The sequence below is a fragment of the Engystomops pustulosus genome, chromosome 9, assembly GCF_040894005.1.
Source record: "Engystomops pustulosus chromosome 9, aEngPut4.maternal, whole genome shotgun sequence".
In the NCBI taxonomy this organism is placed as follows: Eukaryota; Metazoa; Chordata; class Amphibia; order Anura; family Leptodactylidae; genus Engystomops; species Engystomops pustulosus.
Genome location: NC_092419.1, coordinates 16,629,852 through 16,764,194, shown reverse-complemented (window position 1 = coordinate 16,764,194; position 134,343 = coordinate 16,629,852). Strand labels below are relative to the sequence as shown.

General features: G+C 49.1%; 7 protein-coding genes and 1 non-coding gene across 10 annotated transcripts; 5 read left to right on the top strand and 3 right to left on the bottom strand.

Annotated features, from left to right (window-relative positions):
• Positions 1 to 24,921: 24,921 nt before the first annotated feature.
• On the top strand, positions 24,922 to 25,990 carry GPR4 (G protein-coupled receptor 4). The gene has a single exon (XM_072123191.1). It carries the CDS (start codon positions 24,932 to 24,934, stop codon positions 25,988 to 25,990), a length of 1,059 nt encoding a protein of 352 aa, XP_071979292.1. The 5' UTR covers positions 24,922 to 24,931.
• A 7,780-nt stretch (positions 25,991 to 33,770) lies between these two features.
• On the top strand, positions 33,771 to 38,542 carry OPA3 (outer mitochondrial membrane lipid metabolism regulator OPA3). The gene is made up of 2 exons (XM_072125926.1): positions 33,771 to 33,972; positions 38,082 to 38,542. Exons 1-2 carry the CDS (start codon positions 33,831 to 33,833, stop codon positions 38,393 to 38,395), a joined length of 456 nt encoding a protein of 151 aa, XP_071982027.1. The 5' UTR covers positions 33,771 to 33,830; the 3' UTR covers positions 38,396 to 38,542.
• A 44-nt stretch (positions 38,543 to 38,586) lies between these two features.
• On the bottom strand, positions 38,587 to 48,061 carry VASP (vasodilator stimulated phosphoprotein). The gene is given in 15 exon segments (XM_072125927.1): positions 38,587 to 39,297; positions 39,500 to 39,557; positions 39,647 to 39,722; positions 39,814 to 39,859; positions 40,495 to 40,579; positions 40,674 to 40,776; positions 40,778 to 40,809; positions 41,340 to 41,349; positions 41,436 to 41,469; positions 41,472 to 41,675; positions 41,859 to 41,896; positions 41,976 to 42,036; positions 42,107 to 42,276; positions 47,641 to 47,811; positions 47,931 to 48,061. Coding segments are annotated over 15 exon segments (1,137 nt in total). The 5' UTR covers positions 47,942 to 48,061; the 3' UTR covers positions 38,587 to 39,259.
• Positions 48,062 to 54,221: 6,160 nt separating this feature from the next.
• LOC140076906 (uncharacterized) lies at positions 54,222 to 59,345 on the bottom strand. Its single transcript, XM_072123693.1, has 8 exons — positions 58,841 to 59,345; positions 56,837 to 56,953; positions 56,689 to 56,756; positions 56,339 to 56,416; positions 55,644 to 55,693; positions 55,431 to 55,572; positions 55,273 to 55,359; positions 54,222 to 54,578 (listed from the first exon to the last, which is right to left on the bottom strand). The coding sequence occupies exons 1-8, from the start codon at positions 59,070 to 59,072 to the stop codon at positions 54,264 to 54,266; spliced, it is 1,089 nt and encodes a 362-aa protein (XP_071979794.1). The 5' UTR covers positions 59,073 to 59,345; the 3' UTR covers positions 54,222 to 54,263.
• On the top strand, positions 59,207 to 86,186 carry RTN2 (reticulon 2). Of its 2 annotated transcripts, none has more exons than XM_072123695.1 (10): positions 59,207 to 59,408; positions 65,699 to 65,749; positions 67,233 to 67,541; positions 70,009 to 70,086; positions 78,540 to 78,738; positions 79,602 to 79,740; positions 83,110 to 83,179; positions 83,313 to 83,359; positions 84,907 to 84,965; positions 85,946 to 86,186. In XM_072123695.1, exons 1-10 carry the CDS (start codon positions 59,390 to 59,392, stop codon positions 85,986 to 85,988), a joined length of 1,014 nt encoding a protein of 337 aa, XP_071979796.1. In that variant the 5' UTR covers positions 59,207 to 59,389; the 3' UTR covers positions 85,989 to 86,186. The 2 variants fall into 2 exon arrangements, with proteins under 2 accessions (XP_071979796.1, XP_071979795.1); XM_072123694.1 differs by lacking the exon at positions 59,207 to 59,408 and adding an exon at positions 62,837 to 62,970.
• Positions 86,187 to 92,011: 5,825 nt separating this feature from the next.
• LOC140076568 (calpain-1 catalytic subunit-like) lies at positions 92,012 to 103,223 on the top strand. The gene is made up of 14 exons (XM_072123145.1): positions 92,012 to 92,036; positions 92,125 to 92,248; positions 92,375 to 92,444; positions 93,086 to 93,210; positions 95,856 to 95,989; positions 96,076 to 96,247; positions 96,313 to 96,396; positions 96,714 to 96,799; positions 96,872 to 96,946; positions 99,496 to 99,635; positions 99,753 to 99,922; positions 100,149 to 100,163; positions 101,064 to 101,266; positions 103,021 to 103,223. The coding sequence occupies exons 2-14, from the start codon at positions 92,126 to 92,128 to the stop codon at positions 103,028 to 103,030; spliced, it is 1,407 nt and encodes a 468-aa protein (XP_071979246.1). The 5' UTR covers positions 92,012 to 92,036; position 92,125; the 3' UTR covers positions 103,031 to 103,223.
• A 799-nt stretch (positions 103,224 to 104,022) lies between these two features.
• TRNASTOP-UCA (transfer RNA opal suppressor (anticodon UCA)) lies at positions 104,023 to 104,109 on the bottom strand. The gene has a single exon. It is a non-coding gene; the product is annotated as a tRNA-Sec (tRNA).
• A 14,406-nt stretch (positions 104,110 to 118,515) lies between these two features.
• Positions 118,516 to 129,699, top strand: FOSB (FosB proto-oncogene, AP-1 transcription factor subunit). 2 transcript variants are annotated; one of them, XM_072123464.1, is made up of 5 exons: positions 118,516 to 118,885; positions 128,129 to 128,410; positions 128,491 to 128,598; positions 128,806 to 129,012; positions 129,107 to 129,699. In XM_072123464.1, the coding sequence occupies exons 1-5, from the start codon at positions 118,781 to 118,783 to the stop codon at positions 129,206 to 129,208; spliced, it is 804 nt and encodes a 267-aa protein (XP_071979565.1). In that variant the 5' UTR covers positions 118,516 to 118,780; the 3' UTR covers positions 129,209 to 129,699. The 2 variants fall into 2 exon arrangements, with proteins under 2 accessions (XP_071979565.1, XP_071979564.1); XM_072123463.1 differs by having other exon boundaries at positions 128,806 to 129,699.
• Positions 129,700 to 134,343: the final 4,644 nt, after the last annotated feature.

Here is a 134,343-nt window from a genome sequence, read left to right as displayed (position 1 = left end):
GTAACATCCGGCCTGTCTGTGGTGCTATGCTCTGCTCCGGCTCGGGACGGAAATCCTCAGAGTTCATGACCAGACACTTCCTGGAAGGTCGCCAAGTGACCGTTATGCAGATCGTAAGGCGCCAGGTTTCCTGGATAGCACCAGCTATCTATATCCCGAGTAATAGTCCGTGGAGGCTTGTCGCTTCATTCTCATGAGTTCACGTGTCAGGGCATCCAACAGGACCCTCAACAACCAGCGCCACAAGACGTGAAATGGTTTTTACTCAGTGAGAGTCCACGTTGAGCCGCACATTGCGATGCATAAAAACGCTGCTTATCCTGCTGGAAGCCTCGTTATTTCACACAGTCTCTGCGGTGGGAGCTAAAGTCTGTCTTATTGATGTTCCTCTGCAAATTGAGCAATCCCGGTAGTACCAGGGGATGTCCTAGTTGAAGGGTTGAAGCCCCGTTTTTTAAGCCTTCTCCGCAGCAGAGGGAGTTAGTAGAGGGATGTGGACTTGCCCGACAAGTTCTGCAGATTGTCACACATTGGAGACATAAAGGATTCGTTTTATCCCACAGCAGAGCTCCTTATCCATTACTGCCCATTTTACTCAAAGCAAAAGACCTGTTCGTGGCCTGATCCAATTTTTGTTATAAACACAAATTGATTCATTATGCGTTATCTGACCTCGATGCCACTTTGTGTGGGGCAGGTTGGCCAGATTTGTGGTGGTAACGCTCTGCAGCCGCCCTGGACCTGGATGTAAATGCTCTACAGTCACCCTGTGACGCATGTAGAATGATTTATTATAAGCCAAGAAAAAACGGTCGAGACTACAGACAGTCCCTGGGTTACATACAAGATAGGTTTGTTCTTAAGTTGAATTTGTATGTAAGTCGAAACTGTATATTTTATAATTGTAGATCCGGACATTTTTTTTTTTTTTTTTTGCCCCAGTGACAGTGACAATTGGAGTTTAAAATGTTTTTATTGTAATGGGACCCTGGATTATCAATAAATCTTGATTACAGACACCTTACAGCTGATCACTGCAGTCTGGGGCTATAGTAACATCCAGAGAGGTCACCAGAGGTCACTGGGGGCAGAGGGGTCCGTCTGTAATTAGGGGTCGCCTGCAAGTCAGGTGTTCTTAAGTAGGGAACCACCTGTACAGCAAAAAAAGAAAAAAAACCCTGCCAGTTTTAGGTCCTAACTGGCAAATTTTACACCCGTAACTAACAGGATGAAATCTCTTAGTAGATCCAAGCACCTGCAGGGGGGGGGGGATTTTTAAATGCAAGTCTCAATGAATTTCATCACAAAAAAAAGGAAACAAACACCAAAATGTGGAAAGCATAAAATGACACTTTATTAGGTCAAGTAAAACAAATCCGTTCAAAACCACAACATACACGGAAAAAGTCCACCAATGGTCAAAATAACTAAATATACATAGTAAATAGATCCCACTTACCTGTATAGAGGTATAGAAGGTACAGTCCTCAGAACAAGTACTGCGCACCCTTGGTCTGTATAGACCTGTATATGTGTCCCTTGTCCTCTGTTATTCCTCTGGGTAATGTGCAGAACTTGTTTGCAAGCAAACGCCTTGCCTTGTTCTGAGGACTAGACCTTCCGCATCTCTGTACAGGTCACTGTTATCTATTTACTATGTATATTTAGTTATTTTGACCATTGGTGGACTTTTTCCGTGTATGTTGTCTTTTTGAATAGATTTGTTTTACTTGATGTAATAAAGTGTCATTTTATGCTTCCTACATTTTTGTTTCTTTTTCCTCTTTTTTTGTGGTGTTATTTGATTTTGGGAACAATCCGTTTGATCAGGTGAGGACACATTGGGGGTCATTTACCAAGACCCCGAATCGCTTTTTTTCGTCGGGTTTCCCGAATTTTTCCGATTTGCGGCAAATTGCCTGAGTTTTTGGCGCACGCGATTGGATTGTGGCGCTTCGGCGCTGGCATGCATGCGACGGAAATCGGGGGGGAGGGGGGGGCGAGTATGTCGGAAAAGACGACGGATTAGGAAAAATCGCAGTATTTTTTTTTTTAAAAGTGTCGCTTGACACGCACTTACCTGCACCAAGAAATAGAAGGTGAACTCCAGTGGACCTCGGCCGGACCCTAATCAGCGTCGGAGAATGCGCCGCTGGATCACGACTTGACCGGGTAAGTAAATCTGCCCCATTGTGTCCCTGGTCCCTATCACCCAATCTTAATGAGTATTGCCCATATATCACACCCATAACCCCAGGAGCTCCCAATCTAATCTCCTGCCACATACATAGGGGGTAATTAATTAATACTAGTGTTTTAAGCGGTTCTCGTATTAACCCAGGTCAAAATCTGCAAAGAGTTTGTATGTTCTCTCCGTGTTTGCGTGGAGTCCTTCGGTTTCCGCCCACACTCCAAAAAAACATACTGTTAGGTTGTTTAGATTGTGAGCCCCATGGGGCCAGGGACCAATTTGCTATGCTTTGTGCTGCGTTGCATAATCTGTAGGCGCGATATAAATAAAGAATTATTATTATTATTACTACAAGGATGCAGCCGGGTCGGAGCTGTTTAGACCAGGTCTGATCTGGCCAAGATTTCTGCTACACTACATCCGAAGGGCCGGGCGTTCTGCCCAGGTTGGAAAAACTGTCTGGGGGAGTTTCATTATGCCTTCACATAAATTTTCCCACTCCCTACCACTCCTATCATCCCTGACCCCAGGAGCTCACAATCTAATCTCTGTATGATATACAATGCATCATTCTCATCATCCCCAGCAGGTCACGATTTTATCTACCTATCAACCCTTATAGTGTGAGAGCGCCACGTTAGCCGTGTGGTGGGCACATCCCGGGTGCTCGGTGGCCGTATTTGCCCTCTTGTCTTACACACAGTCCACAGATCACACTTGATGAATCAGAAAGATAAGCTGTGAATCGGACAGAGCAGCAGAACTGGAGGCCGGGCCAGGCAATAGAAATGTCTGTGGCAGCCGCCCGTGACCTGTGTGGTAACGCTCTGCAGCCGCCGTGGACCTGGATGTTAATGCTCTGCAGCCGCCCTGTGCAGCATGTACTGGCATGTAAGGTCCCTTTCATAACGCCTTGGCGCGAGGCGCAGGACGAGAGCCGCTCTCTTATAACGTTCCAGAGATCCGACAACCGTAACATTTCTCAGTTCGTACGTGATGGCTCATTGCTTAACCCTTTACAACCACACACTTTTTTTCAACTCAACGACCAATATATTTATGCGTTTTTTTTTTTCCCGTCAATGCTTCGACAAGCTGTAACTTTAATCCTTCTCTCACTATAGCTGTATGGGGTCTCGTTTTTTTCTTTCTAGTTTGTAATGGCTCAATTTTGGGTTTTGCGTATCCTACAGATAAACTTTTATTAACCATTTCTGTACTATATATATAAAAAAAAACCACAAAGCTATATGGTTTTTACTGATATAAGAATTAACCCTTTGGTGGGGGTTTTTACTTTTTAAATATATTGTCTATGTAGCTGTCCTTCTGACATCCCGACATTTTCAAGATTTGCGGCACTATGACATGGGATCGGATTTTGGCGCAGCGGTGCCGGCTTTCATGCAACAGAAATCAGGGGGCGTGCCATCGGACGATCCGACTGATTCGGACTGAGCGCGGGATTTAAGTTCAAATTGTGTTGCATTCAATGCACTTACATGCACCGGGAAGAAGAAGGTGAACTCCGGAGGACCTGAGCGGGGAAGCGACACAAGCAGGATATCGGGCGCACGATCTTAGTGACTCCCCGCACAGCGCATTATACACGGACAACGCACTTTCAGTGAACTCCAAGGACCAGGTAAGTAAATGTGCCCCATGTCTTTCTTTGTGTTGCTCTATAATATAAAATATCATTAACATTTAAAACCTCGTCTTTTGTATATGCTGGGAAAGCTCCAGGTATATACACTGATCAGCAGGCATAGCTTTGGCTTCAATCTGCTCAATATACATCATACAATGTGTAAAAAGCATGTTAGAAAGATGCTACATCTTTTCATCCTGGCGCCTCCGAATGATCCTCGGCTGAGGCCGCTGAAGTTTATGGGGGACAGATGCGACGTATTGCACCCCCCTTGGCCTCCGCAAAGCATATACTCAGGGAGGTTTCATAGTGATGTCACAATCTATATAAGGACAGTGACATCACTGGGGAAATGGCCTGAACATCAGCAGTAGTTAATCAATGGCTTCCACCGATGTTCACTCCTCCGACGGAGGCACCAGATGAGGCATCCCATTGTAGAAACATAAAGTGGGATACATCTGTATCCTTTGTCCTATGGACACATTGGGAAACCTCCTTATGTATCCTTACGATGGAGGGACAAAACGAGATGGGAATATACTTACCCGTCCCGTTGCCGCCGCCGATACGGAATGTCCGACGAGGATTCGGAGCTGCCGCGATTCACTAAGATTGTGCGCCCAATTTCCTGCTTGTGTCGCTTCCCCCGCTGAGGTCCACAGGAGTTCACCTTCTTCTTCCCGGTGCATGTGAGTGCTGATCTTGCGGCACAATTTTGAAAGTTAAATTCTGCGGTTTGTCCGAATCAGTCGGGTTGTCCGACATCCACGCCCCCCGATTTGTGTTCCATACATAGCCGGTGGCGGCAATGCTCCACAATCCGACGGAATTTGCGAAACCCGACGGAAATGCGTCCAACGAACCCTTAGTAAATGTGCCCCAATATGTGCAGAATCTCCCAAGCATTGTGTGATGTTTGTTCCAGTTTTTGGTTTATTTATTAAGAATAAAAACTGTTTAATTTTTAAAAATTTGCCATTTTCAAAATTTCTTAATGATCTTGTTTTGAGGCAGATAGTTTTACCACCTAAATGACTTGCTGAATGACATTTTCCATCTGTCTGCTTTAAATTTTCATAATTTTAAAAATAATTTATTTTGATGTCACGCGGCTTACAAATCGAACATCGTTTTTAGAAACGAATATTAGAAACCCCCTATATATTAAACCCATTCTCAAACATGCACGCCTCAAACTATCAGAAACAGCTTTTAGGAAGATTGAAAGTGTTGTGTGTTATATATTGATCTCATCATCTCTGATCTATCGCATATCTCTTAGGCCCGTTCCACAATTGCGAGTGTGATGGGCCTTATTCTATGTGCCAGATAGAATCTTCAGAACCTAAATAAAAGTGTAGATAAACCCTGGACCCTGATAATCTAAGCACATTGTCAGCACACAATATCTCATAGCACTAGAGAAATCATGAAGTGTCTGCATACAGAGTCTGGAATCTTACACTGACCATCACTGACTGATAGGAGCTAAAACAGCAATAAAACTGAGTAAAATTGTAAAGTAAAGCGCTAAAAATTATCTCTAGTATATAAACATCACTAGGGAATTAAAATTTGAGAACTTTCTTTCATGGGAAACCCCTTTTAATGCATCTATCAGGTTTGTCTTCAGACCTCCGAGAGATATCTGTGATTTTGACAATTATTGCAACTTTTCAGGAGGATGCAGCCAAGAACACGCTGTGCTGCATGAAGCGTCTCTATAGCTATGGGCCCACCACCTCCTATCAGCCCGCAGTGTTTGCCTTCTCTCCGTCTCCTGGTAACTTGTCTTCTCCCCCTTGTTCTTTAATCTCCAATTTCCAGTTTGACTCTCCAGAATAGATAAGATAGATAAGATTCAGCTGAAACCAGATGAGACTGTCCTCAGCTAGAAAAAGAGACACAAGAGCGGAAGACGAGCAACGGAGACATGCCTAATCCTTGGATCTACGGATAAATGTGACCCAGGATGTGAAGTACTCCGCTCTCATTAGGTGTTGTACCAATAGGAACATGCCAGTCTCTTCTTAAGATTGTTATATACTTGAAGAAATTATAGAGAGGTACAAATCAGTACTGATGGGAATAAAGCACTTGGGGTGGGATAGAAACTTCCTATTATCTCCTGCACGCTCTGTCTGTAGCTTTTGCCTCACCTCTATTACTCAGAAGAATCAGCGGGATTACGTGGGACATTATAGACGAGTACTGACCTGTACTGATTGGAATAAAGCACTTGGGGTCAGCTAGAAACTTCCTATAGATCTCCAGTAGGTTTTGTCTGTGGATCTCCTCTTAACCCCTTAAGGACGCAGGGTTTTTTCGCTCATTTCTCTCTCTCCACCTTCAAAAATCCATAACTTTTTCATTTTTCCGTGTACAGACCTGTGTGAGGGCTTATTTTGTGCGTAACAAATTTTACTTTCCGGTAATGTTATTTATTTTAACATGCTGTGTACTGCGAAGCTGAAAAAAAATTCCAAATATGGAAAAATTGAAAAAATGTGTGGGCTCAGTTTTTACAACTTTGACTGTGCACTCAAAATAACACGCCTACTTTATTCTTTGGTTCGGTGCGATTGCGGTGATACCAAATTTATATAGGTTTTATTGTGTTTTAATACATTTTCAAAAATTAAACGAATGTGTACAAAAAAGAAAAAAAATTTTTTTGCCATCTTGTGAAGCTAATAACTTTTTCATACTTTGGCGCACGGAGATGTGTGAGGTGTCATTTTTTGCGAAATGAGGCGAAGTTTTCATTGCTACCATTTTGAGGTCTGTGCGACATTTTGATCATTTTTTATTCCTTTTTTATGTGATGTAAAAAGGTGTAAAAGTCGCATTGCGGACATTTGGGCGCCATTTCCCGCCTCGGAGGTCACCGCCGCCCGTAACCGTTTTTATATTTTGATTATTTTTTTTATTTTTTAAACTTTTTTTTTTTTTTTTTTCACTATTTCTTAGACCATCTAGGGTACATTAACCCTAGATAGTCAGATCGCTCCTACCATATACTGCAATACTTCTGTATTGCAATATATGGCATTTTTGCACAGTATTCATTACAATGAGCCACTGGCTCATTGTAACCAATCTGCAGAAGCCAGGTAGCCTCGTGTCAAACGAAGACCTGAGGCTACCATGGCAACCGATCGCCGCCGCCCCCCCCCCCCCCCCCGTCTTTTAAATGCCGGCGGCGAGGGTTAATAGCCGCGATCGGTGCAAGCACCGACCGCAGTTATTAGCGGTGGGGGTTTGCTGCAATATGCAACAACCCCCACCTGCGTATGAAGAGGACTCAGGCCCGTGAGCCCTCTTTATACATTCCCTGTACCTCTGCGCCGTAGAGCTACGGCACATAGCGTTAAGGGGTTAAAGAAGACATTGCAGAGAAATGCTAACAGAAAGAAACTTACTATTGTAAGTATCTTGGGCGTAAACTTTCTATTATCACCCAGCAGGCCCTATCTATACCTGTAACAGCAGGATCATGTATGACATTGCAGAGGAGAACTGACTTGTACAAAAGGGAATAAAGCACTCGGGGTGAGATAGAAACCTCTTATATCACATTCAGCTACCTCTTTCTATGTCTGTCTGTCTCATCTCAGAGGAATCAACAGGGTCATATAATAAATTCAGTACCTATCGTATAGGACAGTGATGGCGAACCTATGGCACGGGTGCCAGAGGCGGCACTTGGAGCCCTATTTGTGGACACCCGGGCCATCGCCTCAGCACACCAGACAAGACTCAAAGAATCTTCCTGCAGTTCCAAGCAACTTAAAAGTTGTTGCTTTTAGACATATTTTGATACCGACTTCACTACTTGGGTCTGTAGGAAGAGGGAGAATTAGTAGACCGGGGAAACTGGAAAGAAGCTAAAATGATGAAAATTTTCCATCTTTCTACTGTGTTGCTGTCCTCAGGAGGCCAATATGATTGAAAGTTGTTGACCAGGGAGCAATAAGTTACGGTTTCAATTTTTGGTTGGCACCTCGCAATAAATAAGCCGGGTTTTGGGTTGCAGTTTGGGCACTCTGCCGCTAAAAGGTTCACCATCACTGATATAGGACATTATAGACATGTACTGACCTGCTCTCAAACCTAATGGGGCAGATTTACTTACCCGGTCCATTTGCGATCCATCGGCGCGTTGTCTGCGCTGGATTCGGGTCCGGCCGGGATTTATTAAGGTAGTTCCTCCGACGTTCCAGCCGGTGGCGCTGCTGCGCTGAAGAGCATCGGAACGCCCTGGAATACACCGAGCCATCCTGGATGAAGGTAAGTGCAATTTTTGCGACACATTTTTTTTTAAAAATGCGGCGGTTTTTCCAAATCCATCGGGTTTTCGTTCGGCCACGCCCCCCCCCCCCCCCGAATCGGGCCCTTAGTAAATGACCCCCATTATCTCCAGTAGCCTCTGTCTGTTTCTTCCCTCACAAATTATCATTCTTGATGGAAATAAAGCATATGGGATTATATAGAAACGTGATTTACTGCAGAAATTTACAGCTCTTGCAGCTAAATTCAGAAAAAAAAGTCAGAATATTAGAGAGAAGGAGATTGGATGAGCTCCCCACTAATTAGTTAAATATCACCTTCTCTTCACTTACTGTCTCTGCAAAGTTTGTAAAAAAGTTACTTATACGTTTACTAACTATCCCTAAAATCTGATAGAGCGACTTTACTCAAAGCTTTCTAAGCCTAGTGATATCAGCAGCCGCACCTACAGACACAATAGCACCAACCTACCTACACTGTGTATACCAGTCACTAGACACACCTCACACCTGTGTATACCAGTCACTACACACTCCATACACCTCACACCTGTGTATACCAGTCACTACACACTCCATACACCTCACACCTGTGTATACCAGTCACTACACACTCCATACACCTCACACCTGTGTATACCAGTCACTACACACTCCATACACCTCACACCTGTGTATACCAGTCACTACACACTCCATACACCTCACACCTGTGTATACCAGTCACTACACACTCCATACACCTCACACCTGTGTATACCAGTCACTACACACTCCATACACCTCACACCTGTGTATACCAGTCACTACACACTCCATACACCTCACACCTGTGTATACCAGTCACTACACACTCCATACACCTCACACCTGTGTATACCAGTCACTACACACTCCATACACCTCACACCTGTGTATACCAGTCACTACACACTCCATACACCTCACACCTGTGTATACCAGTCACTACACACTCCATACACCTCACACCTGTGTATACCAGTCACTACACACTCCATACACCTCACACCTGTGTATACCAGTCACTACACACTCCATACACCTCACACCTGTGTATACCAGTCACTACACACTCCATACACCTCACACCTGTGTATACCAGTCACTACACACTCCTTACACCTCACACCTGTGTATACCAGTCACTACACACTCCATACACCTCACCCCTGTGTATACCAGTCACTACACACTCCATACACCTCACACCTGTGTATACCAGTCATTACACACTCCATACACCTCACCCCTGTGTATACCAGTCACTACACACTCCATACACCTCACACCTGTGTATACCAGTCACTACACACTCCATACACCTCACACCTGTGTATACCGGTCACTACACACTATATACACCTCACACCTGTGTATACCAGTCACTACACACTCCATACACCTCACACCTGTGTATACCAGTCACTACACACTCCATACACCTCACACCTGTGTATACCAGTCACTACACACTCCATACACCTCACACCTGTGTATACCAGTCACTACACACTCCATACACCTCACACCTGTGTATACCAGTCACTACACACTCCATACACCTCACACCTGTGTATACCAGTCACTACACACTCCATACACCTCACACCTGTGTATACCAGTCACTACACACTCCATACACCTCACACCTGTGTATACCAGTCACTACACACTCCATACACCTCACACCTGTGTATACCAGTCACTACACACTCCATACACCTCACCCCTGTGTATACCAGTCACTACACACTCCATATACCTCACACCTGTGTATACCAGTCACTACACACTCCATACACCTCACACCTGTGTATACCAGTCACTACACACTCCATACACCTCACACCTGTGTATACCAGTCACTACACACTCCATACACCTCACCCCTGTGTATACCAGTCACTACACACTCCATACACCTCACACCTGTGTATACCAGTCACTACACACTCCATACACCTCACACCTGTGTATACCAGTCACTACACACTCCATACACCTCACCCCTGTGTATACCAGTCACTACACACTCCATACACCTCACACCTGTGTATACCGGTCACTACACACTCCATACACCTCACACCTGTGTATACCAGTCACTACACACTCCATACACCTCACCCCTGTGTATACCAGTCACTACACACTCCATACACCTCACCCCTGTGTATACCAGTCACTACACACTCCATACACCTCACACCTGTGTATATCAGTCACTACACACTACATACACCTCACACCTGTGTATACCAGTCACTACACACTGCATACACCTCACACCTGTGTATACCAGTCACTACACACTACATACACCTCACACCTGTGTATATCAGTCACTACACTCTCCATACACCTCACACCTGTGTATACCAGTCACTACACACTACATACACCTCACACCTGTGTATACCAGTCACTACACACTACATACACCTCACACCTGTGTATACCAGTCACTACACACTATATACACCTCACACCTGTGTATACCAGTCACTAGACACTCCATACACCTCACACCTGTGTATACCGGTCACTACACACTCCATACACCTCACACCTGTGTATACCAGTCACTACACACTCCATACACCTCACACCTGTGTATACCAGTCACTACACACTCCATACACCTCACACCTGTGTATACCGGTCACTACACACTACATACACCTCACACCTGTGTATACCAGTCACTACACACTCCATACACCTCACACCTGTGTATACCAGTCACTACACACTCCATACACCTCACACCTGTGTATACCGGTCACTACACACTCCATACACCTCACACCTGTGTATACCAGTCACTACACACTACATACACCTCACACCTGTGTATACCAGTCACTACACACTCCATACACCTCACACCTGTGTATACCAGTCACTACACACTCCATACACCTCACACCTGTGTATACCAGTCACTACACACTCCATACACCTCACACCTGTGTATACCAGTCACTATACACTACATACACCTCACCCCCGTGTGTTGCTGATTGTGTGGATGTTGCCTGGGGTCTGGGCTCTGCACACTCTGTCTCACTATGGCTTTGCTCTGGGAATGGTTAATGTTTAGCCCAGCCCATGGGTCTCTCTCCAGCTCAGGAGCCCTCGCTCTATGCAGAACAGTCCATCCTAGCTCGGAGCACACAGCACTCATGAACCAGAAGAGCTAACACTCTACCTGCTCCAGCACTACAGGATCCAAACTGCACCTCCATCTCATACAGCTGTAATTTATAATCAAGGTAAGACGGTCCGACTATAACACCCTGACGAGACCTCTGTATACTTCATCAGGAGTGCAGTGAATATGCTACTACTGAATATGCCTGACCCTGTGTCACCCCAAACCTAAACCCTCCCCTGTAATGCTGCACTGTCATTACTGACCCTAAACTGTCCCCTGTAATGCTGCACTCTCATTACTGACCCTAAACTGTCCCCTGTAATGCTGCACTCTCATTACTGACCCTAAACTGTCCCCTGTAATGTTGCACTCTCATTACTGACCCTAAACTCTCCCCTGTAATGCTGCACTCTCATTACTGACCCTAAACTGTCCCCTGTAATGCTGCACTCTCATTACTGACCCTAAACTCTCCCCTATAATTCTGCTCTCTCATTACTGACCCTAAACTCTTCCCTGTAATGCTGCACTCTCATTACTGACTCTAAACTCTCCACTGTAATGCTGCACTCTCATTACTGACCCTAAACTGTCCCCTGTAATGCTGCACTCTCATTACTGACCCTAAACTGTCCCCTGTAATGCTGCACTCTCATTACTGACCCTAAACTCTCCCCTATAATGCTGCACTCTCATTACTGACCCTAAACTCTCTCCTGTAATGCTGCACTCTCATTACTGACCCTAAACTGTCCCCTGTAATGCTGCACTCTCATTACTGACCCTAAACTGTCCCCTGTAATGCTGCACTCTCATTACTGACCCTAAACTGTCCCCTGTAATGCTGCACTCTCATTACTGACCCTAAACTCTACCCTGTAATGCCACACTCTCATTACTGACCCTAAACTCTACCCTGTAATGCCACACTCTCATTACTGACCCTAAACTCTACCCTGTAATGCTGCACTCTCATTACTGACCCTAAACTCTCCCCTCTAATGATGCACTCTCATTACTGACCCTAAACTCTCCCCTGAAATGCTGCACTCTCATTACTGACCTGAAACTCTCCCCTCTAATGATGCACTATAATTACTGACCCTAAACTCTCCCCTGTAATGCTGCACTCTCAATACTGACCCTAAACTCTCCCCTGTAATGCTGCACTCTCAATACTGACCCTAAACTCTACCCTGTAATGCTGCACTCTCATTACTGACCCTAAACCTTCCTGTATAATGCTGCACTCTCATTACTGACCCTAAACTCTCCTCCGTAATGCTGCACTCTCATTACTGACCCTAAACTCTCCCCTGTAATGTTGCACTCTCATTACTGACCCCAAACTCTCCCCTGTAATGCTGCACTCTCATTGCAGACCCTACACTCTCCTCTGTAATGCTGCACTCTCATTGCAGACCCAACACTCTCCTCTGTAATGCTGCACTCTCATTGCAGACCCAACACTCTCCTCTGTAATGCTGCACTCTCATTACTGACCCAACACTCTCCTCTGTAATGCTGCACTCTCATCACTTCCACTAGACTCTGTTCTGTAGTGTGAGTCACATCTGCTTTCTCCCGTCTTCTTGCAGGGTCTCTCCGGTTTTGCACTTTCCTTGCACTCTGCATAGTTTCCTCTCTGCTCATTCATCTCTTTCATACTTTTCACAACATCCAGCACAAACCCTCTGAAACTTGGCCTCATCTGCTAAGTGTCTCCTACTACTTCTCATCCGTCTCCTGCACAGTATCTCTGCTCTGACACTCAGCTGAACTTTATCACAGCATTTCCCGCTTACTACACTCTCTTATCCATGCTGTTTCTTATCACTCTGTCCACTCTCACCCTTCTTTCCTTAGCAGCTCACTCTATACTCTCACACTCCTGTCCCTCACAGCGCTCTCTCTCTCTGTACTCTCAACCTCCTGTCCCTAGCAGCACTCTCGTACTCTCACCCTCCTGCCCCAGCAGGGCTCTCTCTCTGTACTCTCACTCTCATGTCCCTCACAGCGCTCTCTCTGTGCACTCACCCATCTGTCCCTAGCAGCGCTCTCTCTGTGCACTCTCACACTCCTGTCCCTAGCAGGGCTCTCTCTGTGCACTCTCACACTCCTGTCCCTAGCAGCGCTCTCTCTGTGCACTCTCACACTCCTGTCCCTAGCAGGGCTCTCTCTGTGCACTCTCACACTCCTGTCCCTAGCAGGGCTCTCTCTGTGCACTCTCACACTCCTGTCCCTAGCAGCGCTCTCTCTGTGCACTCACCCATCTGTCCCTAGCAGCGCTCTCTCTGTGCACTCTCACACTCCTGTCCCTAGCAGTGCTCTCTCTGTGCACTCTCACACTCCTGTCCCTAGCAGCGCTCTCTCTGTGCACTCTCACACTCCTGTCCCTAGCAGCGCTCTCTCTGTGCACTCTCACACTCCTGTCCCTAGCAGCGCTCTCTCTCTGTGCACTCTCACACTCCTGTCCCTAGCAGCGCTCTCTCTCTGTGCACTCTCACACTCCTGTCCCTAGCAGTGCTCTCTTTGGGCTCTCTCCCCCTGCACTCTTACCCTCCTGCCCTAGCAGCGCTGTCTTCTCTCACTCCCGTGAAGCACTCTCCATGCACTCACCCTCTTGTCGCTACTTGTGCTCTCTTTGTGCACTCACCATCCTGTCCCTCTCAACCTCTTAACTTGCAGCATTCTCTCTGAGTACTTTCCCCCTCCTGTCACTAGCAGCACTCTCTCCCTGTAACAGCTCATCCTCCTTTCCATAGCATCTCTCTTTCCTCTGCACTGTCACCCTTCTGTCCCTAGCAGCTCTCTCTCTCTCTGCACTTTCATTCACTTGTCCCTAGCAGCTCTTTCTGTGCACGGCTGTCCCTAGCAATGCTCTTTACACTCTCACCCTCTGGTCCCTTGCAGATCTTTCTCTGTGACCTCTAACCTTCCTGTCCTTAGAAGCTCTCACTTCTGCCTCTAACCACTTTCTCCCTCAGCACTCTCACCCTCCTGCCCCAGCAGCTCTCTTCTCTCTTACCCCCCTGCCCCAGCAGCTCTCTTCTCTCTTACCCCCCTGCCCCAGCAGCTCTCTTCTCTCTTACCCCCCTGCCCCAGCAGCTCTCTTCTCTCTTACCCCCCTGCCCCAGCAGCTCTCTTCTCTCTTACCCCCCTGCCCCAGCAGCTCTCTTCTCTCTTACCCCCCTGCCCCAGCAGTTTTCTCTCTCACCTTCTTGTCCAAAGGAATCCCTCTCATTTGGTGCAATGTCGCTCACTAGTCCCAAGCAACTCTTTGTGCACCACCACTCTTGTCACTATCAGCTTTTTCTGTGCACTAATGAGGGGTTGTTTTAGAACGAGCCGGCTCTTTCAGGTGAACGAGAGCAGACACTTACCCAGTCTTAATTCAGATAGCCCCCACACCCATTCTGTGACCACTCCCCCATTAAACTGAACATTTCTGGTTAAAAATGGAGTGGGGATGGGTGGCTGGCTCCCTGAAAATGATTCCCTATGTAATGGCATAGGGAGCCGTTCAGAAGCCAGAAGAGCCGGCTCTTAATAGTAAGTGGAGCCAAATTAGAGCCGGACTTCCCATCCCTATTGTACTCTCTCATCCTCCAGCTCGCTGTGCACTCTTACTTGCGCCTCTCCCTAGCAGCGCTCTGTGTACTTTCACCCTCCTGTCCCTAGCAGCTCGCTGTGCACTCTTACCCTCCTGTCCCTAGCAGCTCGCTGTGCACTCTTACCCTCCTGTCCCTAGCAGCTCGCTGTGCACTCTTACCCACCTGTCCCTAGCAGCTCGCTGTGCACTCTTACCCACCTGTCCCTAGCAGCTCGCTGTGCACTCTTACCCGCCTCTCCCTAGCAGCTCGCTGTGCACTCTTACCCTCCTGTCCCTAGCAGCTCGCTGTGCACTCTTACCCTCCTGTCCCTAGCAGCACGCTGTGCACTCTTACCCGCCTCTCCCTAGCAGCGCTCTGTGTACTCTCTCATCCTCCTGTCCCTAGCAGCTCGCTGTGCACTCTCACCCTCCTGTCCCTAGCAGCTCGCTGTGCACTCTCACCCTCCTGTCCCTAGCAGCTCGCTGTGCACTCTCACCCTCCTGTCCCTAGCAGCTCGCTGTGCACTCTTACCCGCCTCTCCCTAGCAGCTCGCTGTGCACTCTTACCCACCTGTCCCTAGCAGCTCGCTGTGCACTCTTACCGTGCCTCTCCCTAGCAGCTCGCTGTGCACTCTTACCCTCCTGTCCCTAGCAGCTCGCTGTGCACTCTTACCCTCCTGTCCCTAGCAGCGCTCTGTGTACTCTCACCCTCTTGTCCCTAGCGGTGCGCTCTCTAGAATTGTCTTCCTAATCGCTTTTAATGTGTAAATATTTATATGCAAAGTAGACAGGACATTCATCACACGACTGCCCCTCATCTTCCTCGGTCTCTCTCCCATGACGAATCCTAATGACCGGTCCAAAAAGAGACAGTCAAAGGAGCAATCCTAGCTGACACTAGCGATCCTGTACCCAGCACTAATAGTTATACATCTTCCTGTATATAATGGTATATGTACAGCCTGTGCAACCTGGGGATCGCTTGCATCCAACTATATACACTACCACTCAAAAGTTTGGGGTCATCCAAACAATTTTGTGTTTTCCATGAAAACTCATATTTTTATTTTTGTAATGCGTAGTAAAATGAGTAGAAAATATAGTCCATGCTCATGTGCTGCAGCATCGCACAGCTTTGGCTTCTAGCTGGTAATTTGCTAAGGTAATCTGGAAAAATCCCCCCCCATGTTTCCAGAAGCCCCTCCCACAACTCGGATCGACTTGATGGGCACTTTTTGCTTACCATACGGTCAGGCTGCTCCCACAGCAGCTCCATAGGGTTGAGGGCTGACTCTAATGTAATTATCTTGTTGCTTAGTTGTGCAGCGGGGCCTCCCGCTTCTTTTTCTATTCTGGTTAAAGTTGGTTTGTGTTCTGAAGGGAGTAGTACACACCATTGTATGAAATCTTCAGTGTCTTGACAATTTTCCCCGCATGTAATGGACTTCATTGCTAAGAACAAGAATAGACTGTCAAGTATCACATGAAAGTTCTTTTTTATGGCCATTGAGAATTTCATAGAACAAACAAATGTGATGCTCCAGATTCTCAACCAACTCAAAAGGAAAGTCAGTTTTATAGCTTCTCGAATCAGCCAAACAGTTTTCAGATGTGCTAGTATATGAATAAGGGTTTTCTAAACATCCATTAACCTTCTCAGACAGTTAGCAAACATAATGTACTATTAAACCACTGGAGTGGTGGATGTTGGAAATGGGCCTATATGCATGTATGTAGATAATGCATTAAAAACCAGATGTTTGCAGCTAGAATAGTCATTTACCACATTAACAATGTATAGAGTGTATTTATCATTCATTTAATGTTAACTTCATTGAAAGGAAATTGATTTTTCTTTTAAAAATAAGGAAATTTCTAAGCGCCCCCAAACTTTTGAGGGGTAGAGTATGTTTGGCTGGTATAACCTGGGTATCCTATATATAATTATATATGTACAGCTGGTATATATTTATATACAGGAGATCCCCAGGTTATACCGGCTGTACATATATCATTATATACAGGAGATCCCCAGGTTATACCGGCTGTACATATATCACTATATACAGGAAATCCCCAGGTTATAGCGGCTGTACATATATCACTATATACAGGAAATCCCCAGGTTATAGCGGCTGTACATATATCACTATATACAGGAAATCCCCAGGTTATAGCGGCTGTACATATATCACTATATACAGGAAATCCCCAGGTTATAGCGGCTGTACATATATCACTATATACAGGAAATCCCCAGGTTATAGCGGCTGTACATATATCATTATATACAGGAGATCCCCAGGTTATACCAGCTGTACATATATCATTATATACAGGAGACCCCCAGGTTATACCAGCTGTACATATATCATTATATACAGGAGACCCCCAGGTTATACCGGCTGTACATATATCATTATATACAGGAGACCCCCAGGTTATACCGGCTGTACATATATCATTATATACAGGAGATCCCCAGGTTATAGCGGCTGTACATATATCATTATATACAGGAGATCCCCAGGTTATAGCGGCTGTACATATATCATTATATACAGGAGATCCCCAGGTTATAGCGGCTGTACATATATCATTATATACAGGAGATCCCCAGGTTATACCGGCTGTACATATATCATTATATACAGGAGATCCCCAGGTTATAGCGGCTGTACATATATCATTATATACAGGAGATCCCCAGGTTATAGCGGCTGTACATATATCATTATATACAGGAGATCCCCAGGTTATACCGGCTGTACATATATCATTATATACAGGAGATCCCCAGGTTATAAAGGCTGTACATATATCATTATATACAGGGGATCCCCAGGTTATACATACAGCCGGTATAACCTGGGGATCTCCTGTATATAATGATATATGTACAGCCGGTATAACCTGGGGATCTCCTGTATATAATGATATATGTACAGCCGGTATAACCTGGGGATCTCTTGTATATAATGATATATGTACAGCCGGTATAACCTGGGGATCTCCTGTATATAATGATATATGTACAGCCGCTATAACCTGGGGGTCTCCTGTATATAATGATATGTGTACAGCTGGTATAACCTGGGGATCTCCTGTATATAATGATATATGTACAGCCGGTATAACCTGGGGATCTCCTGTATATAATGATATATGTGCAGCCGGTATAACCTGGGGATCTCCTGTATAGAATTATATACGTACATCCAGGAATATATATTTCAGAAAGGACACTATAAATAGTTCATTGCTTAATCAGTAAAAGTTTCCACATGGAAGATGTGCTATCAGTAATAATTAGTGTTCTTCCTTAATCAATGAATAATTGAGGAGATGAAGCATTAAATGTCATTCCTTCCATGTGCAGCTCCTGGCAGGGAATGAGAGGGATGGTGAGAGCTAACCTGATAATATGGCCTCATATACATGCACATGTCCGCGCTATGCACATCCACCCTACACCCTACCCTGTGCACAGCTAGAGCGGGGATAGGGGAGAGCGCCTGTCAGACCCCTTCATGCCATCTCCACAATCATTTGCCACCTTCAGATGCCTCCATGTCCCCTCCACTCTTTAGGCTCATTAGTAAAATAGTAAAAGTTGATTTTAGAATGAAGGAGGCCGTGGATAACAAATATAAGAAGATCCCACAAACACAGTGGGGGTCATTTACTAAGGGCCCGATTTGCGTTTTTCCGACGTGTTACCCAAATATTTCCAATTTGCGCCGATTTTCCCTGTATTGCCCCGGGTTTTTGGCGCACGGAACGGATTGTGGCGCATCGGCGCTGGCATGCACATGACGGAAATCGGGGGGCGTGGCCGAACGGTAACCCGACAGATTCGGAAAAACCTCCGCATTTAAAAAAAAAAAAAGTGTTGCTGGACACGCGCTTACCTTCACCAGGTATAGGATGGTGCATTCCGGCAGACCTCGGGGAATTTCAGCGCAGCAGCAACATCTGGTGGACGTCGGAGGAACTGCCTTAGTGAATTGCCGGAAGACCCGAATCCACCGTACAGAACGCGCCGCTGGATCGCGAATGGGCCGGGTAAGTAAATCTGCCCCAGTGTCTGGGTCTACGAGTAAGTGGCTCTGGTTTATCAGGATGGATTCTGATGGTGATTTCGTGAATCCGGTAAATGAAATCCAGTAAAGGAGATCTAACATTTTAGTGGGTAGATGTATCCTAGCAAGAAGTTCCTGAGGAAGCGGACAGGGTCACTAGCAGGGGGTTGTGCATACATTAAAATACTTCAGGCGCTCAGGTGATGTAGCCTGAGGCTAATTTGCATAATTTATAACAATATATTTCTGCAATTGCAGGATATAGAGTTAAACTAGAACACATCTACCATCACTACAAACTGATAGGTGTCCTTTAAGGTCACATACCCACATACAGTGAACACCCACCTCAATGTCACTGATGAGCAAAGAGGCAACAATGTTTTGAACTTGATACTTTCAGGCTCAATGGGGCACATTTACTTACCCGGTCCTGTCGTGATCCAGCGGCGCGTTCTCCAACGAGGATTCGGGTCTTCCGGCGATTCACTGTGGTCGTGAGCCCGATGTCCACCAGGTGTCGTTGCTGCGCCGAGGTCTGCCGGAGTTCACCAACCTATTCCCAGTGCATGCAAGTAATTGATTTTGCGACACAATTCGTTTTTTAAATTACGCGTTTTTTCCGAATCCGTCGGGTTTTCCGATGGCCACGCCCCCCCCATTTCTGTTGCGTGAAAGCCGGCGTGTTTGCGCCAAAATCCGATCGCGTGCACCAAAATCCCGGCGGAATTCGGTGCAAAACGGAAAAAGTTGGGAAACCCGACGAAAGTGCAGCCGCGGAGCCTTTAGTAAATGAGCCCCAATATCTCGCCATCTTCTACAGCTTTGGATGTGAGAGCAGCATCTAGGAACCAGATTCAAGCATATCACAACCAAAATATTAGCTCTCTTCTACACATTCCCAATGTTGGGGCTCACTGGTCACCTCCCCGTCCTCTTACACCTACAGATGGGATAGTAACAAGGTTGCATGATTTGCCTTTGGTTACACCTTTACTTGTTTTGGCGGTTTATTCCTTGCTGTGCAGAACCCTTCTTTTTTGGGTCAGCGTTTTAGAATATTTTCAAGGTACTGATCGAAACGCATTTCATACATTTGTGTGCTTGGGGCATCCTATATATAACTACATCATTGTATTAATTATTAATTACATAATTATTGGGACGTCTTTTCATAGGCAGCTTTGGAGTTTACTATTGATATTTAAAACTACTTTTATATCGCCCTTGTTTATAGATAAAGCCTATTTTCATTTCAAGTCGGAGATTATGTGGTTCTTGCTCTTGATTTTCGAGGTATACAAGTCACTTGTATTAGGTTTTTCATAATTTTTTTTACCGACAAATGTTGAATTGGGTTGAGGTCTGGGGACAGTGGGGTCTGATCCAGTAGCTCTACTTCACTGTCATTGACCCATTTCTTCACCAATTGCCTCAGGTTGTTGTCCTTCTGGAACACGTTGGGGCAGATTTACTTACCCGGTCCATTCGCGATCCAGCAGCGCGTTCTCTGCGGTGGATTCGGGTCCGACCGGGATTCATTGAGGCAGTTCCTCCGCCGTCCACCAGGTGGCGCTGCTGCGCTGAAGAGCATCGGAACGCACTCAAGTTCACCGGCCTATTCCTAGTGAAGGTAAGTGCAAGCTCCGCGACACTTTTCTTTTTTTAAATTTTCTGAATCCGTCGGGTTTTCATTCGGCCACGCCCACCGATTTCCATCGCTTGCATACCAGCGCCGATGCGCCACAATCTGATCGCATGCACCAAAATCCTGGGGCAATTCAGGGAAAAATCGGTGCAAAACGGAAATATTCGGGTAACACGTCGGGAAAACACGAATCGGGCCCTTAGTAAATGACCCCCAATGTTGTCCTTTTGTACCCAAAGTACACAGGTGTAAGAAGTAACTTATCTTGTAGGTTACTGAAATGTAGCTCAGAATTGAGACCATCCATCCTGGTCAAGTATTGAATGATTTTGTCTGGGAAACAATCCCATATCTTCAGGCCTTCTCCCCTAGACATTACAGTTCCTTCAATCTCTTAATCCGTTAGCCTTTTTTTTTTCCTATGATCCATTTGTATCCATCGGAGCTCAGTCTATTGACTTTCATCTCATCACTGTAAATCACCCAATCCCAATCTTCTGAGGTCTGTTTCACGGAGCTTACATGTACGTCTGTGACGTCACTATTACGGAGTCTCCAAATGAGTCCATTTGCAAAGTTTTCCAAGATGGGATAAAGAAATCCTGACTCTTTCAGCTACCTGGCCTACACAAGGCCTTATGACAGGATTAAAACTACACCCGCCTACACAGAAGTCTTAATTAGCATAAGGAGAACTTTTAACTTTCCGACCATAATGATCCTTATGATGAGGTGACCTATATCTCACATGATGCAGATCACCCAGCAGTTACCCACCCATATTAGGGTCACTTACCTTCTCACCTGAAAGTTACACACCCACATCAGAGCCACTTTTTCACCCAGCAGTTACACGCCCACATCAAGGCAATGCACTCCAGTCCGCCGCATCTACTAAAGCCAAACTATAGCATAAATCTCCACCAGGTCGGACCTTGCAGAGATTGGGTTGCATCTATTAAGAGGGCAGAGCCGCTCGCTTAGTAGATCCAGACAACGGCGCGGGAATTCCCGCCAGTAAGACCAGACCGCAATCTGCTGCAGATTTATCAATTTCTGCTGCTGATGAAGAATAAGACTGGCTAGTTGCTATCAGTGCAAAGCCACTCCTCTTTGACATACTGATGTTTTCCAGGATGGTAAAAGGAAAACATTGCCTCTTGGTGTTCACTCCGTATTGTATCCACATCCAATTTTTTTTTTTTAATCATCCGTTTTTCACATTCGCAAAAAAAAATATTTTAAGAAAATATGGATGTCATTGACTTCTATGGAGATCTGTGGTGTGCATGTGAGAAAAAAAATAGTGCATGCTGCAATTTTTTTCTCAGTCTGCATTGAAAAAAAAACAAAAAAAAAAAACACATGTGAACAGACCCAAAGAAACCAATGGGTCAGTGTGCTGTCTGCAAAAAAACAAAACAACAAAAAAAAGCACATAACAATACTGATGTCAGAAACACCTGTCTGAATGAGCCCTAAGGCAGCCCCCTTAAATCAAGCATGACTTGCAAGCCGAATGATGCGATGAGGGATTAAAGCCAAACCAGTATATCTGTTCCATAAGGGTTCCAACTGTACACAGCACTGTTTCGGTGTCTTTGTATCTCATCAGTAGAGTGTAGGGAATTAGTTTGACTGAGTGAGAGACTTACCTCCTGGGTCAGGGAGTAAGAGTTTTTATTACAGTGACTTTGCCCGCTAAGGTTGTCTTGCAGGCATGTGAAGACTTACATCCATTGATGCTCCACTGGGGGTTTCTGGGTTTCTCAAATACATCTATTGTGTGTCCAATATGCCTGATAATTTTTTACGGTATTTTACTTCAACCCCATACCTTCAAGTGCCTAACTAGCTTATACACACATACACGTGCTAAAACAGGTTGCAAATGGGGAAGTTTATAGCCCATTTCGGCCTGGGTGATGATGGGCAGGAATAGGTCCTGCTCTATAATTTGCAGCTCACAGCCGCCATATATAGTAGCGTGCATGAGGCTTAAGGCTACATTCACACTAACGTATGCCCGCCGGGCATAGTGTGGTTAGTTTGGTTTTGCCAGGTGAATATCCAGAACCCAATCTGTGCAACAGAAACAAAAGAATGGGACATGTGGATCAAATAAGGGAAAGCTGGAGGCCTGAAGAAGCCTTAAAATAAAAGGTTGGGTCTGTGAATTTCCAACCCATACATGTACACAGGGGAACATATGTAATTGGTGCCTACATTATGGTGATGCTAGTGAGAAGCTCTGCACACCAGCGATACATACAATACTGTACATTCATTATACTGATGATGGAGCCCTCTAGTGGGGGATTACAATGAGGGGGAATGTAACAAAGTAGGCAAATAAACACATAAAAAAGCACAGTACTGGTTAAAAAAAAAATAAAAAAATATTATAAAAACTGCATTTCAGAGCAACCATTTCAATTATAAAAAATAATTTTTTTAAAAACCACAAAAAAAGTGATTAAAAAAAACTGTATATACCCTAAAATATAGAACTAAGCACTGGGCCCCCAAGGCTGTCATGTGGGTCAAATAAGACTTCCAAGCAGGGGATTAAAACTGTAAAATGATTCAATAAAGTTTAACTGCAAAAAAAATGAAAAAACAAAAATTTGCCCACGAAAAAAAAAAAAATTATCCCCATAACGCAGCAGGCCCTTTACGATTCCACATTTACTCCCGGCTTGTTATAACATGCCTAAAAAGTTCTGGTTCTATGTAGGATAAATTCTACTTCCTAGTGGCACCAATAAAAAGTTCTGCACAATGAATTAAAAAAAAAAAAAAAAAAAAAAAAAAAAAAAACGATAAATAATTCCAAAAGAGGGGGAAATTACAAAAAAATAAGTTGTGCCATTGTCCTACGTCTTTCACTTTTATTCCTCGGTTCAATACAATCACCGAGACACAACATTTCTAGGATTTTTTTTTTTTTGTGACGATTTATGATTTTAAAAACTAGCAGCTGATTTTAAAAAAAAGACAGCAGCCCAGAAGCCTTCTTCATACATCCTTACCAACAATGCAATGTTATTGTAGATCTTGGGTCTTTAAGTGGTTAATAATTCAAAAAAGGGCAACAAATAAAAGGCATAGTGAAGCATTATTGGAGCTATATCTGACCATAAACTTTAAAAAGAATACACCATAAACTGAATTTTGTTTATCCAATACAAACAATGGAAACAATATACTAAGAGCAATTCTACCTGCATAATAAACTTAGAAATTAAAGGAGGCGACGTGTCGACACCGGGAGCCGGAAGCAATTACTAGGGATAAACTAATGCCGCTATAATCTGTGTAAGCTTTCTAAGCTTCATCAGGGTCCCCTAGGTTGTAGTAGTGGTATAGTATGCGATGGACAGGACAAGAGATGTCTAGTTGTAGTAGTAATAGTAATTGTATCTACAGCAGTACAATATAGAGCAGTGATGGCGAACCTATGGCACGGGTGCCAGAGGTGGCACTCGGAGCCTTCTCAGTGGGCACCCAAGCTATCAACCCAGTACAGAGTTCACCAAACAGGACTCAAATAATCTCCCAGCGGTCCCAGGCAACTTAAGAGACGATCCTTGGCTGTTTGGGACTGGGGGAAGATTGAGAAGGTGTGGACAGAGCTGGATTATCTTTGAAGGCCCTCTTTATATACAGACCCTGTAGAGAAGCTGCAATGATAGTTTGAATTTGCTATCCTTCTTTGTATTGGTGGCCTCAGGGAGCCGATACATTTTTGAAAGTTGTGGCAGAACAGAGAGCAATAACTTACGGGAGCCTTGGCACTTGATGATAAATCAGATGGATTTGGTTGTAGTTTGGGCACTCAATCTCTAAAAGGTTCACCATCGCTGATATAGAGCATGATGAGACAACCACCCATTGAAAAGTCTTCTGCCGGGGGGCAGGTCTTGTAACAGAATATTGTCACTATGTTTCATGTTATGTTCTCCAACAGTTACTTTTGTCAAGTTCTTTGGTGTAGGGATTACTTTGCCTCCATATTCCACTCCTTGAACCTCGTAGATGGGATGTTATTCCCACAACAATTGCTATTAGAGTTTGTATGGTCCTCACAGACTTCTTTATCCCCCACAGAGACCCTGGCATTTCAGATCATGACGGTGTGGTGATCCTGAAACATGAGCCACCATGGACAACCATCCCAAGGACCCAGACAATGCTGAACCCCCCACACGGGGAAAAAGAAAAGACAGAGACGTTGAGAGTCCAATATGTACTAGAGAAGTGAATTTAGCACACAGCACTCATCCCTTTATCTAACATGGCTAACATCACCCCCGAGGCTTGCAACGTGGACTCTGACCTGGACAGCGTGCTCCCTCCATCCCTGTATGCAGTGGTCTTCGTGGTGGGACTCCCGGCCAATCTTTTGGCTCTCTGGGCCGCCTGGCTACAGGTGCAGAAAGGAAAAGAACTTGGAGTCTACCTACTAAACCTGAGCCTGTCCGATCTGCTCCTTATTTGTGCCCTACCACCTTGGACAGACTATTACTTACGGAGAGATGTCTGGGGCTACGGGCCAGGGGCCTGTCGCCTCTTTGGTTTCATCTTCTATACTAATCTTTATGTGGGTGCTGCTTTCCTATCCTGTGTCTCGGCTGACCGTTACCTGGCTGTGGCCCATCCGTTGAGGTTCCCTGGTGCCAGGCCCATCCGCTCCGCCACTGCCGTCTCTGCACTGGTTTGGGTCCTAGAACTGGCAGCTAACGCCCCTCCGTTGTTCAGAGATGCCATCACCAGAGACCGCTACAACCATACTTTCTGCTACGAGAGTTACCCCCTATCTGGGAAGGGAGATGCACTAGCCAATGTGGGAAGGGTAGTAGCTGGATTTTTATTGCCTTGGGGGATAATGCTCTTATGTTATGCTGGGTTACTCCGGGCACTGCGGGGAAGTGCATCCTGTGAGCGTAGGGAGAAAAGACGGGTCCGTCGGCTGGCCCTGGGGCTCCCTTGTGTGGCCCTCCTGTGCTATGGGCCCTATCATGCCCTGCTGCTGCTACGTAGCCTGGTATTTCTGATTGGAGGAGGTTCTGTAGCAGCAGGTGAAAGCTGTGCTCTGGAGGAGCAGTTGTTCCCAGCATACCATGCCTCTCTGGCCATGGCCACCCTAAACTGCCTGGCCGACCCTGCCCTTTACTGTCTGGCTTGCCCTGGTGCACGAGGAGAGGTGGCAAAAGCCATTGGCAGAGTGGTGGCCTGGGCAATGGGAAAAGACAGGAGTGGCTGGCGGGAAAGAGGCTTTGATGTCCGAGGGGGTGGAGGGGAGGAGGTGGGAATGGTGGAGATGGGGGAGAGAGGCGGCAGCTCCATCGTCTGAGATGGTGAATGTGCTTGGAAAGATGTCATGTCTTGTAATAAAGACTTTATAAAAGTGATGCTCTGCAGGTAAAAGTTTTCCTGTGTGTTCATGACCTCTGAAAAGAATGCAAAGCTAGAGCAATGTTCTGCAGTAGTATATATACCATAGATAAAGTCTACAGTGAGATGATCTGCAGGTACAGTGTGATGATTACTCTCTGGGTCTAGTCTGTATAGCGATGATCTGCAGGTGGAGTGTTACTGCATGAACATGTGCCATCTTGCGGCCCCGTCTACCATCTGTGTGCTGAGTCAGTGTGTGTTACGTAGACACATCCAGAACGCAGGGGCAATCAAGTTACACAGGAACACTGGAGAGGAGGAGTGTGGGTCCACAGCTGTTACTGGCAGAGGATCGAGCACAAATATATCATCCTAAACCTGCCGCACCTGCTGCCCCCCTCACAATCATCAGTCACGTCAGCCATTCCTGAGACCCATCACAATGAGAGGTAGGTGGGCATCATGGCTGATGATGTGCATAGTGTCAGGATGAGGACAGGCAGACATCTACGTGAGCTGGCCGGTCATTGAGACCCATCAGTATGTAGAGGTAGGTGGGCATCGTAGCTGGTGATAGTTTTAGGATGATAACAGGCAGATATCTACATAGCGCTGGCAGGTCAGCGAGCCCATCACAGTGTCAGAGGTAGCTGGACATCACGGGTGGACATGTGCACAGTGTCAGGATGACGACATCTACATGGAGCTGGAAGGTCATTGAGACAGTCATACATGGAGAAGCTGAGATATGTCACAAAGCTCAGGGGGTCACATACTTTGTAATGTTTCTGACTTCTAAAAATTTCTAGATATCTATGTCATTTCCTCCATAAAAAGAAAAAAAAATCCATGCCTGGTTGTGTAAGTGTGCGAGTACTTGCCTTCAGATTCCGCAATCTTCAGCTTCTTCATAGGGAAGGAAAACCTGGAGGACACAAGAGGTGAGAGTTAGTATGGAGTTACAGTCGGTACCAGCAGCCAAGAGGAGACACTGGGGCTCATTTACTAAGGGCCCGATTTGTGGTTTTCCGACGTGTTACCCGAATATTTCCAATTTGCGCCGATTTTCCCTGTATTGCCCTGGGATTTTGGCGCACGCGATCGGATTGTGGCGCATCGGCGCCGGCATGCACGTGACGGAAACCGGGGTGTGGCCGAACAAAAACCTGACGGATTCGGAAAAAACGTCGCATTTAAAAAAAGAAAAGTGTTGCGGGACTCGCGCTTACCTTCACCAGGAATAAGCCGGTGAACTTCAGTGCATTCCGGGGAACTTCAGCGCAGCAGCGCCACCTGGTGGACGTCGGAGGAACTGCCTTAGTGAATCCCGGCCGGACCTGAATCCACCGCAGAGAACGCGCTGCTGGATCGCGAATGGACCGGGTAAGTAAATCTGCCCCACTGAGTGTGAGCGACTGTCCTCAATCGAAGCCTTCATGCTCAAAAACTGTCTTTTTCATCTCACTCTCACATGTCCTCATGTATTTCTATGGGCATATGCACACAGCTGAGTATTCCTCAGCCCCAGTCTGAACCCTGGTGCGTGGCTCCTATTCTTGGCCGTGTTTGCGTCTCAACAGTCCCATAGAAATCAATGGGGCTGCAAAAATCACAGTTGCACACAGTGGGTGATGGGTAGCGATCGTATGACTTAATTAGCCAGCCTTCCATTTTTTGTGGGCCTGCAAAACACATTTTTATTTGCTGTCATACGGCTCAGACGTATTAAAAACACCTGTGTGCAGGTCGCCCATGTCCCAATCCTCCTGGTGCTCTCCACAAGCGCATGTCACTTGCTCCCTTTTAACCCATCCTGCTCCATCACTTCAGTAACAAGCCCCCGGGGTCACTCCCCTGGTGACAGCTGGGAAACATCTGCATGGAGTCTGCGCCTGGGAATCTGCTGTCCCTGACACAACCCAAAGGAAGGGAATCCCGTTATTTCCTCCACCACTAATCCCCCTGAACTTTATCACCAGATTTAACGAATAGTTTAGAAGAATGAGGGACACACCACAGGGGAATCTACTGTGAGAGCATATAGAGCAGAGGAGATCATTACCTCAGCAGTCAGGACACGGGAGTATATAGAGCAGAGGAGATGGACATCGTTACCTCAGCAGTCAGGACACGGGAGTATATAGAGCAGAGGAGATGGACATCGTTACCTCAGCAGTCAGGACACGGGAGTATATAGAGCAGAGGAGATGGACATCATTACCTCAGCAGTCAGGACACGGGAGTATATAGAGCAGAGGAGATGGACATCATTACCTCAGCAGTAAGGACACGGGAGTATATAGAGCAGAGGAGATGGACACCATTACCTCAGCAGTCAGGACACGGGAGTATATAGAGCAGAGGAGATGGACATCATTACCTCAGCAGTCAGGACACGGGAGTATATAGAGCAGAGGAGATGGACATCATTACCTCAGCAGGCAGGACACGGGAGGACATAGAGCAGACATAGCAGAATGTTGTTGTGTCACACGGTGTCCTGCCAGTGATTTAAGGTGAAGCAGTGGATAAAAAAAATCTCCTGAATGAGGGTTTTTTTCTGGATTTCTGCCACTGGTTGCATACATTGAGGTGGCGTTGGAGGCTGCAGGCAGGACACCCTCAGCGGGGGCCACATCTGCTGGGAGATGATATCTACATTCCCAACATACAGCCGGTCATACGCTCCTCTAATAACTCCACTTATTGCCACAACAGATACGTTCCCAATAAAAATGTGCTGGAATGCGGAGAGATGGCGAACAAGGTCACATCCATTCTGGGAGAGATGTATTCTTAGGCGTAGCCATGCTTCTAGTTCCTACTAAATAGTGAGTGTGAGAGATGCAGACCGTGGTCTCCCTAATATACTGTTGACTGAAATCCACACCCTCCACCACGGACAGATTGGGGGTCATTTACCAAGGGCCCGATTCGCGTTTTCCCGACGTGTTACCCGAATATTTCCGATTTGCGCCGATTTCCCCTGAATTGCCCCGGGATTTTGGCGCACGCGATGAGATTTTGGCGCATCGGCACTGGCATGCACGTGATGGAAATCGGGGGGTGTGGCCGAACGAAAACCTGACGGATTCGGAAAAAAGCTGCATTTAAAAAAAAAGAAAAGTGTTGCAGAGCTTGCACTTACCTTCACCAACTATAGGCTGGTGTACTTGAGTGCATTTAAGCAGACTGTAGCTCAGCAGCGCCACCTGGTGGACGCCGGAGGAACTACCTTAGTAAATCCCGGCCAGGCCCGAATCCACCGCAGAGAACGCGCCGCTGGATCGCGAATGGACCCGGTAAGTAAATCTGCCCCATCCTTAAAAAAAAAAAAAAAAAACAGTATCCAGAAGCTGGAGGCAATGAAGATGAACAGTAGGAAAATGCGAGACCCATCACAATAAGGACATCTGTCTGGTGGCTACTTATTCCCTGTGAGTGAACGGAACAACGAGGATACACATCAAGGGGAACTCTACTTTAAAGGGGCATTGCAGTTGTTTATACTCATAAGCCACATGGAAATGGGATCAGCAACTTACCGATTAGCCGTGGCATAGCTGCAATATCCCCTAGTATTCCCAAGGACTTCCCAATTAAGGGAGCATGTGGTCCCATAGATAGCCCTTTTGTCACACTAGTCATAATAGTGTTAAAACGTGGCTCACAACATTTCGGTCAGCTCCTTGGTGCAAATTACGATAGAATTCTGTCACAAATTGACACCCCGGTGTTCTTTCTAGCGGCATAGTTTAACCCCTTCAGGATGCAACCTTTTTTCATTTTTGAGTTGCCATTTTTCGCTCCCCACCTTCAAATATCCATCACTTTTCTGTAAATAGATCCCTATGAGGGCTTGTTTTCTGCAAAACAAGCTGCACTTCCTAGTGACCGTATTTAATATTCCTTGCCCAAAAAAAAAAAAAAAATTCCGGAGAAATTGATTCAAAAAAGAAAAAACAAAAAAAAAAAACGTATTTGCATCACTTTCTTGTGGGCTCTGCTTTTACAGCTTTCACGGAGCCACCACGTGACACCTCTTCTTTATTATGCGTGTTGATACAATCACAAGGATACATAATGTTTTATTATGTTTTAAGATATTTTTAAAAATTAAATTCTTCATTTTGCTTTATCTAGGTGCTAACTTTTTCATTCTTTAGCGTACAAACCAGTGTGAGGCGTCACTTTTTGCGGGTCAAGCTGACAATTTCATTGCTACCATTTTCAGGAACCTTTTAATCACTTTTAATTCCAAATTGAAAGTGTTGCAAAAAGAAGAAAAAAAAAAAAAATTGTTGGTTCGGACGCTATTTTTCATGAAGGGGTTCACCCCCGGGAATAACCATTTTTAGATTTTGATAGATTGGGACTGTTGGGATGCAGCCACACTTAACATGTATGATTTTATTTGTTTCTTTTTATATCATTTCCAAGGGGGTTATTTGAATTTTTATTTTGTTCAAACTTGTTTAACTTAAAGCCACATGACGTGCAGATAACCGCTTAATGCTCCGTGCTGTAACATTCCATTCAATGTACTGGGAAGCTGTAAAAAAAAAAAAAAAAAAAAAAAAAAACCATCTGAGGGAGCCGACGCTTTCATGGATATCATTTTAAGGACCGTATGAACTTTTAAAAAGTTTTTCCCCCAAATTCTGCCATTTTGCACTTTTTTTTTTCTTAATACGGCGTTCACCGCATGGGATAATTACTCTAGTGTGATCAGACAGCTTGGGATGCTGGGAAATTAACAGGTTTCGAATTTTAGTTAAATTATTTATTAATTTTAAGAAAAGTGAGAATCAAATTCTTAACATTTTATAAAAGCTTTCTACATTTTTTTGGGGGGGTTCCTTAGGGTGCTTATACCCCTAGGGTGCTGATTGCTCATGCAATATAAAGTAGTACTACTGTATTGCAGTATATTTTGACGCCACGGCTCTTCTATACGCACTGTGGTTAGGGAAGGCACGCTGTACCTATGACCAGAAGATCTTCGCTTCATTATGGTCACTTTATAGAAGACGTCATGAGGTTGATGGTCCGTGAAGGGCAGGAAATATCCCAAAGGCAGAATTTGTTTTGGATTACAGATTATAGAAACTTAATAACAGTCAAGTCACTTTACTCCACTGGGCAGCAGGGAGCCCCTGAGGTCATTGTGGAAAGTAGGGCAACTATTGAGAAGTTGGAACACATCCCCTCAATTCTCTGTAAAGTGCCTTATTTTTTTTATGCACATGTAGCGTTCCCCCATTCTTCTTTGTGCATCTAGAGGCTGGAGGTTCCCCCATTCTTCTTTGTACATCTAGAGGCTGGAGGTTCCCCCATTCTTCTTTGTACATCTAGAGGCTGGAGGTTCCCCCCATTCTTCTTTGTACATCTAGAGGCTGGAGGTTCCCCCCATTCTTCTTTGTACATCTAGAGGCTGGAGGTTCCCCCCATTCTTCTTTGTACAAATAGAGGCTGGAGGTTCCCCCATTCTTCTTTGTACATCTAGAGGCTGGAGGTTCCCCCCATTCTTCTTTGTACATCTAGCGGCTGGAGGTTCCCCCATTCTTCTTTGTACATCTAGAGGCTGGAGGTTCCCCTCATTCTTCTTTGTACATCTAGAGGCTGGAGGTTCCCCTCATTCTTCTTTGTACATCTAGAGGCTGGAGGTTCCCCTCATTCTTCTTTGTACATCTAGAGGCTGGAGGTTCCCCTCATTCTTCTTTGTACATCTAGAGGCTGGAGGTTCCCCTCATTCTTCTTTGTACATCTAGAGGCTGGAGGTTCCTCCATTCTTCTTTGTGCATCTAGAGGCTGGAGGTTCCCCCATTCTTCTTTGTACATCTAGAGGCTGGAGGTTCCCCCATTCTTCTTTGTACATCTAGAGGCTGGAGGTTCCCCCCATTCTTCTTTGTACATCTAGAGGCTGGAGGTTCCCCCCATTCTTCTTTGTACATCTAGAGGCTGGAGGTTCCCCCCATTCTTCTTTGTACAAATAGAGGCTGGAGGTTCCCCCATTCTTCTTTGTACATCTAGAGGCTGGAGGTTCCCCCCATTCTTCTTTGTACATCTAGCGGCTGGAGGTTCCCCCATTCTTCTTTGTACATCTAGAGGCTGGAGGTTCCCCTCATTCTTCTTTGTACATCTAGAGGCTGGAGGTTCCCCTCATTCTTCTTTGTACATCTAGAGGCTGGAGGTTCCCCTCATTCTTCTTTGTACATCTAGAGGCTGGAGGTTCCCCTCATTCTTCTTTGTACATCTAGATGCTGGAGGTTCCTCCATTCTTCTTTGTACATCTAGAAGCTGGAGGTCCCCCCATTCTTCTCTGTACATCTAGAGGTTCCCCCCATTTTTCTTTGCAGCTTGGCCCTAGCTCAACTATATTGGTTGGAAAAGGTTTGTGAAGCTGCAGATTCTCCACGGGCTTAGGTATGGGTTGTAACATTGCGTGCATCTGAAGAGGCTTAAATATAAACTCTTTCATTTAGCTGTCGTATAGTTAGGAGGTCCTTCATCAAAAAGGTGAACCTATTCCCAATCGTAGGTCTTCTGCAACCTCTACAAAGTTTACCACTAAAATTGTATTTAGCTCCATCTACACATCAGCTCGGAGCAGCTTCCCAGTACCTCTATCAGTCAGTTCTCTCTGTCTTCGTGGGGGGGGGGGGGGGGTGGCGAAACGTTTCACACATAGGAAAAGCCCTTTCTTCCAAATTCTTGCTTAGCCCTCTACATAAGACAGGACTACATAGGACTTCCAGTAATGGCTTCTTGATGCTCTTCCATAAAGAGCAGAATTGTGCAAAACATGACTAATAATTGCCCCATGGTCAGATTTTCCCCCTGAGCTGAGGATCTCCAGATTGACCCTGGCCCTACGGTCAGAGCTGTCAGTGGTCAGCAGCTAGGTAAGTTGTGCCAAACTCCTTCTAGTTACAGACAATGGCACACATTTACGAAGGGTCTGAACAGCACATTTGTCGGGTTTCCCGACTTTTTACCGTTGTGCCCTGAAATGCCCCGAGTTTAGGTGCACGCGATCAGATTGTGGCGCATCGGCGCTGGCTTGTATGCGACACAAATCGGGGGGCCATGGACATCGGACAACCCGACTGATTCTGACAAACCGCGGAATTTAAAAACTAAATTGTGACACAATATCAGCACTCACATGCACCGGGAAGAAGAAGGTGAACTCCGGCGGTTCCTCAGCGGGGGAAGCGGCACATGCAGGAAATTGGACGCACAATCTGCCAAAATCTATGGTTTACATGAAGCTATTTGTTAACTAATGTTCTCTAACAAACCTTGACAGAACATCTGTAGCTCTAATAAGACACAAGAACATTAACTAATTAGGAGACATCTGAAGACGATGTTATACTCGGGTATCGGAGTACAGGGGGGTGAATACAGATGCAAGACAAAGGTTTATCAGTTACATCACAGGTAACTAACACCAGATACTTTGCTACGCTTGAAAATGATTAAGGGGCGTGAAGACTCCTACAGGCCAGTGTACACAGGCCTCTACAGCAGGGTAAGGAAGTACATGAGGCGCGGACACATGACATGTCCGTACACAACAAGCTACCCCGGCGCCTCTCCTTCATCTGACAGAAACTCCGCGAATCATGCAAATATATATTTAAAAGTCATGTGACCAGCCACCCACGCATCGCGCGCTTCTCCTGGATTGGTTCAATTTCAAGAGGCGGGGTTTGATGCGGAAATGAACGGGCAGGAGGCGGTTTTTAGGCGCTGCGTGGGCGTGGCGCCGGCATGTGACGTCACTGAAGATGGTGGTGGGCGCCTTTCCCATCGCGAAGCTCCTGTACCTGGGGATCCGGCAGATCAGTAAGCCGCTCGCCAACCGGATCAAGGCGGGAGCCCGGCGCAGCGAATTCTTCCGCACCTACATCTGCCTGCCGCCCGCTCAAGGTGACTGATCACGGGGAATGGCCGGGCCGTCATAATGGCTGGGATATAGAGGGAGTTGACCAATGAGGTGATGGAAGCTACCGCCTCTAGCCAATCACAGAGCAGCTGCTTAAAGCGGCGATTGAATACTGTGAGAGGTCACCCTGATCACATGGGAGCATGAGGACCCTCAGGACAGAACCTCCGTTATAGAGACCCCCTGTAACCATGACAGCTGCTAATGGAGACCCCCTGTAACCATGACGGCTGCTAATGGAGACCCCCTGTAACCATGACAGGTGCTACTGGAGACCCCCCCCAGTAACCATGACAGGCGCTACTGGAGACATCCCCCCAGTAACCATGAAAGGCGCTAATGGAGACCCCCCCCCCCCCCCCCCCCAGGAACCATGACAGGCGCTAATGGAGACCCCCTGTAACCATGACAGGCGCTAATAGAGACCCCCAGTAACCATGACAGGCGCTAATGGAGACCCCCTGTAACCATGACAGGCGCTAATGGAGACCCCCCAGTAACCATGACAGGCGCTAATGGAGACCCCCAGTAACCATGACAGGCGCTAATGGAGACCCCCAGTAACCATGACAGGCGCTAATAGAGACCCCCAGTAACCATGACAGGCGCTAATGGAGACCCCCCTGTAACCATGACAGGCGCTAATGGAGACCCCCAGTAACCATGACAGGCGCTAATGGAGACCCCCAGTAACCATGACAGGGCGCTAATGGAGACCCCCAGTAACCATGACAGGCGCTAATGGAGACCCCCAGTAACCATGACAGGCGCTAATGGAGACCCCCAGTAACCATGACAGGCGCTAATGGAGACCCCCAGTAACCATGACAGGCGCTAATGGAGACCCCCTGTGACCATGACAGGCGCTAATGGAGACCCCCTGTGACCATGACAGTCGCTAATGGAGACCCCCTGTGACCATGACAGGCGCTAATGGAGACCCCCTGTGACCATGACAGGCGCTAATGGAGACCCCCTGTGACCATGACAGGCGCTAATGGAGACCCCCTGTGACCATGACAGGCGCTAATGGAGACCCCCTGTGACCATGACAGGCGCTAATGGAGACCCCCTTTAACCATGACAGGCGCTAATGGAGACCCCCTGTAACCATGACAGGCGCTAATGGAGACCCCCTGTAACCATGACAGGCGCTAATGGAGACCCCCTGTAACCATGACAGGCGCTAATGGAGACCCCCTGTAACCATGACAGGCGCTAATGGAGACCCCCTGTAACCATGACAGGCGCTAATGGAGACCCCCTGTAACCATGACAGGCGCTAATGGAGACCCCCTGTAACCATGACAGGCGCTAATGGAGACCCCCTGTAACCATGACAGGCGCTAATGGAGACCCCCTGTAACCATGACAGGCGCTAATGGAGACCCCCTGTAACCATGACAGGCGCTAATGGAGACCCCCTGTAACCATGACAGGCGCTAATGGAGACCCCCTGTAACCATGACAGGCGCTAATGGAGACCCCCTGTAACCATGACAGGCGCTAATGGAGACCCCCTATAACCATGGCAGGCACTAATGGAGACCCCCTGTAACCATGACAGGTGCTAATGGAGACCCCCCCCCCCCTGTAACCATTACAGTTGCTAATGGAGACCCCCTGTAACCATTACAGTTGCTAATGGAGACCCCCTGTAACCATGACAGTTGCTAATGGAGACCCCCTGTAACCATGACAGGCGCTAATGGAGACCCCCTGTAACCATGACAGTCACTAATGGAGACCCCCAGTAACCATGACAGGCGCTATTGGAGATGCCCCCTATACATGGTATGGTGTGTAGATTGGGGGTACTCTTATGGTATTTGGTATGGCATAAAGGTGGGCGCCTTGTTGCCTGCCGTGAATGGGCCGCTGTAGTTTTGCTCGTCTTGTATAGGCGGGAGTCTTGTCTTTATGAGTGGTTACAGGGGGCGTTAGTGAGTCCATCTGCCATTTACCCCCGTAGTTGGTGGTCTCCTGCTCTGTAGCCCCTGTACACTTTTGTAGATCTCTGAAGATGCAACCGTTTTACCACAATACTTATCTCTGTATCTTATTCTTGTCCTTCCCACTTAAGTCCAAATCAGGTAAACCACTTAATCCCAGCCATCCGTAAAATATGGGGCCTACGATGGCCGTGTGTCCAGGCTGATACTACAGTACAGTGGACTTCATCATATACAAGTATAGGGGGTCCAGGGGCAGTGCGCTCAGCCTATGATCCAGAAGATGCATGATATAGATGTAGTGGGGTTATCTGGTGTTTGTGATGGTTCTGCTCCCTTCTGCTGAGTCGTGTCAGCCAAATCTCCAACTTCTCAATTTCCATAAGACCTCTTTAACAAGAATGTATGAAAACGACCATATGCCATCTTTACTGTACCGTTTTCAATTGTATAGCATAGGTATACATTTACATGGTGGTATTGTCCATTATACTGTACCACGAACGAGGGGTAAATATAGAGCACGACCTATTCTCTCCAGTATTTCTGTTCTATACGCCCTATAAAAGAATATGGGAACGTTTAAAATATATGTCGCATTCATGCTGGTTACAGTTGTGCACCATATGCTGCTGTATATAAGAGCAGTATCCAGAGAGACCAGAACCAGTGGGAGGTGCATTCTGCCAGCGACCCATAATGTGCCTACCTGCCGTATTATATATGGATACAGTTACATACTTGAAAATACGGATGAAAACATTTTGTATATATACGGATTCCTACAGCACAGGAGGAATATGTTCATGTTAAAGGCTACATTCACATTAATGTGTGATCGCCCTGCCGTAGCCCAGGTGAGCGCAAGTTGGAGAGGAGGAGGGATGAGCTCTGCTCACCGCTTCATAGGAAATAGCACTACACGGCCGCAAACACGAGCTGCAATGAAACAAAGTGAAAAAGGGGTCTGCATACGTACCCATTCTGTGCGTATGAGTTTTTTACCGTTTATACAGCTGTATTTTGGGCGTAAATGCAGGGTGTTTTTTACCTGTATGGCACCCTATCAGCATAAAGTACAGTGGGCTGGTAAATGATGGCTGGATGACAAACGGCACTTCCCTTTGGTTGTGGATACTGCACTTATGTACGGCAGCATACGGTGCAACAACTTATACAACCCGTATTTTATACATTCCCATAGACTTCTCTGGGCTTTATGGAATGGAAATACATGAGAAAATAGGACGTGCTTTCTTTTTTTTTTTTTTTCTTTTTAACATCTCACTTACAGTACGTTGCACTACACGGCCATTAAATGGATGACCATATTTCCCGTTGCAGTATGTGACCCTACGGCTCATTCATACAAAAGTAATGGGAACCAATATTGGTCCCCATTGATCCCTATGGCGCCCGGTCATGGTGCTGTGAGCGCGTTTTCACCGTACCGTGACCTGAAAAATATAGGACGTGTCCTCTATTTCGCCATGTTACAACGCCGGCCCTGCGCTGCTCTATGGCACACGCTCCAGCACATTTTTAATCTGAATGTACACCAAATCAATTTTTTCTGGTCACTAGCGAGTGTGGACACGCCCAATGCTCGTTTACTGTGATCTGTAAGGGAGGAGCTTCCCTACTGAGCAGGAGCAAAAAGTGCGTCCACATTCATCTCAGATAAAAGCCCACATCTTTAAATGAGGAATAGAACAGACATTTATAGGACATGCCATAATTTTCCCAAATTTCAGCACATACTGCAATGTCGGCCCATTTTATTCCGATTACACTAAAATGGTCACCTACTCCACAGCCCTGACGGTACTGGCTCTCTGACTGTGACACAGTCTTGGGTACCTAAAGCCAGAGTTGGAGTCTAAACCCAACTTTGCCCACCCTGATCAAAATGTTACCACGGAGTATACTTGAGCCTTCTCCATCCACACTGATGAGGACAGGACCACTGAGCCTCCCCCCTCCCTTAGATGTGCACTTACCAGGAGATAAAATCTTGATTTAAGAAGTAATCTGGTCCCAGAGACCCTGTCTGGGGTCAGCCAATCGGAGCTTGGCTCTTTTGTTGTTTGGGCATCAACGTGACCTAATCTTGTGTTTCATAGCTGTGTTGTCTCTTGCAGTGTACCATTGGGTGGAGATGCGAACCAAGATGAGGATCATGGGCTTCCGCGGCGCCACCATTAAGCCGTTAAATGAGGAGGCGGCAGCTGAACTTGGGGCGGAGCTTTTAGGAGAAGCCACTATTTTTTTAATTGGAGGAGCCTGCTTGATAGCGGAGTACTCACGGCAAGCCACAAACACTCGTCGTAAAGAAGAGGAGCTGGAGGCCAGGCTGAGCGCCATGGAGGCAGAGATTGCACGATTAGGTCTCCATACAGACGAGCTGGACGCCCGTGCCCGCGCTGCAGAGAGGCAGCAGCAGGTGACAAAGTGAGGCCTGCATCTGATGCCAGAACAGTACTACCTAGTGTCTCCAGTGACCAGGACAAGAGTTAATTAAAGGACATTTGACTTATCAGAGCTGCCCCCTGTCTGCTGGAATGTGTATATACAGGCAATAAAGGGACATTGCTGAGCCGTGGCTCGCATCCTGAGATCTGTACGCCGTCCATTCCACACACCACACAATAGGCAAATGTTTTATTTCTAGAAAACCGCTTACAAAAAAAAAAACAAAGTCCCAAATATATAGATATCAGCGCAAAACGGTTCAAAGCCCCTCCCCCAAACGCCTCACGGCTCCAGTGTCTGACACCATCATCCATAACCTACCACCAGTACACTGCCGCTAAGACTGCTATAAAATTTGTACAAAAATTGAAATGATTTAAAAAGTAATAAAAACTTGTCAATTATCTTAAAAAAAAAAAATTCTATTGGTTGAAGCTCAGAGCCTCTGCAAACCCGTTTAGAGACACTCGGCAGAGTGCGGAGGGGGAAAAGGTGAAGAGGAGAGGGCCCCACCCAAGGGGCTACAGTAGAAGGGTCCCCACCACCCAGGGGAGAAGTGCCCCCAGCCACTGTTGGTAGAGGAGTAGGCGGGCCCCAAGCCACCAGGGGGGAGGAGGAGGGCTGCCCATGGAGAGAATCGGAATGAGAGCCCGCAGGGAAGGGAGGAGGAGTAATAGAAAGGAGGGTTAGTACAATAGTAAGGAGCGTGCAGCAGCAGTAGGGGGCAGTGTAGGGTACAGATTGCCCATTAGCCTTCGCCGGTTGCCCCCCCACAGTGGGAATGATTGAATCTGCCGTAGAGCACAGTGGGTGGAGCCTGAGACTTGGCAGTAGGCGGTTCCTGAGATCACGAGGTGCTGCTCCGGCGCAGTTCCTGCATGAAAGCTAAAAACAGAAGATAAAAAGTCAATTAATAAGGAGGACAGCGCATAATGCTCCAACCAGGACACTGCACCTAGGGGTCACTATGTCCATATCTTCTACTCCAGTTACATCCAGAGCTGTCCACAACATGCCTAGAGCTACGTGGCATCTCTAGGTGGATGCTGCAGCCACACAGCCCCCAATACTGGGGTCAGGTTCTCACCTTCTATGATCTCCTCCTTGACTTTCTGCAGCTCCTTCCTCATCTCATCCAATAATTCCTGGGGGGAGGGAGAAAGGTCACATGTGATACACACACACCCCCGGATCAAATGGTCACATGGAATATAATCCCCATGGAGGACATTACCTGCTTAATCCTCTCCATGGAGTCTGGCTCTTCGGAGGCCGGGGCCACGTCCTGGCTGCTGGCTGTAGATTTCATCCTAAAAAAAAATTTAAAAAAGATAAAGGGTCAAAATCAATTCATCCATTTAATACTTTGGCTTCCTAATTCAATAACTCATTTAAATAAACCTCGGCAGTGTGGTGCTTCCTCTGTCCCATGGTCGACGTGCTGGATCTGTGAAACAAAAGAAAGTGAGAGGTGGAACTCACCCAAGTAACAACATGGTCAGAGCACCATATGAATGGTATTCACAGCCCCGCCCCCTGCAGATGACTTCAACAGATTGTCCATATGAGACATGAGAACCACATTATACTACAGTAACATCTCATTGTCTATTACTACTGACAAACTGCCTGTACATCCTGTGTGAGAGGTAGTCACAGCCCCGCCCCCTGCCTGTATATCCTGTGTGAGAGGTCACAGCCCCTCCCCCTGCCTGTACATCCTGTGTGAGAGGTCACAGCCATGACTATCCAGTGTGTAATTATATTGTACATAACATGTTATTACATTTTGGCACTTTTAATTTTATCGACAAGTGAACAGCAGGAGGCGCTGCAGGATCGCTCTGCCTGCTTACAGATCTGAGCAAGCAAGGGGCAATTACTGATATGGAATTAGTGTCCCCTGGAAAGCTGCACTGGCGCTGGGCAGTTGGGGCATAGCACGACTCCCTCTATTGGATGCTCAGGGGCCAAATGAGGTCAAGATATCAGGATTTTAGGGAGCCCCTTGGTCTTGTGTCAGATCATCCCTAGCGGCACAGCCTGCAGCACCCTGGTGGATGGAGCAGATATTACACTTACCAGCCTGGCCCCGCCCACTGCTGATGTCATTGTCATCTTGAGTGCAGTGGGGGCTGGGCGCTCACTCTGCTGCGTCATCTTCTTTCTAAACAGAGAAGTCAGGAGATGAATCAGAAGACCCCCAAGATGAGATCACTGCAGAGAGACCACCGGGACGCTTCGGGAAGGGGCGTTATGACTCACCTGCGAGCCAACATCTGATTCATCTCCTGCATCAGTCCTCCACCTCCACCTCCTGCCGATGCTCCTCCACTGGTGCGGCTAAGGTCTGGCTTGGGTGGTCCCCACCGCTGGAGAGGAGCCCCCTGTCTCATCCTACAGTACAAATAACAAGTGGCTATTCATTAATCCCCTCCACTTCAGTGTCCTGACCAATCCCTACAACCAGCCGCCTCCCCCCATCTACAGCGCCTCCCCCCCCCCCATCTACAGCCGCCTCCCCCCCCCCCCCCATCTACAGCCGCCTCCCCCCCCCCCCCCATCTACAGCCGCCCTCCCCCCCCCCCCCATCTACAGCCGCCTCCCCCCCCCCCCCCATCTACAGCCGCCTCCCCCCCCCCCCCCCCATCTACAGCCGCCTCCCCCCCCCCCATCTACAGCCGCCTCCCCCCCCCCATCTACAGCCGCCTCCCCCCCCCCCATCTACAGCCGCCTCCCCGACCACCACCTGTGCCTCCTCCATGCCTACACTAATCACATGAAAGACCACCCATAACAGTGGCAGGCTGTACCAATCACACGGAGGACCGCCCAGAACAGTTGCAGGCTCCACCAATCACCAGCCGCCTGCGCCTCCTCCACGTCTACACCCTCATCACCGGCCGCTGCTGCACCTCGTCAGTTGCCTCCGTCTTCCTCCACATTTACACCCTTATCATCAACCTCCAACTAACCCCACCACCCCCCTCCACTCACATTCCCACGTTTCTTACCCTGGACACTTTTTGAGTTTGGCGGCAGCCAGTGCTGCTGCAGCCCTCCATTTGCCGCAGACCCTCCTCCTGAGGGTAGTGGTGGAGCAGGAGGTGGTCCACTGCCAGGAGGAGGTGGTGGACCCCCGGGCGGAGCTGGTGGACCTCCAGGAGGTGCTGGCGGACCCCCAGGAGGCGGTGGTGGTCCTGGTGGTGGAGGTGGTCCCGGAGGTGCTGGAGGACCAGCTGATGGTGGGGTGACTGGAGCAACTAGAAGAGAAGAGATGGTGAGAGCCAGACATCATACACCGCCCACAAAGATCAAGACCAGAATAAGTCATCACTACTAGATGGGGAGCAGCCTGGATCACCAGCCAAAGAGGGTCACATCATTATTCCCAGTATTGTATTATATCGGCAGCTGTAAGGTTCCAGAAGCTGGGGGCCACTCACCTGGACTCTGAACTTTGTGCTCCGGTTCTGCCTGTGGCCTATGAACAAAGGACATGACCATTACCAGGAAGAACAGAGCATATAATGGGGGCACTACACTGGGCACTGCCCTCTCACTCACCTCCTGGGGGCTCAGGCTCCTCCATTTTGGGTCCGTTTTGATTGGGCCATGGAGTACCTGCCAGGAAGAGAAATCGGGTCAGCTGCCTGTGGTGCTCCTCACCCAAACCTTATAGAAAGTATCGTACCAGTATCCAGACAATCCAGAGCCTGAAGTATCCCGGCAGCGAACTGTGCCGCCTCCTCCTTACTGCTGAAGTTCAGCCCCCAAACCTGCCGTGCATCGCGCCACTGGTGGAAATTGGGCGTGGCTGGTTGTACTTCAGTCCTCGGATGGATGAGCGGACAATTAATGACACCTGCAGAAAACGAGAGGCAACTGGTCACCAGGGTATGTCTATGGACCAATCACACAAAGGACCACCCAGAACAGTGGCAGGCTCCACCAATCACATAAGGGACAACCCATAACAGTGGCAGGCTGCACCAATCACACGAAGGACCGCCCAGAACAGTGGCAGGCTCCACCAATCACATGTAGGGACAACCCATAACAGTGGCATGCTCCACCAATCACATGTAGGGACAACCCATAACAGTGGCAGGCTCCACCAATCACATGTAGGGACAACCCATAACAGTGGCAGGCTCCACCAATCACATGTAGGACCGCCCATAACAGTGGCAGGCTGCACCAATCACATGTAGGACCGCCCATAACAGTGGCAGGCTGCACCAATCACATGTAGGACCGCCCATAACAGTGGCAGGCTGCACCAATCACATGTAGGACCGCCCATAACAGTGGCAGGCTGCACCAATCACATGCAGGACCGCCCATAACAGTGGCAGGCTGCACCAATCACATGCAGGACCGCCCATAACAGTGGCAGCTGCACCAATCACATGCAGGACCGCCCATAACAGTGGCAGGCTGCACCAATCACATGTAGGACCGCCCATAACAGTGGCAGGCTGCACCAATCACATGTAGGACCGCCAATAACAGTGGCAGGCTGTACCAATCACATGTAGGACCGCCCATAACAGTGGCAGGCTGCACCATCACATGTAGGACCGCCAATAACAGTGGCAGGCTGTACCAATCACATGTAGGGACCGCCCATAACAGTGGCAGGCTGCACCAATCACATGTAGGACCGCCATAACAGTGGCAGGCTGCACCAATCACATGTAGGACCGCCCATAACAGTGGCAGGCTGCACCAATCACATGTAGGACCGCCAATAACAGTGGCAGGCTGTACCAATCACATGTAGGACCGCCCATAACAGTGGCAGGGCTGCACCAATCACATGTAGGACCGCCAATAACAGTGGCAGGCTGTACCAATCACATGTAGGACCGCCCATAACAGTGGCAGGCTGCACCAATCACATGTAGACCGCCAATAACAGTGGCAGGCTGCACCAATCACATGTAGGACCGCCCATAACAGTGGCAGCTGAACCAATCACATAATGTAATGTCCGGTAACATTACTGCTGTCTCCTGTGCCATACTAAGGGGCGAGCGACAGCTCTTATGCTCAATGATTAGATACACTGTGCGTTACAACATGTTCTTTCCTGTGTCCACACCACAACCACCACAGCGCAACAACATGACATCATGATCCGGTGTAGCCACCAGAGAACAACAGCTGAACGCTGTAAATACAGTAAGGAGATGATCGCCAAGTCTCACTCCAGTCACACCCAAAGCTGCAATCCTCTCACTACCGTTATGTCATCTCTGCAGCTCTGGATGTGACATGAAGTATCAATCTGCCATTATATCATCTGATACTCCAGTAACATCCAGAGCTGCAATAACTTATCTGTAAGAACTTCTTGAGTTCTCTCAGACAATCCATTGCTATAAGGGATGAGAAGTGGTGAGTAGTTATTCCAAGCTTTGTAATTCATGAATAAAATACCATAACAGCCGTGAGGACTAACCCCCCCCCCCCCCCCCCGGGGGACACATTCCTGAAATAACTCTGGGAAGAAGGGGGGCTGACATGTGGACACATACGGAATAGACATCACATCACACTGTCTATATAACCTGCGCTGTATCCCCCCCACATACATGTCACTGTCTATATAACCAGCACTGTACCCCCCCACATACATGTCACTGTCTATATAACCAGCACTGTACCCCCCCCCCCCCACATACATGCCACTGTCTATATAACCAGCACTGTACTCCCCCCCCCCATACATGTCACTGTCTATATAACCAGCACTGTACCCCCCCCCCGCATACATGTCACTGTCTATATAACCAGCACTGTACCCCCCCGCATACATGTCACTGTCTATATAAACCAGCACTGTACCCCCCGCATACATGTCACTGTCTATATAACCAGCACTGTACCCCCCCACATACATGTCACTGTCTATATAACCAGCACTGTACCCCCCCCCTCATACATGTCACTGTCTATATAACCAGCACTGTACCCCCCCCCTCATACATGTCACTGTCTATATAACCAGCACTGTACCCTCCCTCAATACATGTCACTGTCCTATATAACCAGCACTGTACCCCCCCCCACATACATGTCACTGTCTATATAACCAGCACTGTACCCCCCACATACATGTCACTGTCTATATAACCAGCACTGTACCCCCCCCCGCATACATGTCACTGTCTATATAACCAGCACTGTACCCCCCACATACATGTCACTGTCTATATAACCAGCACTGTACCCCCCACATACATGTCACTGTCTAATATAACCAGCACTGTACCCCCGCATACATGTCACTGTCTATATAACCAGCACTGTACCCCCCCACATACATGTCACTGTCTATATAACCAGCTCTGTACCCCCCCCGCATACATGTCACTGTCTATATACCAGCACTGTACCCCCCGCATACATGTCACTGTCTATATAACCAGCACTGTACCCCCCCACATACATGTCACTGTCTATATAACCAGCACTGTACCCCCCACATACATGTCACTGTCTATATAACCAGCACTGTACCCCCCCCACATACATGGTCACTGTCTATATAACCAGCGCTGTACCCCCCCCACATACATGTCACTGGTCTATATAACCAGCACTGTACCCCCACATACATGTCACTGTCTATATAACCAGCACTGTACCCCCTCATACATGTCACTGTCTATATAACCAGCACTGTACCCCCCCCCCGCATACATGTCACTGTCTATATAACCAGCACTGTACCCCCCCACACATACATGTCACTGTCTATATAACCAGCACTGTACCCCCCCCCCACATACATGTCACTGTCTATATAACCAGCACTGTACCCCCCCCCCCACATACATGTCACTGTCTATATAACCAGCACTGTACCCCCCCCCCACATACATGTCACTGTCTATATAACCAGCACTGTACCCCCCCCCCACATACATGTCACTGTCTATATAACCAGCACTGTCCCCCCCCGCATACATGTCACTGTCTATATAACCAGCACTGTCCCCCCCCCTCATACATGTCACTGTCTAATATAACCAGCACTGTACCCCCCCCTCATACATGTCACTGTCTATATAACCAGCACTGTACCCCCCCCACATACATGTCACTGTCTATATAACCAGCACTGTACCCCCCCCACACACGTCACTGTCTATATAACCAGCACTGTACCCCCCCACATACATGTCACTGTCTATATAACCAGCACTGTACCCCCCACATACATGTCACTGTCTATATAACCAGCACTGTACCCCCCCCCACACACGTCACTGTCTATATAACCAGCACTGTACCCCCCCCCACATACATGTCACTGTCTATATAACCAGCACTGTACCCCCCACATAGATGTCACTGTCTATATAACCAGCACTGTACCCCCCCCCACATACATGTCACTGTCTATATAACCAGCACTGTACCCCCCCCCCCCATATATGTCACTGTCTATATAACCAGCACTGTACCCCCCCACATACATGTCACTGTCTATATAACCAGCACTGTACCCCCCCACATACATGTCACTGTCTATATAACCAGCACTGTACCCCCCACATACATGTCACTGTCTATATAACCAGCACTGTACCCCCCCACATACATGGTCACTGTCTATATAACCAGCACTGTACCCCCCCACATACATGTCACTGTCCTATATAACCAGCACTGTACCCCCCCACATACATGTCACTGTCTATATAACCAGCACTGTACCCCCCACATACATGTCACTGTCTATATAACCAGCACTGTACCCCCCCACATACATGTCACTGTCTATATAACCAGCACTGTACCCCCCCACATACATGTCACTGTCTATATAACCAGCACTGTACCCCCCACCCACATACATGTCACTGTCTATATAACCAGCACTGTACCCCCCCCCACATACATGTCACTGTCTATATAACCAGCACTGTACCCCCCACATACATGTCACTGTCTATATAACCAGCACTGTACCCCCCTCATAAATGTCACTGTCTATATAACCAGCGCTGTACCCCCCACATACATGTCACTGTCTATATAACCAGCACTGTACCCCCCCACATACATGTCACTGTCTATATAACCAGCACTGTACCCCCCTCATACATGTCACTGTCTATATAACCAGCACTTTACCCCCCACATACATGTCACTGTCTATATAACCAGCACTGTACCCCCCCCACATACATGTCACTGTCTATATAACCAGCACTGTACCCCCCCCCCCCACATACATGTCACTGTCTATATAACCAGCACTGTCCCCCCCCCTCATACATGTCACTGTCTATATAACCAGCACTGTACCCCCCCCACATACATGTCACTGTCTATATAACCAGCACTGTACCCCCCCCCCCACATACATGTCACTGTCTATATAACCAGCACTGTACCCCCCCCCCACATACATGTCACTGTCTATATAACCAGCACTGTACCCCCCTCATACATGTCACTGTCTATATAACCAGCACTGTACCCCCCACATACATGTCACTGTCTATATAACCAGCACTGTACCCCCCCCCCCCACATACATGTCACTGTCTATATAACCAGCACTGTACCCCCCTCATACATGTCACTGTCTATATAACCAGCACTGTACCCCCCACATACATGTCACTGTCTATATAACCAGCACTGTACCCCCCCCCCCCCCACATACATGTCACTGTCTATATAACCAGCACTGTACCCCCCCCCCCCACATACATGTCACTGTCTATATAACCAGCGCTGTACCCCCTCCCCCCACATACATGTCACTGTCTATATAACCAGCATCCCTTGCTGGTCACTTATACCTCACTTTCTTCTGAGGTGGGGCAGCCATTCCTGTTGACGGGCGGCCCTCAGGTCATTTAGGCATTGCTATAGAGTTACACCCTTTACACAGCGACTCAGCAGATCCCTTAGCTTTCCGATGGGATACAGGTCTGGAGAAAGTTCTGGGTGCTCCATGTGAGGTCCCCAGTCTCGGGCAGATGCTCCCTCATGATGAGACCTTGGATGCGCTGGAGCATTGTCCTCCATGAAGATGACATTAGGCCTGTGCTGTTCATGCAGAGGCACAATGACTGGAGTAATGACGTCTTATGGACCAGTACACAGCGTGGGGCAGTTCTGTGTGTACTAGACACGTGTTCACACCACCACAGGCTGATCCGGGGTCACTAGTGACGTCCCCCTGCACACACAGCTCCTACCTGCTGATCGGCCATCTTCCTCCCCACCACACGGTAGCTCTGGGTCCCAGGACTGTAGTAGAGCTGGACTCGGCTGTGTCCAGTTGGGCCGGTCCCGGCATTGATCCATTTCTTACTGGCATCCTCATAGACCATGACGGTGGCCCTGGCTGTGATGACGGGGGTCTCACTGCGGAGAAGAGGAAGACCACCATCACTACAACTCCCATCATGCTCTTCTCCCATTACCATGCAGACACCACATCATAGTGCTTCTAGGACACCAGAACGTAGTGACATCATACATACAGTGATGACATCACACCCCAGGATATCACTGTGCCTATGGATCACACATGGCAGGGGGAGTCGTGGCACAGAGGGCGGTATATCAACAACACACACAAAAATAAATGTGGTTTTCCCTCAGCTATTCCCTCCGCTGACCCCCCCTTCCCCCCCGCAACATGTTGTGGTTTTGTCCATATAAGGCTGTTAGAAGCTGGCGGGAGCTTCCACAAATGCTGAGAGGGGGGAGGACAGAGGAAGTGACAGGAGGCTGAGACTCAACGCCACGCTCACATTCACTGCCAGACATCCAGGTGTTATACAGAAGAGGAGGGGGTGTCACCCAGGTGTTATACAGAAGAGGACGGGGTGTCACCCAGGTGTTATACAGAGGACGACGGGGTGTCACCCAGGTGTTATACAGAAGAGGAGGGGGTGTCACCCAGGTGTTATACAGAGGAGGAGGAGGGGGTGTCACCCAGGTGTTATACAGAAGAGGACGGGGTGTCACCCAGGTGTTATACAGAGGACGACGGGGTGTCACCCAGGTGTTATACAGAGGACGACGGGGTGTCACCCAGGTGTTATACAGAAGAGGAGGGGGTGTCACCCAGGTGTTATACAGAGGAGGAGGAGGGGGTGTCACCCAGGTGTTATACAGAGGAGGAGGAGGGGGTGTCACCCAGGTGTTATACAGAGGACGACGGGGTGTCACCCTGGTGTTATACAGAGGAGGACGGGGTGTCACCCAGGTGTTATACAGAAGAGGAGGAGGGGGTGTCACCCAGGTGTTATACAGAGGACGACGGGGTGTCACCCAGGTGTTATACAGAAGAGGACGGGGTGTCACCCAGGTGTTATACAGAGGAGGAGGAGGGGGTGTCACCCAGGTGTTATACAGAGGAGGAGGAGGTGTCACCCTGGTGTTATACAGAAGAGGACGGGGTGTCACCCAGGTGTTATACAGAGGAGGAGGAGGGGGTGTCACCCAGGTGTTATACAGAGGACGACGGGGTGTCACCCAGGTGTTATACAGAGGACGACGGGGAGTCACCCAGGTGTTATACAGAGGACGACGGGGTGTCACCCAGGTGTTATACAGAGGACGACGGGGTGTCACCCAGGTGTTATACAGAGGAGGAGGAGGGGGTGTCACCCAGGTGTTATACAGAGGAGGAGGAGGGGGTGTCACCCAGGTGTTATACAGAGGACGACGGGGTGTCACCCTGGTGTTATACAGAAGAGGACGGGGTGTCACCCAGGTGTTATACAGAGGAGGAGGAGGGGGTGTCACCCAGGTGTTATACAGAGGACGACGGGGTGTCACCCAGGTGTTATACAGAGGACGACGGGGAGTCACCCAGGTGTTATACAGAAGAGGAGGGGGTGTCACCCAGGTGTTATACAGAGGAGGAGGAGGGGGTGTCACCCAGGTGTTATACAGAGGAGGAGGAGGGGGTGTCACCCAGGTGTTATACAGAGGACGACGGGGTGTCACCCTGGTGTTATACAGAGGACGACGGGGTGTCACCCAGGTGTTATACAGAGGAGGAGGAGGGGGTGTCACCCAGGTGTTATACAGAGGACGACGAGGGGGTGTCACCCTGGTGTTATACAGAAGAGGACGGGGTGTCACCCAGGTGTTATACAGAGGAGGAGGAGGGGGTGTCACCCAGGTGTTATACAGAGGACGACGGGGTGTCACCCTGGTGTTATACAGAAGAGGACGGGGTGTCACCCAGGTGTTATACAGAGGAGGAGGAGGGGGTGTCACCCAGGTGTTATACAGAGGACGACGGGGTGTCACCCAGGTGTTATACAGAGGACGACGGGGAGTCACCCAGGTGTTATACAGAGGACGACGGGGAGTCACCCAGGTGTTATACAGAGGAGGAGGAGGGGGTGTCACCCAGGTGTTATACAGAGGACGACGGGGTGTCACCCAGGTGTTATACAGAAGAGGAGGGGGTGTCACCCAGGTGTTATACAGAGGAGGAGGAGGGGGTGTCACCCAGGTGTTATACAGAAGAGGAGGAGGAGAGGGGGGTGTCACCCAGGTGCTATACAGAGGAGGAGGAGGGAGGTCTATACACAGTCCACACAACACACAGGTGCGGTATACACACAGTCCACACAACACACAGGTGCGGTATACACACAGTCCACACAACACACAGGTGCGGTATACACACAGTCCACACAACACACAGGTGCGGTATACACACAGTCCACACAACACACAGGTGCGGTATACACACAGTCCACACAACACACAGGTGCGGTATACACACAGTCCACACAACACACAGGTGCGGTATACACACAGTCCACACAACACACAGGTGCGGTATACACACAGTCCACACAACACACAGGTGCGGTATACACACAGTCCACACAACACATAGGTGCGGTATACACACAGTCCACACAACACACAGGTGCGGTATACACACAGTCCACACAACACACAGGTGCGGTATACACAGTCCACACAACACACAGGTGCGGTATACACACAGTCCACACAACACACAGGTGCGGTATACACAGTCCACACAACACACAGTCTCTAGGGCGCCCAGGTGCAGTATATATTGTATACACCTTCAGATAACACGTAGGGGGTGGACAGGACAGAACACGATCAGGTCTCTCACCTCATTCTGACGGCGCCTCCTGCTGATAGGAATGTGTCTCACCTGCGCCGCCCCCACCTGCGCTCTCCGCTGCCCCCCCAGCTATCTGGGCATAGCAGGAAGTGGCCCCTACAGCAGCTGTCCTCTCCTGGGGCCCCTGTGCTGCTCTACACAAGGGTCTAGCTCCTTAAATCTCTCCACAGTCCCGGTCTCTCCAGTCCCTGCTTGTCTCTTTCTTTAGGAGTCTCTCCAGCCCAGTCTGTCCCTTTCTTGCCTCTGTTAGATAGTCTCCGGGTGTGTTTCTAACCCTCTCTCTGTGGGTGTCTCTCCAGCCCCTGTCTGTCTCTCTCTCTGGGTGTCTCTCCAGCCCCTGTCTGTCTCTCTCTCTCTGGGTGTCTCTCCAGCCCCTGTCTGTCTCTCTCTCTCTCTCTGGGTGTCTCTCCAGCCCCTGTCTGTCTCTCTCTCTCTGGGTGTCTCTCCAGCCCCTGTCTGTCTCTCTCTCTGGGTGTCTCTCCTGCCCCTGTCTGTCTCTCTCTCTGGGTGTCTCTCCAGCCCCCGTCTGTCTCTCTGTGTGGGTGTCTCTCCAGCCCCTGTCTGTCTCTTTCTTTCCTCTCTCTCTCTTCCCAGCACTCACTTCCTCTCTTTTGGTTCTGCCTTCTCTTAATGCGGCAACAAGCCTCAGCCCAGCGCTTAAAGCGGCAACATCCCCCGCACCTCCCCCACAGCCCGGATCTCCTGCCCCGGGGTATGTACAGTGTGGAGGGGAGGTAACAGCTGCCTGACAGACCCCCACCCTGTATCCTGTCTGAGATATTTTCTACTGTGCGATCATACAATATGCTGGAGCTAGTAACAGCCCACCAACTGCCCCTATATCATATGTGAGAGGTAGTCACAGCCCCGCCCCCTGCCTGTATATGCTGTGTGAGAGGTAGTCACAGCCCCGCCCCCTGCCTGTATATGCTGTGAGGTAGATAAAGCCCCGCCCCTGCCTGTATATGCTGTGTGAGAGGTAGTCACAGCCCCGCCCCCTGCCTGTATATGCTGTGAGGTAGATCAAGCCCCGCCCCTGCCTGTATATGCTGTGTGAGAGGTAGTCACAGCCCCGCCCCCTGCCTGTATATGCTGTGAGGTAAAGCCCCGCCCCTGCCTGTATATGCTGTGTGAGAGGTAGTCACAGCCCCTCCCCCTGCCTGTATATGCTGTGTGAGAGGTAGTCACAGCCCCCACCCCCTGCCTGTATATCCTATGTCAGAGGTGGTCACAGCCCCCACCCCCTGCCTGTATATCCTATGTGAGAGGTAGTCACTGCCCCGCCACCCCTGCCTGTATATCCTGTGTGAGAGGTGGTCACAGCCCCGCCCCCTGCCTGTATATCCTGTGTGAGAGGTGGTCACAGCCCCGCCCCCTGCCTGTATATCCTGTGTGAGAGGTGGTCACAGCCCCGCCCCCTCCTGTATATCCTGTGTGAGAGGTAGTCACAGCCCCGCCCCCTGCCTGTATACCCTGTGTGAGAGGTAGTCACAGCCCCGCCCCCTGCCTGTATATCCTGTGTGAGAGGTAGTCACAGCCCCACCCCCTGCCTGTACATCCGGTGTGAGAAGTAGTCACAGCCACGCCCCTTATCTGTATATCCTGTATGAGAGGTAGTCACAGCCCCGCCCCCTGCCTGTATCTCCTGTGTGTGAGGTAGTCACAGCTCCGCCCCCTGCCTGTATATCCTGTATGAGAGGTAGTCACAGCCCCCGCCCCCTGCCTGTATATCCTGTGTGAGAGGTAGTCACAGCCCCACCCCCTGCCTGTACATCCTGTGTGAGAAGTAGTCACAGCCACGCCCCCTATCTGTATATCCTGTATGAGAGGTAGTCACAGCCCCGCCCCCTGCCTGTATATGCTGTGTGAGAGGTAGTCACAGCCCCTCCCCCTGCCTGTATATGCTGTGTGAGAGGTAGTCACAGCCCCCACCCCCTGCCTGTATATCCTATGTGAGAGGTGGTCACAGCCCCCACCCCCTGCCTGTATATCCTATGTGAGAGGTAGTCACTGCCCCGCCACCCCTGCCTGTATATCCTGTGTGAGAGGTGGTCACAGCCCCGCCCCCTGCCTGTATATCCTGTGTGAGAGGTGGTCACAGCCCCGCCCCCTGCCTGTATATCCTGTGTGAGAGGTGGTCACAGCCCCGCCCCCTCCTGTATATCCTGTGTGAGAGGTAGTCACAGCCCCGCCCCCTGCCTGTATACCCTGTGTGAGAGGTAGTCACAGCCCCGCCCCCTGCCTGTATACCCTGTGTGAGAGGTAGTCACAGCCCCGCCCCCTGCCTGTATATCCTGTGTGAGAGGTAGTCACAGCCCCACCCCCTGCCTGTACATCCGGTGTGAGAAGTAGTCACAGCCACGCCCCTTATCTGTATATCCTGTATGAGAGGTAGTCATAGCCCCGCCCCCTGCCTGTATCTCCTGTGTGTGAGGTAGTCACAGCTCCGCCCCCTGCCTGTATATCCTGTATGAGAGGTAGTCACAGCCCCCGCCCCCTGCCTGTATATCCTGTGTGAGAGGTAGTCACAGCCCCACCCCCTGCCTGTACATCCTGTGTGAGAAGTAGTCACAGCCACGCCCCCTATCTGTATATCCTGTATGAGAGGTAGTCACAGCCCCGCCCCCTGCCTGTATCTCCTGTGTGAGAGATGGTCACAGCCCCGCTCCCTGCCTGTATATCCTGTGTGAGAGGTAGTCACAGCCCCGCCCCCTGCCTGTATATCCTGTGTGAGAGGTAGTCACAGCCCCGCCCCCTGCCTGTATCTCCTGTGTGTGAGGTAGTCACAGCTCCGCCCCCTGCCTGTATATCCTGTGTGAGGGGTAGTCACAGCTCCGCCCCCTGCCTGTATATCCTGTGTGAGGGGTAGCACAGCCCCGCCCCCTGCCTGTATATCCTGTGTGAGAGGTAGTCACAGCCCCGCCCCCTGCCTGTATACCCTGTGTGAGAGGTAGTCACAGCCCCGCCCCCTGCCTGTATATCCTGTGTGAGAGGTAGTCACAGCCCCGCCCCCTGCCTGTATATCCTGTGTGAGAGGTAGTCACAGCCCCGCCGCCTCCTGTATATCCTGTGTGAGAGGTAGTCACAGCCCCGCCCCCTGCCTGTATATCCTGTGTGAGAGGTAGTCACAGCCCCGCCCCTCTGCCTGTATATCCTGTGTGAGAGGTAGTCACAGCCCCGCCCCCTGCCTGTATATCCTGTGTGAGAGGTAGTCACAGCCCCGCCGCCTCCTGTATATCCTGTGTGAGAGGTAGTCACAGCCCCTGCCCCCTGTCTGTATACCCTGTGTGAGAGGTAGTCACAGCCCCGCCCCCTGCCAGTATATCCTGTGTGAGAGGTAGTCACAGCCCCGCCCCCTGCCTGTATACCCTGTGTGAGAGGTAGTCATAGAATGTGGTATATAGAGGGGTGCAGGTAGCACAGGGGCAGGAGCGAGCAGCCCCTGGCAGGTAGCGCACGGACTCTCATTAGTAGTTTAGGATGACAGAATGTACAATAGATGTATATTGGTAAATTACCTAATAATTAACCCCCTCTAATGCTGCGGCCAGTGGGTAAGGAGTGGGAGGCAGGAGAGCGCTGCACTGGTGCTATTATGTGTCAGTCTGATGACTATGGACCATACAGGAAACACAGACACTTGCTTGTTATAACACAAATCCTTTAATAAAGTTGTACAGATTCATAGTGGTATGAGGCGCAGCAGCTGAGCCTCCCCCGGCTGCAGCCGCACGCCCTCCTGCAGCACCTGGCCCCGATTGTGTTCCCTCCTGGTGGACAGCAGTAGCCGGGCGGAGGAGAAGTGCGTCTCCAGAAGGGACATGTTATAGGACTGATCTGAGTGACCGATGATGATCAACAACGTGGAACAGCCCAGGTGAGACACGGCGCTGTAGGAGGAGCCATTAGACTTCACTTGCAACCAACCGGCGTAAAGGGCGGGATTCTGGAAGCGTAACAGGAGCAGAGACCGCAGCCAGAAAGGTGGAGCCAAAGACTACAGAAAATACAAGGCATCACTATCCTGACTCCACTTATCTGTAACAGCCTCAGTTATATTCTTGTACATAGGGGGCAGTATAACTAGCTGCTATAATACCGCCCCCTATGTACAGGAATATAGCTGCTATAATACCGCCCCCTATGTACAGGAATATAGCTGCTATAATACCGCCCCCTATGTACAGGAATATAACTACTATAATACTGCCCCCTATGTACAAGAATATGACTACCATAATACTGCCTCCTATGTACAAGAATATAACTACTAAAATACTGCCTCCTATGTACAAGAATATAACTACTAAAATACTGCCCCCTATGTACAGGAATATAACTACTAAAATACTGCCCCCTATGTACAGGAATATAACTACTAAAATACTGCCCCCTATGTACAAGAATATAACTACTATAATACTGCCCCCTATGTACAAGAATATAACTACTATAATACTGCCCCCTATGTACAAGAATATAACTACTATAATACTGCCCCCTATGTACAGGGATATAACTACTATAATACTGCCCCCTATGTACAAGAATATAACTACTATAATACTGCCCCCTATGTACAAGAATATAACTACTATAATACTGCCCCCTATGTACAGGGATATAACTACTATAATACTGCCCCCTATGAATGCAGCAGATGGGTTATCCTGTGGTCTGTGGCAACATACCTGGTTCAGGGACACTATGATAGTGCCAGGGAGGGTTGCAGCCAGGAATTTTCTCAGTTGTGGGGCATCAGGGTCATCAGACACCACCTGGAGGACATACACTGTTATGGCATGAAGTGCATCTCCCTCTCTGCCACTTCCCATTGTTGACCTCTCACCTCCCAGGCCACATTCTCCCTGTGTGACCCCTCAGTGACCTGTGCTGGGTTCCAGCCAGGCAGCGGACAGGTGCGCAGGAGGAAGGATTTATTCTGGGGCAGGTTGTCATCGTCACACATCCATTCAGGGAATAGAATGAGCCTAATGATAAAAGCGTGTTATCAGTGTGTCACGTGGTGAGGAGGAGCATCATGTGATCATCTGGTGGTCACCTGTCCTCAGTGCTGACAACTTTTGCTTCATCCTGGAGGATCTGAGACATCTGCAGGAAAGCAAAACACACTCAGCACATATACCCAGCCTGAGAGGTGGTCACAGCTCCGCCCCCTGCCTGTATATCCTATGTGAGAGGTGGTCACAGCTCCGCCCCCTGCCTGTATATCCTATGTGAGAGGTGGTCACAGCTCCGCCCCCTGCCTGTATATCCTGTGTGAGAGGTGGTCACAGCTCCGCCCCCTGCCTGTATATCCTGTGTGAGAGGTAGTCACAGCCCCGCCCCCTGCCTGTATATCCTGTGTGAGAGGTAGTCACAGCCCCGCCCCCTGCCTGTATATCCTGTGTGAGAGGTAGTCACAGCCCCTCCCCCTGCCTGTATATCCTGTGTGAGGGGTAGTCACAGCCCCGCCCCCTGCCTGTATATCCTGTGTGAGGGGTGGTCACAGCCCCGCCCCCTGCCTGTATATCCTGTGTGAGGGGTGGTCACAGCCCCGCCCCCTGCCTGTATATCCTGTGTGAGGGGTGGTCACAGCCCCGCCCCCTGCCTGTATATCCTGTGTGAGGGGTGGTCACAGCCACGCCCCCTGCCTGTATATCCTGTGTGAGGGGTGGTCACAGCCCCGCCCCCTGCCTGTATATCCTGTGTGAGGGGTGGTCACAGCCACGCCTCCTTTTGCTGGCTCCCTCTTACCATCATTATAGTTGTTCTCCGTTCCCCTGACAACCAAAATGCAGATACTCCATCCTGTAACCAGCTCCTTGCTGTATCCTGCACAAAATAGCTTTATGTTACTAAATAGTGTGTGATGGAAAAGCTGATAACAGAGAACAGCAGCTTCCTGCTAGTAAATGTCAGCAACATCAAAATGCTGTGGATGGAAGCTTCTATATGACTGCCGAGAATAATGGGAGTAATTAGGAGATCTTAAAATGTGCGGGGGGGACACTAGAATAACCATCAGTGACATCATCCATGCAAGTGTGACATCATCCAAATCAGTGACCCCATCCTTCTGTGCGTGACATCATGCAGCTCCTCACCTTCAGCCTCTGCACTTGTTGCCTGCTGTACTTCTCCAGCAGAGGGACCTCCAGGACAGTGCGGACCCCTAGGGATGTTACACACAGGTGAGCAGGTGCCCAGGCTGGGGCCCAGAGGGTGCAGAAACAAAATATTACACCCACTTACCGTAGCGCTGCGCCTCTTCCACTAGCGCTTTCACTCCTGGTTCTCCCACTTCATCTTGGCTCAGAATGAGACCCCCGCACCCAAGGACAGAGGCCGCCTGGATCCTGGCTGTTACACCTGAAGACATGAGGAAGAGGCAATGGCCATCACTGCAGCGAAACATGCGCTTTCATTATGTGCTTCTACAAAGGGTTAAATAGTTTTAATTATCTTATGTCTAAAACTATTCTATCTTTCCTGGGGCTTAGCAGGCTGCTTGTTGGTTGACAGCCCAGAGCAGTGGTGGCGAACCTATGGCACGGGTGCCAGAGGCGGCACTCAGAGCCCTTTCTGTGGGCACCCGGGCCATCGCCCCAGCACACCAGACAAGACTCAAAGAATCTTCCTGAAGTTCTAAGCAGCGTAAAAGATGCTGCTTTCAGTCATATTTTCATACTTATTTCGCTTCTTGGGACTGTAGGAAGAGGGAGAATGAATACACAGGGCCGAATTATCTTTGGAGGACCTCTTGCCGGCCCCATAATTCTCTGTGCACAGAGGGACACTGGGAAGAAGCTAAAATTATGCAAATTTTCCATCTTTCTACTGTGTTGCTGTCCTTAGGAGGCCAATTTGATTGAAAGTTGTTGAAGAACAGGAAGCAATAAGTTACTGCTTTAATTTTTGGTTGGCACCTCGTGATAAATAAGGGGGGTTTTGGGTTGATTTTTGGGCACTCAGCTGCTAAAAGGTTCGCCATCACTGGCCCAGGGGGTCGAGATAGAGATTGAGCTACTAAACAATGCTACATGCTGACTGTCCTGGGACCCGGCTCATTGGAGATTGTTGCCCAGCCAAGTTTACCAAGGGTCCAGGCTGCTGTTCCTCCTACAGCCGCAGCCGGCCATCACACATCAGCTAGCCCTCCGAGGAAGGAGTCTGTCATCAGCCCTTACCCACTGCTGTATACATCACTGGCCTGCCAGTACCACCATGGGCCTCCATTCATCTGTTACCTACACCCAGAGTGTCCTAGGGAGAACCTTCATACTTCTCTTCTTACTTCACCCTGCCAGCCCACCATTAAGCCAGCTACTAAAGTCTTACAGCTACCCCCATAAACGGTTGGCCCCTGATGGGGATGTTGCACTGGGTGATTCGATCCTACACCTTACCTAGATGTGTCCTGACTAGAAAGGGGAGTCTATATATGGGACCTTACCTGGACATGTCATGACTAGAGGGGGCACTGGGTCCTGCACGTGTCCTGACTAGAGGGGGCGCTGGGTCCTGCACCTTACATGGACGTGTCCTGACTAGAGGGGGCACTGGGTGTCTATATTCCGCTCTTACCTGGACGCGTCCTGACTAGAGGGGGTGCTTGGTGACCATATCCCGCACCTTACCTGGACATGTCCTGACTAGAGGGGGCACTTGGTGATTATATATATGCACCTTACCTGAATGTGTTCGGACTAGAGAGGGCGCTGGGTCCTGCACCTTACCTGCATGTGTCCTGACATCGCATGCACATACATTCACTAGAGATCTGTGCTGGGAGTTGTAGTTCAGCACAAGCTAAATAGTGGCAGACAGTGATCACGTGGATTACAATGGGTGTCAACATAACATTGAGTGGTTCACCTCCTATTTTTTTTCACTCCGCTCCTGGTTTGGACATTAAAAAACTGCAGCTGAAAAACGGAACATGTGAACGCACCCTAGATGTTGAGGGCACGTTCACACGTTGCGTTTTGACCTGCGTTTTCATTGCGTTTGAAACGCATATACAACAGCTGAGGAGAGGTGATTTGCCTAATTACATCACTGTTAACATTTCAGTTTACAAAAAGCACGATGTTAACGCATGTGTTAACATTGCATTAACAAATGTAAACGGTAATGTAATTAGGCAAATTACCTCTCATCAGCTGTTGTAATGCGTTTCAAACGCAACCAAAACGCAACGTGTGAACGTGCCCTGAAGACCCCACATGAATTACATATCCCGTCCCCTTCACTCACCGGTCTGTTGTGGTCCCGTGTTGCGGCAGATGACTCTGCGCTGGTGCCAGGCGCTGGGTGGAGGCGGATGATAGGCCTGAATGACCAGGACAACCGCAAAAACGACGACAGTAATGTACGCCGCCCAGAAGAGGATCAGCAGTGTGCGGCGCACACACACCCAGAAGCGGGTGTCCTGCTGTGCCCTGTGCGTGCCCAGGAGCGGCTGAGACTCCATACCTGCTGGTACCATGGGTTCTGGTAGCCTTCGCTTTACCTCACATCTTATACTGAGCAGAAAGTCACTGGCAGGTGTGAAGAGGAGTGCCACATTCTACACCTGGAGGAGGTCAGAGGGAGCTCACTCAGCTCTGCTGCATCCACCACAACCTCCAAATGTGGCCGAGCGCCTGATGGCTCTGCGTCCTGTAAAAGTGGCGTTTCCCACTACGGATCTATTCCAGGAAGCGTACATACAGTCCTGCGGATACATGGCACCTCATTGCATTACAGGAGACCTGCCACTCCCCACCTACAGCCAAGGCCAGCAGGGGTTAATGCGGGGCAGTGATGAGCACCTGGGCAGCAGGTGAGGAAGGTATGGGCCTACACTAAAGGGGTTTTCCCATTAACAAAAGTTAGGGTGATGCCACACATGACATTTTTAGTCAGTTTTTAAGCATGGGTTTTCAGTCCGTTAAAATAGTGTAGACTCAGAGGGCGCGTTCATACGTTCTGCTAGCGGCGTGTTCATAACGCGGCCGTAGTGCACAGTGGGCGGGGCTCGGGACGATCGCATATGCGCTTCCGGGGAAACGCATGCGATTGATAACCCGATCGCATTCGTTTCTCTGGAAATGGATATGTGATCGGCCCGAGCCCCGCCCCCTGTGCGCTAGCGTCGCGTTATGAACCCGCCCATAGGGGGAGATTTATCATTTGTTTCTGAGGTAAAACTGTTCAAGTTGCCCATAGAAACCAATCAGAGCTCAGCTTTAATTTTATAAACAGCTGTGGGAAAATGAAAGCTGAGCTCTGATTGGTTGCCATGGGCAACTAGAACATCTCTGCTCTAAGAGACTTAGATAAATAATGATAAATCTCCCCCATAGACTGTAAGCTCTTGTGTCTCCCCCTCACCCTAAGGCCGGCGCCACACAGGGCGCTTTGTCTGCGCTTGCAAACGCAGACAAAGTCGCGCCCACCGGGGCGGGCCTCGGCCCGATCGCATCGGCTCGTTCCCGATCGCAGGCGTTTCCATAGAAACGCCGATGTGATCGGGCCGAGGCCCGCCCCGGTGGGCGCGACTTTGTCTGCGTTTGCGTTTGCAAGCGCAGACAAAGCGCCCTGTGTGGCGCCGGCCTAATAGACTGTAAGCTCTTGTGTCACCACCTCATCCTCGTAGACTGTAAGCTCTTGTGTCACCCCCTCATCCTCATAGACTGTAATCTCTTGTGTCACCCTCTCATCCTCATAGACTGTAAGCTCTTGTGTCACCCCCTCATCCTCATTGACTGTAAGCCCTTGTGTCAGACCCTCGTTCTCATAGACTGTAAGCTCTTGTGTCACCCTCTCATCCTCATAGACTGTAAGCTCTTGTGTCTCCCCCTCATCCTCATAGACTGTAAGCCCTTGTGTCAGACCCTCATTCTCATAGACTGTAAGCTCTTGTGTCTCCCCCTCATCCTCACACTGTAAGCTCTTGTGTCACCCCCTCATCCTCATAGACTGTAAGCTCTTGTGTCACCCCTCATCCTCATAGACTGTAAGCTCTTGTGTCACCCCCTCATTCTCATAGACTGTAAGCTCTTGTGTCTCCCCCTCATCCTCATAGATTGTAAGCTCTTGTGTCATCCCTCATCCTCATAGACTGTAAGCTCTTGTGTCACCCCCTCACCCTCATAGACTGTAAGCTCTTGTGTCACCCCTCATAGACTGTAAGCTCTTGTGTCTCCCCCTCATCCTCATAGACTGTAAGCTCTTGTGTCATCCCTCATCCTCATAGACTGTAAGCTCTTGTGTCACCCCCTCATCCTCATAGACTGTAAGCTCTTGTGTCTCCCCCTCATCCTCACACTGTAAGCTCTTGTGTCACCCCCTCATCCTCATAGATTGTAAGCTCTTGTGTCTCCCCCTCATCCTCATAGACTGTAAGCTCTTGTGTCATCCCTCATCCTCATAGACTGTAAGCTCTTGTGTCACCCCCTCACCCTCATAGACTGTAAGCTCTTGTGTCACCCCCTCATTCTTATAGACTGTAATCTCTTGTGTCACCCTCTCATCCTCATAGACTGTAAGCTCTTGTGTCACCCCCTCATCCTCATAGACTGTAAGCTCTTGTGTCTCCCCCTCATCCTCATAGACTGTAAGCCCTTGTGTCAGACCCTCATTCTCATAGACTGTAAGCTCTTGTGTCTCCCCCTCATCCTCACACTGTAAGCTCTTGTGTCACCCCCTCATCCTCATAGACTGTAAGCTCTTGTGTCACCCCTCATAGACTGTAAGCTCTTGTGTCTCCCCCTCATCCTCATAGACTGTAAGCTCTTGTGTCATCCCTCATCCTCATAGACTGTAAGCTCTTGTGTCACCCCCTCATCCTCATAGACTGTAAGCTCTTGTGTCTCCCCCTCATCCTCATAGACTGTAAGCTCTTGTGTCTCCCCCTCATCCTCATAGACTGTAAGCTCTTGTGTCATCCCTCATCCTCATAGACTGTAAGCTCTTGTGTCTCCCCCTCATCCTCATAGACCGTAAGCTCTTGTGTCATTCCCTTCAACCTCATAGACTGTAAGCTCTTGTGTCACCCCCTCATCCTCATAGACTGTAAGCTCTTGTGTCACCCCCTCCTCCTCATAGACTGTAAGCTCTTGTGTCACCCCTCATCCTCATAGACTGTAAGCTCTTGTGTCACTCCTCATCCTCATAGACTGTAAGCTCTTGTGTCACCCCTCATCCTCATAGACTGTAAGCTCTTGTGTCACCCCTCATCCTCATAGACTGTAAGCTCTTGTGTTACCCCCTCATCCTCATAGACTGTAAGCTCTTCTGTCACCCCCTCATCCTCATAGACTGTAAGCTCTTGTGTCACCCCCTCATCCTCATAGACTGTAAGCTCTTGTGTCACCCCCTCATCCTCATAGTCTGTAAGCTCTTGTGTCACCCCCTCATCCTCATAGACTGTAAGCTCTTGTGTCACCCCCTCATCCTCATTGACTGTAAGCTCTTGTGTTACCCCCTCATCCTCATAGACTGTAAGCTCTTGTGTCTATATGTCCCCTGTGAGTTGTAAAGCGCTACAGAATATGATGGCGCTATATAATTAAAGATATTGTATATGATGTGTGGTATATCAGTGTGTAGTACGTATGATTAGGGTGATGTATGCGTTTTTGTCCGTGTTCAATTGCGCAAATTTGGAAAACCGGACAAAAACGCACGTGTTTTTAAAAACGGATGCATTTTTAACGCATGCGGTTTTTACGATCTAAAAACGCACTAACTAAAAACGACCTTTAAACACCATGTGTGACATCACCCTTAGTGGTATAGCGGTATGTATGATGAGTATGGTGAGTGTATGATCAGTGGTATGTATGATGAGTATATGATCAGTGGTATAGCAGTATGTATGATGAGTATGGTGAGTGTATGATCAGTGGTACAGCGGTATGTATGATGAGTACGGTGAGTGTATGATCAGTGGTATGTATGATGAGTACGGTGAGTGTATGATCAGTGGTACAGCGGTATGTATGATGAGTATGGTGAGTGTATGATCAGTGGTATGTATGATGAGTATGGTGAGTGTATGATCAGTGGTATAGCGGTATGTATGATGAGTACGGTGAGTGTATGATCAGTGGTATAGCGGTATGTATGATGAGTATGGTGAGTGTATGATCAGTGGTATAGCGGTATGTATGATGAGTACGGTGAGTGTATGATGATCCTGTGGGTGGAGCCTGCTCCTATTGGTACCTGGATGTCTGTGTGTAGTCACTTCCTTCCTTTGTCTGGCTCTGGCCCCTCCCTGTGTGTGTACAATGCGATGCTCTGCAGAGTGAGTGCATGCAGGGTGCTGTGTGTGTGTCTGTATGGGTGATCCTGGCAGGCAGCGGATATGGGACACGTCCTGTCATTCACACACTGCAGTAAGTGTCACTGTCCTCAGCATCATTGTGTCTGTCACATAGGGGATGTATATGGGTGTAGCCTATAGACTGATGTCACACATTATCACGTGCTGCTGGATGGGCAGCAGAGCATGGGGTGTGCAGCGTCATATCAGTAGTGTGAGTGTATTATCGGTGCGCTGTCTGTGCCTTGTTAGTATTTGTCTATTGTAGGTGCAGTATGTGTGATGCGAGGGGCTTCCATGTATTGGTTAGTGCGGTGCGTGTATTATCAGGGGCTTACACTTCATGTGTATAACATTGTTTTGTGTCTGTGTACTAGTAATGCAATGTCTGTGTATTAATATTGTCCTGCACATAACTGTGTATACTGTATATATAAAGGAATTAATAGTAGTAGTATTGACCAGCATGTGTATAAGCAGTGTCTGTGTATTAGTATTACCCTGTATGTGTCTCTGTATAAGCAGTGTCTGTGTATTAGTATTGCCCTGCGTGTGTCTCTGTATAAGCAGTGTCTGTGTATTAGTATTGTCCTGTGTGTGTCTTTGTATAAGCAGTGTCTGTGTATTAGTATTATCCTGTATGTGTCTGTGTATAAGCAGTGTCTGTGTATTAGTATTACCCTGTATGTGTCTCTGTATAAGCAGTGTCTGTGTATTAGTATTGCCCTGCGTGTGTCTGTGTATAAGCAGTGTCTGTGTATTAGTATTGCCCTGCGTGTGTCTGTGTATAAGCAGTGTCTGTGTATTAGTATTGCCCTGCGTGTGTCTGTGTATAAGCAGTGTCTGTGTATTAGTATTGCCCTGCGTGTGTCTGTGTATAAGCAGTGTCTGTGTATTAGTATTGCCCTGCGTGTGTCTGTGTATAAGCAGTGTCTGTGTATTAGTATTACCCTGTATGTGTCTGTGTATAAGTAGTGTCTGCTTATTAGTAATGCCTTGTATGTGTCTGTGTATTAGTATTGCCCTGCGTGTGTCTGTGTATAAGCACTGTCTGTGTATTAGTATTGCCCTGCGTGTGTCTGTGTATAAGCACTGTCTGTGTATTAGTATTGCCCTGCGTGTGTCTGTGTATAAGCACTGTCTGTGTATTAGTATTGCCCTGCGTGTGTCTGTGTATAAGCACTGTCTGTGTATTAGTATTGCCCTGCGTGTGTATCTGCGTATAAGCAGTGTCTGTGTATTAGTATTACCCTGTATGTGTCTGTGTATAAGTAGTGTCTGCGTATTAGTAATGCCTTGTATGTGTCTGCGTATAAGCAGTGTCTGTGTATTAGTATTGCCCTGCGTGTGTCTGTGTATAAGCAGTGTCTGTGTATTAGTATTGCCCTGCGTGTGTCTGTGTATAAGCAGTGTCTGTGTATTAGTATTGCCCTGCGTGTGTCTGTATGTTCACACGAGTGTCGTATGAAGGCTGCCTGAAGTGGGAGATTTCATGCTCAGAGCATCATACATTGGTTACTGCATCATGAATGAGAGGATTTAAAATTGCTTCGTACATCACTCCATGCATTACCCCATCCTTCATACATCGCTCCATGCATTACTCCATCCATCATAGATCACTCCATGCATTACCCCATCCTTTCATACATCGCTCCATGCATTACCCCATCTCTTCATACATCGCTCCATGCATTACACCATCCCTTCATACATCGCTCCATGCATTACCCCATCCTTCATACATCGCTCCATGCATTACATCATCCCTTCATACATCACTCCATGCATTACCCCATCCCTTCATACATCACTCCATGCATTACCCCATCCCTTCATACATCACTCCATGCATTACCCCATCCCTTCATACATCACTCCATGCATTACCCCATCCCTTCATACATCGCTCCATGCATTACCCCATCTCTTCATACATCACTCCATGCATTTCCCCATCCCTTCATACATCACTCCATGCATTACACCATCCCTTCATACATCACTCCATGCATTTCCCCATCTCTTCATACATTACTCCATGCATTACCCCATCCCTTCATACATCGCTCCATGCATTACACCATCCCTTCATACATCGCTCCATGCATTACCCCATCCCTTCATACATCGCTCCATGCATTACCCCATCCCTTCATACATCGCTCCATGCATTACCCCATCCCTTCATACATCGCTCCATGCATTACCCCATCTCTTCATACATCGCTCCATGCATTACCCCATCCCTTCATACATCGCTCCATGCATTACACCATCCCTTCATACATCACTCCATGCATTTCCCCATCTCTTCATACATTACTCCATGCATTACCGCATCCTTCATACATCACTCCATGCATTACCCCATCCTTCATACATCACTCCATGCATTACCCCATCCTTCATACATCACTCCATGCATTACCCCATCCTTCATACATCACTCCATGCATTACCCCATCCTTCATACATCACTCCATGCATTACCCCATCCTTCATACATCACTCCATGCATTACCCCATCCTTCATACATCACTCCATGCATTACCCCATCCTTCATACATCACTCCATGCATTACCCCATCCTTCATACATCACTCCATGCATTACCCCATCCCTTCATACATCGTTCCATGCATTACCCCATCTCTTCATACATCGCTCCATGCATTACACCATCCCTTCATACATCTCTTCATACATTACCCCTCTCTTTTATATATATATTTATGAAGGGATAAAAACATAAACATTCCTAAATTGTGACTGTGTAATGTCTTTGTTTTTCCTGCAGAGGACGCTCCATCCACTGCCTCCAGCACCCCGGACTCCTGCCCCCCAGATGGTAAAGACCTTGTGTGTGTTCGATATGCTAACCACATGACATAACCTGTTAGGCCCCACCTCCTTTCATGACCATCCAATAGTAAACAGGACCAATCAGGACTGAGTCTTCAAGGGTCCAGTAGTGACCATATGGTCTAACTGTTTAGGGTGCACCCCTGGGAAGCTTGGTCCCACCTTTTAATATTAGGCCATCATGTTCAGGTTTTGTTACAATGTGCACTGCTCAAAAAATGAGGAGCATTCATATCCCACCTCCTAGATCCCAATGAATAACATATTCCAGTTACAATTTTTTATTTATTACATAGTGGAAGGAGTACAATAAAATCTAATTTCATGATGATCCAGTGGTAATACTCAGTATTGTGTGTGTCCTCCACATGCCTGTATGGCCTCCCTACAATGCCTCGGCATGCTCCTGATGAGGCTCAGTATTGTGTGTGTCCTCCACATGCCTGTATGGCCTCCCTACAATGCCTCTGCATGCTCCTGATTAGGCTCAGTATTGTGTGTGGCCTCCACGTGCCTGTATGACCTCCCTACAACCCCACGGCATGCTCCTGATGAGGCTCAGTAGTGTATGTGGCCTCTATGTGCCTGTGTGACCTCCCTACAATGCCTCGGCATGCTCCTGATGGGGCTCAGTAGTGTGTGTTTCCTCCACGTGCCTGTATGACCTCCCTGCAACATATCTGCATGCTCCTGATGAGGCTCAGTATTGTGTGTGGCCCCCACGTGCCTGTATGACCTCCCTGCATTGCCCCGGAATGCTCTTGATGAGGCTCAGTAGTGTGTGTGGTCTCTATGTGCCTGTGTGACTTCCCTACAACACCTCGGCATGCTCCTGATGAGGCTTAGTAGTGTATAGCCTCCACATGCCTGTATGACCTCCCTACAACACATCAGCATGCTCCTGATGAGGCTCAGTAGTGTGTGTGGCCTCCACGTGCCTGTATGACCTCCCTACAACACATCGGCATGCTCCTGATGAGGCTCAGTATTCAGTGTATAGCCTCCACATGCCTATATGACCTCCCTACAATGCCTGGACATGCACCTGATGGTGCAGCAAATGTTCTCGTGAGGAATTCCTCCAAGACCTGGATTAAAGCATTAGTTAGCTCTTGGACAGCTCTTTGGTGTAACATGGTATTGGTGGATGAACGAGACATGTGATTGATTGGATTCAGGCCTGGGCAACGGGCAGCCAGTCCATAACATCACTGCCTTCATCATGCAGGAACTGCTGACACACTCCAGCCACATGAGGCCTAGTATTGTCATGTATCAGAGGGCACCAGGGCCCCTGCACCTGCATATGGTCTCACACTGGGTCGGAGAATCTCATCCTGGTACCTAATGGCTGTCATTACTGACCCACTGCTCATGCTGGAGGATGTTGCAGGCATCAGTACGTTCTCCATGGTGTCTCCAGAAACATTTTCATGTTTTCATATTTTTTTTTCTTATTTCTGTTCTAGGTGACCTCGAAGATGACCCGGTGACCCTGGCTGACCTGTGGCCCTTACCTTCACCTCAGGAGCCAACCTTTTCTTATATTACTATTGGAAACTCGGTGTCATTGCCACGTCCTGCAGTTAGGGCCCGGAGGGGACGTGGACTGGGCCGGGGTCAGTTAACAAGAAAAGAAGAACAGGAGGAGGAGGAGACTGTGACCTATGTTCTTCTAGAGAAGGTGTGTCAGATAACACAAGCCCCACCCCTGAGGAACTACGAGGAGCAGACCTTAACATATCAGCCTCAAGCAAGAATATCAGGGATCACAATGGGTGAGAAGTGTATGCTACTTGTCAGTATAGACACGGCCCAGCAGAATAGGGAGTGCTGCTCTGGAGTATAATACAGGATGTAACTCAGGATCAGTACAGGATAAGTAATGTCATGTATGTACACTGTGACTGCACCAGCAGCAGAATAGTGAGTGCAGCTCTGGAGTATAATAAAGGATGTAACTCAGGATCAGTACAGGATAAGTAATGTCATGTATGTACACAGTGACTGCACCAGCAGCAGAATAGTGAGTGCAGTTCTGGAGTATAATACAGGATGTAACTCAGGATCAGCACAGGATAAGTAATGTCATGTATGTACACAGTGACTGCACCAGCAGCAGAATAGTGAGTGCAGCTCTGGGGTATAATACAGGATGTAACTCAGGATCAGTACAGGATAAGTAATGTCATGTATGTACACAGTGACTGCACCGGCAGCAGAATAGTGAGTGCAGCTCTGGGGTATAATACAGGATGTAACTCAGGATCAGTACAGAATAAGTAATGTCATGTATGTACACAGTGACTGCACCGGCAGCAGAATAGTGAGTGCAGCTCTGGGGTATAATACAGGATGTAACTCAGGATCAGTACAGGATAAGTAATGTCATGTATGTACACAGTGACTGCACCAGCAGAATAGTGAGTGCAGCTCTGGAGTATAATACAGGATGTAACTCAGGATCAGTACAGGATAAGTAATGTCATGTATGTACACAGTGACTGCACCGGCAGCAGAATAGTGAGTGCATCTCTGGGGTATAATACAGGATGTAACTCAGGATCAGTACAGGATAAGTAATGTCATATATGTACACAGTGACTGCACCAGCAGCAGAATAGGGAGTGCTGCTCTGGGGTATAATACAGGATGTAACTCAGGATCAGTACAGGATAAGTAATGTCATGTATGTACACAGTGACTGCACCAGCAGCAGAATAGTGAGTGCAGCTCTGGGGTATAATACAGGATGTAACTCAGGATCAGTACAGAATAAGTAATGTCATGTATGTACACAGTGACTGCACCGGCAGCAGAATAGTGAGTGCAGCTCTGGGGTATAATACAGGATGTAACTCAGGATCAGTACAGGATAAGTAATGTCATGTATGTACACAGTGACTGCACCAGCAGAATAGTGAGTGCAGCTCTGGAGTATAATACAGGATGTAACTCAGGATCAGTACAGGATAAGTAATGTCATGTATGTACACAGTGACTGCACCAGCAGCAGAATAGTGAGTGCAGCTCTGGAGTATAATACAGGATGTAACTCAGGATCAGTACAGGATAAGTAATGTCATGTATGTACACAGTGACTGCACCAGCAGCAGAATAGTGAGTGTAGCTCTGGGGTATAATACAGGATGTAACTCAGGATCAGTACGGATAAGTAATGTCATGTATGTACACAGTGACTGCACCACCAGCAGAATAGTGAGTGCAGCTCTGGGGTATAATACAGGATGTAACTCAGGATCAGTACAGGATAAGTAATGTCATGTATGTACACAGTGACTGCACCAGCAGCAGAATAGTGAGTGCAGCTCTGGAGTATAATACAGGATGTAACTCAGGATCAGTACAGGATAAGTAATGTCATGTATGTACACAGTGACTGCACCAGCAGCAGAATATCGGGCAGCGCTGTGGAGGATGTAAGTGATATTACACACTAGGGATATCCTCCCTCCCCGGAATTTCTAGCTGTGTCACCCAGTGCTGGTGCAGTGACGGGGACACAATGGGTTTGTGATGGGTCTTGTTCTGTGGCTTAGCGCCCAGCTTCCTCTGATCTCTATAATCCGTGCGGCTCTGTATGAAATCTTCTCTGAATGAGAGGAATCCAGAGCTGCAGCGCTCACCTCGGCCAGCTGCGAGAGGAGCAGGATGGGGGCTCCTGGGGCTCATCCTCTTGTTGCAGGGGTGAGGTGGGGCAGAATGCTGGTTGTGGGGCTCATCCTTGTCGCAGGGGTGAGGTGGGGCAGGATGGTTGCTTGTGGGGCTCATCCTCTTGTCCCATGGGTGGGGTGGAGCAGAATGGTGGTGGGGCTCATCCTCTTGTCGTAGGGTTGGGGCAGGATGGTGGTTGTGGTGGGGCTCATCCTCTTTTACCAGGGATGGGCCAGGATGGTGGTGGTGGGGCACATCCTCTTGTTTTGGGGGTGGGGCAGGAAGGTGGTGGTGGTGGGGCTCATCCTCTTGTCGTAGGGATGGGATCCTCAGATTCTTTGTTGGCATGATTAAAGTTCTGTGAGGTGCGAGTGCTGAACCCTCATCCATGATCACCCCGTTATAAGTTGTGGGTCCCTGAGGGGGTGGACGCAGCTGTGTTGTGGGGACAGCTGTTTGGTGTCTTTTTCTGTTCCCGGGGGGGGGGGGGGTCTCAGGACAGAGGTTGTCACTCATCTGTGGGGGGCTGTCCTTCTCTGTCTATATTTAGTGTCTTCTCTTCCCTCACAGACGCTGGTCACAGAGACCTCCACCACCTGTCACCCCCTAGACTCAGCAGTTACCAGGAGGACACCATGAAGAAAGTGGGTGAGTGCTGTGGAGCCGAGGCGAGTACATGGAGGACTCACAACTCCCATCATCCCCATGGCAGCTAGGACCAATGCACTCAGGGTTAACTGCACAAAGATTACTGGGGGCTGGGTGGTCTGCAGGAGGGTGTACTGGGTGGGGGTTCTGCAGGGGGGTGTACAAGGGGTACTGCGTGATCATTTACTGGGTGGGGGTACCAATCCTAATGCTGTCCTTGCTCCCAATACCAATCCTGATGCCCTCTCTGCTCCCTATAGCTATCCTGATGCCCTATCTGCTCCCTATAGCTATCCTGATGCCCTCTCTGCTCCCCATAGCTATCCTGATGCCCTATCTGCTCCCTATAGCTATCCTGATACCCTCCCTCTCTGCTTCCTATAGCTATCCTGATGCCCTCTCTGCTCCCTATAGCTATCCTGATGCCCTCCCTCTCTGCTCCCTATAGCTATCCTGATACCCTCCCTCTCTGCTCCCTATGGCTATCCTGATGCCCTCTCTGCTCCCTATGGCTATCCTGATGCCCTCTCTGCTCCCTATAGCTATCCTGATGCCCTCTCTGCTCCCCATAGCTATCCTGATGCCCTATCTGCTCCCTATAGCTATCCTGATACCCTCCCTCTCTGCTCCCTATAGCTATCCTGATGCCCTATCTGCTCCCTATAGCTATACCTGATGCCCTCTCTGCTCCCTATAGCTATCCTGATACCCTCCCTCTCTGCTCCCTAAAGCTATCCTGATACCCTCCCTCTCTGCTCCCTATGGCTATCCTGATGCCCTCTCTGCTCCCTATGGCTATCCTGATGCCCTCTCTGCTCCCTATAGCTATCCTGATGCCCTCTCTGCTCCCCATAGCTATCCTGATGCCCTATCTGCTCCCTATAGCTATCCTGATACCCTCCCTCTCTGCTCCCTATAGCTATCCTGATGCCCTATCTGCTCCCTATAGCTATACCTGATGCCCTCTCTGCTTCCTATAGCTATCCTGATACCCTACCTCTCTGCTCCCTATAGCTATCCTGATGCCCTCTCTGCTCCCTATAGCTATGGTGATGACCTTTCTGCTCCCTATGGCTATCCTGATACCCTACCTCTCTGCTCCCTATAGCTATCCTGATGCCCTCTCTGCTCCCTATAGCTATCCTGATGTCCTCTCTGCTCCCTATAGCTATTCTGATGCCCTCTCTGCTCCCTATAGCTATCCTGATGCCCTCTCTGCTCCCTATAGCTATCCTGATGCCCTCTTTGCTCCCTATAGCTATCCTGATGCCCTCTTTGCTCCCTATAGCTATCCTGATGCCCTCTCTGCTCCCTATAGCTATCCTGATGCCCTCTCTGCTCCCTATGACTATCCTGATGGCCTCTCTGCTCCCTATAGCTATCCTGATGGCCTCTCTGCTCCCTATGGCTATCCTGATGGCCTCTCTGCTCCCTATAGCTATCCTGATGGCCTCTCTGCTCCCTATGGCTATCCTGATGGCCTCTCTGCTCCCTATGGCTATCCTGATGGCCTCTCTGCTCCCTATAGCTAACCTGATGCCCTCCCTCTCTGCTCCCTATGACTATCCTGATGCCCTCCCTCTCTGCTCCCTATGGCTATCCTGATGCCCTCTCTGCTCCCTATAGCTATTCTGATGCCCTCCCTCTCTGCTCCCTATAGCAATCCTGATGCCCTCCCTCTCTGCTCCCTATAGCTATCCTGATGCCCTCCCTCTCTGCTCTCTATAGCTATCCTGATGCCCTCCCTCTCTGCTCCCTATAGCTATCCTGATGCCCTCTTTGCTCCCTATAGCTATCCTGATGCCCTCTTTGCTCCCTATAGCTATCCTGATGCCCTCTCTGCTCCCTATAGCTATCCCGATGCCCTCTCTGCTCCCTATGACTATCCTGATGGCCTCTCTGCTCCCTATAGCTATCCTGATGCCCTATCTGCTCCCTATAGCTATACCTGATGCCCTCTCTGCTCCCTATAGCTATCCTGATGCCCTCCCTCTCTGCTCCCTATAGCTATCCTGATACCCTCCCTCTCTGCTCCCTATGGCTATCCTGATGCCCTCTCTGCTCCCTATGGCTATCCTGATGCCCTCTCTGCTCCCTATAGCTATCCTGATGCCCTCTCTGCTCCCCATAGCTATCCTGATGCCCTATCTGCTCCCTATAGCTATCCTGATACCCTCCCTCTCTGCTCCCTATAGCTATCCTGATGCCCTATCTGCTCCCTATAGCTATACCTGATGCCCTCTCTGCTCCCTATAGCTATCCTGATACCCTCCCTCTCTGCTCCCTATAGCTATCCTGATACCCTCCCTCTCTGCTCCCTATGGCTATCCTGATGCCCTCTCTGCTCCCTATGGCTATCCTGATGCCCTATCTGCTCCCTATAGCTATCCTGATGCCCTCTCTGCTCCCCATAGCTATCCTGATGCCCTCTCTGCTCCCTATAGCTATCCTGATACCCTCCCTCTCTGCTCCCTATAGCTATCCTGATGCCCTATCTGCTCCCTATAGCTATACCTGATGCCCTCTCTGCTTCCTATAGCTATCCTGATACCCTACCTCTCTGCTCCCTATAGCTATCCTGATGCCCTCTCTGCTCCCTATAGCTATGGTGATGACCTTTCTGCTCCCTATGGCTATCCTGATACCCTACCTCTCTGCTCCCTATAGCTATCCTGATGCCCTCTCTGCTCCCTATAGCTATCCTGATGTCCTCTCTGCTCCCTATAGCTATTCTGATGCCCTCTCTGCTCCCTATAGCTATCCTGATGCCCTCTCTGCTCCCTATAGCTATCCTGATGCCCTCTTTGCTCCCTATAGCTATCCTGATGCCCTCTTTGCTCCCTATAGCTATCCTGATGCCCTCTCTGCTCCCTATAGCTATCCTGATGCCCTCTCTGCTCCCTATGACTATCCTGATGGCCTCTCTGCTCCCTATAGCTATCCTGATGGCCTCTCTGCTCCCTATGGCTATCCTGATGGCCTCTCTGCTCCCTATAGCTATCCTGATGGCCTCTCTGCTCCCTATGGCTATCCTGATGGCCTCTCTGCTCCCTATGGCTATCCTGATGGCCTCTCTGCTCCCTATAGCTAACCTGATGCCCTCCCTCTCTGCTCCCTATGACTATCCTGATGCCCTCCCTCTCTGCTCCCTATGGCTATCCTGATGCCCTCTCTGCTCCCTATAGCTATTCTGATGCCCTCCCTCTCTGCTCCCTATAGCAATCCTGATGCCCTCCCTCTCTGCTCCCTATAGCTATCCTGATGCCCTCCCTCTCTGCTCTCTATAGCTATCCTGATGCCCTCCTTCTCTGCTCCCTATAGCTATCCTGATATCCTCCCTCTATTCTCCCTATAGCTATCCTGATGCCCTCTCTGCTCCCTATAGCTATCCTGATGCCCTCTCTGCTCCCTATAGCTATCCTGATGCCCTCTCTGCTCCCTATGGCTATCCTGATGCCCTATCAGCTCCATATAGCTATCCTGATGCCCTCCCTCTATGATCCCTATGGTAATCCTCATGCCCTCCCTCTCTGCTTCCTATGGCAAACATGATGCCCTCCCTCTCTGCTCCCTATAGCTATCCTGATTCCCTCTCTGGTCCCTATGGCTATCCTGATGCCCTCTCTGCTCCCTATGGCTATCCTGATGCCATCTCTGCTCCCTATGGCTATCCTGATGCCCTCTCTGCTCCCTATGACTATCCTGATGCCATCTCTGCTCCCTATGGCTATCCTGATGCCCTCTCTGCTCCCTATGGCTACCCTGATGCCCTCTCTGCTCCCTATGGCTATCCTGATGCCCTCTCTGCTCCCTATGGCTATCCTGATGCCATCTCTGCTCCCTATAGCTATCCTGATGCCCTCTCTGCTCCCTATGGCTATCCTGATGCCCTCTCTGCTCCCTATGGCTATCCTGATGCCCTCTCTGCTCCCTATGGCTATCCTGATGCACTCTCTGCACTCTATGGCTATCCTGATGCCCTCTCTGCTCCATATGACTATCCTGATTCCCTCTCTGCTCCCTATGACTATCCTGATTCCCTCTCTGCTCCCTATAGCTATCCTGATTCCCTCTCTGCTCCCTATAGCTATCCTGATTCCCTCTCTGCTCCCTTTAGGTATCCTGATGCCCTCTCTGCTCCCTATGGCTATCCTGATGCCCTCTCTGCTCCCTATGGCTATCCTGATGCCCTCTCTGCTCCCTATGGCTATCCTGATGCCCTCTCTGCTCCCTATGGCTATCCTGATGCCCTCTCTGCTCCCTATGGCTATCGTGATGCCCTCTCTGCTCCCTATGGCTATCGTGATGCCCTCTCTGCTCCCTATGGCTATCGTGATGCCCTCTCTGCTCCCTATGGCTATCGTGATGCCCTCTCTGCTCCCTATGGCTATCGTGATGCCCTCTCTGCTCCCTATGGCTATCGTGATGCCCTCTCTGCTCCCTATGGCTATCGTGATGCCCTCTCTGCTCCCTATGGCTATCGTGATGCCCTCTCTGCTCCCTATGGCTATCGTGATGCCCTCTCTGCTCCCTATGGCTATCGTGATGCCCTCTCTGCTCCCTATGGCTATCGTGATGCCCTCTCTGCTCCCTATGGCTATCGTGATGCCCTCTCTGCTCCCTATGGCTATCGTGATGCCCTCTCTGCTCCCTATGGCTATCGTGATGCCCTCTCTGCTCCCTATGGCTATCGTGATGCCCTCTCTGCTCCCTATGGCTATCGTGATGCCCTCTCTGCTCCCTATGGCTATCGTGATGCCCTCTCTGCTCCCTATGGCTATCGTGATGCCCTCTCTGCTCCCTATGGCTATCGTGATGCCCTCTCTGCTCCCTATGGCTATCGTGATGCCCTCTCTGCTCCCTATGGCTATCGTGATGCCCTCTCTGCTCCCTATGGCTATCGTGATGCCCTCTCTGCTCCCTATGGCTATCGTGATGCCCTCTCTGCTCCCTATGGCTATCGTGATGCCCTCTCTGCTCCCTATGGCTATCGTGATGCCCTCTCTGCTCCCTATGGCTATCGTGATGCCCTCTCTGCTCCCTATGGCTATCGTGATGCCCTCTCTGCTCCCTATGGCTATCGTGATGCCCTCTCTGCTCCCTATGGCTATCGTGATGCCCTCTCTGCTCCCTATGGCTATCGTGATGCCCTCTCTGCTCCCTATGGCTATCGTGATGCCCTCTCTGCTCCCTATGGCTATCGTGATGCCCTCTCTGCTCCCTATGGCTATCGTGATGCCCTCTCTGCTCCCTATGGCTATCGTGATGCCCTCTCTGCTCCCTATGGCTATCGTGATGCCCTCTCTGCTCCCTATGGCTATCGTGATGCCCTCTCTGCTCCCTATGGCTATCGTGATGCCCTCTCTGCTCCCTATGGCTATCGTGATGCCCTCTCTGCTCCCTATGGCTATCGTGATGCCCTCTCTGCTCCCTATGGCTATCGTGATGCCCTCTCTGCTCCCTATGGCTATCGTGATGCCCTCTCTGCTCCCTATGGCTATCGTGATGCCCTCTCTGCTCCCTATGGCTATCGTGATGCCCTCTCTGCTCCCTATGGCTATCGTGATGCCCTCTCTGCTCCCTATGGCTATCGTGATGCCCTCTCTGCTCCCTATGGCTATCGTGATGCCCTCTCTGCTCCCTATGGCTATCGTGATGCCCTCTCTGCTCCCTATGGCTATCGTGATGCCCTCTCTGCTCCCTATGGCTATCGTGATGCCCTCTCTGCTCCCTATGGCTATCGTGATGCCCTCTCTGCTCCCTATGGCTATCGTGATGCCCTCTCTGCTCCCTATGGCTATCGTGATGCCCTCTCTGCTCCCTATGGCTATCGTGATGCCCTCTCTGCTCCCTATGGCTATCGTGATGCCCTCTCTGCTCCCTATGGCTATCGTGATGCCCTCTCTGCTCCCTATGGCTATCGTGATGCCCTCTCTGCTCCCTATGGCTATCGTGATGCCCTCTCTGCTCCCTATGGCTATCGTGATGCCCTCTCTGCTCCCTATGGCTATCGTGATGCCCTCTCTGCTCCCTATGGCTATCGTGATGCCCTCTCTGCTCCCTATGGCTATCGTGATGCCCTCTCTGCTCCCTATGGCTATCGTGATGCCCTCTCTGCTCCCTATGGCTATCGTGATGCCCTCTCTGCTCCCTATGGCTATCGTGATGCCCTCTCTGCTCCCTATGGCTATCGTGATGCCCTCTCTGCTCCCTATGGCTATCGTGATGCCCTCTCTGCTCCCTATGGCTATCGTGATGCCCTCTCTGCTCCCTATGGCTATCGTGATGCCCTCTCTGCTCCCTATGGCTATCGTGATGCCCTCTCTGCTCCCTATGGCTATCGTGATGCCCTCTCTGCTCCCTATGGCTATCGTGATGCCCTCTCTGCTCCCTATGGCTATCGTGATGCCCTCTCTGCTCCCTATGGCTATCGTGATGCCCTCTCTGCTCCCTATGGCTATCGTGATGCCCTCTCTGCTCCCTATGGCTATCGTGATGCCCTCTCTGCTCCCTATGGCTATCGTGATGCCCTCTCTGCTCCCTATGGCTATCGTGATGCCCTCTCTGCTCCCTATGGCTATCGTGATGCCCTCTCTGCTCCCTATGGCTATCGTGATGCCCTCTCTGCTCCCTATGGCTATCGTGATGCCCTCTCTGCTCCCTATGGCTATCGTGATGCCCTCTCTGCTCCCTATGGCTATCGTGATGCCCTCTCTGCTCCCTATGGCTATCGTGATGCCCTCTCTGCTCCCTATGGCTATCGTGATGCCCTCTCTGCTCCCTATGGCTATCGTGATGCCCTCTCTGCTCCCTATGGCTATCGTGATGCCCTCTCTGCTCCCTATGGCTATCGTGATGCCCTCTCTGCTCCCTATGGCTATCGTGATGCCCTCTCTGCTCCCTATGGCTATCGTGATGCCCTCTCTGCTCCCTATGGCTATCGTGATGCCCTCTCTGCTCCCTATGGCTATCGTGATGCCCTCTCTGCTCCCTATGGCTATCGTGATGCCCTCTCTGCTCCCTATGGCTATCGTGATGCCCTCTCTGCTCCCTATGGCTATCGTGATGCCCTCTCTGCTCCCGATGGCTATCCTGATGCCCTCTCTGCTCCCGATGGCTATCCTGATGCCCTCTCTGCTCGCTATGGCTATCCTGATGCCCTCTCTGCTCGCTATGGCTATCCTGATGCCCTCTCTGCTCGCTATGGCTATCCTGATGCCCTCTCTGCTCGCTATGGCTATCCTGATGCCCTCTCTGCTCGCTATGGCTATCCTGATGCCCTCTCTGCTCGCTATGGCTATCCTGATGCCCTCTCTGCTCGCTATGGCTATCCTGATGCCCTCTCTGCTCGCTATGGCTATCCTGATGCCCTCTCTGCTCGCTATGGCTATCCTGATGCCCTCTCTGCTCGCTATGGCTATCCTGATGCCCTCTCTGCTCCCTATGGCTATCCTGATGCCCTCTCTGCTCCCTATGGCTATCCTGATGCCCTCTCTGCTCCCTATGGCTATCCTGATGCCCTCTCTGCTCCCTATGGCTATCCTGATGCCCTCTCTGCTCCCTATGGCTATCCTGATGCCCTCTCTGCTCCCTATGGCTATCCTGATGCCCTCTCTGCTCCCTATGGCTATCCTGATGCCCTCTCTGCTCCCTATGGCTATCCTGATGCCCTCTCTGCTCCCTATGGCTATCCTGATGCCCTCTCTGCTCCCTATGGCTATCCTGATGCCCTCTCTGCTCCCTATGGCTATCCTGATGCCCTCTCTGCTCGCTATGGCTATCCTGATGCCCTCTCTGCTCGCTATGGCTATCCTGATGCCCTCTCTGCTCGCTATGGCTATCCTGATGCCCTCTCTGCTCGCTATGGCTATCCTGATGCCCTCTCTGCTCGCTATGGCTATCCTGATGCCCTCTCTGCTCGCTATGGCTATCCTGATGCCCTCTCTGCTCCCTATGGCTATCCTGATGCCCTCTCTGCTCCCTATGGCTATCCTGATGCCCTCTCTGCTCCCTATGGCTATCCTGATGCCCTCTCTGCTCCCTATGGCTATCCTGATGCCCTCTCTGCTCCCTATGGCTATCCTGATGCCCTCTCTGCTCCCTATGGCTATCCTGATGCCCTCTCTGCTCCCTATGGCTATCCTGATGCCCTCTCTGCTCCCTATGGCTATCCTGATGCCCTCTCTGCTCCCTATGGCTATCCTGATGCCCTCTCTGCTCCCTATGGCTATCCTGATGCCCTCTCTGCTCCCTATGGCTATCCTGATGCCCTCTCTGCTCCCTATGGCTATCCTGATGCCCTCTCTGCTCCCTATGGCTATCCTGATGCCCTCTCTGCTCCCTATGGCTATCCTGATGCTGTTCCTGCTTTTAGCACCCATGCTAGAGCCCTCCTTGCTCCCTACTCTCTCCCTGCTCCCTACACTCATACTGAGCTCTGTTCTCTCTTGCAGTGGCAGACCTCCTGTACTGGAGAGACATTACTCTCTCGGCCGGCTGTCTCACCGGTCTCACCCTGTGCCTGCTGTGTCTCATCCAGTACAGTGTCATCAGTGTCGTCTCGTACGCCTGTCTCCTGGTCCTTAGTGCGGCCTTCACTCTGCGGCTCTACCACAAAGCCCTGAAGAAAGGAGATGGAGGGAACCCCTTCCAGTAAGTCCCAGGGAAGACATAGGGCAGTGTCAGAGCTCCTAGGTGTAGGAGAGTGGTGTCGGTGCTCCTAGGTGTAGGAGAGTGGTGTCGGTGCTCCTAGGTGTAGGAGAGTGGTGTCGGTGCTCCTAGGTGTAGGAGAGTGGTGTCGGTGCTCCTGGGTGTAGGAGAGTGGTGTCGGTGCTCCTAGGTGTAGGAGAGTGGTGTCGGTGCTCCTAGGTGTAGGAGAGTGGTGTCGGTGCTCCTAGGTGTAGGAGAGTGGTGTCGGTGCTCCTAGGTGTAGGAGAGTGGTGTCACTGCTCCTAGGTGTAGGAGAGTAGTGTCGGTGCTCCTAGGTGTAGGAGAGTAGTGTCGGTGCTCCTAGGTGTAGGAGAGCGGTGTCGGTGCTCCTAGGTGTAGGAGAGCGGTGTCGGTGCTCCTAGGTGTAGGAGAGCGGTGTCGGTGCTCCTAGGTGTAGGAGAGCGGTGTCGGTGCTCCTAGGTGTAGGAGAGCGGTGTCGGTGCTCCTAGGTGTAGGAGAGCGGTGTCGGTGCTCCTAGGTGTAGGAGAGCGGTGTCGGTGCTCCTGGGTGTAGGAGAGCGGTGTCGGTGCTCCTGGGTGTAGGAGAGCGGTGTCGGTGCTCCTGGGTGTAGGAGAGCGGTGTCGGTGCTCCTGGGTGTAGGAGAGCGGTGTCGGTGCTCCTGGGTGTAGGAGAGCGGTGTCGGTGCTCCTGGGTGTAGGAGAGCGGTGTCGGTGCTCCTGGGTGTAGGAGAGCGGTGTCGGTGCTCCAAGGCGTAGTATGGCGGTGTTGTTGCCCCTTGGCATTACAGAGTGGTGTCAGTGCTCCTTGGTGTAATTGAGTGGTGTTGTTGTCACTCTTTTTCTTAGGAAGTACCTGGACATGGAACCCATCCTCCCTCCGCAGCAGGTGGAGTTGCTGGTGTCTCGTCTTGTTGCCCTCTTCTTTTCTGCGCTCTCCACCCTCCGTAGACTCTTCTTAGTGCAGGACACCAAGGAGTCACTCAAGGTAGAGTGCGCTATGCTGCTATCCCTCTCCATTCCTCCAACCTGCTCTCCCTTTTTACTTGGTGTTTACTCCAATGGCTTCTGTATATATCTGTGTGTTCCTCCTAATATTTTGGGTTTCTCCCCCTCTGCAGTTCCTGCTCCTCCTCTCCCTGTATACACTCACTGGCCACTTTATTAGGTACACCTGTCCAACTGCTAGTTAACACTTAATTTCTAATCAGCCAATCACATGGCGGCAACTCAGTGCATTTAGGCATGTAGACATGGTCAAGACAATCTCCTGCAGTTCTCCCGAGCATCAGTATGGGGAAGAAAGGTGATTTGTGGCCTTTGAACGTGGCATGGTTGTTGGTGCCAGAAGGGCTGGTCTGAGTATTTCAGAAACTGCTGATCTACTGGGATTTTCACGCACAACCATCTCTAGGGTTTACAGAGAATGGTCCGAAAAAGAAAAAACATCCAGCGAGCGGCAGTTCTGTGGGCGGAAATGCCTTGTTGATGCCAGAGGTCAGAGGAGAATGGGCAGACTGGTTCGAGCTGATAGAAAGGCAACAGTGACTCAAATCGCCACCCGTTACAACCAAGGTAGGCAGAAGAGCATCTCTGAACGCACAGTACGTCGAACTTTGAGGCAGATGGGCTACAGCAGCAGAAGACCACACCGGGTGCCACTCCTTTCAGCTAAGAACAGGAAACTGAGGCTACAATTTGCACAAGCTCATCGAAATTGGACAGTAGAAGATTGGAAAAACGTTGCCTGGTCTGATGAGTCTCGATTTCTGCTGCGACATTCGGATGGTAGGGTCAGAATTTGGCGTCAACAACATGAAAGCATGGATCCATCCTGCCTTGTATCAACGGTTCAGGCTGGTGGTGGTGGTGTCATGGTGTGGGGAATATTCTCTTGGCACTCTTTGGGCCCCTTGGTACAACGCCACAGCCTACCTGAGTATTGTTGCTGACCATGTCCATCCCTTTATGAGCACAATGTACCCTGTAACATCTGATGGCTACTTTCAGCAGGATAATGCGCCATGTCATAAAGCTGGAATCATCTCAGACTGGTTTCTTGAACATGACAATGAGGTCACTGGACACAAATGGCCTCCACAGTCACCAGATCTCAATCCAATAGAGCATCTTTGGGATGTGGTGGAACGGGAGATTCGCATCATGGATGTGCAGCCGACAAATCTGCGGCAACTGTGTGATGCCATCATGTCAATATGGACCAAAATCTCTGAGGAGCTTCCAGCACCTTGTTGAATCTATGCCACGAAGAATTGAGGCAGTTCTGAAGGCAAAAGGGGGTCCAACCCGTTACTAGCATGGTGTACCTAATAAAGTGGCCGGTGAGTGTATATCTGTATGTTACTTCTCATATTTCGGGTTTTTCCCCCACCTTCGCTGCAGTTCCTGCTCCTCCTCTCATGCCCCCTATATATATCTGTATATTACTCCTTATATTTTGGGTTTCGCTCTCCCCCATAGTTCCTGCTCCTCCTCTCCCTGTATATATCTGTATGTTCCTCCTCATATTTCGGGTTTTTCCCTCCCCTGCAGTTCCTGCTCCTCCTCTCCCTGTGTATATCTGTATGTTACTTCTAATATTTTGGGTTTCTCCCTCCCCTGCTTTTCCTGCTCCTCCACCCCCTGTATATATCTGTATGCTCCTCCTCTCCCTGTATAAATCTGTATGTTCCTCCTCTCCCTGTATATATCTGTATGTTCCTCCTCTCCCTGTATATATCTGTATGTTCCTCCTCTCCCTGTATATATCTGTATGTTCCTCCTCTCCCTGTATATATCTGTATGTTCCTCCTCTCCCTGTATATATCTGTATGTTCCTCCTCTCCCTGTATATATCTGTATGTTCCTCCTCTCCCTGTATATATCTGTATGCTCCTCCTCTCCCTGTATATATCTGTATGCTCCTCCTCTCCCTGTATATATCTGTATGCTCCTCCTCCCCCTGTATATATCTGTATGTTCCTCCTTATATTTCGTGTTTCTCCCTGCCCTGTAGTTCCTGCTCCTCCTCTCTCCCTGTATATATCTGTATGTTCCTCCTCTCCCTGTATATATCTGTATGCTCCTCCTCTCTCCCTGTATATATCTGTATGCTCCTCCTCTCCCTGTATATATCTGTATGCTCCTCCTCTCCCTGTATATATCTGTATGCTCCTCCTCTCTCCCTGTATATATCTGTATGCTCCTCCTCTCTCCCTGTATATATTTGTATGCTCCTCCTCTCTCCCTGTATATATCTGTATGCTCCTCCTCTCTCCCTGTATATATCTGTATGCTCCTCCTCTCCCTGTATATATCTGTATGTTCCTCCTCTCCCTGTATATATCTGTATGTTCCTCCTCTCCCTGTATATATCTGTATGTTCCTCCTCTCCCTGTATATATCTGTATGTTCCTCCTCTCCCTGTATATATCTGTATGTTCCTCCTCTCCCTGTATATATCTGTATGTTCCTCCTCTCCCTGTATATATCTGTATGCTCCTCCTCTCCCTGTATATATCTGTATGCTCCTCCTCTCCCTGTATATATCTGTATGCTCCTCCTCCCCCTGTATATATCTGTATGTTCCTCCTTATATTTCGTGTTTCTCCCTGCCCTGTAGTTCCTGCTCCTCCTCTCTCCCTGTATATATCTGTATGTTCCTCCTCTCCCTGTATATATCTGTATGCTCCTCCTCTCTCCCTGTATATATCTGTATGCTCCTCCTCTCCCTGTATATATCTGTATGCTCCTCCTCTCCCTGTATATATCTGTATGCTCCTCCTCTCTCCCTGTATATATCTGTATGCTCCTCCTCTCTCCCTGTATATATTTGTATGCTCCTCCTCTCTCCCTGTATATATCTGTATGCTCCTCCTCTCTCCCTGTATATATCTGTATGCTCCTCCTCTCCCTGTATATATCTGTATGTTCCTCCTCTCCCTGTATATATCTGTATGCTCCTCCTCTCCCTGTATATATCTGTATGCTCCTCCTCTCCCTGTATATATCTGTATGCTCCTCCTCCTCTCCCTGTATATATCTGTATGCTCCTCCTCTCTCCCTGTATATATCTGTATGCTCCTCCTCTCTCCCTGTATATATCTGTATGCTCCTCCTCTCTCCCTGTATATATCTGTATGCTCCTCCTCTCTCCCTGTATATATCTGTATGCTCCTCCTCTCTCCCTGTATATATCTGTATGCTCCTCCTCTCCCTGTATATATCTGTATGTTCCTCCTCTCCCTGTATATATCTGTATGCTCTTCCTCTCCCTGTATATATCTGTATGCTCCTCCTCTCCCTGTATATATCTGTATGTTCCTCCTCATATTTCGGGTTTCTCCCCCCTCTGCAGTTCCTGCTCCTCCTCTACCTCCTCACCTATGTTGGTGCTGTGGTGAATGGTCTGACGCTGCTTCTTCTCGGTAAGACATCAGTGTCTCAGGTCTGCCATATGGTATATATATTGTATGCGCCCCCTTATATACTGAGGTGTCAGGTGTGTGGCTCCGGCTTTGGGGTGTGCGCCTCGTCCTCACACTTCTCTTTCTTCTCCAGGAGTGATTGGCGTCTTCACATTTCCTATGATGTATAAACACAATCAGGTGAGGCGTGTCCTATAACAATGGGGACATATAGATGTATACGGGTATATCCTCTAGTGACGTATAGATGTATACGGGTATATCCACTAGTGACGTATAGATGTATACGGGGATATCTGCTAGTGATGTATAGATGTACACTCACTGGCCACTTTATTAGGTACACCTGTCCAACTGCTCATTAACACTCAATTTCTAATCAGCCAATCACATGGCGGCAACTCAGTGCATTTAGGCATGTAGACATGGTCAAGACAATCTCCTGCAGTTCAAACCGAGCATCAGAATGGGGAAGAAAGGTGATTTGTGGCCTCTGAATGTGGCATGGTTGTTGGTGCCAGAAGGGCTGGTCTGAGTATTTCAGAAACTGCTGATCTACTGGGATTTTCATGCACAACCATCTCTAGGGTTTACAGAGAATGGTCCGAAAAAGAAAAAACATCCAGTGAGCGGCAGTTCTGTGGGCGGAAATGCCTTGTTGATGCCAGAGGTCAGAGGAGAATGGGCAGACTGGTTCGAGCTGATAGAAAGGCAACAGTGACTCAAATCGCCACCCGTTACAACCAAGGTAGGCAGAAGAGCATCTCTGAACGCACAGTACATCGAACTTTGAGGCAGATGGGCTACAGCATCAGAAGACCACACCGGGTGCCACTCCTTTCAGCTAAGAACAGGAAACTGAGGCTACAATTTGCACAAGCTCATCGAAATTGGACAGTAGAAGATTGGAAAAACGTTGCCTGGTCTGATGAGTCTCGATTTCTGTTGCGACATTCGGATGGTAGGGTCAGAATTTGGCGTCAACAACATGAAAGCCTGGATCCATCCTGCCTTGTATCAGCGGGTCAGGCTGGTGGTGGTGGTGTCATGGTGTGGGGAATATGTTCTTGGCACTCTTTGGGCCCCTTGGTACAACGCCACAGCCTACCTGAGTATTGTTGCTGACCATGTCCATCCCTTTATGAGCACAATGTACCCTGTAACATCTGATGGCTACTTTCAGCAGGATAATGCGCCATGTCATAAAGCTGGAATCATCTCAGACTGGTTTCTTGAACATGACAATGAGGTCACTGGACACAAATGGCCTCCACAGTCACCAGATCTCAATCCAATAGAGCATCTTTGGGATGTGGTGGAACGGGAGATTCGCATCATGGATGTGCAGCCGACAAATCTGCGGCAACTGTGTGATGCCATCATGTCAATATGGAGCAAAATCTCTGAGGAGCTTCCAGCACCTTGTTGTATCTATGCCTCGAAGAATTGAGGCAGTTCTGAAGGCAAAAGGGGGTCCAACCCGTTACTAGCATGGTGTACCTAATAAAGTGGCCGGTGAGTGTATATGGGGGATATCCACTAGTGACTTACAGATGTTATACGGGGATATCTGCTAGTGATGTATAGATGTATATGGGGGATATCCACTAGTGACGTAAGCTATGGAGGGTCTGGGACACTATGTGTATGTATATAGGAATGCATAGTAGTATGATCCCTATATATACCCTGTACACTGATCACTTGCTTTCATGGTCACTCCACAGGCGCTGGTCGATCGCTACGTCTCCATGGTAACCAGTCGTGTCACAGCTTTTAGAGCAAAGTAAGAAACTGGGGGCTGCACCCCAAATAGTGGGAGGGTGACCCAGTGTGATTTTATGGAGGTGTACGCCGCAGTCTCATGTAATAGCAGCAATGTGTTATTAACTGTGCTGTGCCCTCTGCTGCAGCCCCGTGTGCAGCCCTCTGCTGGCGCTCTGCAGCCCCGTGTGCCGCCCTCTGCTGGCGCTCTGCAGCCCCGTGTGCCGCCCTCTGCTGGCGCTCTGCAGCCCCTTGTGCCGCCCTCTGCTGGCGCTCTGCAGCCCCGTGTGCCGCCCTCTGCTGGCGCTCTGCAGCCCCGTGTGCCGCCCTCTGCTGGCGCTCTGCAGCCCCGTGTGCCGCCCTCTGCTGGCGCTCTGCGGCCCCGTGTGCCGCCCTCTGCTGGCGCTCTGCGGCCCCGTGTGCCGCCCTCTGCTGGCGCTCTGCGGCCCCGTGTGCCGCCCTCTGCTGGCGCTCTGCGGCCCCGTGTGCCGCCCTCTGCTGGCGCTCTGCGGCCCCGTGTGTGGCCCCCCTCTGCTGGCGCTCTGCAGCCCCGTGTGTGGCCCCCCTCTGCTGGCGCTCTGCAGCCCCGTGTGTGGCCCCCCTCTGCTGGCGCTCTGCAGCCCCGTGTGTGGCCCCCCTCTGCTGGCGCTCTGCAGCCCCGTGTGTGGCCCCCCTCTGCTGGCGCTCTGCAGCCCCGTGTGTGGCCCCCCTCTGCTGGCGCTCTGCAGCCCCGTGTGTGGCCCCCCTCTGCTGGCGCTCTGCAGCCCCGTGTGTGGCCCCCCTCTGCTGGCGCTCTGCAGCCCCGTGTGTGGCCCCCCTCTGCTGGCGCTCTGCAGCCCCGTGTGTGGCCCCCCTCTGCTGGCGCTCTGCAGCCCCGTGTGTGGCCCCCCTCTGCTGGCGCTCTGCAGCCCCGTGTGACGCCCTCTGCTGGCGCTCTGCAGCCCCGTGTGACGCCCTCTGCTGGTGTTATAGGGTCTTCATTTCTTTTCTGTTTTTTTTTAGATTTCGTGCTCAGCTGAGAAAACAAGGAACCAAGAAGGAGTAATGAGTGTGAACTCACCCCCCCCCCCCCCCCCCCCACACACACACACACACACACACTGACTGCAGCGCCGGAACAGAACTCTGGAAGAATCCACTGAAACCTCCCCACACTGTCAGACAGAACAAGTTACTGGAAGATGCGATACTTTGTTTTTTGGGATAATGTAGAAAATAAAGAAATCATGTTTTTTATTTTGAACTTTGTGTCTGAATGTTCTGTGACCAAATATCTATGGGGGAACGGATAGCTGGAAGGAACAACGAGCAAGAATACAGGCGGTCCCCTACTTAAGGACACCCAACTTACTAATGACCCCTAGTTACAGACAGACCCCTCTGCCCACTGTGACCTCTGGTGACCTCTCTGGATGTTACTATAGTCCCAGGCTGCAGTGATCAGCTGTAAGGTGTCTGTAATGAAGCTTTATGGGGGAAATGATTTTTTTTGTCTGGATCTACAGTGATAAAATATACAGTTTCTCAACTTAAGAACAAACCTATGGAACTTATCTTGTATGTAACCCGGGGACATGGATTATAAAGAGAGGGTGTCATAGGGTCAAATGTATTATATTGTAAATTTTATATTAAATATCTGTTGTGAAGGAAACCGTGACGTTTCGGACCCCTGAAGGGTACACAAGGTCACTTAGTTATCCTTTTATAGACACTCCCAGAACGCACGGAAGTGATTTAAAATTGTCCACATAACTTCCGGATATGGCACAACAAAAAATCACAGCCCTGAAGCCAAGGAGCTGCCACCAGTTCTCCTTTAATATAAGCCCGGTCCATAACAGGATTATATAAGGTGAGGAACCAACCCGGTAGCAGGTATATAAGCGAGACTTGGACGTGCGATTCGTGAATCGAAATAAAAGAACAACACAGGTTACATTTTATATTTTATTGCCTTAAGGGCACAATAGACAATACAGTACACACAATAGATATATACACAGCCAAACAGAGTACAAAATACACAGGTAGCACTACAAGTAACAGCAATTCAGTAAGTTCGTTACCTTGTGTGTGTGGCCTAATGGAACCTGATAGTCCACACTTTAAGGATCCTTCTCTCCCCTTGATGTTAAAATGGTTCCCAGACAATAAAGACCCTGCGGCCTTAGAGGTGCCTGCTTATGTCAGGTGCAGACACACCTCTAGGAGGGGTCATGGGTCCCTCCTACCTGGTATTACATCCCGAACCCTGGAGAAGTCATAGCTTCTCAAGGGGAAGTTGTGGGGTCATGGTTCTGGTATCATTGGATCAAGGTGAATCCCTGGATCGCATTGATACCAAACCTGACCCATTTGCTATGGTCCTATCCAGAGATATTGATATCTCTGGACCCAAGGGTGCTAGAGCCCCAGGAATTGGAACACTGAGATCTCCTGAAGATAACAATCCTAAAATATAGATGGGGTGAGATGGATCATAACTCCATAACTGTCCCTATTCAACCTATTGGTTTAAGAGTCTTTGGGGCAGATTTACTTACCCGGTCCTTTCGCCATCCCCAAGGTGCATTCTCCGACGAGGATGAAGTCCGGTGCGATTCTTCAAGATCGTGCGCCCGATATCCTGCATGTGTCGCTTCCCCGCTCAGGTCCGCCGGAGTTCACCTTCTTCTTCCCGGTGTATGTAAGTGCATTGTCTTGTGACACAATTTGAATTGTAAATCCTGTGCTCAGTCCGAATCAGTCGGGTTGTCCGTCGGCCACCCCCCCCCCCCCAATTTGTGTCACATGCAAATCGGCGCAATTGCGCCACAATCCGATCGCGTGCGCCAAAAACCCCACTTAAATGTGGCCCAAATCGGAAATAGTCGGGAAACCCGACGAAAATGCACCATGCGAACCCTAAGTAAATGAGCATGATGACGACTTGGCTGCAGAGGTCCTTTGAAGCTACCTCTCCTGGAGTGATCGTAAACAACCTAGCTCGATTAGGCAAATTCAGCTGAGGGTGGGGGAAAGTGGGGAATTTGAGTACGATAAGCCTGGTCACTTTTATCACGTGTCATTTATTTTCAATGTTCAAATGAATAATAGTTATATAGAACAAAATGGGGCACATTTACTTACCCGATCCAGTCGCGATCCAGCGGCGCGGTGTCCGACGAGGATTCGGGTCTGCCGGGATTCACTAAGGTCCGTGCGCCCGATATCCACTGGGTGTCGCTGCTGCGCCGAAGTCCGCCGGAGTTCACCTTCTTCGTCCCGGTGCATGTGAGTGCTGATCTTGCGACACAAATCGTTTTTAAATTCTGCAGTTTTTCCATATCCATCGGGTTGTCCGACGGCCACGCCCCCCGATTTCTGTCATATGAAAGCCAAAATACGATCGTGTGCGCCAAAATCCCAGGGCAATACGGAAATTGTCGGGAAACCCGACGAAAGTGCGCGATTCGGACCCTTAGTAAAGGAGCCCCAATATGCCTGATAATTGTTGGGGATGCAAATTCAATGTCTCTTAGCAACCAAAAACAATGAGGGTTATCATTGGAGGCATCTAGAGCGGTATCAGGGATAGAAGGAGGATGAGCCGCGCATGCGCCATCTACTTGTAAATGGGCAAATAAATAAAGAAGGCTATAACCGCGCCATTGTGTTTAAGAGAAGAGTTGAAAAAAGTTAACCAGGGGTATAGTCCATTCCTACAACCACACTAGGAAGGGTGTAAACAGGTACCAAATTGTAAACCCAATAGAATAAGTATACATGGGGACGATATGAGACAAAATCCTATATTTGGGAAGTGTATCACCTCTAATCCCATAACATGGGAAAGGACCTATATGGACATTCTAGTCACCCAGGAAGGACAAATAATTAGATTTTTAGCATAAACAACCCCCCACAAATTAAAAATATTAGAAACATTCATTTATGTATGGATTATAGAGTATGCACTATCCCTCTATATTACCTTAGAGAGTGTCCCCCCTTTAATTAAAATATGCAATGTCTTTCAAATTAGAATATTGTGCCTGTTATGAATTATTATAATAGCGATTTACTTATATACTTTACCAGAACAAAGCTTACTATGTAAATACAGCACCAGTATGGAGTCCAATACATAAGTACAGCACTAGAACTGAGCTTCATACAGAAACACAGCACCAGGACCAATTCCCGTTTGCGCTGCACACTACCCCCAGTATATAGGTAACCACCACACTGCAGCCTCTCCCCCTTTCCCCAGTAAATAGGTAGCCCCAGCATGCTGCATTCAACCCCCTTCAGTATACAGGTAGTCCTAGCACACAACATTCACCCCCATTCAGTATAGCCAGCAAAATGCAGCCTCCTCCCCAGTATATGGGTAGCCAGCACCACACTGCAGTCTCCCCCAGTATAAAGGTATCCCCAGGACACTACAGTAATCCCCCTTCAGTATATAGGTAGCCACAGCATACTGCAGTCACCACCCAGTATATAGGTAGCCCCAGCACACTGCAGTAACCCCCCTTCAGTATGTAGTTAGTCCCAGCACACTGCAGTCACCACCCATTAGGTAGGTAGCCCCAGCACACTGCAGTCACTCCCCTTAATATATAGGTAGCCCCAGCAGAATGCAGTCACAAGTCGCTGCGTCATAGTGTGCACATGTGCCAAGCGCGCAGACTTGGTTTGCAATAGTGCAGAAGATAGAAGAGGGGAGAAGAAGAGCCACAGGGAGCGCCATAAGGTGAACATATTAGAGTGAACTAATTAGGCCATAAACAACATGTTAAAGCATCATGTATTGAGTGCAGGCCCTGAGGAGGGATCTGCATGGGATTATAATCAGTAGTGGATTTCTTCTGCTCCCTCAGTCTTTCCCATTACACACGTTGCCTCCTCAGTCTTCCCAGCGCTGACGTTAGGAGGCGACAAAGTGGGCATTTGCCCCTACATGTGCTGCTCCCTCAGTCTTCCCCCTACATGCGCTGCTCCCTCAGTCTTCCCCCTACATGCGCTGCTCCGCCAGTCTTACCCCTACATGCGCTGCTCCCTCATTCTTCCTCCTACATGTCCAGCTCCCTCAGTCTTCCCCCCTACATGCGCTGCTCCCTCAGTCTTCCCCCTACATGCGCTGCTCCGCCAGTCTTACCCCTACATGCGCTGCTCCCTCATTCTTCCTCCTACATGTCCAGCTCCCTCAGTCTTCCCCCCAACATGCGCTGCTCCCTCAGTCTTCCTCCTACATGTGCTGCTCTCTCAGGCTTCCCCCCAACATGTGCTGCTCCCTCAGTCTTCCCCCCAACATGCGCTGCTCCCTCATTCTTCCTCCTTCATGCGCTGCTCCCTCAGTCTTCCTCCTGCATGTGCTGCTCCCTCATTCTTCCTCCTTCATGCGCTGCTCCCTCAGTCTTCCCCGCACATGTGCTGCTCCCTCATTCTTCCTCCTACATGCGCTGCTCCCTCATTCTTCCTCCTACATGTGCTGCTCCCTCATTCTTCCTCCTACATGCGCTGCTCCCTCATTCTTCCTCCTACATGCGCTGCTTCCTCATTCTTCCCCTACATGTGCTGCTCCCTCATTCTTCCCCTACATGTGCTGCTCCCTCATTCTTCCTCCTACATGTGCTGCTCCCTCATTCTTCCTCCTACATGTGCTGCTCCCTCAGTCTTCCTCCTACATGTGCTGCTCCCTCATTCTTCCTCCTACATGTGCTGCTCCCTCATTCTTCCTCCTACATGTGCTGCTCCCTCATTCTTCCTCCTACATGTGCTGCTCCCTCATTCTTCCTCCTACATGTGCTGCTCCCTCATTCTTCCTCCTACAAGCGCTGCTCCCTCATTCTTCCTCCTACAAGCGCTGCTCCCTCATTCTTCCTCCTACAAGCGCTGCTCCCTCATTCTTCCTCCTACAAGCGCTGCTCCCTCATTCTTCCTCCTACAAGCGCTGCTCCCTCATTCTTCCTCCTACATGTGCTGCTCCCTCATTCTTCCTCCTACAAGCGCTGCTCCCTCATTCTTCCCCCTACAAGCGCTGCTCCCTCATTCTTCCTCCTACAAGCGCTGCTCCCTCATTCTTCCTCCTACAAGCGCTGCTCCCTCATTTTTCCTCCTACATGTGCTTCTCCCTCATTCTTCCTCCTACATGTGCTGCTCCCTCATTCTTCCTCCTACATGTGCTGCTCCCTCATTCTTCCTCCTACATGTGCTGCTCCCTCATTCTTCCTCCTACATGTGCTTCTCCCTCATTCTTCCTCCTACATGTGCTGCTCCCTCATTCTTCCTCCTACATGTGCTGCTCCCTCATTCTTCCCCCTACATGCGCTGCTCCCTCATTCTTCCCCCTACATGTGCTGCTCCCTCATTCTTCCTCCTACATGCGCTGCTCCCTCATTCTTCCCCCTACATGTGCTGCTCCCTCATTCTTCCTCCTACATGTGCTGCTCCCTCATTCTTCCCCCTACATGCGCTGCTCCCTCATTCTTCCCCCTACATGTGCTGCTCCCTCATTCTTCCTCCTACATGCGCTGCTCCCTCAGTCTTCCTCCTATACGCGCTGCTCCCTCATTCTTCCCCCCACATGCGCTACTCTTTATGTCTTCCCCCTACATGTGCTGCTCCCTCATTCTTCCCCCCACATGCGCTACTCCTTATGTCTTCCCCCTACATGTGCTGCTCCCTCATTCTTCCTCCTAAATGCGCTGCTCCTTCAGTCTTCCTCCTACATGCGCTGCTCCCTCAGTCTTGCCCCAACACGTGCTGCTCCCTCAGTCTTGCCCCTACACGTGCTGCTCCCTCAGTCTTCCCCCCCGACTCGTTCAACTTCCAGAAAGTTCTCTTCTCCCAGTCTGCAGATACCTCAATCACGTAACCCAAGTGTGGCCCATCAATGCGGCCCTAACGAAACACACTGGCCCTGTCCGGGGATGGAAAGGTCTCTACGTCATTACTGTAATAGAGCCAAAAACCGCAAACCATAATCCTGGATCACAGGGTCACACCCGCAACACCCCCTATGTAAATATGTAAAAAGAGGGCGAGAGACACGGGTATAAGGGACAGAGCAGGACTGGGGTGAGACACACACAACCGTAGCAAGGTAGACAGCTTCTATTTATAGATCCTTTCTATCTTCTATCTATCTATATTTCCTCCTATATATGTGATATCCATCGATCTATGTCTAGGATGTGGGCTGGACAGGATTACCTTGCTCTTCGTGCTTCCTGCTTGAAGAATGGAGAACTATTTGAAGACCCTTTGTTTCCTGGGGATTTCTCTGACCCAAATATTGAATGGAAAAGACCCCCGGTAGGTTTCAAGGTTCCCTCTTCATTTTGTCTATAGCTTCTAGCTGTCTGTGGTCAATGACCCATCCATGTTAGCAGATAATGGTGTTACACCCGACTCTGCTTCTTACCTTTTTTTGTACTGCAGGAATTTTGCTCCAACCCAAAATTCATAGAGAGTGGATCCAGCAGCATGGACGTGTGTCAGGGGGCGCTGGGTAAGTGACCCGTCTGTCTATGGGTCATAGGGCTATGCACTGGTGAGTTCAAGGTCATGGGATCAGAGGAGGGTAAGAATGACCCCAGAGGGCCCACATGACAACTGGGCCATGATCACGGCTCCTATCCACAATCCAGCTCATAGTAACCAGTGCAAAACAACAAAAGATAAGCCCCACTAATGCCACTACCCCCCCCCCCCCAGCACTCGGCTCACCTCCCACATTAAACTCTACCAATGTGTGGCTCCACCTGCTAGACTCTACAACTCTTGGGTTTTACCCTTACAAGACTCTACTTCTTTTGGGTCCCACCTCTGCAACTCTCTACCATTCTTGGGTTACCCGGACCCTCCTAGACTCTACCATCCTTTGGTCCTTTGTCCCTTGCAAGACTCTTCAATTCTTGGGCTCCAACCCCATTAGACTTTATCATTCTTGGGCACTACCCAGGCTGAGTCCCACCACTTTTTGGTTATGTTTTATGTCTTATGGCATGTATTCTTGTATTGACGGATTGCCACCCTCAGTAATATTTTCTTAGTCGAGGCTAAGGGACCCTATACCCTTCTGATGATGATGATGTATGAATGATTGTAGGTGGAGGTAATGGCTGCTCTCACACACGTCTCCTCCCTCAGGTGATTGCTGGCTGCTCTCCACTCTCTCGTCTCTTACACTACACCAGTCTTTATTTTCAAGAGTAGTACCGACCGATCAGAGCTTCAGCCACAGTAATGGATACCAAGGAATCTTCCATTTTAAGGTTAGGGGACAAGGCATGGAACTTGGGGTACAGGTCCATTCAAGTTTATGGTGTGGGTAGAGCATGGGGTGCAGGTCTACAGTGTGGGTGGAGAAGGAGATGCAGACTGCAATATGTGTGGAGCAGGGGGTGCAGGTATAGCCTGTTGGTAGAGAAGGGGTGCAGTCTGATCTAATGTGTTTGTGGAGCAGGGGGTGCAGGACTATGGTGTCTGTGGAGCAGGAGGTGCAGGTCTGTGGTGTCTGTGGAGCAAGGATGCAGGTCTATGGTGTGTGTGGAGAAGGGGCCTGAAAGTCTAATGTAAAGAGCAGAGGGTGCAGGTGTATGATGTGGGTGCAGACTGTGGACTTCGGTGGAGCAGGGGATTCAAGTCTATGTTGTGGGTGGAGAAGGGGGTGCAGGTTTATGTGGGGTGTAGCAGGGGTCCAGTTCTATGGTGTGGATGAGAAGGGGGTGCAAACTACGATGTGTGTGGAGCAGGGGGTGCAGGTCTATAGTGTGGGTGGAGCAGGGGGTGCAGGACTATGGTGTTGGTGGAGCTGGGGTGCAGGTCTATGGTGCTGGTGGAGCAGGGGGTGCAGGACTATGGTGCTGGTGGAGCAGGGGTGCAGGTCTATGGTGTTGGCGGAGCAGGGGGTGCAGGACTATGATGCTGGTGGAGCAGTGGGTGCAGGTCTATGGTGCTGGTGGAGCAGGCGGTGCAGGACTATGGTGCTGGTGGAGCAGGGGGTGCAGGACTATGGTGCTGGTGGAGCAGGGGGTGCAGGACTATGGTGCTGGTGGAGCAGGGGTGCAGGTCTATGGTGTTGGCGGAGCAGGGGGTTCAGGACTATGATGCTGGTGGAGCAGTGGGTGCAGGTCTATGATGTTGGTGGAGCAGGGGGTGTAGGGCTATGGTGTGGGTGGAGTAGGGGTTGCAGGACTATGGTGCTGGTGGAGCAGGGGGTGCAGGACTATGGTGCTGGTGGAGCAGGGGGTGCAGGACTATGGTGCTGGTGGAGCAGTGGGTGCAGGACTATGGTGTTGGTGGAGCAGGGGGTGTAGGGCTATGGTGTGGGTGGAGTAGGGGTTGCAGGACTATGGTGCTGGTGGAGCAGGGGGTGCAGGACTATGGTGCTGGTGGAGCAGGGGGTGCAGGACTATGGTGCTGGTGGAGCAGGGGGTGCAGGACTATGGTGCTGGTGGAGCAGGGGTGCAGGTCTATGGTGTTGGCGGAGCAGGGGGTTCAGGACTATGATGCTGGTGGAGCAGTGGGTGCAGGTCTATGGTGCTGGTGGAGCAGGCGGTGCAGGACTATGGTGCTGGTGGAGCAGGGGTTGCAGGTCTATGGTGTGGGTGTAGCAGGGGGTGCAGGTCTATGGTGTAGGAGGAGCAAGGGGTGCAGGTCTATGGTGTGTGGGGGGCAGAGGGTGCATGTCTATTGTGTGGTGGAGCAGGGGGTGCAGGTCTATGGTGTTGGTGGAACAGGGGGCGCAGGACTATGGTGTTGGTGGAGTAGGGGGTGGAGGTCTATGGTGTGGGGGGAGCAGGGGGTGCAGGTCTATGGTGTGGGTGGAGCAGGGGGTGCAGGTCTATGGTGTGGGTGGAGCAGGGGGTGCAGGTCTATGGTGTTGGTGGAACAGGGGGTGCAGGACTATGGTGTGGGTGGAGCAGGAGGTGCAGGTCTATGGTGTGGGGGGAGCAGGGGGTGCAGGACTATGGTGTTGGTGGAGCATGGGGCGCAGGACTATGGTGTGGGTGGAGCAGGAGGTGCAGGTCTATGGTGTGGGGGGAGCAGGGGGTGCAGGACTATGGTGTTGGTGGAGCATGGGGCGCAGGACTATGGTGTGGGTGGAGCAGGAGGTACAGGTCTATGGTGTGGGGGAGCAGGGGGTGCAGGACTATGGTGTTGGTGGAGCAGGAGGTGCAGGTCTATGGTGCTGGTGGAGCATGGGGCGCAGGACTATGGTGTGGGTGGAGCAGGAGGTACAGGTCTATGGTGTGGGGGAGCAGGGGGTGCAGGACTATGGTGTGGGTGGAGCAGGAGGTGCAGGTCTATGGTGCTGGTGGAGCAGGGGTGCAGGTCTATGCTGTGGTGGAGCAGGGGGTGCAGGACTATGGTGTGGATGAAGCAGGGGGTGCAGTTCTATGGTGTGGGTGGAGCAGGGGGTGCAGGTCTATGGTGTGGGTGGAGCAGGGGGTGCAGGTCTATGGTGCTGGTGGAGCAGGGTGTGCAGGTCTATGTGGTTGGTGGAGCATGGGGTTCAGGTCTATGGTGTGGGTAGAGCAGGGGGTGCAGGTCTATGGTGTGGGGGGAGCAGGGGGTGCAGGTCTATGGTGTGGGTGGAGCAGGAGGTGCAGGTCTATGGTGTGGGGGGAGCAGGGGGTGCAGGTCTATGGTGTGGGTGGAGCAGGAGGTGCAGGTCTATGGTGTGGGGGAGCAGGGGATGCAGGTCTATGCTCTGGATGAAGCAGAGGGTGCAGGTCTATGGTGTTGGTGGAGCAGGGGGTGCAGGACTATGTTGTGGATGGAGAAGGGGGTGCAGGATTATGGTGTTGGTGGAGCAGGGGGTGCAGGACTATGGTGTGGGTGGAGCAGGGGGTGCAGGACTATGGTGTGGGTGGAGCAGGGGGTGTAAGCTCAGGATTGCCCTCTGTCTCCACAGTTGTGGCAGTTTGGCGAATGGGTTGATGTTGTCATTGATGACAAACTCCCAACCAGGAGCGGGCGGCTGCTGTACTCGAGGAGCGACACCCCAACAGAGATGTGGAGCGCTCTACTGGAGAAGGCCTATGCCAAGTATGTGCACCCTCAGCCCTTGGTTGTATTACACTGTGTCCTAGTGCTGGTTGTCCCTGCACCCTGACTCTCTGTCGCCCCTGCAGGGTGTGTGGAGGTTACTCTGTACTGCAGGGTGGAACCATCGCTGAGACCCTGGAAGACTTCACTGGAGGAATGGCAGAGAGCGTGAGTCTAAGCAGATACACCTCGGAGGAGGTGTGGGAGATGGTGGTGGAGGCTGAGCGCAGGAAGTCCCTCATGGCCTGCTACATCCAGGTGAGTAGCGCCCCCCTCTGCTCCACCTGATAATTGCACTGATCTGAGTGGCTCTCTCTTTGCAGGTTTCAGATGCGGCTGATGCTGGTCGTGTGGATGAGGACGGCTTAGTGCAGGGCCATGCATACTCAGTGCTCGGTGCCCAGGAGGTGAGTGAACACTCAGCAGGGAGAACACTGTTCACACATCAGGTATTTTAACGGCAGGTGGCATTACAGAATTTTGTATTTCTGGGGACCTGAGATTTTTTTTGGGGGGGTTGGGCCATCCTGATCTCCACTTGAGTTACTCTCTAGGTATCTGCCTATAGTCATGGCTTGGCAGGGGGCTGTGTTTAAAGGGATCCTCCATCTAAACATGGTTTACACTGATGCAAAATACTGACCGTGACTGTGGCCTGTGTGTCCTGGGAAGGGTCTCCACGTGCAGGATCTGGACCCTAAGGATGTGCTCATTCTTGCTGCAGGTGAAGCTCTGCTCCGGGGAGGTGACACTCATCAGGCTGAGAAATCCCTGGGGATTCACTGAGTACAAAGGCCCCTGGAGTGACAAGTGAGTGTGAGCTTTGCAGCTTGGCCCCTGAGGAGCTGACTGGCCCCTGACCCTTCTCTCCCTCTCCTCCAGATCCTCGGAGTGGATGTCGGTGTCAGACGAGGAGCGGAGGGCACTGAACCAGCAGAGAGAAGATGGCGCCTTCTGGTAACAGCACAGTGTAGTGTCACCTGCAGTAATATTACTGGTGGTAGTACCAACCCTAGGCTATGGCTGATCCCAAACTTTCCATAGGCTATGGCTGACCCTGTGCTCTTCCTAGGCATGGCTGACACGGTGCTCACCCTTGGCTATGGCTGACCCTTTGCTCTCCGTAGGCTATGGCTGACCCTGTGCTTTCCCTAGGCTATGGCTCACACAGTGCTCACCATAGGCTATGGCTGACCCTTTGCTCTCCGTAGGCTATGGCTGACCCAGTGCTGTCCCTAGGCTATGGCTGACCCCGTGCTCTCCCTAGGCTACGGCTGACCCCGTGATCTCTCTAGGCCAGTGATGGCAAACCTTTAAGAGACTGAGTGCCCAAACTTCAACAAAGACCCGCTTATTTATCGCAAAGTGCCAACACAGAAATTTAATTTGTGATTTATATTCCCTGCTCTGTCACAGTTTTCATTGACACCAGCACCTGAGGACACCAATAAAGCAGAAAATAGTCCCAGGTAGAGCTGTCACTTTAAAATAGCTCTGTGCACAGCAAGTCCTGGGCTGTCTGGGACTGCAGGAAGATACCTGGAGTCATCTCTGGTGATGGCCTGAGTGCCCACAGAAAGGGCTCAGAGTGCCACCTCTGGCACCAGTGCCATAGGTTAGCCATCACTGCCCTAGGCTGTGGCTGACCCTTTGCTCTCCGTAGGCTATGGCTGACCCCGTGCTCTCCATAGGCTATGGCTGACCCCGTGCTCTCCCTAGGCTATGGCTGACCCTGTGATCTCCCTAGGCCAGGGGTCTCAAACTCAATTTACCTGGGGGCCGCTGGAGGTAGATTCTGGGTAAGGCTGGGCCGCATCAAGTTTTCCACACAAAATGCGCTTACAAAATATCATTATTCAGATTCAAATGTCATGGCGTCTCCCAGCGCAAGGAAAGCCCCGAGCTGGGAGACGTGTTCTCTCTATGAACGCGTCCTGTGCACCGAGGGGTCCCAAGCTGCTACCGCACTGAGCCCAGGACACTCCATCCCCCCCTCCCCCCCGGTACTTGCCTCCCATCGAAGAAGATGAAGTCGCCGCTCTGACCTGCACCAAGTGCGTTCAGAGCGGCGACTTCATCTTCTTCAAGTACCGGAGGGAAGGGGATTAACCGGTTACGGGCCCTTTCCTGTTTTTTCATGTCCATTTTTCACTCCCCACCTTCAAAAATCTATAACTTTTTTATTTTTACACGTAAAGAGCTGTGTGACGGCTTGTTTTCTGCGTAACAAATTGCACTTCATAGTGATGGTATTTAATATTCCATGCCATGTACTTGGAAGCGGGAAAAAAATTCCAAATGCAATGAAAATGATGAAAAAAACGCATTTGCGCCATTTTCTTGTGGGCTTGGATATTACGTCTTTCACTGAGCGCCCCAAATGACATGTCTACTTTATTCTTTGGGTCGGTACGATTAAGGAGATACCAAATTTGTTATAGGTTTATAATGTTTTTTACAAAAATTAAAACCTCCTGTACAAAAATTATTTTTTTGATTTTGCCAACTTCTGGCGCTAATAACTTTTTCATACTTTGGTGTACGGAGCTGTGGGTGGTGTCATTTTTTTGCGAAATTTGATAATATTTTCAATGATATCATTTTTAGGACTGTACGACCTTTTGATCACTTTTTATAGATTTTTTATATTTTTCAAAATGGCAAAAAAGTGTCATTTTCGACTTTGGGCGCTATTTTCCGTTACGGGGTTAAACGCATTGAAAAAACGTTATCATATTTTGATAGATCGGGCATTTTCGGACGCGTCGATACCTGATGTGTTTATGATTTTTACTGTTTATTTATATTTATGTCAGTTCTAGGGAAAGGGGGGTGATTTGAAATTTTAGGTTTTTTTATTATCATTTTTTTTTTTTTACTTTTTTGTATTTTTATTTATACTATTTTTCAGACTCCCTAGGGTACTTTAACCCTAGGTTGTCTGATCGATCCTATCATATACTGCCATACTACAGTATGGCAATATATGGGGATTTTCCTCCTCATTCATTACAATGTGCTATCAGCACATTGTAATGAAGGGGTTAAAACGAAATAGCCTCGGGTCTTCGGAAGACCCGAGGCTACCATGGAGACGGATGCGCCGCTATCTTTTTGAGGCTGCCGACAGCTTTGCCGGCAGCCATCGCTGTGAAAACACCCGCGATCGGTGCTAGCAATATGCAACAAAGACTTACCGGCTATGGAGAGGGCTCGGCCCGTGAGCCCTCTCCATGCAGCGCGACCTGCCCTCTCCATGCAGGTGGGGGCCGCAAAATATTGTCCCGCGGGCCGCAGTTGGCCCGCGGGCCGCGAGTTTGAGACCCCTGCCTAGGCTATGGCTGATCGTATGCTTTTACCTAGGCTGTGGCTGACCCTGAGCTCTCCATAGGCTATGGCTGACCCTGTGCTCTCCGTAGGCTATGGCTGACCCTGTGATCTCCCTAGGCTGTGGCTGATCCTATGCTTTTACCTGGGCTGTGGCTGACCCTGTGCTCTCTGTGCAGGATGCATTGTGAGGATTTCTGCAGCCTGTTTTCATGGATTGTCATCTGCACCAGCTGTTTGGACTCCTCCCAGTATAAGGTCACTCAAATACGTGGCCGCTGGGAACGTGGGGTCAATGCAGGAGGAGGTCGCAGACTGAGTGAGTACAACACTGTGCACACAGGACATACATTACATCTCCACCTTCCTCCACTGTAGTCAGGGATGGTATCTCCCTCCCCGCAGCAGTTAAATCTCTACCTTATTTCTCATTTAGAATCTTTCTTCACTAACCCACAACTGCGACTCCGCGTGGGCGGTCCTTCAGCTTCAGAGGTGGAGTCAGCCATTGGGCTGGGGAGTGAGGAGCGCTGGACGGTGTTACTGGAGCTGATGCAGACAGACAAAAGAGCCACAAAACTCCACATTTCATGTCACCTGTACAAGGTGAGAACCCCCAGCCCTCTGGTATCAGGGCCACAGCTCAGGAGGTGCAGATTCTGATCCATGTACACACAGCCAAAACCATCCACCCTGAGGAGGTGGAGAGCAGGATGTCTGACCTGGGGTCCTGTTGTATATGGTCTGTGAGACCTTCTGTAGCTCAGTATCACAGACAGATCCAGTAGTCTCTGAGCGTTACCATCTAATAGTACATGTTTTCCTTTCTCAGGTTCCTGAAGACATGGTTAGTATATCTTCACCAGCTGGTTGTATCTGGGCTACCATAATTCATGAGTGGACTACGTCCAGGCTGAGTATATACATACTTCTCTTATTTCCCCCTATTCCATTCCCCTTGGGAATAGGGTCAAAGTAGAGGGCATGAAAAACCATCAACTTCAACCATCAACTTTGCAAACTCTCTTAAGGTCCCTAGGGGGCACAGTGGTCATCCAGGGTGACGAAGGGTAAAGTTAAAGGGGTATTCCGGGAATATGAACGTCTGACACAAAAACCCTTGATGATATAAATAAATGAATACAACAATACTCAATGTCATTAGTCACAAAACTGAGCTAAAATAATATCATTTTATGATTTACAAAATTTATGGCCTCTCTAAAGTAGGTGGAGTTATCACTAAGATGGTCGCCACTGTAAACTACAAGTTCCATGATCCTTTAGTTCTCAGTAACTCCTCCAACCACTTATGCTCTGCTCCCAGTGATGATGTAACAGGTTTTCTTGCTCTGTTACCATAGTAATGATGTGTAACTGCCATCACCACAACACTGACCATAATGGATGCACTGCAACCAACCGCCAACAGCCAAACGTAGTGGTGATCACATGACCCTGCCCAGGCAGGTATAAGACATGTGATGTGGACATGTGACCAGCGGCCATCTTCTTTTCTGCGACGGACCGCGCGAAGGAAATTAACGGACTGATTAAAGGGCCAGTAGCATTTTAATTCTTCATTACAGTCTATGTCACCAGCAATTTTTGCTAAGGGGAGCAAAATTTTAAATAACAGCCAATTACACATTGGCTTATATTTTGAGTGCCCACTTGTATATGAATTATTATGATTCCTGGAATACCCCTTTAACCATTGTATTCTGATAGAACATTCCATGCCTAGGTTTCTCGTCCAAGTCTTGATCGTGGATTCTTCACAAGGAACCGTTCGGTGGCTGACACAGGTGACCCGCAAAACACTCGTGGTGTGATGGTGAGGGCATCTTTGACCCCAGGAGAATATGTTATTGTACCATCCACTTATGACGCCAACCAGGAGGGTGGATTTTATATCAGAGCATATTGTGCGAAGGAAACGGAAAACAGGTATGGTGTAAGGCTGACACTCACATCTCGGACATGGAGGTGGCTGGTTATTTCTTAGTGGAGAGACTTGGTCATGGAGTTGCTGGTTTTCGTTCTTGGTGGAGGAACTTTGGTCATAGAGGTGGCTGGATATCTCTTCATGCTTGGACTCAGGGATTGAGTTAGCTGGATTTGGTGGTAGGACTTGGTCATGGAGGCAGCTAGTAATCTCATGGTGCTAAGACTTGGTCATGGAGGTGGCTTGTTATTTATTGTATTTTTGGGGGGGACTTGGACATGGGAGTGTCTTGTTAAGTTTTGGTTGGGGGACTTGATCATAGAGGTGGCTTGTTATTTATTGTTGAGTGGACCTGGACAAGTCAGTGGGTAGTTTCTATTGGAGGGGAAACTTGGCCAGGAAGATGGCTGGTTTCTTAATGGTGGTGGGACTTGGTAATGGAAGTGACTGGTGAGTTAATGGTGGTTGGATTTGGGCATGGGTTTGGCCAATTGCACAGGGAAAATGAGTCATGGAGGTTGGTGGCTTGCTCCTGGTAGAAAGACTTGGTCATAGAAGAGGCTTGTTATCTCTTCGTAGCACTTGGACTTGGTGGGTTGGTTTGTTCTTGGAAGACTTGTTCATGGTAGGTGCTGGTGAGCTATTGGTGGAGAGGTTTCGGTGAGGTTTGGTGAGGGAGTGGATAGGTATATTTTGGTGGAGGGACTTGGTAATGAAGGTGGTTGGTTTGCTTATGTCGGGGGCTTGGTCATGGAGGTGGCTAGTGTGCTATTGGTGGAGAGGTTTCGTCATAAAGGCAGCTTGTTTTCTATTGGTGGGGGAACATGAACATGGGAGTGGCTGGTTATCTCTTGAAGGGGGGACTTGGTAATGGAGGTGGCTGGTTGGCTATTGGTGGGAGGGCTTGGTCATGGAGGTGGCTGGTTTGCTATTGGTGGGGGGACATGGTCAATGAGGTGCTAGTTTACTATTGGTGGGGGGACATGGTCATGGAGGTGGCTGGTTTGCTATTGGTGGAGGAACTTGGTCATGGAGGTGGCTGGTTTGCTATTGGTGGGGGGACATGGTCATGGAGGTGGCTGGTTTGCTATTGTTGGGGGGACATGGTCATGGAGGTGGCTGGTTTGCTATTGGTGGAGGGACATGGTCATGGAGGTGGCTGGTTTGCTATTGGTGGAGGGACATGGTCATGGAGGTGGCTGGTTTGCTATTGGTGGAGGGACATGGTCATGGTGGTGGCTGGTTTGCTATTGGTGGAGGGACATGGTCATGGAGGTGGCTGGTTTGCTATTGGTGGGAGGACTTGGTCATGGAGGTGACTGGTTGGCTATTGGTGGAGGGACATGGTCATGGAGGTGACTGGTTTGCTATTGATGGGGGGACATGGTCATGGAGGTGGCTAGTTTACTATTGGTGGGGGGACATGGTCATGGAGGTGGCTAGTTTACTATTGGTGGGGGGACATGGTCATGGAGGTGACTGGTTTGCTATTGGTGGGGGACATGGTCATGGAGGTGACTGGTTTGCTATTGATGGGAGGACATGGTCATGGAGGTGACTGGTTTGCTATTGATGGGAGGACATGGTCATGGAGGTGACTGGTTTGCTTGGCTTGCTTCTGGTTGGGGATTTGGACATGGGAGTGGCTGGTTTGCTCTTAGAGTTGGCCGACTCGCTTCCATGACTTTCACGTGTGTTGACTCCCTGTCTCCACTGTTGCTGTGTGTTTGATTTTGTGTTTTTGTTTTACTTTTAGGATGTTCTGAAACATCTCAATTAACTACTGCTGGAACACAAGAGACAGTGACCACAGGAGAAGAGCTGCAACACAAAGGTCCAAACAACCTCTTCCAGAAAACAGAGATGGAATTTAGTACAAAAGACGACAACACGTTGTAAATCTGTAAATCTCAGCTATTTCCCGGTGTTTCCACAACAATAAAATGAGAACAATCAGAAGGTCTTGTGTCATAGAGTTACTGACCGAGCACCAACACCTCTCACCTACATCATCCATATCTGTCATCACTGACTCACCTGTAGTGGGGAGGACGATCACCTGCGGCAATGATACAACGCACCGTCCTAGTCCTGTATCAGGAAGTGAGGTACAAACTACAGCAGAGTCATCCCAAGGTCATATATGACTTATCCTGAGCTGCACTCACTATTCTGCTGCTGGTACAGTCACTGTGTACATACATGACATTACTTATCCTGTACTGATCCTGAGTTACATCCTGTATTATACCCCAGAGCTGCACTCACTATTCTGCTGCTGGTGCAGTCACTGTGTACATACATGACATTACTTATCCTGTACTGATCCTGAGTTACATCCTGTATTATACTCCAGAGCTGCACTCACTATTCTGCTGCTGGTGCAGTCACTGTGTACATACATGACATTACTTATCCTGTACTGATCCTGAGTTACATCCTGTATTATACCCCAGAGCTGCACTCACTATTCTGCTGCTGGTGCAGTCACTGTGTACATACATGACATTACTTATCCTGTACTGATCCTGAGTTACATCCTGTATTATACCCCAGAGCTGCACTCACTATTCTGCTGCTGGTGGGGTCACTGTGTATATACATGACATTACTTACCCTGTATTATACTGGTGCACTCACTATTCTGCTGATCCATTCATCCCTACCTGCAGGGGCTCTGGTGTGGCCTTCAATCCCTATGCCCGGCTGTACAGGAATAAAACTAGTGATTTGGGGCTCCCTGTGCCCCCTCTCCCTGCGCCCGGAGGGTGGAATTGAACCACTCCGTCCTTCGACAGCTACAGGTTTGAAGCCTGCACCCCAGACCACTGAGGATCATCCGGGCGGAGGGAATGTCCGCCACTCCAGTATATAAGGGCGCCCCGGGGTCCGGCGCGAGGCTCACGGCGAGGTCGCGGTGCCGGTCAATTTCTCTCGTGAGGTCTATGGAGGCGGCAAATCCCGGACATCACGTGGCCTGAGGCGTCTCCACTCATCACCCGCCACTAGAGAGCGGTAAAAGAAAACCGGGAGCTGGAGAGAACGGGGAGATATGCAGATGAGCGCGGTGCATGCCGGTTCGCCTCGCGCCCGCTGCTCTCCTGTGACGTGGCGGCGGCTCTCCTGTGGGCGGGGTCACGCTGGTGACGTAGCGGCCGGCGGAGCGCGGTCTGAGGTGGGGGGAGATGCTCTGCAGTGTAATGGAGGCTGGTGGCGCAAGGCTCTGCAGCGGCGGCGGCTCAGACTGTGAGTCACAGAGAAGCGTCAGAGGAGGTGACGGCGAGCGGGGGCGACCACCAGGGCTAATAATAGCCACTACAGGAGCGTGACGTATGAGGAGCCGACTATAACCCATAGCAACCGACTGCAGCTCGCTGTAACCCATAGCAACCGTCTACAGCTCACTGTTATCTATGGTATCCATCTACACTATAAACTGCAAAACTATTAGTAGTGACCAGACCCCATAGAGTTACAGTAACCTAGGGACAGCCTATAAATACAGTAAAAAAAAAACCTAAAATGTTAAATCGCCCCCTTAAAAATGGTTATTCCTGGCAGGGAATCCAGCGGCCAAAAGTCGGAAACGCCACTTTTTTTTTTAATTAAAAAGGTGATGAAAAAAGTTCTACAGTCCCCAAAATGATGGAAATTAAAACATCACCTTACCCAGGTCCGTACAACAAAAGTGTCGCCAGATTATGGCAAACAAAGTTTTGTTCGTTTTTTTGTACAAGAGGTTTTAATTTTTAAAAAATATTATTAAAACCCTGTGACTGACCCCAAGGAAACCCGTGAGATGGGTCATTTGGAGCGCACCTTTAGGTGCACACGCAACCGCGACGCACGGACAGCAAAATCCGGACACTTTTTTTTATTTCACGCAAACTTAGACAAAAAACTGTTGCAGATGCAAATAATATATCCCAAAAAAAGAGTGATCAAAACCTATAAGGGTGATGCCACACGTGGCGTTTTCTGTCCGTTTTTAAGCCTGTGGTTTCAGTCCATTTAAAAACACGTGCGTCTTTTACCGTTTAGCTGCTTTGAACCTGTTTATTAAAACGCATGCTTAAAAATGGAACAAAAACGCCACGTGTGGCGTTTTGAACAAGTTTTCGGACCGTATTTAGGCAGTCCGTAAAAAAATGCATCCGTTTTTGACCGGTTTTAATTAAGATAATTGGGAAAACCGGTCAAAAACGGATGCGTTTTTTAATACGTGTTTTTCAACGGACTGCTTAAAAACAGGCCATAAACGGGTTCAAAACGCCACGTGTGACCGCACCCATAGGGATTTATCTTAAAAGTTTTTCCTTATTGATCCTTTGGCGTACAGTGGCTTTTGGCCTTTAGTGAATTTGCGGCTTTTTAAAACTCAAGTTGCAAAAAAGTCGAAACAGTCCCCCGCTCATTTCTATGCCTGGTCAGGGGCGGCCGTAGATTTGTGCAAAAATTAGCAACTTTTTTTTTTAAAAAAAGTTGCAACTTTCACATCTGGGTTAAGGCGATGTCTCTTTGAAAGGAGATAGGAAAATAGTCGCAAATGAGAATCAGCACCATAAAAAGTCTCAAAAATGAAAAAAAACTAAGCCACAAGTTTGATACGTGTGCCCCACGGAGATCCACGGTGACATCCAATATCCACAAATGGAGAAAACCTTGGTGAACCTTCCCAGGAGAGGTTGGACATTCAAGATGACCCCAGGAGCGCAGCGATGACTCATCCCTGAGGTCTGCTGCCACGGTCCCAGCGGCTTCTGAGCTCTGCGCAGGAGCTCCGGCTGTGGAGTGCACTGAAGCCCCTGTGCAGAGCTCCAATGGAGCCAGGGCCGTGGCAGCAGTGTCCGGAGCACGCCGAGGATGTGCAGGTCTACGGTACTGCAGGGGTTACTGGGGGGTGGAGTAGCCTTTGATCCCACAGTCCAGAGAACCTACTCCACACCCCAGTAGCCTCTGCCGAGAATTTGCATATTCGGTAGATAACCTTAGAATGTATTATGGGGTTAGCTAAAGGTAGATCAGGACTTAGAAGGTTACTAGAAACCTACCATCAGATTTCCCTGAATGGGTAGATTCCTGATGATAGGTTTCCTTTCAGTGAGACAAAAATTGAAACGATTAAGAGATCAGGAAGGAAAGGGGGGGGGGGGCAGATACTTTTTCTCACTACTGTATCCTCCCGCATGTAGATGGATCTATACAATGTCTAAGAGCCAGGATAGTAAAGTGATGACATCACAAGTGTTGTAATAAGCAGAATCATGTCCATATAGAGTCTCCGGGGGGGGCTCTGTCCCTTTAACTGAATCCACACCCCCTAGTCATTAAGTCCGCCCCCTTAGGCCGCCCGAGCCTCCGTTGCCAGGAAACATAAATAAAGGCAAGCGGAACGTCATGACGTCTGCTTCAACGTTGTTCCCACGACAACAGGAGGAGTGTTTACCAGAAGTGGAGGGACACGGAGTGAGGGTGACTACACAATCACACACATAACAACACAGCATGGTGGCCCCAACCCCGAGGGAGAGGGCTACAGAGGTGGACATAGACATTATCAAAGATTATTACATACATATGACAAAGCCCGCAGAATGTTCCGTGCCATCGGCGGAAGCTTGTATGAAATCCTTCTCCAAGACCATGTGCTGTAGAGGAGAAATGGGCACATAGCAGTCCAGAAGGGGGCGCTATCATCCCTGGCTCTCCTACAGAGATGAAGGACTGAAGGCAAATGAGCCTGAGGGGCTCCAGGCTCCCATAGGTGTTAATGGAGCCCCTCAGGCTCATTTGCATAAGTCTTTCATCCTGTTGGTAGATGTCCTTTAAGCTTTGCAACATCAGCCAGAGATTCCTGTCTATAAAATGTGGCAGATGGAGGGTCATGTGATCTCTATCTCACCACGAACAATCGCCAGTTACAGATCACATGACCCTCTATTTGTCGCCATTTTATGGACAGGAATCTCTGGCTGATGAGGTTAAAGACCGGAGGCTTCACTTTACAGATCAAGAAAAAAGAAACAAAAAATGAGGTAATGTGGACAACCCCTTTAAGCTTCAACACATTTTTCAAAAAATTCAGTTGGTACCAACCGATGTTGCTCCAATTGTCCTGGAAATTGTTATATAACCCCCTCCCTTCCCCCTTTCAGTACTGCCCCCAGCTATACGTCACTACAATCCTGCCCTGGTGTGACTGTCGACAAACTGACAGTGACACCAGAGGGGCGGTTTATGTGCTAGTAATGTGGCGGCTCTCACATCGGTGGCATGTGGCGGTGCACCTGTGGAGCTGGCCGGGGGCGAGTGGGTCAGAACCAGCAATTCAAACGGGTTTATAGTAACAAGGAGGCGGAGCAGCTTGACTGGTTCCTAGAGATCTCCCGCCTCCTTGACTTGATCTTTGAAAGACAAAGTTCTTTTTGGGACTTTGGGTGATGCCACGTGGGGCGTTTTTGGACCGTTTTTAAACGGATGCGTTTTTGTAAGGTTACCGTGCGTTTGGCTGGTTTTAATCTGTTTTCCAGCTGCCTACACTTAAAGCTAAAATCGCCCTTTTTAAATAAAAATAAACCAAAGAAAATGATAACCCGGTCTATCAAAATATAAAAACTTTTTTATTCCCCCGAGGTGAACCACATAACACCAAACATCTGAACTGCCACTTTTCAACAATTTCGCAACTACTTTAACCCCTTCCCGCCGAGGCCCTTTTTTTGATTTTGCGTTTTCACTTTTCGCTCCCCACATTCTTAAACCTTTTCCGTGTGAGGGCTCGTTTTCTGCAAAACAAATTGCACTTCGCAGTGACTGTATTTGATATTTCATACCTTGTACTTGATAGCAGGAAAAAAATTCCAAATGGAGCGAAATTGGTGAAAAAAACACCATTTTTTTGTGGGCTTGGTTTTTACGGCTTTCAGTGAGCCCCCCAAATGACAGGTCTACTTTATTCTTTAGGTCTGTATCACGGAGATAACGCATTTACATAAGTTATTATTTATTATTATGTTTTAATACATTTTAAAAAATTAAAACCTCCTGTATAAAAAAAAAATCTTTATTTCGCAATCTCTTGGCTCTAATAAGTTTTTCATACTTTGGTGTACGGAACTGTGCGTGGTGTGGGGTTTTTTTTATGCGACCATATTCAGGACTGCACAGCCTTTTGATCACTTTTTATAAAATTTTGCACATGTTGCAAAAAGGTGAAAAAGTGGCGTTTTGACCTTTCATGCTACGCTACAGTATGAAAAAGTGATTGACGCCAGAACATTGGTGAAATGAAGAATTTTCATACAAAAGGTTTTCATTTCTTAAAATCTATTAAAACATATTAATACCAATCTAAAATGGCGCAAATGAGGGCTTTTTTTGGCCAATTTTATCACATTTGGAATTTTTTTCCTGCTTCCCAGTGCACAGCATGGAATATTAAATACTGTCACTGGAAAGTACAATTTGTTACACAAAAAACAAGCCCTGACACAGCCCCATACAATGGAAAACTTAAAAAGTAAAGGACTTTTTAAGGTGGAGACCATAAAATGGAAACACGAAGACGAAAAAGGGTCAAGTCAATAAGAGGTTAATCTTTGGAGACATGTCCTGTGGTCTGACAAAAGAACTGTTTGGCCATAATGACCATCTATACCAGTGATGGCAAACCTTTTAGGCACCGAGTGCCCAAACTACAACCAAAACCCACAAATGCCACAGTTTAAGCATTACTCCGTGCTCTGTCACAGGTTTAAATTGTATGGGCACCTGAGGACACCAATACAGTAGATAGAGGAAGTAGTTTGGATCATCATTGTAGCTTCCTTCCAGGGTCCTGGGCTGCTTGGGACTGCAAGAGGCCTGGAGTCCTGTCTGCGCTGGGGTGATGTCGCGGGTGCCCATAGAGAGGGCTATAAGTGCCATGGGTTCGCCATCACTGATGTATACATATGGAGAAAAAAGGGAGGAGCTTGCAAGCCTGAGAACACCCTCCCTAATGTGAGACCCGGGGGCAGCACCTGGTGCACATCACAGGATAGACGCATCAACAGGAAGGAACATTGGGGCTTATTTACTAAGGGTCCGCACCGGCTCTTTCATCGGATTTTCCAATGTTTTCGGGGATTTCGCTGCTGTGACAGGTATTTATTCAGGGATTGTGTCGCACGAAATCGGATTTTGGCGCATCAGCGTCGGCTTTCATGCAACGGAAATCGAGGGGTGGACCGTTGGACGATCCGACTGATTCGGACTCAGCGTGGGATTTAACATTCAAATTGTGTCACTAAATGCACCAGGAAGAAGAAGGTGAACTCCTGCGGACCTGAGCGGGGAAGCGGCACATGCAGGATATCGGGCGCACGATCTTAGTGACTCCCCGCACAGCGCATTATACACGGACAATGCACTTACATGCACCAGGAAGAAGAAGGTGAACTCCTGGGACCTGATTAGGGAAGCGACACATGCAGGATATCGGGTGCACAATCTAAGTGACTCCCCGCACAGCACATTATACACGGACAATGCACTTACATGCACCAGGAAGAAGAAGGTGAACTCCGGGGACCTGAGCGGGGAAGCGACACATGCAGGATATCGGGCGCACAATCTTAGTGAATGGGTAAGTAAATGTGCCCCGTTATGTGGCAAATACTGAAGAACATCTCATGGCCCTGGGGAAGTTGTCTGTGGTCCTGCCAGGTCTATGTACAGACCAATGGACTATTCCCAGGACAGGGCTGTATTTGGCGTATTCCCCACCATAGGCAGCGCGATTACCCTGACCTGGTCCCCACCACCATCTGCAATATCTTTAGAAGGTAAATTTACATCCCAGGGTCACATGTCATCATCTGCGATTGTCTTGTCATTTCTTGTTTTTGCCATTTTGTGCCAAAAAAAGTTTTTTTTTTTTGCATGTCAAAAAGTCATGCATTTTTATTTAGTTTTTTTGACGTTGGTTCCTGGTCCACAAGTGGCCGATTTCTCAAGTAAAAAAAATAAAAAACCGTGTCTATGGATGCTTGGCGTCATTTGATCACATATCCGTACGAGCATCGCAGCGAGGTCATTAAGATGCGGTTACTGAAGATCAGAAGCGATTGTAAGGTCAGGGGCGAGGACGAGGCTTCGCGATGTACTGAATGTGAAAAACGGAACAAGATCACATTAAACTTGCACAAGAAAAACGCGGCAGCATCGCACAAGCGAGTAACTCTGAGACACTGGCCAAGAACTGATCGACTGGTGGAGCTGGTTAGAAAATAATAAAACATGTACTCACCTTTCCCATCCTCCCCCGCAGCTCCGCTACTTGATCCAGTCCAGTCGGAAGTGACAGCTCCATGCGCGGCGTCTGCGCACAGAATATGACGTCGGCGAGCGGCTGATGTCATAGTCTGACGGCCGAACTGCATCAAGTAGTAGAGATGCAGGGGAGCATCGGAAAGGTGAGTACATGGTTTATTATTTTCATGTGCTAGGCAGGGAACTGACTGGCTATATACTGGGGGGACTATATTCTTGTACATAGGGGCAGTATTATAGTAGTTATATTCCTGTACATAGGGGGCAGTATTATAGTAGTTATATTCTTGTACATAGGAGGCAGTATTATCGTAGTTATATTCTTGTACATAGGGGGCAGTATTATAGTAGTTATATTCCTGTACATAGGGGGCAGTATTATAGTAGTTATATTCTTGTACATAGGAGGCAGTATTATCGTAGTTATATTCTTGTACATAGGAGGCAGTATTATAGTAGTTATATTCTTGTACTTAGGGGGAAGTATTATAGTAGTTATATTCTTGTACATAGGGACAGTATTATAGTAGTTATATTCCTGTACATAGGGGGCAGTATTATAGTAGTTATATTCTTGTACATAGGGACAGTATTATAGTAGTTATATTCTTGTACACAGGGGGCAGTATTATAGTAGTTATATTCTTGTACATAGGGGGCAGTTTTATAGTAGTTATATTCTTGTACATAGGGGGCAGTATTATAGTAGTTATATTCTTGTACATAGGGGGCAGTATTATAGTAGTTATATTCCTGTACATAAGGGGAGTATTATAGTAGTTATATTCTTGTACATAGGGGGCAGTATTATAGTAGTTATATTCTTGTACATAGGGGGCAGTATTATAGTAGTTATATTCTTGTACATAGGGGGCAGTATTATAGTAGTTATATTCCTGTACATAAGGGGAGTATTATAGTAGTTATATTCTTGTACATAGGGGGCAGTATTATAGTAGTTATATTCTTGTACATAGGGGGCAGTATTATAGTAGTTATATTCCTGTACATACGGGACATTATTATAGTAAATATATATTCTTGTACATAGGGGGCAGTATTATAGTAGTTATATTCTTGTACATAGGGGGCAGTATTATAGTAGTTATATTCTTGTACATAGGGGGCAGTATTATAGTAGTTGTATTCTTGTACATAGGGGCAGTATTATAGGAGTTATATTCTTGTACATAGGGGCAGTATTATAGTAGTTATATTCTTGTACATAGGGGGGCAGTATTATAGTCGTTATATTCTTGTACATAGGGGTCAGTATTATAGTAGTTATATTCTTGTACATAGGGGTCAGTATTATAGTAGTTATATTCTTGTACATAGGAGGCAGTATTATAGTAGTTATATTCTTGTACACAGGGGGCAGTATTATAGTAGTAATATTCTTGTACACAGGGGGCAGTATTATAGTAGTTATATTCTTGTACATAGGGGTCAGTATTATAGTAGTTATATTCTTGTACACAGGGGGCAGTATTATAGTAGTTATATTATTGTACATAGGGGGTAGTATTATAGTAGTTATATTGTTGTACATAGGGGGTAGTATTATAGTAGTTATATTCTTGTACATAGGGGGCAGTATTATAGTAGTTATATTCTTGTACATAGGGGCAGTATTATAGTAGTTATATTCTTGTACACAGGGGGCAGTATTATAGTAGTTATATTCTTGTACACAGGGGGCAGTATTATAGTAGTTATATTCTTGTACATAGGGGGCAGTATTATAGTAGTTATATTCTTGTACATAGGGGCAGTATTATAGTAGTTATATTCTTGTACATAGGGGGCAGAATAATAGTATTCTTGTTTATCGGAGAAGTTATTGTAGTTTTGTAGTAGTACTAGTAGTTTTTTGTATATTAGTCAGTACGGTATTTAGTTTTCTTCTTTTAAAAAAGAAGCATTATTCCTGTATAAGGGAATATATATATATATGAGTCTCTTTCTTTGTGCTGTACATGTTGATTTAGACCAGTGGTTCTCAACCTGTGGGTCGCGACCCCAGCAGGGGTCGAACAACCAAAACACAGGGGTCGCCTAAAGCCATCGGAGCCACAATTTTATTGCATTTTTTGGGACGAATACAATATTCTTGTACATGGTTTGGGGTCACTGCAAGATGAGGAACTGTATTGCGTGGTCACAGCTTTAGAAAGGTTGAGAACCACTGATTTAGACCATCTATCAACAGTTTGTGTGAAATTTAGAAACTCCACCCACATCACATGGTCATGTCTACTTCTTTTGACCCCGCCCACATAATGGGGCCATTTTTACTGTTTTTACCTGCGCCGCTTTAAATTCCCAGTCTGTCCCTGTATACGATACATTATATACTGATATCAGAGCGGTGCTATATACACTGTGCATACTATAATAAAATCATCACAGGGCTAAATATATACTGTACTTTATATAATTATATTAGTGCAGTGTTTTATATATATTAGACACATATGGGGCATACTCATAAGGACCTGGCTTGGCGCCGAGGCCCTAAAATAATCGCAGATGCGATTACTGTCACCGCACTGAGGCACTTGCTGCCACTGGCGAGTTTCAAGTTGCCGGCTACGTTTATATCTACGCCAGGCGCTGCCTCCAGCGCTAACAAATGATAATTGTCCCCCATTATATATATATATATACCCATCGCAATCCCCGAGGTGCGTTGTCCGACGAGGATTCAGAGCTGCCGCGATTCACTAACATTGTGCGCCCGATATCCTGCATGTGTCGCTTCCCCGCTCAGGTCCGACAGAGTTCACCTTCTTCCTGGTGCATGTAAGTGCTTGGCTTACGACAAAATTTTGAATGTTAAATCCCGCGCTCAGTCCGAATCAGTCGCGGTGTCCGAGGGCCACGCCCTCCGATTTGTGTTGCATGAAAGGTGGTGCGATTGTGCCAAAATCCGATCGTGTGCGCCAAAAACCCCAGTTCAATGCGCGCAAAATGGAAAAAGTTGGGACCCTTAGTAAATGTGTTCCAAACTGTACATTATATACTGATATCAGTGCAGTGCATATATATACACACACACACTGTACATTATATACAGATATCTATGCAGTGCTTTATGTACTGTACAATATATACTGATATCAGAGCAGTGCTGGACATACAGAACATTATATACTGATATCAGTTCAGAGCTATATATACTGTACATTATATATAGATATTAATACAGTGCTATATATATATATATATATATATATATATACACTGTACATTACATACTGATATCGATATATATATATACACATATATAAATACATGATAACTGCACAGTGCTATGTATACTGTACATTATATACTGATCTTATTGCAGTGTTATATATTCTAGACATCATATAGGTATATGAGAGCAGTGCTAGACATACAGTACATTATATACTGATATCAGCACAGAGCTATATATATTGTACATTATATATATTAATACAGCGCTATATACACTATACATTATATACTGATAGTAGAGCAGTGATATACACTCACCGGCCACTTTATTAGGTACACCATGCTAGTAACGGGCTGGACCCCCTTTTGCCTTCAGAACTGCCTCAATTCTTCGTGGCATAGATACAACAAGGTGCTGGAAGCTCCTCAGAGATTTTGGTCCATATTGACATGATGGCATCACACAGTTGCCGCAGATTTGTCGGCTGCACATCCATGATGCGAATCTCCCGTTCCACCACATCCCAAAGATGCTCTATTGGATTGAGATCTGGTGACTGTGGAGGCCATTTGTGTCCAGTGACCTCATTGTCATGTTCAAGAAACCAGTCTGAGATGATTCCAGCTTTATGACATGGCGCATTATCCTGCTGAAAGGAGCCATCAGATGTTACAGGGTACATTGTGCTCATAAAGGGATGGACATGGGCAGCAACAATACTCAGGTAGGCTGTGGTGTTGTACCAAGGGGCCCAAAGAGTGCCAAGAACATATTCCCCACACCATGACACCACCACCACCAGCCTGACCCGCTGATACAAGGCAGGATGGATCCATGCTTTCATGTTGTTGACGCCAAATTCTGACCCTACCATCCGAATGTCGCAGCAGAAATCGAGACTCATCAGACCAGGCAACGTTTTTCCAATCTTCTACTGTCCAATTTCGATGAGCTTGTGCAAATTGTAGCCTCAGTTTCCTGTTCTTAGCTGAAAGGAGTGGCACCCGGTGTGGTCTTCTGCTGCTGTAGCCCATCTGCCTCAATGTTCGACGTACTGTGCGTTCAGACATGCTCTTCTGCCTACCTTGGTTGTAACGGGTGGCGATTTGAGTCACTGTTGCCTTTCTGTCAGCTCAAACCAGTCTGCCCATTCTCCTCTGACCTCTGGCATCAACAAGGCATTTCCGCCCACAGAACTGCCGCTCACTGGATGTTTTTTCTTTTTCGGACCATTCTCTGTAAACCCTAGAGATGGTTGTGCGTGGAAATCCCAGTAGATCAGCAGTTTCTGAAATACTCAGACCAGCCCTTCTGGCACCAACAACCATGTCACGTTCAAAGGCCCCAAATCACCTTTCTTCCCCATACTGATGCTCGGTTTGAACTGCAGGAGATTGTCTTGACTATGTCTACATGCCTAAATGTAGTTGCCGCCATGTGATTGGCTGATTAGAAATTAAGTGTTAACGAGCAGTTGGACGGGTGTACCTAATAAAGTGGCCGGTGAGTGCATATACTGATAGTATATACTGATATTAGAGCAGTGCTATATATACTGTACATTATATACTAATATAAGTGCAGTGCTATATATACTGTACATTATATACTGATATCAGTACAGTGGTATATTTACTGTACATTATATACTGATATTACTGCCGTGTTATATATACTATACATCATACGTACATCAGAGCAGCTATATATATATTGTACATTATATACTGATATCTATGCAGTGCTAGACAAATATATATATTTATACACACTGTACATTATAGGGTGATATCAGAGCAGTGCTATATATACTGTACATTATATACTGATAGCAGTGCAATATACACTATACATTATATACTGATATCAGTGCAGTGCTGTATATACTGTACATTTTATACTGATATCTATGCAGTGCTATATATACTGTACATTATATACTGATATTAGAGCAATGCTATATATATACACTACATTATATATAATATATTATATATATATATATACACAGTACATATACTGAGCAGTGCTGTATATACTGTACATTATATACTGATAACTGCACAGTGCTATAGATATTGTACATTATATACTGATATCAGTGCAGTGCTATATATACTGTACATTTTATACTGATATCATTGCAGTGCTATATATACTGTACATTATATACTGATATTAGAGCAGTGCTATATATACTGTAGATTATATACTGATATTAGAGCAGTGCTATATATACTGTAGATTATATACTAATATCTATGCAGTGCTATATATACTGCACATTATATACTTATATCAGCACAGGGCTATATATACTGTAGATTATATACTGATATTAGAGCAGTGCTATATATAAATACTGATATCTATGCAGTGCTTTATATGTACTGTACAATATATACTGATATCAGAGCAATGCTAGACATACAGAACATTATATACTGATATCAGTTCAGAGCTATATATATATAAGGTACATTATATATAGATATTAATACAGTGCTCTATATATACTGCACATTACATACTGATATCAGTATATATATATATACATACACATATATAAATATATATACACAGTACATTATATAATGATATCAGAGCAGTGCTGTATATACTGTACATTATATACTGATATCAGAGCAGTGCTATATATACTGTACATTATATACTGATCTTATTGCAGTGTTATATATTCTAGACATCATATAGGTATATGAGAGCAGTGCTAGACATACAGTACATTATATACTGATATCAGCACAGAGCTATATATATTGTACATTATATATAAATTTTAATACAGTGCTATATATACTATAAATTATATACTGATATCAGTGCAGTGCTGTATATACTGTACATTATATATGGATATTAGAGCAGTGCTATATATACTGCACATTATATACTGATATCAGTACAGTGCTATATATACTGTACATTATATACTGATATCAAAGAAGTGCTATATATACTGTACATTATATACTGATATTACTGCCGTGATATATATACTATACATCATACGTATATCAGAGCAGCGATATATATATTGTACATTATATACTGATATCTATGCAGTGCTAGACAAATATATATTTATACACACTGTACATAATAGGGTGATATCAGAGCAGTGCTATATATACTGTACATTATATACTGATAACTGCACAGTGCTATAGATATTGTACATTATATACTGATATTAGTGCAGTGCTATATATACTGTACATTATATACTGATATAAGTACAGAGCTATATATCCTGTACATTATGTATAGATTTCAGCACAGTACTATATATACTGTTCATTATATACTGATATCAGTGCAGCGCTATGCATATATATATATATATATATATATATATATATATACATACACACGGTATGTTATATACTGATATTTTTGCAGAACAATATATTCTGTACATTATATACTGATATTAGTACAGTGCTATATATGCTGTACATTATATACTGATATCAGTGCAGTGCTAGACAAATATATATACATATATATATATATATATATTTATATACTGTACATTTTAGGGTGAAATCAGTGCGTTGCCTGTGTATTATTATATCCTGGAGATTATATATAGCGATCTCTCTCTTGTAGTATCAGCCTCGTGCTATTAATACTCCGGAGCTGAGAGCAGGGATTCCCTCTAACGTCACTGCTTGGTTACCAGATAAACACACCACAGACAACTCCTTTTATGGTTATGTACGTCACAGGAACTCCGGATGGGCGGAGCCATCCGCTGCCTTCTCGGGCCGGAGATCTTCTGCCCCCGGGTCTCGGCGGGGCTGTGGGCCGGGGGTGGTGGTCTGGGGGTTCCGCTGGTCTCCTGGGCCGGGTTCGGGGGCGCTCGGTGCCGGCACTTAGCTGATACAGACCATGTAGTGTACGTGACGTCAGCCCAGGGGCGTGGTCTGTCAGGCTTTAGTATAAAAAGCCGAGAGCCCAAAGCTTCATTCATAAATCTGAGGAGAAGCCGAGCGCGAGGACCCGCACCGCATCACCGGCCACCCGTCACACCTACCCGGCCACAAGGGGGCGTCCCGACTACCACACTGCCGAGAACCCACACCGCAAGCAGCAACTGCCTCTAAACCTGCCCGGCCGCCAGGGGGCGTCCCGACTACCACACTGCCGAGAACCCACACCGCAAGCAGCAATTGTCTCTAAACCTGCCCGGCCGCCAGGGGGCGTCCCGACTACAGCCTTATCTAGGACCCAATCCGCCAGACTGAAGGAGATCCCTGGTTTCTTCTAATTCCAATGCATCATTCTATAATTTCTCTCTAGAGGAGTCTGAGGAGTGTCCACCAGTGATCTATATGATCTCACCTGCACTACTGATCCCTACACAAACTATGTATTTTTGCCCAATAAGGAGATCCCACTGATGATCCCTGCTGAGAGATCCCACCACTGATGCTAACATAAAATAAGGAGGTCCCACAGGTGGTCCTTACCAATGACTGAGGATATCCCACGGCTTGTACCTACTTTGGATTGAGAGCTCACAGCTCTTCCCTACTTTTGGACTGAGGAAATTTTACTGCTGGGACTGAGGAGATTTCACTGCTGGTCCCTACTTAGGACTGAGGAGATTGCACTGTGGTCCCTACTTTGGACTGAGGAGATTGCACTGCTGGTCCCTACTTTGGACTGAGGAGATTGCACTGCTGGTTCCTACTCTGGACTGAGATCTCACAGCTGGTCCCTACTTTTGGACTGAGGAGATTTCACTGCTGGTCCCTACTTTTGGACTGAAGAGATTTCACTGCTGGTCCCTACTTTTGGACTGAAGAGATTTCACTGCTGGGCCCTACTTTTGGACTGAGGAGATTTCGCTGCTGGTCCCTACTTTTGGACTGAAGAGATTTCACTGCTGGTCCCTACGTAGGACTGAGGAGATTTCACTGCTGGTCCCAACTTAGGACTGAGGAGATCCCCCTAAGGGGCTCTGGGGGTCATGTACCAGGGATACGACTCCTCCAGCTCCTCTCCCTCCGCTGAGTCTCAGTATCTGTCGTCTGTGGATTCTTTCGGGAGCCCTTCCACAGGCTCAGCCCCACAGGTGAGTGTGACATCACTATGACATCATAGAAAGGTGAGGAATGTAACCAGCAGGACACGCCTCCATTACCTGATACAATACACCTGGGCACAGTTTATGGAGAATAGGAGCATATACTTTATGATTGGTAGAGAGGAGGAAAAGGCAGGGAGACTGTCATCAGGTAGAGCAGGAGGAGGCAGGGAGACTGTCATCAGGTAGAGCAGGAGGAGGCAGGTAGACTGTCATCAGGTAGAGCAGGAGGAGGCAGGGAGACTGTCATCAGGTAGAGCAGGAGGAGGCAGGGAGACTGTCATCAGGTATAGGAGGAGGAGGCAGGGAGACTGTCATCAGGTATAGGAGGAGGAGGCAGGGAGACTGTCATCAGGTATAGGAGGAGGAGGAGGCAGGAAGACTGCGATCAGGTAGAGGAGGAGGAGGCAGGGAGACTGCGATCAGGTATAGGAGGAGGAGGCAGGGAGACTGTCATCAGGTATAGGAGGAGGAGGCAGGGAGACTGTCATCAGGTATAGGAGGAGGAGGCAGGGAGACTGTCATCAGGTATAGGAGGAGGAGGCAGGGAGACTGTCATCAGGTATAGGAGGAGGAGGCAGGGAGACTGTCATCAGGTATAGGAGGAGGAGGAGGCAGGAAGACTGCGATCAGGTAGAGGAGGAGGAGGCAGGGAGACTGCGATCAGGTATAGGAGGAGGAGGCAGGGAGACTGTCATCAGGTATAGGAGGAGGAGGCAGGGAGACTGTCATCAGGTATAGGAGGAGGAGGCAGGGAGACTGTCATCAGGTATAGGAGGAGGAGGCAGGGAGACTGTCATCAGGTATAGGAGGAGGAGGCAGGGAGAGTGTCATCAGGTATAGGAGGAGGAGGCAGGGAGAGTGTCATCAGGTATAGGAGGAGGAGGCAGGGAGAGTGTCATCAGGTATAGGAGGAGGAGGCAGGGAGACTGTCATCAGGTATAGGAGGAGGAGGCAGGGAGACTGTCATCAGGTATAGGAGGAGGAGGCAGGGAGACTGTCATCAGGTATAGGAGGAGGAGGCAGGGAGAGTGTCATCAGGTATAGGAGGAGGAGGCAGGGAGAGTGTCATCAGGTATAGGAGGAGGAGGCAGGGAGACTGTCATCAGGTATAGGAGGAGGAGGCAGGGAGACTGTCATCAGGTATAGGAGGAGGAGGCAGGGAGACTGCGATCAGGTAGAGCAGGAGGAGGCAGGGAGACTGTCATCAGGTAGAGGAGGCAGGGAGACTGTCATCAGGTAGAGGAGGCAGGGAGACTCATCAGGTAGAGGAGGCAGGGAGACTCATCAGGTAGAGGAGGCAGGGAGACTGTCATCTGGTAGAGGAGGAGGCAGGGAGAGTGTCATCAGGTATAGGAGGAGGAGGCAGGGAGAGTGTCATCAGGTATAGGAGGAGGAGGCAGGGAGAGTGTCATCAGGTATAGGAGGAGGAGGCAGGGAGAGTGTCATCAGGTATAGGAGGAGGAGGCAGGGAGACTGTCATCAGGTATAGGAGGAGGAGGCAGGGAGACTGTCATCAGGTATAGGAGGAGGAGGCAGGGAGACTGTCATCAGGTATAGGAGGAGGAGGCAGGGAGAGTGTCATCAGGTATAGGAGGAGGAGGCAGGGAGAGTGTCATCAGGTATAGGAGGAGGAGGCAGGGAGACTGTCATCAGGTATAGAAGGAGGAGGCAGGGAGACTGCGATCAGGTAGAGCAGGAGGAGGCAGGGAGACTGTCATCAGGTAGAGGAGGCAGGGAGACTGTCATCAGGTAGAGGAGGCAGGGAGACTCATCAGGTAGAGGAGGCAGGGAGACTCATCAGGTAGAGGAGGCAGGGAGACTGTCATCTGGTAGAGGAGGAGGCAGGGAGACTGTCATCTGGTAGAGGAGGAGGCAGGGAGACTGTCATCTGGTAGAGGAGGAGGCAGGGAGACTGTCATCTGGTAGAGGAGGAGGCAGGGGGACTGTCATCTGGTAGAGGAGGCAGGGAGACTGTCATCAGGTAGAAGAGGCAGGGGGACTGTCATCAGGTAGAGCAGGAGGAGGCAGGGAGACTGCGATCAGGTAGAGGAGGCAGGGAGACTGTCATCAGGTAGAGGAGGAGGAGGCAGGGAGACTGCGATCAGGTAGAGGAGGAGGAGGCAGGGAGACTGTCATCAGGTACAGCAGGAGGAGGCAGGGAGACTGTCATCTGGTAGAGGAGGAGGCAGGGGGACTGTCATCTGGTAGAGGAGGCAGGGAGACTGTCATCAGGTAGAAGAGGCAGGGGGACTGTCATCAGGTAGAGCAGGAGGAGGCAGGGAGACTGCGATCAGGTAGAGGAGGCAGGGAGACTGTCATCAGGTAGAGGAGGAGGAGGCAGGGAGACTGCGATCAGGTAGAGGAGGAGGAGGCAGGGAGACTGTCATCAGGTACAGCAGGAGGAGGCAGGGAGACTGTCATCAGGTAGAGGAGGAAGAGGCAGGGAGACTGTCATCAGGTAGAGGAGGAGGAGGCAGGGAGACTGTCATCAGGTAGAGGAGGCAGGGAGACTGTCATCAGGTAGAGCAGGAGGAGGCAGGGAGACTGTCATCAGGTAGAGCAGGTGGAGGCAGGATTCTCCTGTTATGTCGCTGTGTAGTCGGGGAGAGCAGAGTCGGCTCTGTACACTACAAGTTTCAGCATCTCCTGCGCTGGATGTTACCAGCAGAGGTTCTCACTCCGGAGCTTTCTGCTCCTCCCCCGTCACCTGTCAATCCCGACACTGGTGGGCGGGGCTGCAAAGCTCTGACGGCGGCGTGCTATTTTGGAACGCAGCGTCTGCAGTGCGTAGGGACGCGATCCCCGACGCTGCGGACGTCAAGGATAGTGAGAGCATGAGAGCACGCCCACAACACAGAGAGAGGGGGGATCAGTGAGAAGATGCACCAGGAGGGGATGTTACCAGTACAGGGGGGATCAGTGAGAAGATGCACCAGGAGGGGATGTTACCAGTACAGGGGGAGGATCAGTGAGAAGATGCACCAGGAGGGGATGTTACCAGTACAGGGGGGAGATCAGTGAGAAGATGCACCAGGAGGGGATGTTACCAGTACAGGGGGGATCAGTGAGAAGATGCACCAGGAGGGGATGTTACCAGTACAGGGAGAGATCAGTGAGAAGATGCACCAGGAGGGGATGTTACCAGTACAGGGGGGATCAGTGAGAAGATGCACTAGGAGGGGATGTTACCAGTACAGGGAGAGATCAGTGAGAAGATGCACCAGGAGGGGATGTTACCAGTACAGGGGGGATCAGTGAGAAGATGCACCAGGAGGGGATGTTACCAGTACAGGGGGAGGGGATCAGTGAGAAGATGCACCAGGAGGGGATGTTACCAGTACAGGAGGGAGATCAGTGAGAAGATGCACCAGGAGGGGATGTTACCAGTACAGGGGGGATCAGTGAGAAGATGCACCAGGAGGGGATGTTACCAGTACAGGGGGGATCAGTGAGAAGATGCACCAGGAGGGGATGTTACCAGTACAGGGGGAGGGGATCAGTGAGAAGATGCACCAGGAGGGGATGTTACCAGTACAGGAGGGAGATCAGTGAGAAGATGCACCAGGAGGGGATGTTACCAGTACAGGGGGGATCAGTGAGAAGATGCACCAGGAGGGGATGTTACCAGTACAGGGAGAGATCAGTGAGAAGATGCACCAGGAGGGGATGTTACCAGTACAGGGGGGATCAGTGAGAAGATGCACTAGGAGGGGATGTTACCAGTACAGGGAGAGATCAGTGAGAAGATGCACCAGGAGGGGATGTTACCAGTACAGGGGGGATCAGTGAGAAGATGCACCAGGAGGGGATGTTACCAGTACAGGGGGAGGGGATCAGTGAGAAGATGCACCAGGAGGGGATGTTACCAGTACAGGAGGGAGATCAGTGAGAAGATGCACCAGGAGGGGATGTTACCAGTACAGGGGGGATCAGTGAGAAGATGCACCAGGAGGGGATGTTACCAGTACAGGGGGGGGGGGGGGATCAGTGAGAAGATGCACCAGCAGGGGATGTTACCAGTACAGGGGAGATCAGTGAGAAGATGCACCAGGAGGGGATGTTACCAGTACAGGGGGAGGGGGGGATCAGTGAGAAGATGCACCAGGAGGGGATGTTAACAGTACAGGGGGAGATCAGTGAGAAGATGCACAAGGAGAGGATGTTACCAGTACAGGGGGGATCAGTGAGAAGATGCACCAGGAGGGGATGTTACCAGTACAGGGGGAGATGAGTGAGAAGATGCACCAGGAGGGGATGTTACCAGTACAGGGGGGATCAGTTAGAAGATGCACCAGGAGGGGATGTTACCAGTACAGGGGGAGATCAGTGAGAAGATGCACCAGGAGGGGATGTTACCAGTACGGGGGGGGGGGGGGGGGGGGTCAGTGAGAAGATGCACCAGGAGGGGATGTTACCAGTAGAGGGGGGGGGGGGGGTCAGTGAGAAGATGCACCAGGAGGGGATGTTACCAGTACAGGGGGAGATCAGTGAGAAGATGCACCAGGAGGGGATGTTACCAGTACAGGGGGGATCAGTGAGAAGATGCACAAGCAGGGGATGTTACCAGTACAGGGGAGATCAGTGAGAAGATGCACCAGGAGGGGATGTTACCAGTACAGGAGGGAGATCAGTGAGAAGATGCACCAGGAGAGGATGTTACCAGTACAGGGGGGATCAGTGAGAAGATGCACCAGGAGGGGATGTTACCAGTACAGGGGGAGATCAGTGAGAAGATGCACCAGGAGAGGATGTTACCAGTACAGGGGGGATCAGTGAGAAGATGCACCAGGAGGGGATGTTACCAGTACAGGGGGAGATCAGTGAGAAGATGCACCAGGAGGGGATGTTACCAGTACAGGGGGGGGGGGTCAGTGAGAAGATGCACCAGGAGGGGATGTTACCAGTACAGGGGGGGGGGGGGTCAGTGAGAAGATGCACCAGGAGGGGATGTTACCAGTACAGGGGGAGATCAGTGAGAAGATGCACCAGGAGGGGAAGTTACCGGTACAGGGGGGATCAGATAGAAGATGCACCAGGAGGGGATGTTACCAGTACAGGGGGAGGGGGGGATCAGTGAGAAGATGCACCAGGAGGGTTATGTTACCAGTACAGGGGGGATCAGATAGAAGATGCACCAGGAGGGGATGTTACCAGTACAGGGGGAGATCAGTGAGAAGATGCACCAGGAGGGGATGTTACCAGTACAGGGGGGGGGGTCAGTGAGAAGATGCACCAGGAGGGGATGTTACCAGTACAGGGGGGGGGGGGGGTCAGTGAGAAGATGCACCAGGAGGGGATGTTACCAGTACAGGGGGAGATCAGTGAGAAGATGCACCAGGAGGGGAAGTTACCGGTACAGGGGGGATCAGCGAGAAGATGCACCAGGAGGGGATGTTACCAGTACAGGGGGGGAGATCAGTGAGAAGATGCGCCAGGAGGGGATATTACCAGTACAGGGGGAGATCAGTGAGAAGATGCACCAGGAGGGGATGTTACCAGTACAGGGGGGGAGATCAGTGATAAGATGCACGAGGAGGGGATGTTACCTGTACAGGGGGAGATCAGTGAGAAGATGCATCAGGAGGGGATGTTACCAGTACAGGGAGAGATCAGTGAGAAGATGCACCAGGAGGGGATGTTACCAGTACAGGGGGAGATCAGTGAGAAGATGCACTAGGAGGGGATGTTACCAGTACAGGGGGAGATCAGTGAGAAGATGCACCAGGAGGGTTATGTTACCAGTACAGGAGGGAGATCAGTGAGAAGATGCACCAGGAGGGGATGTTACCAGTACAGGAGGGAGATCAGTGAGAAGATGCACCAGGAGGGGATGTTACCAGTACAGGGGGGATCAGTGAGAAGATGCACCAGGAGGGGATGTTACCAGTACAGGGGGAGATCAGTGAGAAGATGCACCAGGAGGGGATGATACCAGTACAGGGGGGATCAGTGAGAAGATGCACCAGGAGGGGATGTTACCAGTACAGGGGGAGATCAGTGAGAAGATGCACCAGGAGGGGATGTTACCAGTACAGGGGGGATCAGAGAGAAGATGCACCAGGAGGGGATGTTACCAGTGCAGGGGGAGGGGGGGATCAGTGAGAAGATGCACCAGGAGGGGATGTTACCAGTACAGGGGGAGGGGGGGGGGTCAGTGAGAAGATGCACCAGGAGGGGATGTTACCAGTACAGGGGGAGGGGGATCAGTGAGAAGATGCACCAGGAGGGGATGTTACCAGTACAGGGGGGAATCAGTGAGAAGATGCACCAGGAGGGGATGTTACCAGTACAGGGGGGAATCAGTGAGAAGATGCACCGGGAGGGGATGTTACCAGTACAGGGGGGATCAGTGAGAAGATGCACCAGGAGGGTTATGTTACCAGTACAGGGGGAGATCAGTGAGAAGATGCACCAGGAGGGTTATGTTACCAGTACAGGAGGGAGATCAGTGAGAAGATGCACCAGGAGGGGATGTTACCAGTACAGGAGGGAGATCAGTGAGAAGATACACCAGGAGGGGATGTTACCAGTACAGGGGGAGATCAGTGAGAAGATGCACCAGGAGGGGATGTTACCAGTACAGGGGGAGATCAGTGAGAAGATGCACCAGGAGGGGATGTTACCAGTACAGGGGGGATCAGTGAGAAGATGCACCAGGAGGGGATGTTACCAGTACAGGGGGGATCAGAGAGAAGATGCACCACGAGGGGATGTTACCAGTACAGGGGGAGGGGGGGGGGATCAGTGAGAAGATGCACCAGGAGGGGATGTTACCAGTACAGGGGGAGGGGGGGGGGATCAGTGAGAAGATGCACCAGGAGGGGATGTTACCAGTACAGGGGGAGGGGGGGGATCAGTGAGAAGATGCACCAGGAGGGGATGTTACCAGTACAGGGGAGATCAGTGAGAAGATGCACCAGGAGGGGATGTTGCCAGTACAGGGGGATCAGTGAGAAGATGCACCAGGAGGGGATGTTACCAGTACAGGGGGATCAGTGAGAAGATGCATCAGGAGGGGATGTTACCAGTACAGGGGGAGGGGGGGATCAGTGAGAAGATGCACCAGGAGGGGATGTTACCAGTACAGGGGGATCAGTGAGAAGATGCACCAGGAGGGGATGTTACCAGTACAGGGGAGATCGGTGAGAAGATGCATCAGGAGGGAATGTAACCAGTACAGGGGGGGGGGATCAGTGAGAAGATGCACCAGGAGGGGATGTTACCAGTACAGGGGGAGATCAGTGAGAAGATGCACCAGGAGGGGATGTTACCAGTACAGGGGGAGGGGGGGGATCAGTGAGAAGATGCACCAGGAGGGGATGTTACCAGTACAGGGGGATCAGTGAGAAGATGCACCAGGAGGGGATGTCACCAGTACAGGGGGATCAGTGAGAAGATGCATCAGGAGGGGATGTTACCAGTACAGGGGAGATCAGTGAGAAGATGCATCAGGAGGGAATGTTACCAGTACAGGGGGGGGGGGGATCAGTGAGAAGATGCACCAGGAGGGGATGTTACCAGTACAGGGGGAGATCAGTGAGAAGATGCACCAGGAGGGGATGTTACCAGTACAGGGGGAGATCAGTGAGAAGATGCGCCAGGAAGGAATGTTACCAGTACAGGGGGAGATCTGTGACATGTACCTGAGGTAGCTATCCCAAGGTTGGATCTTTGAGAAGATGTCAGAGAATCACTTATCTGTCCCAGGAAGTAAATGGTAAGAAGAGGAGCAGTTACCTATTTTCGGCATGATGTGCAACACAGAACCTCCTGATCGCTGTTTTAAGTACAATGGATGATCCTGCCTTAGTTGGTAGAACATTTTAAAAGTATATATTAAAAGTTATCTGTAAGACCCTCATCATCCAGGTTATAGACATACAAAATGAAATCTGTAACACATCTTTGAGGGTCAGGACCGCTAGGGGGCGCTGTAAATCCTTTCCACAATTTGTGGCTTGCTATAAAGGGCAAATATTTGTGAGATGTCTGGATTATGGACATCACTATCCTCTCCTCTGTTCTTTAGCCTTTAATTCATCTCTTTATCTTCTCTCTATTCTTGTCTCCTCCGCCCTCATATTTTCCTTTTCTCTCTTCTGTTCCATCATCTCTTTATCTTCTCTCTATTCTTCTCTCCTCCGCTCTCGTCATTTCCTCTTCTCTTACATCATCTCTTTATCTTCTCACTATCTTGTCTCCTCCGCTCTCGTCTTTTCCTCTTCTCTCTTCTGTTCCATCATCTCTTTATCTTCTCTCTATTCTTGTCTCCTCCGCTCTCGTCTTTTCCTCTTCTCTCTTCTGTTCCATCATCTCTTTATCTTCTCTCTATTCTTGTCTCCTCCGCTCTCGTATTTTCCTCTTCTCTCTTCTGTTCCATCATTTCTTTATCTTCTCTCTATTCTGTCTCCTCCACTCTCGTCTTTCATCTTCTCTCTTCTGTTCCCTCATCTCTTTATCTTCTCCCTATTCTTGTCTCATCCACTCTCGTGTTTTCCTCCTCTCCCTTCTGTTCCCTCATCTCTTTATCTTCTCTCGATTCTTGTCTCATCCACTCTCTTCTTTTCCTCCTCTCTCTTCTGTTCCATCATCTTTATCTTCTCTCTATTCTTGTCTCCTCCGCTCTCGTCTTTTCCTCTTCTCTCTTCCATTCCATCATCTCTTTATCTTCTATTTATTCTTGTCTCCTCCACTCTCGTCTTTCCTCTTCTCTTCTGTCCCATCATTTCTTTATCTTCTCTCTATTCTTCTCCGCTCTCGTCTTTTCCTCTTCTCTCTTCTGTTCCATCATCTCTTTTTCTTTCTTTCTCATCTTTGTGTCTTCTCTTCTACATTTTCCCATGTTTTCCTCTCATTTTCTCAATATTCTTCCGTTCCCTCTTTTTTTTCTCCTTCTCTCCTGGATTATTTCATCTTTACTCTTATCCGTGCTATCATCTTTTTATCTTCTCTTTTCCTCCATTCCCTTTATCTCCTCTTTTCTACTTCTTATTTCCTGTATTGTCTTCTGCTCTCACCTGTTCTCTCTTCTTACCTTAAATCTCTTGTGTTTTGTATAATTTTTTTCCTCCATTCTTCCTTCCTTGTTCCTTCTTCTTGCCTGGTCTTTTGCCTCCATTGTTTCTTGTGCTCTCTTCCATTCTCTTATCCTTCCCTTTGTTCTTCTTCCTTCCTCTTATCTTTTTGCCTCTTCCATGTGTATGAATCTCTCTTCTTTCCTTGTGCCAGGAGTGCGTGGCGCTATGTGATGTCCCCCCTTCATTTGTTCCCACTGTTACGGCCATCACCAGTAGTCAGGACCTCCAGTGGCTGGTCACTCCTGCCCTTATATCCTCCATGGCTCAATCTCAACCAACACCAGGACCATCTATGGACCCCTATGACTTACCGGGCCCCAGCTATGCCTCCCCTTCTGGGTCTTCCTATGGTGCGGCTCAGCCTACTGCTTCTTCCTCGGGACAGGAGGAAACACGACCTACAAGACCCAGAAAAAGACCCAGAGAAGAAACAGTAAGTAGAGCTTTCCATACTGTGATGTGCCCACTCGATGTAGACCCTTCTCACGAGACCCCAATGTGCTCTCTGTGCAGCTGACCCCAGAGGAAGAGGAGAAGAGACGAGTTCGGAGAGAAAGGAACAAATTAGCTGCTGCAAAATGTAGAAACAGGAGACGAGAGCTGACGGACAGATTGCAGAATGTAAGTGACCACTATGTCCATGTAAGGTCCCCACCACTGGTTACTGACATCTGTGATGCTTACGGGGCCAACTAGTAGCCCCTGCCTCATCATTGATGAATGTTTTAAGTTAAAGGCATCTTGGGTGACAAGCTGCTTGGTAATGAGGTCACCAGGCCCGAAATTTCATATTGTCCAGTTCTCACTTGGCCTTCCTTTATTTTGCAGGAGACTGATCTCTTGGAGGAGGAAAAGTCCAATCTTGAGGCAGAAATTGATGAGCTTCGCAGACAGAAGGAACAGCTGGAATTTGCTCTTCTCTCTCACCGATCTGGATGCAAACTGCCCTATGAGGACCCTGACCTGCCCCACACTGAGCCAGCCACATCCTTTTCCCACGGTGGACTCCTGCCTTCATTCCCCCCCCAATCGGAGGTATCATTCCCTGTCTGTTTGCCCTCACTCCCGGACTCGGACTGTGCCACCAGCGCTGGATCTTACACATCTTCATTTGTGTTCACCTCCCCAGAGGGAGGAGCCTGTGGAAGCCGGTACCAGCGCAGCAGCGGAAGTGAGCGATCATCCTCCGACTCGCTCAGCTCCCCCTCACTTCTGGCCCTCTGAGACATAACAATCCCCTCTGCCCCTTGCCCTCTGAGATGTGACCTACCCCTCTGCTCCTGGCCCTAGATGATGAAAATGGCTCGTATGCTCCTCGCCCTCTGAGGCATCACCTCTTCCTCTGCTCTTGGCCATCAGTTACAAGACCCCCTCCTCTGTTCATAGCTCTCAGTACTGTATCCACCCATTCCGCTCCTGACCCTTCATCCACCCTTTTCTGGCTTTCTTGGGTTTATCTTCCCTCTCCACTGCTTCCCCTCTAGGGCCCTCTAGGGAATTTGACCAACACTCCTGGCCCCCTAGGACGTCTCCTCCCCCTCTGCTCCTGGCCCTCTAGGAAGTCTCTTCCCCCCTATTCTTCTGGCCCTCCAGGACGTCTCTTCCCCCTCTGCTCCAGGCCCTCTAGGACGTCCCTTCTCCCTCTTCTCCTGGCCCTCTAGGACGTCCCTTCTCCCTCTTCTCCTGGCCCTCTAGGACGTCTCTTCCCCCTCTGCTCCTGGCCCTCTAGGACGTCCCTTCTCCCTCTTCTCCTGGCCCTCTAGGACGTCCCTTCTCCCTCTTCTCCTGGCCCTCTAGGACGTCCCTTCTCCCTCTTCTCCTGGCCCTCTAGGATGTCCCTTCTCCCTCTTCTCCTGGCCCTCTAGGACGTCCCTTCTCCCTCTTCTCCTGGCCCTCTAGGACGTCCCTTCTCCCTCTTCTCCTGGCCCTCTAGGACGTCCCTTCTCCCTCTTCTCCTGGCCCTCTAGGACGTCCCTTCTCCCTCTTCTCCTGGCCCTCTAGGACGTCTCCTCCCCTTCTGTTCCTTACCGTCTAGGGTATCTCCTCCTCCAGCTCTTCTCCAGGACTCTAAGGTGTATTCTATCCTCTTCTGCTCCCAGTCCTCTAGGGCATCTCCTCTGATCCTGCTCCTCTAGGGCTTCTTCTCTCCCCCTCTGCTACTGGCCCTCTAGGGCATCTACTCTTCTCTACTCCTGATCCTGTAGGTCATCTCTTCTGCTCTGCTCCTGGCCCTCTAGGGTATCTCCTCTCCTCCTTTGATCATGGCCCTCTAGGGCATCTCCTCCTCTGCTCATGGCCCTCTGGGTCATCTCTTCTCCTCCTCTGCTCATGGCCCTCTAGGGCATCTCCTCCTCTGCTCATGGCCCTCCAGGGCATCTCCTCCTCTGCTCATGGCCCTCTAGGTCATCTCTTCTTCTGCTCTGCTCATGGCCCTCTAGGTCATCTCTTCTTCTGCTCTGCTCATGGCCCTCTTGGTCATCTCTTCTTCTGCTCTGCTCATGGCCCTCTAGGGCATCTCCTCGCCTCCTCTGCTCATGGCCCTCTAGGGCATCTCCTCGCCTCCTCTGCTCACGGCCCTCTAGGGCATCTCCTCTCCTCCTCTGCTCACGGCCCTCTAGGGCATCTCCTCCTCTGCTCATGGCCCTCTAGGGCATCTCCTCTCCTCCTCTGCTCATGGCCCTCTAGGGCATCTCCTCCTCTGCTCATGGCCCTCTAGGGCATCTCCTCCTCTGCTCACGGCCCTCTAGGGCATCTCCTCTCCTCCTCTGCTCATGATCCTCCTGGTTATCTCCTCCTTCCTCTTTCTTTTCCCGTTCTCCTGGTTCCTTGTGGTTGTCTCACTCCTTGTATCTCCATAATGCATGGCCCCTATGTTTCGTCTGTCTCCAGGGTGGAGGCTCCACATTGGAAGCACTTAATCCCTGTCGTGGAGACGCTAGTTGCAGCTCCCTTCTCTCCTCGCCAGAAGTTGGGGGGGCTGAGCGCGGTCAAGAAGACCTCTGTCTACATTCCGAAATGAACTGCTGTCAACCAGAGCCAGGACCAGGATCTCCAGGAGAGCGGCCAGGACCACTGCTGTGAGATGGGGTGCTATTGGGGGGGTAGGGGGTGAGCCTGATATTGGATGCAGCATTTAACCTGTTCACTGCCAGAAATGCTGCTGAGCCTTTGACTTCTAAGCAGAAGTTTGTGAATGATTTGCATCCCCCCCCCATGTATAGTCCATGTGTGCCCCCTACTGGGAAAAGTGAGAGTTGTGCCTGGTGGCTTTGTGTGTGGTGACCATTTGGACGCTGTCTCTGTATACGAGACCTTGGGTTATACAAGAGGTGGAGAGCAGCAGTCTGTACGCCGGTGTATATAGATATTTCAGAATATATTTTTTGATGCTATATATATTTTTATATATAGAAGTATTTATATACACATCTATATATCCCAGCGCTGATCCAGTCTGACAGTACAGGGAGCCCCCTCCCGAGAGATAAGTCCGACAATCCCTTGAGTATGTGAAGACTGCCCGGAGATCTGAGCATGGGACATCCCAAGCCTCAGGCGGCACCACCGAGGCGAGGCCTTCCCGATTCACGTCACGAGGACATTGATGGGGACGGTCTCGGTGGTTCAGCCTCGTGCATTGGGCCTGGATGGAAGATGTGCAGATTTCAGTATTTGTTGTCCCCCCTCCTGTCCCTTCTCCTCTGATATTGTCCTCACACTCAGCGATGATATGAGGGCGACATACGAGGGGCGGGCGACCGGGCGGAGAGAAGCCGTCATGTGCATTGTGGGGGCCCTTCACAGAGGGGTGAGGGGCCGTGCTGTGTATAGTCCCTGTGTTAGTGCTGTAAGAACTAGACCATTATATTATATATTATATCTATTTTTGGAATTAATTAAAAGTTAATGTCATTATGAAACGGTGACCAATAAACTGCAGGAAACACGAGCGTTCTCCGTGTCTTTCTTCATGACAACCGGATCAGCCGGACTTCAAGGTTATCCAGATAAATGATGGGAGGAGACATGATGAGAATTCACACCCCAAAATACAAGAGGGAGTCCTCTACATCTAAAGATAAGAATATGGACGGGGTTCTTTACTGTAAGAGCAGTGAGGCTATAGAGTGATAACAAGGGGAGTCCTGTACATCTATAGGAAAGAACATGGAGGGGGTTCTTTATAGCCTCACTGCTTTTACATTAAAGAACCCCCTCCATATTCTTTCCTTTAGATGTAGAGGACACCCCTTGTTATAGCTCTATAGCCTCCTATACTGCTCCTTGAGTGATAACAAGAGGCATCCTCTACATCTATAGGAAAGAACATGGACGGGATTCTTTACTGTAAGAGCAGTAAAACTATGGAACTTTCTGCCACAATATCCAGTGTAGTAACAACAAGGGTTGTTTCTGCCACAACATGGAAGGATCTTTACTGTTAAGAATATTGGGGTAAACTCCTCCCTTATAGAATTCAGGAGGGGTTAAAATATATGGAGGTAGATCACCCGTATGCTGTTGCCATGTGCTCCAGCGTATGTTGGTGCCCCGGGCACACGTCGCCCGCCAGGCAGCAGCACAGAGGAGCTCTGCAGAAAATCTATGCCAGGTCTGACCTGAAGCAGAACTGCACCAGAGCCTCTGCAGGCCATAGGCAGTGCACAGACGCAGGGATTCACGTGCCAGCCCACTGCACGGCCCGGCATTGGTCCACAGATTTGGTCCACACTGAATCTATGGACACGGCACATAAGATATAGCACCTCACAGATCTTCTCCTTTGGGTTCAGATGTCCATGATGACATCTTCTCACTGCAGAGTTTTTCACCCGATATCTTCAGCTCCATGCAGCAAATATCAACACTCTGTCCCTAAAAATACCATAGACCCTTATAATGTCACCTGGTTAACAATGTTCCACACTGTGCTCCTAAAAAATATTGACATCCAACAGCACAACTGACTCCTTTCATTTTATATATACAGTCCCTATTCTCATGTAATTTTAATATACAGCCCCCTTCTTCCATTTTATATATACCCCTACTCCTTCATTTTATATATACAGCCCCCCATCTTCCATGTTATATATACCCCCACTCCTTCATTTTATATATACAGCCCCCCATCTTCCATGTTATATATACCCCACTCCTTTTATTCTATACACGCAGCTCCCTTCATTCATATCACATAGACACCCTTTATTTCATATATATTGCCCCCTCCAACTTGGGCTGTAGGGAAAAAAAAATAACTTACCTGTGCAGAACTTTTTCTGTCCGCCCCCTTTCTCACTCGGCAGGAGTCGCAACAGCCTGGCACGGGATGTGCAACGCGTTACAGGAAGTTCCGCTATAGCACTAGTATCAGTGACATGTGTATCTGAAAGATACATTGGGATTCATTGGAATTTGACATCTACCCGCATGAATGACCCCTGTGTAGGTGTAGGGGCCCATCGGTGGATCCCCCGATCCAGCGGTGGGCCAGTCCGACCCTGGTCACAGTGTCTGCACCTATGAGTAAGTGTCCCTGGTTTATCATGATGGATTTTTATGCTAGATTTTCTTTATAAGGGTAAAAATCTTACACATGGTATGGGGGCTGTGCAGACGTTACTGTATACATGAACCCTCAGCCATAACCACTTTGAGACCCTAAATTGGAGGGATATTCGGATGTCTTTGCACTCTGACCCTGTACAAAACTTTTTATTGGAAGAATTATAAAATCTCCTGTGTAGTGATAGGAATGGCCACAAGGTGGAGCCACAGGGTTGTATCATAGATGAGGCTGAGTATTTCTACGTAAATCCCAGGTTACGCCATGGAATACTAGAAAGGACATAGTAGCACTGGAGCGAGTGCAGAGGAGAGGAACCAAGATTATTAGGGGGATGTTCAGACAAGAATACAAGGACAGATACTAAACTTGGGGTTTATTCATTTTAGAAAAAAAAAGATGATTAAAGGGAAACCTCATTACACAAACTCAATTGGCTAGATGGACAAACGTGGCGGCGCGCTCCATTTTGTGCCGCAGACCACGCCCATTTATTGCCCCACCCTCATGCATAGTAACTATTAACCCCACATAGTATAATGCCCCCTTCTTGAGTCCAACCCCCTACGGACCCATGTAATAACCCCTCTTCATTTTATCCCCCCTTTCTGTAGCCCTACTCACTTAAACTCACCAGCCAGTTTATTAGGTACACCTGTCCAACTGCTCGTTAACACTCATTATTTAGGCATTTAGGCATGTAGACATGGTCAAGACAATCTCCTGCAGTTCAAACCGAGCATCAGTATGGGGAAGAAAGGTGATTTGAGGCCTTTGAACGTGGCATGGTTGTTGGT

Excerpts from the sequence above, each read along its gene's own strand:
- OPA3 (XM_072125926.1), top strand. The coding sequence starts at position 33,831 with ATGGTGGTGGGCGCCTTTCCCATCGCGAAGCTCCTGTACCTGGGGATC. Across the intron at positions 33,973-38,081 it reads CTGCCTGCCGCCCGCTCAAG|TGTACCATTGGGTGGAGATG; the intron begins GTGACTGATCAC and ends TGTCTCTTGCAG.
- FOSB (XM_072123463.1), top strand. The coding sequence starts at position 118,781 with ATGTACCAGGGATACGACTCCTCCAGCTCCTCTCCCTCCGCTGAGTCT. Across the intron at positions 118,886-128,128 it reads CCACAGGCTCAGCCCCACAG|GAGTGCGTGGCGCTATGTGA; the intron begins GTGAGTGTGACA and ends TCCTTGTGCCAG. Across the intron at positions 128,411-128,490 it reads AAAGACCCAGAGAAGAAACA|CTGACCCCAGAGGAAGAGGA; the intron begins GTAAGTAGAGCT and ends CTCTCTGTGCAG.
- RTN2 (XM_072123694.1), top strand. The coding sequence starts at position 62,940 with ATGGGACACGTCCTGTCATTCACACACTGCA. Across the intron at positions 70,087-78,539 it reads GGACACCATGAAGAAAGTGG|TGGCAGACCTCCTGTACTGG; the intron begins GTGAGTGCTGTG and ends TCTCTCTTGCAG. Across the intron at positions 83,360-84,906 it reads TGATGTATAAACACAATCAG|GCGCTGGTCGATCGCTACGT; the intron begins GTGAGGCGTGTC and ends GTCACTCCACAG.
- LOC140076568 (XM_072123145.1), top strand. The coding sequence starts at position 92,126 with ATGTGGGCTGGACAGGATTACCTTGCTCTTCGTGCTTCCTGCTTGAAG. Across the intron at positions 93,211-95,855 it reads AAGGAATCTTCCATTTTAAG|TTGTGGCAGTTTGGCGAATG; the intron begins GTTAGGGGACAA and ends CTGTCTCCACAG. Across the intron at positions 96,800-96,871 it reads AAAGGCCCCTGGAGTGACAA|ATCCTCGGAGTGGATGTCGG; the intron begins GTGAGTGTGAGC and ends CCTCTCCTCCAG.
- LOC140076906 (XM_072123693.1), bottom strand. The coding sequence starts at position 59,072 with ATGGTACCAGCAGGTATGGAGTCTCAGCCGCTCCTGGGCACGCACAGG. Across the intron at positions 56,954-58,840 it reads CACGGGACCACAACAGACCG|GTGTAACAGCCAGGATCCAG; the intron begins GTGAGTGAAGGG and ends TCATGTCTTCAG. Across the intron at positions 55,694-56,338 it reads GGAGAACAACTATAATGATG|ATGTCTCAGATCCTCCAGGA; the intron begins GTAAGAGGGAGC and ends GCTTTCCTGCAG.
- GPR4 (XM_072123191.1), top strand. The coding sequence starts at position 24,932 with ATGGCTAACATCACCCCCGAGGCTTGCAACGTGGACTCTGACCTGGAC.